Raw genomic sequence first — 101380 nt, forward strand, 5'->3', positions numbered from 1 at the left:
CCCAGATTGCTCCGCGGGCGCACATAAATGGCCCAACGGCACCATGGCGCCCGCGGGCACCGCATTGGGGACCACTGCTATAGACGAACATATTTGGAGAGAACAGAGGACCAGCACACTGCAGTAATAGGTGGCACAAGGAATTCCTTGCCATGGGCAAGCGGGGGACCCTGATGAGAGGGGAACACAGAGGCATGGGGGAGAATGGAGAATGTGCACAGGTATGAGGAAATGGGGGACTTCTGGGGCAATCAGAACCACTGGCAAATGGGGACCACGCTATGCAGGGAAAGCAGGGCATGAAGAAGTGAGGGTCAATGGGGGACACAGCGCCCAGGGCATGACAGAAGGGGCCCACAGGGGATGGGTGCCTGGCAGTTACACAGGGAGCATCGGAAGGGAGGAATGCAAGGAGCTGGGCCCCCAGGCCTGTGCCCCACACAAGCCTCTGGGAGCAATGTCAGCGCCCTACGATCCACACGCATAAGAGCAATCCTGGGGCTGCTGCAGCCTGCAGCCGGCGGTGGCGCGTGAGGAACCACAGGGCAGCCCAGGGACGTTCAGGAGCAGAGCCGAGCTGTCACCACGTAGCGCGTGGACACGGGGCAACGCGCACGCGCTGCAATTCGGGTGCAGCAGGCTGTCTAACCATCAAGCTCCTCCCCTCCTATCGTCGCTCGCGGCTACCTCGCGCCACTCAGGCAGGGCAGGAGAGGCCGCACCTGCGCAGTCGCGGCAGGAGCGGTTAGGGCGGCAGCTCCTGCTCCAGTGGGAGGGCCGCATGCGTCACTCACGCCGGAAGTACCGCCTTCCCGGAAAGGGCGGAGAGAGGGTCTTGCGGGGAGCCGCGTGGCGGCCGTTGGGCTTGTTCCGAGCTGCGGCTGTTGGTGTTTGGCGCGGAAGAGGGTCTCCCGGCTGCGACCCTGCGTTCGCTCGGCGCGCGCGCTGCCCTTCCCCCTGTCTGCCGGGCCGGGGCCTGTCTTTCCGGCCGGCGCGCGGCTGTTGCCCTCCGCGCGGCCCCAGGAAGAACATGGCGGGCGGGGAGAGGAGGTGGCGGGCGCTGAGGGGGCCGCCGCCTTTCTGGTAACGTGGCTCATTGTGTCCTTGCAGGTGCGTGGGGGCCGGAGCCCAGGGAGCCGCCGCCGCCGCCAGTGGGGGCCGATGCAGCAGGTAGGAGCCGTGGCGCGGGAGGAGGGCGGTGCGGCGCTTTGGGGCCTGCGCCATCCACTCCTCTTCCCCGAGAGGTCGGGAGCGGGTCGGGCCCCGCGGCCCACGCGCCGCTAGCGGCAGGCACCTAACGCAGGCCCTTGGCCTGGGGCTGTCTCGGTGTCGCTCCATGCATCCGTGGGACCTGCCTGCTGTGGCAGCCTCCCTTCCTAGACATGGAAGAGCAGCGTCTTGCTTTTTGGCATAGCTTTCACCATCTCATGGGGATCAGTTAGTTGACTGGAGCAAGCAACACGTGGCTGGCCTGCCCCGCCGGCAGTAACGCGCCTGGTCCGCAGAACCCAGCGATCCTCACGCGCTTCTTTCTCTGCCCTCTTCCAGGCACCCGAGAGGCCCGAGACTCAGAGCCACCATCCGTTCCCAAGTAAGTGTCGTTTTAAATCTGGGCCGGGGGTAATTATTTTTTAAAACGAACTACTTGTTCTGCCGTAAAGACTGAAAGTGGTTCGTTCTGTGTTGTGGTTGGTATTAACAAAACATCTAAGTTAGAATTAACTTTCCTACCCTGGGATGTTTTGGAAGACAAGTTCAAGTATAGTCTGCAACAAAAATCCAGATTAGGATAAAATAAATAATTTGGGGCATAAGTCGATAAAAACTGGGGAAACTAAAAGCTATATAGGAATTGATAAAAGCAATTAATGTTAGTTCCTTACTAAAATAAATAATCCTGTTCATATTTTAGTAATTTCTTATCATTTCAGTGGGGGCCTAATAGAACCTACATATGCTGCTTTTTTGGTATGTGTATTTCAACTTGTTGGATGTTTTCTGTGTGTTACAAATAAACGTTTATTTGATTTAAAAACCTATTGCTTTGTTTCAGACTGGTTAATATGGGTAACTTCAAACTTGGGACACTTTTTAGAATATGTACCCACATTTTTGTTGCTTCACAACTACTTTTAGTACTTGAAAGTGGTTGACATCACAAAATGCCCAACTAAATCCAGTAGTGCAAAAACTACATACAGTTACAAAAGTTGTATGGTGAACAAACTTTCTAGTCTCACCAGCAAGGTAATTATATTTATCTAATTTGATTTTAAGCTTTGAAACTGCCACAGGATGTAATGCTTCTTACTCTTGTTTTAGTATTTGTTGTTGAAATTGTGTGCACTCTGTTACTACAAACTCTATTCTTTTCATGACAAACATTCCTAAGTTGTATTGACTTTGAAGAAGGCAGAGCAAACACCGCAGCCAGACTTCTAGAAACTTGAAATAAAATAGATAGTTGCTGGATTAGTCATGCCAGTTGTTTCTATGCAGCCGTGTGGCTGACAAAGGCAGCGTGTACCGCAGCTTCTAAGAGGGTGAGCACAGAACAATGAAAATACATTCTTAAAGCTATTTCATAGTCTTCATGAACCAGGTGGCATCTCGAGTTTTTTTTTTTTTTTTTTTTTTAAGGGCCCATCCAAATTTTCTCTACTCACATTCAATCCAGATTTTAGTATTGGACAGGCTTTTTAACACTTGCTCATGATGCCGGCTGGTGGTAGCTTTTCTTGGGTTATGATGTTGCACCGCTTTCCAAAGCAAGTACTACAGATTTTCACTACTGCCTCTTTCCAACCATCCATTAAAACAAAAAGCCATTAAAAACCCTTTTAGCATCCAAAATTACTAGCACAAAAGCAAAGTTGTTTCTAAAAGCACCTGCTTCTGCTGCTATCCTTTTCCTTGTTTTACTTCCTCCTGTTTAAATACGTATATTCAGAACATGAAATTAACCGTTTCTGTGGTTTTTTCACTTACAAAAAATTGTATTTCTAAAAAGTATGATTTACACAACATTCAAATTCTTGTTGCAATGATTCCTCTGACTTTTAATCCAAATATTAAACAGATAACTTGAGTTCTTGTGCTATACTTACATTAATGTGGAAAAACTAGAAATGAAACTGCCATTCTTCAGAACAGCCACAATTCTTACCTCAGAAATGAATGGTCCTTGCTAACTCGAGAGGGAGAACTTCAGCTATTTAAAATACTACATTCACAAAAATACTAGACTGTTTGAATAAAATACACTTATTACACAACTTTTAGGACATTCTTATTGTAAGCATCATACTTCACTTTTTAGAGCTACTTCCACTAAGATCATGTCTGTGGAAGTTGTCAGCCGACGGTCGTGTGTGTGAGAGAGAGAGATACAGCCAACTCTGATGGGTGCCCCAAGGGTGTGCAGGGTCAGCTTATTTCATCAGTGTCTCTAGCTGCTAGGACCGGAGTCCCTTCGCAGAGGGCAGCCTGCTGGACCTATAAGAGGCAGCAAAGAGGGAGGGGGAGCCAGAGCATGTCAGAAGCTAGCGTAAAAGCCGGCTCCCCACGAGTACCATGTCCACCTGAGCAGCTCCCACCCCCGTGCTGCTGTATCTGAGAGAGCAATGGTGGGCAAAAGCATCTCAGCGGGCTGGATCTGGCCTGTGAGGCAAGTCCTGCCCCTGCCCCCTAACTGGCATGTGCCCTGAGGGGGAAGAACTCAGCCCCGTCCCTCCTCCTCTCAGCCTCTGGACAGGAGGCAGCGCTGGAGCTGAGGCTCCTCATCAGGGCCAGCCCTGGAGGTGCTGCTACTGTGGCCAGTCGGCTAGGGCCAGCCCAGGAGGCTGAAAGCGCTACTGCTATGGCACTTCTGGGGCCAGCTTCTGGGATGACCTGTGGCACTTCTGGGACTGATCACGTGACTGCAGCAGCGGTGCCTACAGCCTTCGGGGCAGCGCCTCAGGGCCAGCCCCTGGACTGCATGGCCACGGCAGCCGTATCTCATTTATCTAGGACTGCGTGGCCATAGCAGCAAGGCCTCCCTCCGGGGTGGCTGGGACTGCATGGGATGCAGCTGTTGCTACAAGGGGACACGACGCGAGGTAAGGTTCCCCTTCATGCCCAGACCCACCCCATCCTAATCCCGTCACTTCTCCCCCGTTCCTCCTTCCCACCCACCCCCCATGACCCAGCACCCTCATCTTACTCTGACACCCTCCCTTGTTCTTGCACCCTCTCTCCTGGCCCCACACTGCACCCTCACTTGTTCCTGCTCCTTCCACCTAGTCAGACACCATACTCCCAGCCTGCTTCTGCACCCTAGCTCCCTCCCAGTCCTGTACCCCATCCCTATCCTACTTGCTGGGAGCCCTGTCTCATGCACTTTACCCCTCATTTTTGTCCTTGTCCCAAAGTCTAAGGAGGTCCATAAAATCCACTAACTCTAGAACCCCCTAAAAATAAATCTGGTCTATGGGAAGCCCTGAACCTCAGTTTTCCCCTTCCTTTTCCCTCACCCCATGAGTCTGGGGCACCAGAGGAGTGAGGTGTCTCAGTTGGGGCCACATCAATGAACGTTGGAGGTTTTGGAGTTTTTTTGCTTCTCACTTGCGTGGCCCCCAACTAATTCTTTTGTGGGTCTTTTGTGCTGACCCAAAAAGGATTCCCCACCACTGACATAAAGAAAACATTGAAACCTTTTGTGTTGGACATAATATTTTACTTTATTTAAAATGAAGTTCAATAAACTTACTAACATGAGAAAGATTAAGCGTTTTAACTGTTTCATAATTTAAATTAAACTGTTCTTTTAACTAGCAGCTGCTGGTTCAGAAAATGTCACCATACCCAGCAGGGTAGTTCTCAACCCTGCCCTTTCTGCCGAAGCCCTGCCCCTTCCAGGTCGGCCCACTCCCATTTCCGAAATTTGTGAAGTGGCCCCCCCATCCAAAATTATTGCCCACCCCTGTGATAGAGGCAGGAGGGTGAAAGGGGTAGGCTGGAGCTGATACGCAAAGCTGGCTTAAAAGCCAGTTCCCTCCAGTACCAGCTCTGCGGTGCTGCACTTCTCCCTGGAGCAGTGGTCTCCAACACAGTGACATTTATGTGCATCTGCAGAGTGACCATTGTCGGCTTAAGCCATTCTTGCACCCGGGGTGCGCGGCCAGGACTGGCTTGAGCCATTCATGCGCCCCAGGCAGGGGGTGCGTGACGCATGCACGACTGTGCCCCCGGGCACACGGACCTGCCCCCCTGGTGCGCTGCGCACTTTACAGCTGCCATCAGGCGCCCCCCATAGGTTGGTGCCCCGGGCAGCTGCCTGGCTACTCCCATCCCCCCCCTTAATCTGGCCCTGCATGTGAGTCCCTGCCCCCAGAAGCCCGGCAGCCCCAGAAAGTTGGGGACCACTGCCCTAGAGGCAGCAGCGCGGGGAGAGGGTGGAAGCGGCTGTCACAACCTCTTCGTGGCAGGTCCAAGCTCTCTACAGAGCAGCTTTTGTGGGGAGCTTGGATCCTTCACTGGCAGGGGTTGCTGCCACTCCACACTGCTTCCTCTGTAGCAGAGGCAGCAGTGGGGGGCAGCAGGCAACCGGTCTGCAAGGGGAACTGGTTTTTAAACAGGCTCCCCCTGCGGACCGGCTGCGCCTGTCACCCAAGCTACTGCCTCTGCAATGGAGGAAGCAGCACTGGCTAGCGGGGGGGCTGGCTTGGAGCAGGCTGACCGCTGGCCGTGCCCTGGGGACTATTAAATAGTTGGGTAATCACTAAGTTTTCATGCGGTTGCATGACTATTCAGTTACATGATATCTAATATCTCTAATGGAAAGCTTGGTTCAACAGCTAGAACGGTACTGAAATGTTTTTCTGTAGTTGCTTTAGGTCATCTGACTTCTGTTTTTTTTTTTTAAAGCTTTGCCAAAGACATTTCAAATATGATCTATAAAGTAGCACATCTGCCATGAGTGCTAAGGCCTTCTTCAGTTATTCCTCCTCACTTCTTGTTTGACCAATGCATTAACTCATGAAGAAAATGGGGTTTAAACATTAGGGTTGATTACTGTTAATTTGCTACTTCTGGTTTTGCATGTAGCAGAAGGGCATTTATGTTTGGATTCCTAGTCATCAGTCTTTCACAGTGACACTTTAAAAAATAGCTTGATGAGGTAGAATGCAAGTTACTTTGCTATCCAACATTAGTGTTCTAAGCAAATCCTTTCAAGTATTCTTCCAAATGGGAATAAATGTTCTTAAGCAGAGCAAGTGATAATAGTGTTAAAATATATGCAGTTTTTTGTCTAATAGCACAATCTCAGTTTCAGTTTGTCATGTCCTTCCGTCCCGTTTCCCCCCCCCCCCATCCAAATACAAGGAGAAAACATTACCCATAATATTGGCTCAAACGTTACACAAAATATTGGCTCCTTCAATGCTGACCACCTGAAGAGAAAAGTAGCAATTCATGGTGTGTTGAGTGTTCATTTTTTGCTTCTCCAAGTGAAAAAAAACTGAACAAGTTGGTGTAAACAAGAAATTAGGAAGTATTTCTGCATTGGGGGGGTGCTACTATCAAGGAGAGAATGCAAGATGCCTTCTGATGTCAATTACCAACTGCAGCTGCTCTGGGAGAAATTTAGGAAGTGCTATAGGGACAAATCCTTGAGCAGTACTACAAAAAGCAGGACAGATGACGGCTGGCCAACTAGGTATCACATCCTGTATAAGGATGTGAATGATTTACTGGTAAGCATCACCCTTATAGAATGATGCTTACCAGTTATGGTTAACCAATGGGGACTGAAGCAGGGCCCCTCACCCATCTAAGCATTTAAACATAACTGTTAATTGGTTAACTCAATGGGATTTTGCATCCCTAATCCTGTGAAGGGAAGCAGGCAGCCTCATGAGAAGAGTGCAAAGGAAGTGAAATAGGGCTAAGACAGCATCTGCAGAGAACCTGCAGCAAAACTTTGGGAGAAAATAGACCTACAATGGAGGGATGCTATTTCTAGGCAATTCTCCAGGCTAGAGCAGCCTCCTGCGTGTGTCAGGCGGGGGGCTGTGCCAGCTCCTGCTCATTAACTATAACATCCTTGATTCTCAACTGTGACATTTTACAAAACATTGGAACTCTTGTATCTGTCAGAACGTTGGCCAGTAAACATTTAGTAGTAGTACTTGAGCTAGGAAGTCTTTATAAAATGGTTGAATGACTTAAATTCCCAATAGGTCCATGAGGTTGAATGATTACATGTTGTAGTGCAACCAGCTGCAGGCTTCAGTATCAGGTATTAGTATTCCAAAATGCAAATACTGAGTTAGAAAGCAGGTATTTACTCCCTCCAAAGTACATCAATGTTCTTCACAAAGAGCAAGAAACTTTAATTTTATTTCCTGCTCCAATCTCTACATATTTTTCTTTCCCTGAGTTCAGTTATTTGGAACAGCCCCCTATTTATAAACATTACACACCTCAGCATATCTTTCAGACCAGACCTACAGCAATGCCAATGTATCCTATGGATTTGCCATCACCCTCTAGTTTATATTACTTTGTAATTTGATGGAAACTAGGATACACGTCCCTCTGGAATTTGCCGCTGTAATCTCATCCTCTATCATAAAAATGCCCCAAGTATTCTCTGTGGCTTCCACCAGTGATGCATTATGGCTATGAAATGGAGTAATAGAGACAATATTTTAACTCAGATTCAAAAACTTTTAGAACAAAAGTATGCAAAACAGTGGAGATTGTATTATAATTCATAATCTGCATTGGCAGAGGTGTTTTTCAGGTTTGTATTTCTAAAGTTATCAGTATGGCAAAAATTGTTTAACTGGTTCATTTTAGATACCAGAAAGTTTCCATTCAGTGATGATTTTTACAGGAAAACTTGTCTGGATGTGAAAAGTTTTGAGGAAGCTTTGAAAATATTTATGATGGAACAGAATTTATTGTTAGCTTTTTTCCTTTCCCTTTCAGTAGATTCATTTTCATTATTTTAAAGATGTAAATATAAGCAATGAATAAGTTTAAATTTAATCAGCTGATTCACATAATAGTAGACTTCCCAAATGTTGAACTCAATATATTTATTAACATTTCTAACAGTGTTTTATGTTATCCCAATAGTGCAAAATTACAGAAAGCTGTACAAATACTGTATAAAAGCACGCGATTATACTAATATAGCACCAATTCAACAAGATGTTTAAGTTGTGAATGACCCTTTGAATTAATTCATTCACATCTTGATATAAATTGAGGGCCAATTCTGAAAGAATTAAATCAGTGTGGATCTAGAATATTGCGACAAAACTTCTGCATGCTAACAAAGTTGTGTACCTGAATAACAGTAACATAATTGAACATGTACATGGACACGTAACATTCAGTCATACATCTAGCATGCATTAGTCCAAGCATTCCATTTTGTGCACAGAAGGCCACAACACATTATCACAACTGGAATTTCCAGAGACGGAAAACACTTACAATTAAATAGTTACTGGTTACAATTGTGTACAATCACACTTGGTAAATATGATGACACAGAATTGCCATATCTCTCTCACTTGAATGTTGCTTGGCCCAGATAAGTTTCATTGCATCTTTTCAAAAGTGATAGTATGTGAAAGAGGTCATGAGCAAAAAAATACTTGTTTATAACTACTTAGAACTGACTTTTAATAAGCACTCTGTGCATCCTAGAAATAGCACAATTGTTGTACTTCAGTTTATCGTATAATAATGAGACACTAGTGTAACAGTAATTAGTGACTACCTCTTGTGGACTAAATTAATTTTTCATCCTTAATAGTTGTGTTGCCACACCAATAAGGGTTGCTTTTTTCAATGTGAAAGATTCTTTGTAGTGTTTAATCACTGGTTTTTATGATCGTGAGAATAGTATTTACTAGAGAATTAGCAGAAGAAACAGATGTGAATGAATAATTTTTTTGGGTTGACATCTGAAAACTGGCCATTTTGTTAGTTCTTTCAAATAAGATTTTTTGTGTAAAATAAGTCCTGTGGCATTGGGCTCCAATTTTTTCTCTTATCATACATTTAATTTGAACAAGCTAATTAGGAATTGGATAAAATATCTGCAAGGAAATATGTTGAGTATATTGGTACTATCTAGCTCTGTGTGTCCAACCAGCTCTGAAGCAGTCGTCACTATAGTGGCTACTGCTATAGCGAACTAGCCACACTCAACTGGCCAAATAGCCACAAGTGGCTAGCCCAGGGGTGGGCAAAAGGGCCTCCGCGGGCCAGATTCAGCCCTCCATGTGAATTGATCCTGCCCACAGAGGCCCTGCCACTCGCCCTGCCCCCAGACCACATGAAGTCTTCTCCCACCCTGCAAGAGGCTTAGCACTTAGTCACCTGCCAGCTGCTGCTCAGCTGGCGGTTGACTCTAAGCACGGAGCTCCCTTGCAGGGCGAAGGCAGAATGCGAGAGACTTCACGTGCTCCCCTCCCCAGGCCCTGATTGACCTGCAGGTAGCAAGGGGGAGCACGCAAAAAGTCTTCTCCCACCACCAGGATCATGGATACCTAGAGGGAAGTGCCAGCTATTCAGAACTCACACTGGTCCAACTGCTGCTTCTGTCCCTTTGAAATATACAAGACCCACCTGTGGCACTTGTAGATTTCAAAGGAATAGGCCCAGAGGGGAACCCAGGCAGTGGGTACTTCTTCCTCCCCACTGCTGCATCTCTCCCTTTGAAATATACAAGAGCTGCAGGTGGCCCTTGTGAATTTCAAAGGGAGAGAGGAGATGGGATAGCGAGCACCCACTCGCCCATCAACAAATTGATGGGGATTCCATTGACTACTCGGTTAGCTGATTAATGGAAATTTAACATCCCTAGTTCCCATACCTGAATCCAGATTCTGTTATGTCCCAAACATAGCTTTTGATGTGGAAATGCTGATGTTAATGGCAGGAGAAATTGGTTTTGTCATGTGCTAGCCATTTAACATTTTTGTTTAGGCTCTGGGTAATGGTGTCAAGTCTGTAAATAAATTCCAGTTCTGCACTCGCTCTGTAATTGGTTAGTCAAATTCCTTTGTAGAAGAATAGCTACTTTTAAAATCCATAATTGAGTGACCAGGCAGGTTAAAATGTTCCCCTAAAGGTTTGTAATTCTCTCCAAAAATAGTATGTGCGTGTGCCTTGTTTTTTGAAGCATTTATGAAGAACTTTTGTATATCTGAAAATCAAACATGCCTCTGCCCTCGTTCATTTTTTTTAATATGGCATATGTGAGTATATGGGGCATTTTATTGGCAAGAATTTTAATACCCCGCTGCACTGTCTAGTTGTACAGTAGTCTTCCGATAATCTGGCACCTTTGGGACCCAGGGGGTGCCGGATTATCGGATATGCCAAAGTATCAGGAGGTACTCCGGCAGGGGGGCTGTGACGGATCTGGGGGGAGAGGAGGGCGAGTCGGCGGGGAACCGCGTGGCGTGGGGCGAACCCTCCGTCGTTTTGCAGAGAGGCGGAGGAAGCCTTACGCAGCTGTCAGCGACAGGCCAGCTGGGGCTGCAAGTGGCAGCGGCAACTTGGGGAAGCGGCGGGGCAGAGCGGCTGGGATGCTGCCTGGTTGATCTTGCAGCGCCGCCCCTCATCCCCCTCCTCAGCACCCTGCAGCACCCCAGCTGCTCTGCTCCGCAGCTTCCCTAAGTCCGCCGCTCGTCAGTTTCAGCAGCCGTGGACTTGGGGAAGCAGCACGGAGCAGAGCAGCTGGGGTGCTGCCGGGCACTGAGCAGGGAAGTGAGGGGCGGCAGCGCGGGACCAACGCGGCAGCACCCCAACTGCTCTGCTCCAAGCTGCTTCCCCAAGTCTGCCGCTGGTCAGTTTCAGCAGCGGCGGACTTGGGGAAGTGGCACGGAGCAGCTCCAATTGTCCAGCTGGCCGGAGCACTTCCAGGTTCCAGTTGGTGCCGGACTATCGGGAGTGCCGGACCACTGGATGCTAGACAATTGGAGTTTTACTGTACTTGGACATTGTGCAAGGTGGGAAAGGCGGGAATGCTAGCTTGTGAGGACATATGTTTCGCAGTATTAGGTTTTTATTAGCATGTGTAACAGTCAGTCTGCTCTACTGAAGTGTGCAGAATTGTTACCAAGAATGTTCCAGAGACAAATGTGCTTTGCTTATACCTGAAATGTACTTGAGAGAATAGGACTATGCCTTTTTTAAGATTAAAGGAGTTAAGTGGAACACTTTTGCTCAACATGAAAGAAATTACACATTAATCTATAACTACAAAAGTAGTGTGAATATAAATCTTTGACTCAACAAAAATTTTTAAAAAAATGTAAAACAGAAGAACATGTGCATTTTCTACCCATTGTGGGTCCCAGCTGTGCATAGGCTGTGGTGTTCAAGCTGCCATATCTGACTCAAACAGACTTCCTTTTATTAATGCTTACTGTTTCTGAGTCAGGATGATCACAGTTTGGTCACGCTTTTTATCCACGGTACAAAGGATGAGACTTTGGTGTAGACTCCTGGCGAGTCTTTGATGCCACAACCATAACCCCAGGAAGTCACCCCATACACAACCCAGTTTTCGCCTGGACGTTCACACATAAGTGGTCCACCACTGTCTCCCTGACAACTGTCCACATGTTTCTGTTCCTGGAGGTTCCCAGCACAGAGCATTCTCCCTGTGAATCTTCTCCTATAACGCTCTTCACACAGTTTCTTAGGAAGTAGGGGGATGGCAGCTTGTTGTAATGTTCTTGAATAGGCCCTTCCTGTAAAGAAAGACCAAAATAACTTGATACATGATTAGATAGGTATGATTTATCTGTATTTATTAAACATTACTATAGTGTTCCAGCAATGAGTAAAAAAGATGAAAATACATCTTTTCCTTTGAAAAGACAGTAAATTGTAAGCAAGACAATAGATTTAGCAGCATTAGATAATTGATTCTACAGAAATATAGCCTGTAACACTTAAATGTAATGGAAAAAACTGTTTTTAGATGGTTTGAGTGAGCTATTGGCAGAAGAGATCTTCACATTTAGAACACTATTCAAAACCAGCCTACTTGGTAATTATCAGAAGTCTTTAGCATTTAGCAAGCTGCTTGTGTTTATATCAAATGAGTTTCAGCTTTCCATGCTGGTTCTTAGTAAACTATCTATAAAGCTGCTCTTACAAAAAATTACTATCCCTATGTAATACTCTCCCTGGGGACATGCAATTGATGTAACTGTACTCTATTTTCCCAAAAAATGATCCTCGCGATTAGAATTGAAAAAACTTAAACAACAAATAGTTTGGTAGCACTATAAAGACTAACAAAACACTGTAACAAGAAAAAAAGTGCTACCAGACAATTTGTTTAATTTTTTCCTGTTAAGTTAACTCGGCTACCCCTGTGAAGGATTAGAATTGACAGTGTAAAGAAGTTAGCACTGCCTCCTCAGTGTTCCCTCAGATTTTCCATCCATGAGTGGAGCGAGTTTTGTCTTGTACACCAATATTGAGGTCATATGTGCTTGTTTGGATGTGCGCCACCATAGCCCCCAAGTTATTAATAAATATCTTTTAAAATGTTATAGAAGAATAACAGAACAAGGGATAATTAACAAAGTGCATGACTTTAAATGTTTTTTATATGGAGTCAAAGAAAAAAATTAATATTGCAAAATTTTCAGTAGCTAACTTGATGTGTTTATAGCCGTCTCCCAGCCCCTCCCCCAGCTGGACTAGATGATCTCTTATGTAAAATTTGCATGGTCCCTGTGCGGAGGTGACGAAGTTATTTAAAAGATACTGGGTATCTAAACTTTCCTCCATTAACATACACATTTAAATTCTGTCTCTTCGGGATTGCCTTGTAAACTATATGTTTGCAGACTCCATTCACATAAGCTAATCTTAGTTTATATGAACATTAGGAATCTTTGTTCATAATAATTCCTAAAATGTATCTAATTTCCTTTTAACAGCTATTCCATAGCGTTAGATTGTGCTTTATATGTATTTTGATATGATAGGAGGAACAAGTTGAGCATACTTTCCTAGCTGAAAATCTAAGGGGCAGAAAGGGGGAGAATTACAAATGAAGACTATCATAAGGTGTCTGAAAGCTACTTTAGTCTGGGCAGGTACTCGGTGATACCAAGGCTGACTTCTATTATTGTTATATTGTGCCACACTAAAACAACTATACTACACCAAACAAAAGAACAGACAAATTAAATACAAAAACAGTTGTCTTTACAGAAAATCTGCTTACAGACAAAAACAATAACGAGGTAGTTAAGGAAGAATTAAAGTCATACCTTTGTGCAAATCAATTTACTAGAAAGTTTTTGAACATAGAACAGAACAAAATCAGTAAAATGTTATTAGAGACAAGTATCCTAGTTTTTGTTGCCCTGACTTTTTTTCCAGAAGATTCTACTTATGGAATGGTTGCTGGAGTGACGCTAGGGGTCCAAGGATGAGAGAAGTTTGATTTTTCTATTAAAAATAGAAAAAAACCAACATAAAAAAGGCTAAAACAAAGCCAATATAAAAGAGAAGTCTGAACTAAAGGCAATGTGGCATAAGTTTTGATTTTCCTCAAATTGTAATTGTTGCTGTAGGTTTCCTTATGAGTTTGGTGTGAGCAGCCATAGTTGACTGTTTACTTCTTTTCTACTCCCACTCCAGATCAGCATGAATCTGAGCAAGCTCTGGGCCACTGCAACCCTCCACCCTATACCTGATCATTCTTCCTGTCCATTCAAAACCACTCTATACATCTCCCAAATCATCATTATCGCCTTGATTTCCCTGTGCCTTTGCAGCTCAATCCTATGTTCCCCAATTGTTCTCTGACCCAGTCACAATATGTACCCTACTCTTCACTGTGGCCCTGGCTCTAGCCAAAACACACACAGCTGGCTAGAGATGAAAGAAGTATCCAGAAACAAAAACCGTCTCAAATTAACACTGATTTCCATCTTCTTTTTACTAAGCTTATTGTACCAAAACCCCTCAGCACTAGTGTCAGTGTTCCGAAATTAAAACCTGACCAGGTGCTCCATTTACATTTTTTTTTCCTGAGTGAGACTCCTTTCTACACTGGATATGTATTTTAGTCAGTGCGGAAATAGGTTATAGCCTTTATACCTGCCACTTTCACAGGCAACTTGAAGTCACTCTCAGTGTATGTGGTCCTTCTTGAAGCCCAGCCTGACTTCTGCTAGGCCAAACTAGACGTTTTCAGTCCTCGCTCAGCCTGATCCTCAGATGACAAGCCCCAGCCACCTTTGGGCTGGTTCATTCCAATTACAAGTGAGGTGGAAGCACACAGGCTGCTGGGGCTTGTAGGCAACTGCTTTCCTACAGGGGTGTGAAGAGGAGAACACAGCTGAGCTCCACCCTGACTGGGGAAGGGACAGACAAAAGTTGTGGGGGGCACGAGAGGCAGGTATCTGCTTGTGGCTGTCCAAAGACCGCTGGGCCAAGCAGGGGTGTGGTGGGACTGGAGTGTGCTCCCAAGCTGCCCGTGGGGCCAAGACTTGAGGGAACTTGTATCTGCATAAGCTCCAGGTGGGCAGCATCCGGGGGGCTCCTCAAGTGCAACCCAGCCCCTGGTTTTGCCGTACAAGTGGGCAGGGCCCAGATCCTGCTCCTGGCTTCCTGAACTCCACAGAGCCAGGCAGGCAAGCCGGAAGCCTGCCTGCCCTTGTGGTATGAAGAGCGAGCTCTGCTCTGGACTATAAGATCCATCCCTGTAGGCAGCTGAGCAGCAAGTGAAGGGGGGTGTATGGTTGCTGTTGCATTGAGTTTGCATTGTGTGCTGTTCCCTGCTGCCCTGCCTGAGGGCCCTTGCTGAACCTGGAGTGGGTTCGGTTGCCCTTGCTGGCTTTACACCAGTAAAATACGACTCACTTTGATGCCTTGCATCAGAGTTGGCAGCAGCCATTTTGCTGTGAGACCCTAAAGCAGCAGCAGCTGGAGGAACCTGACCTTGCCTTTGCAATAGCAGAGGAATATATGCGTTCTTGGCTCCCGTGGCCCTGGCTCCAGCCACAGCACATGGGGCAGCCAGGCCACGTGATGACTGCTGGAATGGGGAATGCAGTGAGGTTCCCCAGTAGGGACAGCCTCACTGCAGCCCTGACTTCAGCTGCAGCACATGGGGCAGCAGCCCGCCACATGGCCCAGCCAGCTGGGCCCACGTGGCTGCTGCTGGAGCAGAAATCCACTATGCCACTCACCTTCCAGCAGGAGAATTTTTGTGCATGGCTGCGCAGGTGCACACCTTACAGGGAACTATGCTGCTACTGTATAAATAAGACTCAAGTTTCCAGAGCTCAGTCTAGTAATAAATATTACTGTTAAACAAAGCAGTTAATGACAGTTTTAAATTGCTATTTCACTCATTCAAGTTAACTGCAATGAATTGGCAGCACTAGTTACTGTATTTCACTCTAGGGGTGTGTCTAGACTACATGCCTCCTTCGACGGAGGCATGTAGATTAGCCAGATCGGAAGAGGGAAATGAAGCCGCGATTAAAATAATCGCAGCTTCATTTAAATTTAAATGGCTGCCCCGATCTGCCGATCAGCTGTTTGTCGGCAGATCGGGAGAGTCTGGACGCGATGCCCCGACAAAGAAGCCTTTCTTCATCGACACAGGTAAACCTGGTTTCACGAGGCTTACCTGTGTCGATGAAGAAAGGCTTCTTTGTCGGGGCATCGCGTCCAGACTCTCCCGATCTGCCGACAAACAGCTGATCGGCAGATCGGGGCAGCCATTTAAATTTAAATGAAGCCGCGATTATTTTAATCGCGGCTTCATTTCCCTCTTCCGATCTGGCTAATCTACATGCCTCCGTCGAAGGAGGCATGTAGTCTAGACACACCCTAGTAGAGGTCCAAGCAAGATTCCATATTTGAAGTCATTTAAATATTTTTCTATAACACATCATAAAAAGTCATAAGCCTTATCATTTTCTGAAAAGTGGAAACATCATTTTTTGTTTTTTAAAAAAATTCTTAATTATCCTTGTATGACAAACTTGACTGCACAGAACATTGAAAATCTCAGTAAATGGTGCAATTATGTAATTTATTGCATTTAAAGTAGGATTTGAAGTAGCTAGTTTTTCATTTAAATAGATGTACTAAACTAAGTAGTATCTCTTCAGAACTCTTGTATAGTGAATTACATAAAATGCTAAAAGGTGGGTTTTATTTGGCAAAATATGCACAGTATTGCAGACCTCATATCCTGGTTTTTTATTCTCTATTTTCAACCAGAAGATTTACCCAGCATTGCCTGAGTCCTCCAGGGTAGGTAACTGGCAGTGTAGGAGTCTGGGCAGGATCTTAGGGATGTGGGGGTGGTAGGGCAGAAGGCTGTGAGGGAGAGTGAAAGTGAGGGCTAGGAGGTGAGGAGAGGCTCAGGGCCACTCTGCATATTGCTCTCCCCTACTGGCTCACTGCCCAAGTGCCCACTCTCAGTATCCTGTTCCTCCTCTCTCTTCCTCCTCCCTTTCCCTCTCTCCTTTCCTTTCTGTGTTATGGAAAACAGTCACATTCCCGGCACATCCTGTTTTCTTACAACCAAACCCTGACCTTGATTTAAGTTAGGATAAGAGGAAGGTGCATACTAAATTAGGTGAGCCTAACTCTTACCATTTAGGACAGTGGTTCTCAAACTTTCTGGCTTGTGGACATTGGCTCCAGTTGCTAATGGAAACTCACAGTTAATTACATAATTATGCCCAAGCCATTTTGCTAGTGCTGCAGCTAGGGAGAACAGTTTAATTTAAATTATTAAACAGGTTAAGCATTTTAATTTTCTCATGTTTATCAATTCATTTTAAATAAAGTAAAACATTTATTTATGTCCAATACAAAAGGTTTCAGTGTTTTCTTTACGGCAGCCATGGGCAACATCTTCTGGGTTGTGGGCCACTGACTCACAGAAAAATCACTTGGGGATCACATAAAGCCCCAACCCTCACTGATATGGCCCCCAACTGAGACACCTCACTCCTCTGGCACTCCAGCCCCACGGGGCAAGGGAAAGGTACAGGAAGGACTGAGGTTCAGGGTTTCCCATACGCCAGAATTATCTTTCTGGGGTTCCGGAGTTAGTGGATTTTGTGGATGACTTAGGCTCGGGTAGGCAGAAAAATTAGGGGTTCATGTGTATGACAGCTGCTAGCAAGTGGGATAGAGATGGGGTGCAGGATCTGCGCAGGAGGTGGGGTACTGGAGGGGTGAGGGTGTGAAGTCTGGGTGGTAGTGTGCAGAATCAGGCTAGGAATAGGGAGTCTGGCTGGGGCGGAGTGAGCAAGAGCAAAGGAGGGGGCTTAAGGTAGGGAGTCTGGCTGGGGCAGGGAGGGTGCAGGAGTAAGTTGGGGGTGTGGGGTTTTGGTGAGGGAAGGGAATTAGAGAGGGGGATTGGTGTGCAGGGGGCTGGGCATGAGGACCAACACTTACCTGCTTCACGTTGCTACCATTGGTAGGTGGTTTGTAGAGAGATGCTCCCTTGTAAGACTGCTACTAGTATAATATTGCTATGGTACTATAATTCCTATCAGAAATTGCTACTAGAAGTAGCACGTTCCTACAGGCTATTGTTTCTAAACAAAACCAAATATTTAGAATTGCTACCCACTTCAGTGCTGGGTGGCTCTTCTGTTGTCCTCTGCACTGGCTTTGTGTTTATGGCAACCCAAATGGTACCTTGTCACCACAGGAAATCCTGAGATTCCAGATAGCTTGTTCTTTACCTCTGCAAAAAGCTAGGGAGTGGGGGGGCACTGGGCACAGAAGTTTTTCTCTGTTTACACCAGCTCTTCAGTGAGGGATGAAAGTAGGGGACAGAGTCCCTTAGTGGTTCTGCTCCTTCTGCTGCACATACACCTCTTGACTTCCTGGGGAAACAGGCAGTCCCCTCCCCTGGCTTCTGGAGGAGCCCTGCTGAGCACAGTTGCCCTACAGAGCAGCTCTCCCCACCTTGAAAATGCAGCTGCCCGCACTGTTGAGCGGAAGGCTGGATGGGTGGGTCCTATGCGGGAAAGGCCTCCGGGCTCCCCTGGATGCTTCCCCAGCCCCACAGCATGACAGTGCCAGTCCTGCCACATCCAGGGCTTCCCCAGCTACTGATGTGGTGCCTCCCCTATGTAGTACCTGGAAGCAGTGGGGCCTGTGGGAAGATGCCAGGGCATCTAGCAGAGCTGGCTCCCTATGGGTGGGGCTGGATGCCAGGCTGTGGCAGCACTAGAGGGCTCCTGGTGGCAGTGTGGCCTGCTGCTTCCCCGCTGGGCACCACCGAAACCACTGCCAGGTAGCACCGGCCAATGGCAACAGCAGGGAAAGCCTCTGTCATTAACCCAATAAAAACATAAAAGTAAATCGTGGCTCTTTATGAAGGAACAGAGCCCTCTGGAAAAGAAACTCCTGTACATACCCAGTAGAGTAACAGGTCCTGCTCCTTATCTAAAAGTCTGATTGTAGTTTTTTTGCCTCCCCTGTATCTTTAGCTCAGATCTTTGCTGCTGCAATTTCAGATTTGGGAAATGGCAGTAGCAGCAAGAGAGGAAAAAGAACATGCACTTGATTCTCCATTACATATTCTCACCATTTGTCATTTGACATCCAGGTGTCATTTAAACAAATCATTAAAAGTATTTTTGGTCCTCATAAGATTAAATATGGCATAGCTAATGTGATTTTTAAAGGAAAGTGAAAGTGTGGACCCCAATTTGATGGGAAGCTATAAGAGTGGATAGATGACATCATAATGATGTAGTGTAATTAACACTAGTCTGAGAGAATGAAGAGATAAGGGTAGAGACAATTCCACTTTTTTTTTAAGCACAAACTACATTAAAAGAAATTAGTGCTTTTAGTCCTGTATAGGGACAAACTTTTTTCCTATCTAAAAATGAGGAAACCTGGTAACAATTATTCCACCTTTTAATGTTAGAAATAGCAAATTGAACAATTTGTTAAGAAATAGTTCAAATTGTTGTGGGTGAAGCAGAGGAAAATTTGGATGAATTCGTATATATGTCACTCTTACCTGTGTCACCCCATCCAGTGATGTAACAGTTGGGAGCAGTTTTCTGTGGCCTCTCTCGCCTCAGTGGCAAACAGGCTGGTAAAACATGGGTGCTGAATCTGGCACACTGTTCTTCCGGTCCCTGCAACCTCACTAGTGCAATATCATAGTCATTACTGTCAGGCCTGTACTCTTTGTGCATCACAATTTGTTGGACTCCAATTTCCTCCTCATACTCCTCAGGAACCAGTGTGTGATAATCCCCAATTCGCACGGCATAGTTACGAGTGTTGTTACCATACCTGAGAATGAGAGCAGGGCTCATATCACAAACTCACAACATAAATAGACAATCAGCTGTGACCAAAGGATCTCTTTACTAATCAAATGACAATACTAAAGTAGTTTTATTGGTGGTAAACCCAGTTATCTCAACAATAGTTATGTGAAATTCAGTAGTTTCTTGAAATTCCAAATTTAGGCTATGTTCTCTGGCTATGTCTAGACTGCAGAGCTTTCCCTCTGCCGCGTCCAGGGAACGCATCCACTTTTTCGGAAGTTTCCGAAAAAGTGGGCTTGTTCTTTCAGCATACCTGTATTCCTCTCAGTGAGAGGAATAAGGGATCTTACGATAAAGGAAGCTTTTCCAAAATTTTGCCCCATGTAGATTTCAGAAAAGCCTCTTCCGAAAAAAAAGGTGGAAAAAGATAGCAATTTACGTATCTTTTTCTGAAAAAAAAAACCCATGCAGTCTAGATGTAGCCTCAGTCCTTTAAGCTATGCAGATAGTGAGAGTTTCTTGTATTCATTTATTAGACAATTACTTTAAAAGAAAAAGCAGACTCATATTGTTTAAAAATAGTATAACACAAACATCCAATGCAAAACCACTAATAAAACTAAACAGTACTGCAGTACTCTCAAATAAATTCATGAAAGGTGAAAAAACCGAAACTTTTAACAGAAGATAGCTTTAAAATGTAACCTTGAATAAAGAAAATTATTAATACTAAAAAAATTTTGGGGACATTGGAGCTTGAAGGCCTCTATACATCTCAGCCAAAGATAAACTAACAAAAAAGTAAGGAAAAAAATACAGAAGGTGGGAAGGACCAATGTCCCCAGATACCTGAAGGCTGTTCAGTCACAGGCAGCTACTTGTGTGGGATATATTCATCTAATCATGACTTTTAATATGTTCAGTACTGAAGAGGAAACTTGAAGGATACTTTGGAGGCACAGGTACTCTGGCCAGAAATTGCTCATATCATTATTTCTGTTACTGCCTACTGAGGATTAGGATTTACAGGCCTCGTCTCTATTCCCAGAAAAGAACCAGTTAGGATTGAAAAGTGTTGGTTTTATTGTCTTAACCCTAATATAAAATCTTAGGACCCTTTTCCTCAAGACCTCTTGTAGGACATGTATTGGTTCACCATGAATGTACAAATATCAGGCAAAGGTTTATCAAAACCCTCTCCCCAGACCCTCTATTCCACCTGCAAATTTTCACACTGTCTAGTGTCTCCTTTATTCCCCTGGGCTACGTCTACACTTAGTTTTCTTGGCAAAAAATATGCTAATGAGGGACTCATTTGCATGAGTTGCGATCTCATTTGTATATTTTCTGCCAAACCGTTTTTGTGCTGGGGTTTTTGCACAAAAACAAGCAGTATGGATGTTTTCTGTTTGCTCAAAAACCTGTTTTCCCGCAAGATCCTTATGCCCCAAAAAAGGAGGTTTACCAATCTTGCAGGAAAGGGGTTTTTTCTTCCCATGGTGGGCCCAATCCTTTTAAACTTGCCACAAACCCCTGCAGTACCGTCACAGACCACCAGGGGTCTGCAGACCACAGGTTGGGAGCCACTGGGGTAGAACACAAAACAGTCTGTTGAAAACTTATCAGTGGATCCATTTTGATGGGAAGGGAGTGTCCTTAGAGAATTCTGAGTATTATTGCTAAATATCATCAGCAACAAAGGAGCATGTCCCTTCAAATAAAGGGAGGAAAAATAAAGTACTTCCTTTTGTTGTCTTATTACAATACACTCAGAGGCTTTTGGTCCTGTCCAGCATGTTTTGGTGTTTGCTGGTCTGATTTCTAAGGCACTTCTCACAGAGAATTAAATTTTTTATAAGTTTCTATATCTTCACTGTTTAAACCTCATTTTTTCTCCAGTAATAAAATCACCGATTTGATCTTATGGGTTCAGTTCTATTCAAGTAAATGGCAAAATTTCCACAGATTGGGCAGGAATGTGCCTTAAGATATCCTATTTAGTCTGGTAATGCTTCTAGGCAGATATTACACAATAATACACTCCATCAAGCTGTAAATGGGTGTGTGGAGCATGATAGGTCATCTGAACTATGACATCAGCAAAGTTCAAAATTCTGCATCAAAGCAAAGCTGTCAAAATCCCAGACACCTGCTGCCTCTTAGTAATGCTAACCATTTCCTGCTCTGAAAATCAAGCATCCCACTCTTCCATGCCTGGATCAGCACATGCCTTATTTTAAACAGGGCAGGTTTATTGACAGCATTGAGTCACTACATTCAGAATATAAGTTAATGGTCGGCCTCAGGTGTGCTGACTTAGCCCATGTTCTTGGATGTCTGTGTTGTTATGGTGATTGTTTCAATGCATTGCATACTAAATAAAAGGTAAGAAAAGTGATAATTGTGTTTTACAGCATTAGGCCTAATGTGGTCTTATCACTGATGTCATTTTATACTGGTCTCATATAGTAGTGGTGTCTCTTACGGTGGTTCCTCTTTATTACAGCTATTAACTATTATGTGTGTCGTGTGCCAGTACAAAGTAGTAGGCTTAGAATGTAGAGACCTGAGTTCTCACTGTTGCCTCTCATGTGAGAGCCTGGGCAAGTCTATGTCTGTGCCTTATTTTTCCCATCCATTATACTCTTTCAGAAAGCACTTTGAGATCAGAATACAGTTGGAATGTTTATACATATGCTGCTACAATAGGCAATTTATGTTAAATACCAGAGTCCCTGTTTCTCATAGCATCATGTTCTTCTGTAATTTCTGATATTATTTCATAATTCTTCTTGACTTATACTGAAACAATGTTTAAATTTCTCATATTTTGGCTGTTGGTGTGGCTATAGAACCGGACAGTGGTTATGTACTTTTTCCTGTTAATGCTGCCTGGGAACTTGTATGTAAACTATGGGTTCTAACAAGTATGTTAATTAAGCTGCAAAGACAGACAAAGCTGTTAAATTTTCATGGGTTATATGCAAAAATTCTCAACATTATATCTTGAAAATTTTAGTGCTTGAAGTGCTTCTACATATTCATATACAGATATGTTTTATTAGTGAAAAATACCAGTATGACTGTAGATTAGGGATGTAAGTGACTAGTTAACTACCCGATAAGCAAATGCTTATCGGGTAGTCAAGTGGTGACTCGACTAGTCGCTTCCCGCCCCCTTCCTCTCCCCCAGCTGCCTCTATCAGAGAGAGACAGCAATGGAGGGAGCCGGTGCTGGGGGAGCCAGCTTAAAAGCTGCAGTCCCTGCTTGCGCCAAGTTCCAACTTCTGTGCCTCTGCCTACTATAAATATGGAAAATTTTAGCAATGTAATGAATTTGTTTCCTTGTGAAATCATGAGTGCCCTTCCCTGCATGAAGGTGCAGAAACAATTCAGTAAGCATATGAGCAATCTTCGCTGCCTGTCACTATAAAGAGCATTGGATAGGAGGCTGCAAAAGTAATGTTTGCACCTTCTGGAAGGTGACTTAAGGAGTTCTATATCAATTGCATTGCAAACTTGGTGAAAGGCTATGAGATGTGACATGACCAAATCAAGAGCTCTAACTCAAACTGAACAGTGTTCATTTTTGATGAAAATGTCAGTGTAGGTGCTAGTATATGTCGACCCTAGAAACAAGATTTCTTGGGAGGCTTTTCACATTCTATTTATAAGGCATTGATGGAAAACACTCCACAGTGATGCACGTGGCAACTGGAACACTGTTAAAGTCAAACTACTTTTCATCTTAATTCTCATCTGTGAAATTATCATAACAGAGGCATAAATATACCTGTTCAGAAATATTTTTTACATGCTGCCAGAGAAATAACTCCACAGTTATCACTGTGTAGCTCGCCAAGCTAGACAAGGTCAAGGTAGCTGAATGGTTAAAGCTAGTTTGACCACAGTCTCCCTTCACACTTAGCGATTATTTACAGAACAGATGTAATGCTTGGAATGCAAAGTGTGTCCTGACACTGGAATGGATTAGGTTGCCAGCCAAATACTTTTCCTCCAGTGTCACCTCTCCCACTGGGTGAGCTTACATACTCAGAGGATAAGTTTAGCTGATGTTACCAAAATATTAGCCAGCTTTTTACATTTTCACTAAAAAAACCAGGAACCTACAAAGGAAACTGATGCAGAATTTCCTTTTCTGTAACATTTCCTCTTTTAAATGCAGTCTAATATAATCATCTCTTAATAGTTCACTTAAATGAATCCACCACCAAAATATGAAATATAATTCTTTTGTATTGACACCTCAATTCTCCGCTTGAATTTCATAGCTCCGTGGCTATATACATATTTGGTTGAATCTCACTCAGGAAACCAAATACGCAGTATTGGTGACTAATCAGTTAAGCAAAAGATGCTCTTTCCTTTACCACTTAAGCAATGCTAGATAGTCCAATAATTTTTGCCTCAGGTCCTGTATTTTTAACTGTTGATCTCATTGCCATTAATAACTCTCTATTCTCAATGGAAGCCTACTGCCTCAGATAATCCCTGATAAAAGTTAGAAAACATATTAGTGATTTTTATTTTAGTAGCGTATGTCTGCATGTTCCTATGTATGAGGATGGCAAGATGCAGAGTCACTAGCATTAAAAGTAAATATCTTTCTTTTGTCTAGCGCAGCGGTTCCCAATCTTTTTTTATACCACGGACCGGCAAACCCATTCTCAAACTTTTGGCAGAACAGTAACATTTTATTTTCATACAGCCATCCCTCGACTTACGGACACACTGACTACGACCATCTGTACTTACAACCAACCTGCCATTAACCCCATTATAATATTTTCAATTTGAGAACCATGTACATCAAGTTTTTCAAACAGCGCGGGCAGCGCATTTAAGGGTATTTCCGAGTTATGATCAGGTGTTCGGAATGTAACCCGTTACTAAGTTGGGGACTGCCTGTATTTGCATATTCATTATGCAAATAATGAATATGGAAATAAAATGTTACCATCTGCCAAAAGCCCCAGAGTCGTCATGGACAGCCAGCTTCAGCTCCAGCAGTCGCCACATGGCGGGTGGCTACCGCAGCTGAAGCCAGCTGTTCGCTGTGGCTCTGGGGTATTCCTGAGCCCCCTAGTGCCAGCCCTAATCCCTAGAGCACCCCAACTCTACCCCCCAGCACCAGCCACTTATTCCAGAGTCCCCTGCATCCGAGTCCCCTCTGCCAGCCTCCCGCTCTGAGCCCCCCATGGCAGTCCCCATCCCAAACACCTCAGTGCCAGCCCTCTGTCCCTTACAGCCCACCACCAGACACCCCCGTACCAGCCTCCTGTTTCTGGAGCCCCACTGCACCCCTCCAGTTTCCTCCCAGTGCCACTCCCCAATATTAGCCCTGTCCTCAGAGTCCCCCCTGCTATCCCTGCCCCTAAAGCCTCCCCACTACTAGTCCCACCCCCAGTGCCTGCTCCCCACCGCGCATACCTCAGTGCCCCCCAATGTCAGACTGCTTCTTAGAACCCCCGATCTCTTAGAGCTCCCCAGTACTAGCCCCACCTCTGAGTATTAGCTTCGCCCAGGCTGCACATAACCGTACGTGTTAATCGATGTGCCCAGGTTCATGGGTTAACCATGTAAATGGTTATACTTTCACATCCCTACTTAGAATGTAATTATGCATTCTGTCACATTTAAACATTGCACAAGAGCCAGTTCAAAAAAGAAGCAGAATTGTCCAGTGGGTAAATGATAGGGTAATGATCAGCTCCTCCAGCTTGTGTGAACGTGTGTACTGAGGAGGACTGGGAATGATACATGGTCCTGTCTCCTCTCTTCTGTCCTGCTTCTGCTATAGCGGCTAGTGCCACAGGGAGCACATGAGAGAATACCTGTGATACAAAGAAGCCAGAGGATGTAATTGTGCCCACCAGCTGGATGGTCCATCCCATATGTGCACAAAAAGCATCTGACCATAATCTGGTCCTTGTTTACCACAGTATATCTCATAAGGAAGTAGAGACTTCTTTCCTTGTATTGTAGTGTATTGCAGAGAGCTGGGGGCTTTCTGCAATATATGTGACATGACATTTACACAGATAACACTTGACAATTTGCATTATGCAAGTTTTGAATAGTGCAGCACAAAGAAATGGAGGGATAGATTTTTCCAAACTGTATTGCCCCCAAAAGCCCAGATGCCTAGGCTTGGCTGAATTGCACTTGGCATAGGACACCAAGGGGGACAAATTTGGCTTAAAATCACCTAGCACTCTCACAAGCTGGCACAAAATGAAAGCAGTCTCAGGACTATTCCAACTGAGGCCCACTTTTAACAGTCATGATAACCAGAGATTACCGCAACACAAGGTACTCTGACCCGATGCTCTCCTGTTCCCTAGCATTCCCTGACAGGTCCACTATGCTGGAGTAGGGAAATAAGTGAGTGACAGGTATGGCTATATCAGGCAGGAATTTACCTTATGCCCATTTCCTTTATACTTGAAAATTGGAGGCTTTATGCATCCGGCATTGAGGGTTTGGCCAAAATATGCAAGGAGCACAGAAGTAGCCATAGTATATTCAGTAGTGACTTTGAGACACAATTAAGTCAGTGCACAGCTACAGTTATGTGCGTCTGGTGATGGATACTCTGGAGAGTGTGTCCTAAGAATGGCCATGCTGGGTTGGACCAATAGTCCATCTAGTCCACTATCCTGTCTTCTGACAGTAGCCAATGCCAGGTGCTTCAGAGGAGTGAACAGAATAAGCAATCATTGGCTAGGGACACCCAGAGCATAGAATTGTTTTCCTCACCATCTTGACTAATAGCTATTGAGGGGCCTAGCATTAGCAAACTTACATAGTTCGTTTTTTAACCCTGTTACAGTTTTGACCTGCACAGTGTCCCCTGGCAACATGTTCCATGGGTAAGCTGTGCTCTGCATGAAGAAGTCCTTCCTTCGTTTTTTGTTTTAAACGTGCTGGCTGTTGATTTAAGTGGGAGATCGCTGATTCTTGTGTTATGTGAAGGAGTAAATAACACTTATTCACTTTGACCACACCATTCATAATTTTATTGAACTTTCATTTTCCTCTTCATGTCAATGTCTAAACTATGATCAGTGCAGTATGGTAGTATAGAGTTGATTTATTTGGTGACATTAAAAATCCAATCCTGAAAGTCCTGTGTGTGAAGAGGACTTGCAGAACTGGGTTCTAGACTTGCTCTTAACCAAGATGCAAATGTAGTCCCACCTCTATAGGACATAATTAGGGGTATAGTTCCTCAAAAGTGTATGTGCAGAAAACCATTACCTTCCATTGTACTAGGTACATCAGTGGCATTTGGGGGGAAAAAGTGCCACAGCTGCACGCTTCACTCCCTAACTGTACACTTAATATGGGCTCCTTCTTGTGTTGATCTCAATGCTTAAGATAAAATTGCTGCCTTGGAGATCTGTTTAGTAATACTTCTGGATAAGATGTGTAAAATGCAGTTGGAGCTATTTATAAAACACTTTAATTAATGGCTAGAGTTGTTAAAAACTTAGAGTGGTTAGCTATTTCATACTGATTTAAGAAAAGGGGACCCTGCAAATTCTTCACTTAGCTAGTCTACCTACCATATGTTACTATGACACTTAACTTTCTTCCCCCAACCACGTATGTCTTGTCTTTAGATTTAAATTCCTCAGAGCAGGGATTGTTTTTAAGCATTTTGTACAGCACTCAATATAAGATATGGTTCTTGACCATGACCTCTGCATCCTACCGTAAAACAGATATTTAATCGTTCTAATTAAAATGTTAAATTTTGAGTGAGATTAGTTTCTGCCCTTTCTACATGAAGGGTGTGTCTAGACTACCTGGCTCCATCGACGGAGCCATGTAAAGTAATTTACTCGACATAGTCAATGAAGCAGGGATTTAAATAATCCCCGCTTTGTTAAAATAAAAATGGCTGCCACACTGTGCCGACAATCAGCTGATCCAGCACAGCACGGTGATCTAGACGCGGCGCGGTCAACAAGGGAAGCCTTTGTCAACCACTCCTGTAAGCCTCGTGAAATGTGCTAGGAATGTGGGATATCCCAATCTAAATCATATCAATGCAATCTTAATTACACTGATGCAACCTTCTCCACAGATGTAAGCTAGAGCTGCTTCCTGGCCAGTGGCTGAGGATCAGGGAGCTGCAACTGGCTTCCTATGGTCATCCCCTTTCTCTGCTGTGTCTGAATGGAGCTCTAGCAGTTGTCCGTGTCAGTGTTCTGGCTGCAAAAACTGTTGAAGATGGTGTGTTTGTCACTATCAGACTTAAAAAAGTTCTTTGTAATACAGCACTAGTAATTTAAAAATTCTTCCTTACTTAGCCACTCAATATATAAGGCAAGTACATTCTCCATACTAAATCCACTGATTCCTGTGGTGGGAAGAACACCTCAGCAGTCCAGCACCCTGGCATTTAATTTCAAAAAGGGGAATTACACAAAAATGAGGAGGTTAGTTAAATAGAAATTAAAAGGCACAGTGACTAGAGCCAAATCCCTGAAAGCTGCATGGAAACTTTTTAAAGACACCATAATAGAGGCCCAACTTAAATGTATACCCCAAATTAAAAAACATAGCAAGAGACCTAAAAAAGAGTCACCGTGGCTTAGCCACCATGTAAAAGAAGCAGTGAGGGACAAAAAGGTATCTTTTATGAAGTGGAAGTCCAATCCTAGTGAGATAAATAGAAAAGAACATAAACACTGTCAAATCAAGTGTAAAAATGTAATAAGAAAAGCAAAAAAAGATTTTGAGGAACAGCTAGCCAAAAACTAGCCAAAGAAATAACAAAGTGTTTTTTAAGTACATTAGAAGCAGGAAGCCTGCTAAAAATCCTGTAGATCCCCTAGATAATCGAGCTATAAAAGGAGCAATCAAGGACAATAAAGCCATTCCAGAGAAACTAAATGATTTCTTTGCTTCAGTCTTCACGTCTGAGGACGTTGGGGAGATTCCTATATCTGCACCGTCCTTTGTGGGTGATGAATCTGAGGAACTGTCCCAGATTGAAGTGTCATTAGAGGAGGTTTTGGAACAAACAGAAAAACTTAATGTTAACAAATCTCCGGGACCGGATGGCATTCATCCAAGGGTTCTAAAAGAACTCAGATGGGAAATTGCTGAGCTATTATCTGTGGTTTGTAACCTATCCTTTAAATCGGCTTCCGTAACTAATGACTGGAAGGTAGCTAACGTGACACCAATATTTAAAAAGGGCTGTAGAGGCGATACTGGCAATTACAGACCGGTAAGTCTAACATCAATACCGGGCAAATTAGTCGAAACAATAGTAAAGAATAAAATTGTAAGGCACGTAGAAGAACATAATTTGTTGGACAAAAGTCAACATGGTTTCTGTAAAGGGAAATCCTGTCTTACTAATCTGTTAGAGTTCTTTGAAGGGGTTAACAAGCATGCGGATAAGGGGGATCCAGTAGATATAGTATACTTGGATTTTCAGAAAGCCTTTGACAAGGTCCCTCACCAAAGGCTCTTGTGTAAATTACATGGCCATGGGATAAGAGGGAAGGTCCTTTCTTGGATTGAGAACTGGTTAAAAGACAGGAAACAGGGTAGGAATAAATGGTAAATTTTCAGATTGGAGAGGAGTAACTAGTGGTGTCCCCCAACGGTCAGTCCTGGGACCAATCCTTTTCAACTTATTCATAAATGATCTGGAGAAAGTGGTAAGCAGTGAGGTAGTAAAGTTTGCAGATGATACAAACCTGTTTAGGATAGTCAAGACAGAAGCAGACTGTGAGGAACTCCAAGAAGATCTCACCAAACTGAGTGAGTGGGCAACAAAATGGCAAATGAAATTTAATGTGGATAAGTGTAAAATAATGCAAATCGGGAAAAAAATAACCCCAACTATACGTACAGTATGATGGGGGCTAATTTGGCTACGACAAATCAGGAAAGAGATCTTGGAGTTATCGTGGACAGTTCTCTGAAAACTACCACACAGTGTGCAGTGGCGGTCAAAAAGGCAAATAGGATGCTAAGAATTATTAGGAAAGGGATAGAAAATAAGACCCAGAATATCTTACTGCCCCTGTATAAAACTATGGTACGCCCACATCTAGAATACTGTGTACAGATGTGGTCTCCTCACCTCAAAAAAGATATTTTGGCCTTGGAAAGGGTTCAGAAAAGGGCAACTAAAATGATTAGGGGTTTGGAACGGGTCCCATATGAGGAAAGGTTAAAGCGACTGGGACTTTTCAGTTTAGAAAAGAGGAGACTGAGGGGGGATATGATAGAGGTATATAAAATCATGAGTGGCGTGGAGAGGGCCGATAAAGAAAAGTTATTTATTAGTTCCCTAAATAGAAGAACTAGAGGACACCAAATGAAATTAATGGGGAGCAGTTTTAAAACTAATAAAAGAAAGTTCTTCACACAGCGTGTAGTCAACCTGTGGAACTCCTTGCCAGAGGAGGCTGTGAAGGCTAGGACTATAATAGAGTTTAAAGAGAGGCTAGATAATTTCATGGAGGTTAGGTCCATAAAAGGCTATTAGCCAGGGGATAAAATGGTGTCCTTGGCCTCTGTTTGTCAGAGGCTGGAGAGGGATGGCAGGAGACGAGTTGCTTGATCATTGTCTTCGGTCCATCCTCTCTGGGGCACCTGGTGCTGGCCACTGTCGGTAGACAGGATACTGGGCTGGATGGACCTTTGGTCTGACCCAGTACGGCCATTCTTATGTTTTTATGTTCTTATAACTACTACAAATGCCTTCATTCCACCATTCTCACTATAAGGCTCTGCATTCTTGCTTTCCCATATAAGCATTAGCGAGAATAAGCACTTTATCAATGGGAATTTGGGATGCAAAAAGCCAAATCAGTCCCCAGTGCAGCCATTCAAACCAGTGGAATTATACCATAGAGGAGTTTTGGTCCTCACTGAAGGTTTCTGCTTAGGCACGTGTACATACTTGCTCAGATGCATATCAATGAGCAGTTGAGAATGGAGGTGTCTGCTCAGATTCAACCCAAGAAGAGATGCTCCAATTGAGTTGCTACATGTAGGGATATAAGCGACTAATCAACTATCCGATAAACATATGCTTATCTGATAGTTGACTAGTCACTTCTCCCCCCCTTGCTGCCTCTATCAGAGAGAGGCAGCAAGTGGGGAAGCAGGAGCTGGCTTAAAAGCTGGTTTCCCCCCAGCACCATCTCTGCGGGTGGGGAGCAGGGATGCAGGGATGGTGGCATTTCCACCTTTGAAATGTAGCAAGAGCGAGCCTCTTACTACATTTAAAAAGCAGATGCACTGCGAGAGCACGGGACAAGCAGGGGACTCAAGCAGTCCCCCACTGGCCCTGTGCTCCCTGCTTTTGAAATTTAGCCCTCTCCAGCCAGTTCCCCGCTGTACCCCTGCTCCCCACCCCTGGAGACAGTACAGCTTGAGTCCCTCGCTGGCCCTGTACTCCCCGCACGCACTTAGCTTTTGAAATGTAGCAAGAGCCCTGCTGGCTCTTGCTACATTTCAAAGGCAGAGGTGCCCTTATCGACTAATTGAATAGCTGATTAATTTAAAGTTAACATCCTTAACTACATGTGGGCAAAAGGCTATAAAAGGAAAATATCTATTTTTCTATTTACAACAAATAAGAAAAGCTGAAAAATGCATGCAGTGGATGCCTATTTTTGTGCTACAAGGCACATTAAAGAGTACATGGGAGACAGCCTGAATTTTTTTGGTCTTATGCCAGTGTTATTGAAGAACTAGTCCTGGGTACAAGAACTTTGCTGGCAGAAAGATCACAGTGGCAGCTCTGCCATATTTTGTGCCCTCTGTCCCTACTCCTGGCAAAAAAAGGATGCAAGTAGTATGCCTTGGGCATTCCCTAAGATCAGGGCATGTGCAAACCGGAAAGTTACAGTAGGGCGCAGAACATCACCTTCTCCACAGATTTAAGCTAGAGCTGCCTCCTGGTCAGTTGAAGATCAGCAAACCACAACTGGTTTCCTATTAGAGATGTTAAAACGCGGGTAAGTATGTAAATGTGTAACTGCTGAAAAACTCAGTGGACAATACTCATATCCAGCTCCCTCGGAGCCGGTGCATGCTGTTCCCAGGGAGCCAGCTGCCACCCCACACTGCTGCCTTTACATCACAGGCAGCAGCGTGGGGGTGACAGGTGGCTCTCCAGGAGCAGGGTGAGCCCCGGCGTTTAACTGTGAACGTTAGCTAATAAGCCCAGGCTTATCCATTAACTGTTTATACACTCAAATCCCTGCATTCTATGGTTTTCCTCTTTCTCTGCTGTGCCTGAATGGAGCTCTTTTGGGGTGAAGAATCTTCCCCCATATGTCCAAAATGTGAAATGCAAGTTATTATTTGTCAAAATTTCAGTAACAGGAGAGAAGGGTAGAGTGGGCTTTGTTTTCAAGTCTTGAAAAAAATGCTTTATCAAAAGTCTAAAATATTCTGCTAACCTTCATCCTTTGTTATCATCATGGGACTCATGAACAGGTATTAAGAGTTCAGTTTATAGTAGCTTTAATGACAGAAACCCAAGACTTTGCACTTTCATATTCTGCAACAAAACCACGTTGAATCTCAGTGGAAACAGTGTGCAATTTAATGAACAGAGTCTAGCTATTAAGGTTTGAACAGTTACCAAGAAGAGTCCCACATGGCAGTTGGAAACAGGAAAATGAAAATATGCCTCTAAATAAAAGGTACCAATTTCCATTCATTTTAATGAGCGCAATCTCCTGCCTCTCTTCTACTAAGAAGTGAGGAAAAAAGAAAGGGACAAAGGTTAAAGTTAAATTGCTCACAGCATCTTTGAGATCAATTTTATCCAGCTTCCTTCTTATTATTATTATGAAGTTTTTCTATATTTCTTTCCTAGTCATTGCTGCAAAATGAAGATTTCTCCATGTCTGCGTATTATATCCACTGCCTTGCTATTTACATCAGTGCTTGTGATGTTGCAGTAACTTCAGCAGCAGTGATTGTGATGTTACTAATACTGGATTGGGCTATCAGAAAAGAAATTAAGCAGAAAGATAGTAAAAAATAAAAAAATATATAAAAAGCAGAAATGAGGGAATAAATATAGAAAAGTTAGATGATAGTTTAATGTACACGGTGAAATAAAACAGGTCAATTCAGAGATGATTTGTATGAGAGCTATAGTTACAAATGGCTGGAAGGAACCTGAAGCTGGTGTAACTTACTCTATGGTAGGCTGAGTGGCTGGAAGAAGGTGTAAGCCGCAGTAGCTTAAAACCTCTTAGACTTATCCATATATTTGGCTGAATGTGTTTTAAAGCTTTCCTGAGTGTGCTGGGGGAATTCTTAAGATGGCTGCAAAATACTTAATTTTTATACCCTAAGAAACCAAAGAGTAAAGCAGTTGCTAATAGTCTGGCTGAAGGAGTAAGAAAAACTAATTAGTTCCAGACAAGAGCATAGTGCAAATTTACTTTTCCCTTAGAATGCACAAAACAAAAATATTTGATCAGAGAGAGGATCTTACAGATAAACTCAATTAGTCTGTAAACATTACAGGAAGAATGTTAAGTTTCATATCTGACTATGCTTTCTGAGACAGAATATCAAAATACAACACAGGATTCATGTACTCATTTTGCAAGGTTAACACTGAGGTGTCTCAGGGTGTTACAGAGCTGTCAACAGAGATGTAGATTAGGCATATCAAAATTGCTAATGAAGTGGGGATTTAAATATCCCACGCTTCATTAGCATAAACATGGCCGCCACTTTTTCGGGAAAAAAAACAGCAGTATAGACGTGAATCTTTTGAAAAATAGTCTTTTTCAAAAGATCCTGGAAACCTCAGGACCTGAAAAATTAGGTTTATAGGATCTTTCGAAAAAGGCTTTATTTTTCAAAAGAGCCACGTGTAGACTGCTGGGTTTTTTTTTCAAAAAAGCTCCATTTCGAACAAAAGCGGCGGCCATGCTTATGCTAATGAAACGTGGGATAGTTAAATCCCCACTTCATTAGCAATTTCGACATGCCTAATCTACATCTCTCTGTCGACAGAGAGGTGTAGTCTAGACACAGCCCATGAGGACAGACCCCTAGGTGATTATGCTAAGGAAGTCTGAAGTTTTCTTTATAAAGGTTTTCCCTGGTAATGCTAACGTTCTGAACACAGATTTGTTGAGTGATGAATGCCATCTGTGTAATGCTAGAATGTAAGAATAGTTTAAACATACAAGTTAAATTCAGCACTATTTTAAAAAACAGAAATCTGTCTTTTGGGGAAAAATTTTCAATATGCTGGTAGTGAGGATAGGGTTTTTGCCTCTGTATCGTTCCCATTGGCCTAGCTAAGGTAACAATGCAGTGGTAGTGGAAAACAATCCCATTGTTAATCATGCAGCACTACCTCTTGAAACAGTGTGCTGCAGTGAGTACCCAGCAGCTGCTGATGAGAGTGGCACCACATAAGAGTCTTCCATCACCATGAGATGATTTTAGTCGGAGGGCAACCTGCCAGGGCCAGCCGCCCCTAAAGAGAGAAAAAAATCAGTCATGTCTTTTAGTGTGCTAAGCAAAATGGAAGAGTAAAGGTAACTGGCAAGAGTGTAAAGTCAATATTACTACATTGGTTTAAACAACTTAAAATGTTATTTACTGAGTAACAATTGGGACTCCATATAATCATGTTAGCATAGCATTAAGAATTCCATTTAACAATCCTCAAGGATAGTTTATAGACTGCTTGGACATCCAACTTCTAAGCCCTTCATCCCACTGAATCAGTGTAACCATCCCTTCTCAGAATAAGTCCTTCATGCCAAAAACATATAATCTCTGTCCCCCACCAAATATTGTCCATATGAGAGAAAAGGTATCAATTCTAATAGTTACTATATAAAAACTATGAAACTGTAAAGGAGATGGCTGCCAAGCCAAAAATCTGGGAGTAGAGGTGGGGATAATTCCATGAAAAATCTACTTTTCTGTTCCCATTAAAGCTAATACGGTAAAACTCCAATAGTCCGGCATCCAATAGTCTGGCATCAAAATGGCAAGAGCCTAGTGAGTGAGCTTTGGCAAAAGCCGAAGTAGTTCCATCTACCCTTCAAAATCAACGGGATTTAGGGGAAGGCAAAAAACAACAACAAATGCACAGATTAGCTCCTTCTCAACTCCACATGTGGTCATCTGTTCAAAATAAATCCAAACAATTTATCAGATCAAGAATACATATGCCCACTGTCTAAAGATAGAACTCATTGTGGAATCACAAGATTTAGTTCTTTTATCTTCTCATATACAAAACTAGCAAGAAGGGAAGAGAGAAAACATAAGTAGTAGCTAGTTTAATTTTGTTCTGTCCCTGTAAACGATCCATTTGAATAGAAATACTGGAACACAGGAATTGCTAAATAGGATCAAGCAATGTTCCATCTAGTCCAGTGTCCTGTGGGTAACACTGAGAAGTACCAGATGCTCAAGGGGAACGTAGGGTAATCTGACCTTCACATAGGTCTCATGCAGGTCTCTAATAGTTAAAAATTAACTTAAGACCTGAAGTGTGAGGTTTGATATCCCTTTCAAAAAAGTATGTTTGAATTATGATAACTCATAATCATGACCGCTATACAAATATCTAATCCTTTTTTAGAATCTGGTGTAATACTTTGCTTCAATGACTTTATGTAGCACTAACTACAGCAGTCTAATAATGCACAGTGTGAAAAATATTTCCCTTTTATTGGTTTTAAATTTCTCTCCTTTTAATTTAATAACCGGTCCCCTTGTTCTTGTGTTATGATACTGGGAGAAGAGAAGTTTCTGATCTCTGTTCTTGATACTGTCATTTCGTATGTTTATCTCCTTTTATTTCTCTCCTTTCTAAGGTAAACAATCCCAATCTTTTCAATCTCTGCATATGTCATTTTTTTTTCTATATTATTTTTGTCATTTTAGGAGTTGTTCTCTGAACTCCACCCCTGTTCTGCAATATCCTTTTTGAGTTGAGGTAACCGATACTGTACATGGTATTCTAGATGATCCACCGCTTTTATTTATATAAAAACTTTAATATTCGTTGTATCATTCGCCATCAAATTCCTTGTATCTTGTTCTTTACTGCTGTATTCATATAGTCTTTGTGGTTGTCATAGTTCATAAATATTAAGAAAACTAGTCTACCTGTAACTGCAATTACACAAGTCTGGGTGCATGTCATATACCAATATGGCTAAGAACCAACTACTAGTTACAGTAGACTTCCGATAATCCGGAACCTATGGGACCTAGGTGGTGCCGGATTATCAGATATGCCGGAATATCAGGAGGTACTATAAAATAGTTATGTATACTGTATACAGTATATAAAGTGTTCTTAAACCCTTTTTATTGTACATACTGTATACAATATACTGTAATGCTTTAGTTTTTTTAACCCTTTTTTACCCTTTTCGCTCAGTTCAGTTGCTGCCACTGTTACCTTGTGACTCATTTTTTGCAGAAGCTCACTTACTAGGCCCTTGCCATTTTGATGCTGGACTATCAGGAGTGCCGGACTATTGGATGCCGGACTATTGGAGTTTTACTGTAATTAAAAGTCCTATTTCACAGATATATCATCATCAAAGAAGTATATTTTATGTAAGCAAAATGTATTTAAAGAATTAATAATACACAACCTTCTTTCATTATTTAGCCTTTTAGGTTTTTTTTAAATTCATGACAGTCCCAAAGATCCATCTATATGGTCCATAGCTATTGGTCTGGATTTGCTTCTCAGGAGAAACTGCAATGGCTGTTTTCTAAGAAGGGTAATCTAATATGTTTAAAGATTAAATTTACAATGTACCTAAAAGTGAAATGCAATATCAGCCACCGAGTTTGGTAAATACTGCCAACATTTATCAGTGATTTTTTTATCTGGTTTTCGGATTTGCTTTGAAGGCATGCTTGCTCCTTTTGTGTGAGCTTTTTATGAATACTCCAGTGAACAAATTCATCAGTAGGAATATTAATTCAAAACAACATTTAAGTATATATTAGAGTATTCACATAAAGCAAATTTTGAATTCAAAATCTCAAGCATTCTCATTAGACATCTGTAAGATTTCCACAGTCATTCAAGATATTGAAACATGAAATAAAATTTGTGTGTTCAGTGGCTCAAATTCTGAATATTGTATATTGCCATCAAATGGCTCTCAAAGATACGAGAAATAAAAACAACCATTCTCTACGTCCCATATGAGGGCTGTACAAGAAGTACTATAGGCAGAGTGGCTCCTATGGAAGTGTATGTATAATTACTGTGTATTACAGGGTGCCTCCTTTAAAAGCATGTAATGTGCATAGTATGCTATCACATGTATAAATAACACTGCAGATGGTAAGGTGAGGCATGACTTAAGCAAGTAGAGGAAAGGATGTGGGTATGTACTTGAATACATAACCTCCATGGCTTTTTGCTTGTTCAAGTTGTGTCTTTCCATTTACAAAGGCTTTTCCACTGCTGGAGCCTTTCAACACTGAAGGAAAAGACTGCAGCTATAAGGAAGGGCTCTGGTAGTTCCCCTTGCTGGAGCTCTTTCCTGCTACAGTGAAACACTCCAGCAGCTTTCCACTGCTGGAGTGCTTTAAGCATTGCAAGAAAGATGCTGGCAGCCAGGAAAGGCTCTGGCAGAGAGCAGGCAGCGGGGAAAAGTTAATCTGCCAAAGTTACATTGTGAATGTATAGTATTACCACAGTGTGAGTGTATAGTATGTGTGACTACTATACACAGAAAGGTCACGATGAACCACAGAGCCTGGCACAGAGACGGAAGATGAAGAGATGTAAGCTGGAAAACCAGCCTTTGGATGGGGCTGCACAAAGCCATGCTTCACTCTGAATTAACGGGTGAAAAATTCAACCAGTTCTAACTGACTTGAAAAAAAACTATACCTGAACAAAATTATGTTCCTTGTGCCCAACTAAGCCCAACATAGCAAAATTCACATTGTTAATCTGCATTTATTTCATGAGAAGCAAAAAATTTAATCAGTAGCTAAACAAGACTGATGGTTTATGGCAACTGTACATCCCACACTTTTATACTAAAAGTGACTTTTACAGTATTGAATGTCATTTACCTTAAAGAATTTTTACCACCAATTATCCGCTTCTGTCTACGATGCAGCAACCTCAATCCACAAACGGAAGCAAGGGAATCTAAATAGAAAATGTGGTTTAGGCTTTGAACTCCCAAACAGCAGATAAAGAAAAGTGTATTTTATTATGTTTCTTGTGTCAGTAATTGACTCACACAATGTTATTTCTCCATAAAAAGACTCACATACATAGGTTTTTGATCCACAGCTTTTAAAGGTTCTGTCTGGCTCAGAATATTTTCAGGACTGTAGACAATGAGCACTACCCCCATTCCCAAAATGAAATCTGAACAATTATTCAAACCATAATCTTTGGACTTTTCAGTTCTCAGTGTAAGAACAAGGTACCCTTTTGCATGCGATCCACTAAAAAGAATCTCTTAATAAATGTGAAGGTTGTAATATGAATTATACACACAGAGCTGGAAATCTTTCATTATTTTTCATATCTAAAGTGATTTAAACATAAAACCAATATTTTGATCTTAGTTACATCAGTGTAAATCTGGAGTCACACCTATGACTTCTACCAATTTGAAAAACAGAGTGAATGAGGTAATACCTTTTATTGGACCAGAAGTTTTTGTGCTTACACAGAGCTCTTCAGGTCTCATTGGATAGTGAGGGCACTCAGCACCTTGCAGAATCATGTCCTAACTGCCTATATAAACTCTTAAGATCAAAAGCATGTCTCTCTCTCCAACAGAAGTTGGTCTAATACACAGTATTACTCACCCATTTTGTGTCGCTAATGCCCTGAGGCTAGCATGGATATAATCACACTGCATATGATTAAATAATCCCAAATTTACACTGGTGTGAGAGCAGAATTTCACCCTATATGGGTTTCATTCCTTAGTTGTCTCCAATCTGTACTTGGCACAGCTGGTGGGAGAGGACAAAGGTGGTTGTTCACTCACCTTTATGTCTCCCTTGATCTCATTTTACTTAAGCATAACTTAAAGCCCTGGCTGTACCTAACTAATGGTCTCCACGGGGTTACACTTCTAGAGGATTCCCCTGTGCCATTTAAATTGTCTTTGTGTTTCCTTTGTACTGTCAGACTTACAGAGAGAGCAAGCACCTGACTCATAGATTTTAATATACTGAGCATTTCTCAGCTTTTTTTCTATAGATGCGTTTTTCTCCTTGAGGTCCGCTTCTTTCCATTTCTTTTGCCAGCTATCATCATAATTAATATACCTAGTTTTTCATAAATCCCACAAAAGTATTTCACCTTTATTACTGTTCCCAGAGACCTTCTTGCCAAAGTAGTCACAGATAACGCCAGCATCTTCGCTGTGACGGCAGTTGTGTGTTCCAATATCCTGTTTTATGCAGTCTGCCAAGCATCTCTCATTTCCTGTACATTTCACATTATCCACATGGATTGGTCCTTTGCCCTCCCCAAAATATGCCATAGTCCTTGCTCTAGCTGGGCCTCTGAAAGCAGAACACCATTGTTTAATTAAAATGTTTTTAAGTATTGTCCTACATTTGCCTACACTGAAATATATAGAAAAGGATGTGAGTGCAGTACCAAGGATTAAGACTGAGATTTTATTCCAAATTCTGTTACCAGTTCACTGCAGAACTTTGGACAAGTCACTTATCTTCTCATTGCCTTAAACGTAATCTATATACTAGAACAGGGGTCTGCAACCTATGGCACTATAGCCAAATATGGTCAGTATGGAACCAAATATGGCTTTTTTGTCGTTCCCAAAATATACCCAACTTTCTAAATTAAAATTTAAAAACGTGCAATTACTCATGTCAATATGATCTTGTTGTCTAGTTCACCTGTAACTGTTCATTTTAACAACCATCCTCTCTACTTATTGAGGGTTATGCATATTCTCTTTTTATTTGATAGGTCAAGAAATCTTTCCATCAATCATACATGATGGTGAACTCTGTGACCCCCTAACTCTAAAAATGGTGAAGAGAAAGAGAGATGACGAGTACCAAAATTTTCAGGAGTAAACAGACTTGTATGTATTTGTGGATAGGTCTGGATCTCCACGCTATCTCATTTGTAGTGAGAGATTGCTCTTAAACAAAACAAAACAAAATAAAATAATTTCATGATGAAACATGCAGCATTTGCTACAAAATACCCAAGGGTGACACATGAAAAAAAGCCTGCTAGGAGTTGCAGCGAAAAATGAACACTGGACAAAATAGCCTACTGGCATGGTCGGAAAAAAAAAAAGTGGGCACTTAACTCCACAAGTTTTTGCAGGCTCATTCAGCATTATTCAAGAGGGGAAGCCTTTCACTGACAGGGATTATGTGAAGAGATGCATGCTAAAAATTGGTCATGAACTATTTAACTAGTTTCACAACGACAAAATCTTACAGAAAATTCAAGACATACCATTATTGGCAAAAAATAAAGTTTATAACAGAGCTGTGAAAACGGCCCATCAAATTGACAAGGAACAAATCAAAATTTGAGAACAGCTACTTTTTTTTCATTTGCTTTGGACAAGACAACTGACATATGTGACGTTGATCAGTTTTGTATTCTGGGACAATATATTTGTGAAAATGCTGTGCACAAAGAAAGGATTGAAATATTACCACTAAAAAAATCAAACAAGAGGTGAAGACATCCTTAAAACTGTGATCAACTTTGTAAACGAAAAAGAAATACAGTTGGATAATCTTGTGTCTGTGCACCAAGCATGGTTGGCAAATACAGGGCATTCCTTACTGTTGTCAGAACAGCTGAACTTCCCACTTTTGAACTTTCTTTGCATTGTGCATCAGGATGCACTTTGTGTGCAATCTTGTGGAACCAAACTTGGAAATGTAATGTTTGGATTTGAGTAAAAATTGACTGTCTTCAACAAATATAATGAGATGGGCAGACTGGCACATTTTGAAAGATTATGAATGTTTAGTGATTAGTATCAGAGAGAATCCAAATATCAGCCTTGATTTACAGCAGCTTGCTGTGTTTATTTCTGAGCTCCTAATGACATTCAAGTCTTGTTTAGTTGACTTTTGCAAACACAGTGCTTTGTTTAAGTTTGATTTGCCCATAAAGCACCTGTTGAAGAATTAGATTTGACACTCCTTCCAGGCATCTCAGGCAATGATTTGGAAATGAAAATAGCAGATTTCAAGGAGTCAGATATCTGGGTGAAAAAATTCGTCAAGCTGACTTCTGATTTAGGATGCCTTGCTCGACAACATGCAGAAATGGCAAATCTACACAAGTGGGTTGACAAAGATATTGGAGCATGATGATAATCTGATTCTGCAACCTTGGAAAGAACTTTGTCACATACAACAACATGCAGAATGTCAGCTTGACCTAACTTTCAGTGATTGGCTCCATCTATATGTGAGAGCAGATTCTCATATGAATCACTTCAAAGTCAATTTGCTCTCAAGATTGACAGAAGACAGCCTGAATACATTCAGGAAGCTGAAATTGACCAGTTATGATATAAACTACAAAGAAATGTCCAAAAAAATGCAGCAACAGAAGCCCCATTAGATAAAGTTCTTGAATACAATGTTTCATTTATGCTAATAAAAAAAGTGAATGGGGGCACCTATCTCCTAGAACTGGAAGAAACCTTGGAAGGTCATTGAATCTAGTCCTCTGCCTTCACAGCAGGACTTAAGTACTATCCCTGACAGATTTTGCCCCAGATCCCTAATGGCCTCCTCAAGGACTGAGCTCACAACCCTGGGTTCTGTAGGCCAATGCTCAACCACTGAGCTATCTTTCCTCCCGATAATCAGTATGTCAATTATTAGTAATATTAAGTTGTATATTTTCAGTCATGCAAATAGATATTTTTATACTGGCTCTTTCTTGACCACTTGTTCTGAATTTTGATGTGGTTTGCCTCTTTGGTTTGAAAAGGTTGCCAACCCCTGCACTAGCATAGTAACTATCTTTGGAGGATTCATTAGTTAATGTTTATAAAATGTTTTCCTAGCTTTTGCTAAAAAGCTCTATGGAAAGGATTTTCATAATCTGTTTAATCCTTGCCTAAACTCAGCATCTGTGTATGATAAAAAATTTATTTATGCTGCAATTCTTTCAGAAAACTAAATTGGCTAAGAAAGGAGCTCTACAGTTAACTAAGAACTATACCTTCAAGAATACCATACATTAATGGCAACTATTAACATAAATCATGGCACAAAAAATCACTAATAGTTAATACAGAATATAACCCTCAAATTGCAGCATGTGTACTTTTGTTTGAAGTAAAATAATAATACACGTAAAGAGAAATTTCATTGTTGCAATAATTCTTTTGCAATAATTAAAATTTAGAGTTGGATCTTTTCTAGCCATACAAACCATCATGTAGATCATGTAGTTACCATATAACATTGGTTTTATATCTAAGTGTTGAGTTGATAAAATGGAAAATTAATCTCTGTAGCATAATCTAATAGAGAAGTTATTTTAATGTATCAGACTTTGCTTCCCCCAGGCACATCTAAATAGGATGCATAACATGTTCATCTATCTCTGCATAGCATGTTTAATTAACTGTGTGTTTGTGGTAGCCAGGGTTATTACACATCTTTTTCTCCCAGCCATCCCACAAGAGAAGGAAGTAATGAATACCCCAGGATACGTATGATTGTCCTGATCTTCAGTTGCATCTGCTGGGCAGATAGCACAGCTCAGTACTAGATATATGCTTCGAGGAGGGAGAGTTAAATACCTTTACGTTCTGCCAGTCTTATAGTGGTGCTTACTGGTCAAGTTTCTCAGTGCATGTTTCATCGGAGCTCTTCCACACCACATTAGGAAACTTACTGCTGCCATGCACTGGTGCTGGCTGCCGCATTGCTGATAGTTGCTAGGCATGGGAGTTTATTCAGTGCACTCCACTTAATTGGCACTTGCTTAATTAAAAATTAGTTTTAAAAGGACTTCTCCCAGAGAACAGGCTTTAAGACTTAATTCTAATGATGCTCAGCAACAAATAGTACTGCTTTAAGGGGAAAAGTAATTAATTGGGAGATTTTGATATCGAATAGTATTTAGGTCTTGGGCATTTCAATTTTGTGCTAGAGCATGCTAAAAGAACAGCTTTCAGTCCATCTTTATCAGAAAGTGTATATATTTCTTAATTACCACCTTTCACTCCAGCTACATATGTTAGATTGCCAGAGCAGGTATCTCACAGCTGCCCCAGGCAGTAGGATAGGCCCCAGAGCCTCAGTTGTATTAAGGTATTTAACTCCCACTGAAATTAGTGCTTAGGGACCTAAATACCTTTGAGGATCTGGGCCTCAGGTACCATCTCAGCGATTCTTTCCAGGTTCATGCGGCGAGGAGTCCTGTGGCACCTTATAGACTAACTGAAGTGTAGGAGCATGCTCCTACACTTCAGTTAGTCTATAAGGTGCCACAGGACTCCTCGCCGCTTTTGCAGATTCAGACTAACACAGCTACCCCTCTGATACTTTCCAGGTTCATGGCATTTACAGTAACACAATGAGCTCTGTGGGGACACTGTAATTAAAATGGAGTCTTGTGTTCATTTGGAAATCCTATTAATTTAAAAAAGCTCTTTGAAGTAGGACACTAAGGGTGCGTCAATAGTGCAACCATAGCTCGAAATAAACTATGCAATTTGAGCTACACAAATTACGTAGCTTATTTCAAGTCAATTTTGAAATACCTTATTTCAAAATTTGGCGCTATCTACACGGCACTTACTTTGAAATAAATCACTATTCTGAAACATCTCTTACTCCTCGTGGAATGAGGTTTACAGGGACATTGGAATAGCAAGCCCGTTATATTTCAAAATAATGGGTGTGCTCAAAAGTCACGGAAAACTATTTTGGGATGCAAATGGCGCTGCAGTGTAGACGTAGCTTTATTGTAATAGAAAAAAAACAATGCCTTTATATTTAAAGCAAAAAGCAACAAAACACCAGTCCCAGATTGCTGTTGCACTTGAGGTATGTCTTCAGTAGATGAGAAGGTGAATTGCAGAATGACACACACTAGTATGCTAAAAATAGTGGGGTATGGCAAGCAGTACAAATGCATCCAACCCCCTGTAAACCTAAAACAGTCCAGTACAGAAAAATAAAAGGAAAAAATCTGACCTCTTTCACATCAGTTTAAATCCAGAGAAACTGAGACCAAAATTTCTTCCATAGTGTAGATTAGAAGGATAACCACAAATTGAAAGTGAATTTTACAGAGTTTTTGCTAAAATACATGTTGATACTAAGATCCCAATATATTAACCAAATATATGGTAGTTGTAAACCATTAGAAATAAACATTTATTTTAAAAGTTCCTATTTGTTATTAAGTCAGGCACCCAGCCAAGGGTTCTAATGGGATTTTCAAAAGTGCGCACTATTGGCCTACCTCTATTCATACTGAAGACAGTGGTAAAATGCTCAGCAATATCAATGGTGGCAGAGTTCAGTTCATGCAGAACACTTTGGAAAATTCTATTGTCTGTGCCACCAGTGATACTATTACTGTAGAACAAGAAGGAATGCTGAATTCAGCATTATGTAGGTATATAAAAGAATAACAGATAAAAAGCAGGGATCTTTACTTCAGAATGGTAGATTAGACCCACCAACTCCATAGATGCACAATGATATGCATGGATATTCCAGTTAATATCTTGAAAAGATCTGTCCTCTCGTACAGAAAATCTGCATAAAATATGTGGAATGGAAGTTTCTGCTACATTACGAAAACTGTACTGAAAAAATACTCTAATCTTCATTTCATATATATGTACTAGCGGCCTGCCTCTTCCCCCCTCCACCCCCCACTTGCTATGCTCGCCAACCCCCCTCTCTCTGGAGGTAAGCAGCCCCAGCTCTCTGCACGGCTGCCGAAGAGGGCCAAGCCATGTTGTGGCAGCCGTGGCCTCCCCCCAGCTGCCGGGCAGGGCCAAGACTGGACCAACCCCAACTCCATCCCCTCCCCATCTCAGCCTCACCAGCCCCCGCTCTCTTCCACACACACACACACAAAACGCAGCTGCTGGGGAGGGCCGAGGTTTTGCCAGCCACAGCTCTACTCCCTACACTCCAGCCTCGCCAGCCCCAGCTCTATCCCCCTTGGACACTGGGGGGTGCCAGCTGAGACCTCCCCAGCCCTCTGGCCACTGGGGGGGGGGGGAGGATTGGGCCAGGCCAAGGCTGCAGCGTGGCAGACTGAGCACTGGAGGGGGAGAAGGAAGGCCACATAGCGCCTGAGCACCACAGAGACAGGTCACTCTGTCATCCCACAGGAAAAGTTTTTTTATATATATAGAGAGAGATGTTCCATATCCCTAATAGCCACCATTAATTTTTTATTTTACAACTGCTTTTCCCATTAGAGGATGGCTTTTTAAAGTTCTTCAGACTGTTTTTCTGCTACTAACTTTAGTCTAAAAGTATGCAAGATGGCTTAATGACAGATCTTTAAAAGTACTATTAACTGGACCCTAGACACTTTGGGTATTCCAGATTCAGCTCCAGAAACAAATCTTAATAAAAAGTTAATAAGATTATTTTGTAAAAATAGAAACATAGTTCCTTGTTAACCTTGGGAGTAATATGTATAGTACAACTATTAATTTATTTGTTTTACTCTGTGCTGCATAAATCTGAATTTTAAGGAAATCTCCCCATACCTTTTGGCCTGAGTAAAAAATGTGCATGTATGATTTACAGGCTTTTTTTTTTTTCCTGGAAAATGTGAAATCAGACCTACAGTCCCCAGTAGCAGTGCTGTAAGTGTAAATCACATTCATGTAAGTAGAATATAATACTTCAGTTTTTGAACTTTTAGTTCCTTGGTCATTCTAAATGACAACTGATGTCAGCTCCAGTAGTTAGCTCTTTGCTAACACTTTCCAGAAAAGCGCTTGTTTTTGTCTCTGAAAAGCAGCACACACAGATCCCCATTTTTAAACTTAGGTGTGTAAATAGAACATCCTAACTTTGAAATGGAACATTCAAATGAGCGCTCAGACTGAAGTCTGAACCAAAGCAAACAGATAAATATGTAGTGAAGTCCTGAGATATGATCATTCTCATATATATGGCTGCAAATAAGAACAAAGTCATGCTTCTGGAATGTAACTGTATCATCTACTGAATGAGCAAGGAAGCCAGCCCTCAGGGCAGTGTGTTGGCTAACTCTTCCAATTATCAGAATCCCCAAATATCTAAGATTTGTATTTTGCCCCAAATCCTTCAGCTGATATGTACCCTACTATGTTATCTTCCATAATTTTGACCCCCTTTAATGACAAAATATAAACTAAGAATCAAATTATATCTTTGAGCTGGCTTAAAAATGGGATGTGGGGATGAATGAGTGGATTTAGTATGTCTGTGACAAATATGAAAAGTCTAATTAAGCTGAGGAAGAAGCAGATTAAATGATTCAGTAGCAAATAATACAAATCTATAAGGTTCTTTAGCTCATGATTGCTGCAGACAAAGGCTGCTCCATGGGATGCTGTTACAGAGGCAGCAGGGAGGAGGGGAGTACTTGTAGTCGGTAGGCTTATCGTTTACTCGACTATATGCTAACATCCCTAATTAAAACTACTTAAGATTTCACAACTATTTGACGTCATTCAAGATCACAGCACATAGATATTAATACAATAATAGTTTATAAAAAACAATAAACAGTTTCATTGAGGTCTTTGCATGAGTAAGATCAATGTCCCTACTCTATCCAAATTCAAAGCTGGTTTTACTGTCTGACCTTATATAACTCTTTTGTAGTTATATTAGGATAGATATTCTGTACTAAGTTTCCTTTTCTAATGTGTAATGTTACACTGAACTGTTAAATATTACCTTTGTTTCACCTCAAACATGGCCACAATTCAGGTCATAAATAAATTGCAGCCACATGCATCAGTTTAAAATCTTTCGGGATCAAAAGTATTATATAAATTCAGATTATTGTCATTTAGAACCCAAGCCCCAAAACAACTGTTACAATAAAAATAAAACTTAAAAAAGCCAAAGGATCTCTAAGATTCAGAGATACACATAATCATTTCTGTTAACATTAATGGGCATTATCTGTATCACTCAGCTCAAGACTACACCATAGTGTATTCTTTTGAATGTTAATTTTCTTCTTGTTTGCATAATCTTTCCCTTCCTGAATGATATGACAGTTAATTTCCTTGAACTTCATTAGTGCTTTAGGAAGACTAGAAATCAAACTCAAAGCAAGTCTACACTAGGAAATTATTTTGAAATGAAATAACTCCCAAAATAACTATTTTGACATAGCGTGTCCACAGGTGCAATTAGTCCAGGGCAGGCTCCCTGAGGGTACATCTATACTGCAAGCTTCTTTTGAAAGAAGCTTTTTTGAAAAAGCTCTTTCGAAAAAGCTTCTTTCGATAGAGAGCATTCACACTTCAAAACTGGATCAAAAAGGTGATCTGCTTTTTCGAAAGAGAGCGTCCAGACTGCATGGACGCTCTCTTGAAAGAAAACCCTGATTGCTTTTTCACAGAATGGCCACCAGGGCACCTGTACTTTTTTTCGATTGCCTCTTCTTTCAAAAAATGTTCCTGTGCTGCATCTACACACCTTTTTTCGAAAGAGCTCTTTTGAAAAAGGCATTCTTCCTTGTAATTTGAGGTTTACCAATGTCGGAAAAAACCCTGAGTTCTTTAGATTTAATTTTGAAAGAGCACGATTGCAGTGTGGACGCAGGTAACGTTTTTTTGAAAAAGGCAGTTTTTTCCAAAAAAAACCCCAATGTAGTCTAGATATATCCTGAATGTGGACCCTCTACCTTGACTTAGAGCCCCAGGAAGCACTGGGGAGTAAATACTTTGAATGACCCTGGAGAGTAGTTATTTCAAAGAGCACCAGTGGAGCATCTACACTACCACTGTTTTGAAATAACCAGTCCTTTATTTAAAAAATAATGGGCTTGATAGTGTGGATGCTCCGCTTGTTATTTCGAAATAAGGGCTCAGTTATAACCAAAGAGGTAATTTAAAAATAGTTCAAAGCAGGGAAGAACATTCAGCAGATATGCTGAGCCTAATTCTCTTATTTACTTTGGTGCAACTCACTAAAGTTGAGTGTAAATGAGAATTTGACCTATTGTGCATATATAGTAGGAACAGCTACATAAATAACAAGTAAAATATAGTATTTATACTGTAGCTTAGTTATCTTGAAAGATTTGGCTTTATTAAATAGATTTTTCTAGAACTGCTTTTAACCTACACTTCGATTGTTATCTGAACATAGTAAAGACAGTTATGCTTTGGCACTACTACCCCTTTTCTGAGGAATATTAGCTTCCTTATGAAGACATAGTAAAACTGTGGTATGCATGACTTTTGTATATTTCAAGTACAGCAGAGTAAAAGTATGCTAAGCAGACAAGTATTACCTAGTGAAACTTGATGAAGTGATACTCAGTTGCACAGACTTTATGCAATCATATATGGTAATCAGAAGAACAGTTCAAGGATTTTTCTTACTTGTAGCCAAGCTGTCGACAGACCACAGATGCATCCTTATCAGACCATCCATCATCACAAATTGTCCCCCACTGGCCATTGATAAAAATCTCTACGCGTCCTTCTTTCTTATTCTCACCATCCATCAGCCTGATGGGAGGACCTGGGAATAAGTTGCACAACAGTAGAAACAAAAAGTAGCATGTTAGGTCATTTTCATCCTATTCCAGAGAGGGGGTCAACTGACGCTTATGTTCAAAAAGATTTCCACTTTAATATAATCTGTTGAAGTATTTACGTATTTTACCATGCCAGGCAGCATGAAGCATTTTATACACATTGCACCATATTATGAAGCACCACGCTATTCCATATGTTTTAAGCTGTAGAATTCATCTGTTTCTTCCATTATATATAAATACAGAGCACAGCTTGTAACTTGACTGTAACTTGCAAAGCCCAATTCTTTCCTCAGCAGTAGAAAACAATTTGGTTGATTCTCATGTTATAGTCTATACCCACATGGCACCCATCTGCTTTTCGAGATGGATTTAGCAAAACCGCACTGATAAATACAATCACTCACACAAAGTGCCTACCTAAGAGTATACTCACTCAGCAGCAAATGTACTATCCCCAGTACTGGAGAGGATTCATGTTACTAAGCACTCATTACATATACACAGTATTCTCCAGCATGTTGACTACTATAGTCTGAAATATTAACGTTATTAAAACTAAACAGAGTAGGTCCAACTGAAAAATCCTATAGATTTTTGTTGGCTTTTTAAATTGTTTGTTCATATACTCTCATTCAGAAAATCTGATAATGCAAAATCAGCCTTCCAGTCATTAATGTTAATGATATTTTTATTAATTATGGTCTCTTACCTAAAGGCCAATTGCATATATTATTATTCTAGCTAATTATTTGGACTGCATGTTTTGAAAATACTGTCATAAAAAGGTCCTAAGGGTATAATTCTCATTTACACTAATACCTTTTTTCAGCTCTTGGGCAGTGCAAGGGCTTTAAAGTAGGCATAAATTCAATTTGAGACCCATCTACTCTGTGTAAATGAGAACCAGCTCCTAAAACTTTTTGTATGTAGTACTTGGTATACTCCTAATACTTTAGAGTTTTTTTCAATAATTGGACAAGTTATTCTTCCTCCTCATTATCCCACCAGTTGAAGACAACTTAGCTAATAAACCAGTAAAAATGACTGCCTGTTCATGAGAGAGAACAAATAATGGGGGAGATTTTGCTCTAAGTAAAACTAGTGATAATTTGGAATTAACCTTTGGGCTAAATTCACCCAAGGTCATCTTATTAAAAGTGAAAAAAGCTTTAGAACAGAATTGTTCTTTAAAAAAGCTTTATATTTCAGGTTTTGGTTTCTCACCATTCTATGGGAAACATTTAAATACATAAGCAAAACTTGTTAAATGAAATAAAATGAATTACAAATGAATATCTGCAGAGGAATTTTAACAAAAATCTGGTTTGTCTTCAACAAGTTGTGTCTCTCCCTTTAACGTTTGTATTTAAAAAGCTTATTTCTCATACTCTTTCTCCACTGAATTCCTCTGTAAAGGAAATATTTAATGTTTTCTCCAATGTTAGGAAACATATGGTAACAATATAGCCTTTGTCTTCTGTCCAACAAGAAACATTATAGTAAATGTCAATTTCATATTTATTCTTCTGTTGTAATGAAGTGCTATACTGGAAGAACATAATTTTAGTGTAAATTATACTCTCATTACCCAGATAGGGACAGAGGATCTTCGTTATAAAATTTACTAGAACATTTGCCTGGCATTGTGCAGGTCTGCCAGGGCAGGAGGCTGGAGATGTGGGGGTACAGGAGTCAAGGTTGGATTGAGAAGGGGCTCAGGGCAGGGGGCTGGGAATGTGTGGGATACAAGAGTGAGGGTTGGGGGTTGAGAAGGGGCTCAGGGTGAGGAGTCCCATCCAGCAGGGCTTTTCTCCCCTCCCCACCCTATCCCTGATTGGCAGGCCTTCTGTCTCTCCCCTCCTCTTCCTCTCCAACCCCCTTCCCCTCCCACCCCCCAAGTGGCAGGGACCTTCTCTCTCTCCTCAGCCTTCCTGGTTGGCAGGGGCTTTCCTCCCATTTCCCCCTCCACCGCCCAGTGCTGCAGCCAGTAAATGTCATTGGGTGATCTTCTTGTGTTATGTTATAATGAAGGAATAAATAACATTTATTTCTTCTATTTTTCCACACCATAATTTGCTATACCTCTAACCTATCCCCCACCTCTTAATCATTTATTTTCCAAGCTGAAAAGTCCCAGTCTTGTTTCTCTCTCATCAATGGAAGCTGTTCTTTACCTGTAATCATTTGTTGACCTTTCTGTATCTTTTCCAAATTCAGTACATCTATTTTAGAGGGGATGTCTAGACTCTTCTGTAATACAGTACAGATCACTAATAATGACAATGATTTAGAAGTAAATCTTATGTCTCCAGCCATTTTCATAGTCCATTTCTATGTCTCTGAATGTCCTTTGTTTCACCAATATCTCTGTTCAGATGGAGTGCAAGAACCTAAGTCCATACTACTGATTTTCCATTTATTACAACTTGAAAAGTACAACAGATTGAAACTCTCTTAATGGGGACTCTCTGGTCCAGCAACATTTCAGGACCAGAGAGTCCTGGTAGAGAGCTAGCGTCTGGGAGCCAGGCAGGCTGGAAGGGCAGTGGGAGCCCAAAGCACAGCAGTGGGACTTCCCAGCAGGGCAGTAGAAGCCCCTCATGAGATAGTGGGGCTACCCAGTAGTGCAGCGGGAGCCCAGTGCACACAGAGGCAGCAAGGCTGCTGGATGCTGCAGCTGGAGCCGGATGTGCACAGAGGTGGCAGGGCTGTTGTGTGCTGCAGCAGGAGCCCAGTGCACACAGGTGGCTGGCCTACTCAGCAGAGCAGCGAAGGCTAGTGAGAGAGGGAGCTGGCTGGGAGGCCAGCAGTGGGGCCAGGGCTGGAGGGGGCTGGTGGCATATGGGCTAGAAATGACCTCCCATCATCTGGCAAAATCCATCATCTGGGACCAGTCATGTCCGAGGGTGCCAGACCAGGGAGGTCCAACTTGTATCAATGTTATCAGGAGGGGTTCACTGAGACTAAAATCCCATTCAGACAAAGAGTTTCATTGGCTCTGGATTCACTGCAATTCTCTGCATTACTGATTCACATTGTTCCCATGTGCAACACTGCCTACCAGCTCCATGTGCTCTTCAAGGGAAGAGCTTTCTCTCTTCACATACATACATGCCTACCTCTGTCTGATTGACAGCCTAACTACATACAGGCAAAAGAATAAGTGGAGATTCAAATTTGTAGTATCTTTTAAAGAGGCTTCATTTTTCCTCAATTTGTACACAGAGGAATACTGATATTCATTAGTTACAAAAGTGCCTTACCCAGAGAGAGTCTATGGCTATCATCATCTGGGTGACAGGTTAGTCTGACATCCTCCTGATGGCTGCAGTCATGCTTTCCCCACTCTCTCTTTGAGCACTGAAGGATGGTTGATTCTTTTCCTGAGCAGCTGACATCATCCAACCAGATAGGCCTTGAGCTCTCTTCTAAGTATCTTTCTGATGCACTTTTCCCATACCTAGATAACATGTATGCACAATTTATAAGCAATACTGCACAGGGGATATATGAAATGTCAGCACCAAAGAGGAAATGATTCTTTGTGAGTAGATAAAACCAACTGCTCTCAAGCACAGGAGAATAGGCAAATGTATCTCTGGCAAAAGAAAGTTCAGCTGACATTAAAGCTATGTATGCCTTTTTCAGAGAAAATCATGGTTCATTGTGTTCTTAAAGAATGACTGGCATATTGAAACAATCTTGAAAATGGGGATGTAAATGACCAATTAAATAGTTAACCAATTAAATGACTAAAATTATAATGTTTAACTGGTTAACCATTGGCAAGCAGCTGGGCTGGGATCCCATGAGCCTGCCTGGGCTGACTTTGAGCAACCGGGGCTGAGCTTTGCCTGGGCCACTCCAGCACAGTCAAGGCCAGAGTTTCACCAGCCTATCTGGGCTAAGTCGCAGAGGGCTGACTGCCCCAGCAGGGCCAGGCTACTTCAGCGTGACTGAGGTCCTGCCAGCTTGCCCTGACTGCTCCAGTGGGACCAGGGTCCCACTGTCCTGCCTGGGCCAAGTCTGAGTGGCCAGGATCAGGGCACTGCCTGCCAGCCCAGAGCAGCGGGGACCAGAGCACCACCTGCTTGCCAGCACAGCCAAGGATGGGGCACTGCTTGGGGGCCAGGGCCCTGCCAGGCCGCCCAAACCAATTTGGAGCAGCTGAGGCCCCACCTACTGCCCTCATGTGGCTGACGTCCCACTGGCCCAACAACGCAGGCACAACCCTGCCTGCCGCCCTCACACGGTTGACTGGACTCAGCCAGGGTTGCTCCAGCCTGCTGCAGTTTTCCATCCAACTGGTTACCTGGTAAGCATTCCAGTAAGCCTAATGGTTACTGGGTAACCAGTTAACCTTTTCTATCCCTACTTGAAAACGTTACCTGTATGGTTCTCATTTCTCAATGCACTTAAGCACTGAGTTTGGAACTTAGGCATGTTTTTAAAGGTAAGTGTGAGCTCAAGTGCCTTGCTGAATTGTGGCCCTATTAACATTACATTCTGTACTCCCTTCTCTGTCATTATTTATTATCAATCTTTGTCTTTCGTAATTAGCTCTTTACCTCTGCTTGACTTATCTGGAGATGCCACATTCCTGGAAATACTGTGGAATTCCTTTCTGTTGTATTATGAATAATGAATTATATCCTCAGAGGGTGAATAAATGAAGCAAGATAAAGACAATATATATTAGTAAAGAGATTCCATTTGCTCATAGTTATCTCTGTACTCAGATACAATTGCAAAGATGATGCAAAGTAAAAATACGGCATCGTAATGGAAATTTTGTAAAAGATGGATTTAAAAAATAGTGTTCCAGAACATGGCTGTTAATTTTTTTTAGCTAGATCCTGAATTACCTATGCCATGGGGAAGCCTCAGTGACTTTAATGGGAGTTCCATAGGCAAAAGATTGGCATAATCAGACTTTTAAAAGTAAAATATAACATGGTAAAGTAGCTTTTCTTTCCAGAATATGTCTAGTTAGCCTCAGGCAGCAAGAAGGATATTAGAAAGGAACTTGGTGCATGTCTAAAAGAGACTGGAGGAAATGGGGATAGAGTTTGATGGATTTCAGCTCATTTCTTTGCACATAGCATGCATTATTTCACAATTTCAGAGACGCAATTCTTCTCTTTCAGAATAAAAGTAATTCTCACTGAGATTGAGAATAGGCGTTATTTATATCCTGCAGAGAAGAATCAGGGTCCATGAGTGCAATGTGTGTCCATGAAACACATCAGTTGTAGGTGACTATTTATGATCTTAATAGTATGAAGTTATGGCTGAGCTATGAACTTCTTCTTTTCATCTCAAGGAGGAATTTTCTTCACATTCTGAAAATGACCTTTCTGACCAAAGCCCAGTAAAGACAATGAGAGTCTTCCCCTGGATTTCTAAATATATCAAATTGACTCAGAGCAGCAATGTGTTAATGTTCTTCCAAATCTGAGAACAGCCAGCTTCATAAATTAAGTAGGAAATTTTTTGATTTTTTGTTCAGTGTTCTGAACAGTGTTTCTTACTGAAGTGCAGTTTACAAAGCTTTTTCACAGTGCAAAACTGATGCTAGTGTAAATACCAGGTAAAAAAGGCAACACAGCACATTTAATAGTTTGCAGAATGCAGACAGTATTTTGCAAAGGGATATCAGTACTGCTAAGCCAAGTGTTGAGTTGTCTCATATAAAAGGATCTTACTTAAATCCCAGGTGCCGACAAACCACCTGTGTATTCAGCTCAGTCCACCCATCATCACAGACTGTGCCCCACTGCCCGCTGTAATGTACCTCCAGGCGTCCTTCATGACTGCCTTTCCCACCTGTTAGTCTTATTGCACCATCTGTGGCATTAACAAGTAAGAAGAAACAAGAATCAGTTCTGCTTAAGATGCGCTTATCTTCCCATTTCCCAGGAAAAGAAATTGCAACATTTAGTGTACTGGGTCAGATCACTGGGCTATCATATCTGCCAATAATGTTTGAAGAGAAGATGAAAAAAAAGCCCCACATAATATATCTGGTCAAGTGGGCAATGCTTTATATATAGCAGTTGTTCAAGTGCAATGGGATATTGTTTTGAATCACTGACTGCTAATCTTTATTCACATGACTAGTTGGCAGGACTGGGTTTTAATTTGCAATGTCAAAGTATACATAGTATCTGTGGCTCTGCAGATTCCTTTTGTATATTCTGTTTATTTCCAAGTTAAGAGCCATATACTATGGGTGCCATTAAAATGTCAACATTCACTCCCACCGCACAATGAGATCTGGATACTACTTACAGAAAAGTACTATAGTATATTGCACAGGAGAGTGACTGTTGATAAATGCTGACCTTTTTGACAGTGACCAAAAAACAGCCTTCACTCCTCACTGAAATGTTTATAGTATTGTTATTGATGAGAGAAGTACTACAAAATGGAGGCAGTATATGGCTGTAAATATATGAGTCAGATTATGCTTCTAATGTCGATGACCCATTGTACATAAATTTTATCTTTTCTGCATAGAAGAAAGATTGATTACAGAGGATACGTCTAGACTACAGGCTTTTGTTGACAGAAGTTTTGTCGACAGATACTGTCGACAAAGCTTCTGTCGACAAAGAGCGTCTAGACTACATCCAGTTCTGTCGACAAAGCAAGCTGCTTTGTCGACATGGCAGTGTAGATGCAAAGGACAGTTTAGATGCAATAACGCTTTCTGTCGACAGAACTCTGTCGACAGAAGGCGTTATTCCTCGTAAAATGAGGTTTACCAGCATCGACAAAACTGCTGAGTTCTGTCGACGTTATGTCGACAGAACTCAGCGGTAGTGTAGATGCAGGTTTAGTTTTGTCGACAAAAGTCCACTTTTGTCGACAAAACCCTGTAGTCTAGACACACTCTGAGATGTAAAGGCATCATGCTGAACAGCAAGACCTTCTGTAGTTCCAAGTTTCACACATGCTTACAGCTGGACTGCAGGACAGGGCTGGCATATTTTATTACTGACTGTTACTTGGCTTCAGTGTAATTTACAATTCTAAAACACATCACTTTTCCAATTCTCATTCCTGGGTTTGTAATTAATATTAATATGCTCATTGTTCAGGAGACTACCTGTAAGAGGTGTGCAGGAAACTCCAGCATCTTCTTTATGGCCACAGTTGTGTTCTCTCCAGGAACTCTTCAGACACTGTTCTATAGACAGTTCGTTTCCTGTACAGCGTACTTCATCCAGCAGCACTGGGCCTGAGCCTTCTCCAAAGCGAGCCTGGCTCCATGCCTTGGCTACTCCCCTATCCAAACATAATAAGGAAAGACTCATACCATCAGGAAGAACCTTTAACTCATTGGTAGAGGTGGAAATGTTGGGTATCCTTTAATCACCATCATTACCAGCAGCAAATTTTCAAGTAGCAAGTTGGGATTCACAAATCTAGTTATCTGGCTGGTTTAACTCCACATTGTCAGATTGGCTTACTAAACTCTGATTTCTACAGAGACAAATGAGAGCACATTGTCTCCCCCATGCCTCCCCAATTACTTTGAGCCCTCATAATGTTTAGAAAAGTTATGATATTTGGTATCATTACCATATTCTGTTATGTTTTATGCATGACATTTTCCTTCTCTGTCCTTTTAATTGATATTTCTAGAAAATACCATGGAGATATATCAGCCATCCTGTCCAAACAATCATTTATTACATGCATATAATGTCAATAATTTGTGTATTTCTATAATGACTTTCACCTGATCTCAAAGCATATTAATTAAACCTAATCCATACACACCTCAACAAAGCAAACCTGACATGAAGTAGGTAAGCATAATTAACAACATATTACAGATGGAGTAACTGACACAGAGCAATTAAGTGACTTGACAAGCTTATATAGCAAATCAGTGACAGATTTTAGAATGGAGTTTTCCTATCTGTATTCCTCTATTTCTTTCACTACCAGAATTTATCTCCTTTCTTTACATAATGAGTCTTCAATACAAAATACCAGAATTCAGTTGTGCCCTTATAGAAAGCATTACAAAAGACATTCAGTACTTTTAATACTCAGGCTAATCTACACTGCGGGTATTTGTCAGCAGAGAGTATGCTAATGAAGCACTCATTAGCATTTGTCACTGTCATTAACATATCTCTGCTGATGCTTTTTGTGCAAGAGGTTTTTGCACGAAAACAAGCAGTGTAGACGGGTCTGTTTTGCACAAAAAAAACCCTTTTGCACAAAAAAAACCCTTTTCTGAGGCATAAGGGATCTTGCACAAAAGGGGTTTTTTTGTGCAAAACGGACACTTGCAAAACTACACTGCTTGTTTTTGCACAAAAACTTCTTGCTCAAAAAGCATAGGCAGAGATATGCAAATGACTGCGCAACAAATGCTAATGAGCACTTCATTAGCAGACATTCTGCCGACAAATACCTTCAGTATAGACGTAGCCACAGAGATATATCCAGACTTTTTCATCTCTAATTTCTAGGATCCTATACATCCATATATTGATATATCTTAAGTTTGGTTTCTTTCTATACAGTGCTACCTGTCCACATTCCCTATTTTAATTGAGCAGTGTTTTCACTATATTCTATTTTTGGGAGACTGGGTATATCTATGGACAGTTCAAGAAACTGTTGGCTTTTGGAGTTGTAAGAATTTAAAGGATTAGTTTTAAATTAAAATAGATTTTTAACAATTTTATTATTACTATTATTTGTACATGTGGAAGTGAGATGCCAAATGCTAAGTATCTAGTGAACATGTGTAAATTGATATATTCCAGAGCCTCATAACTTGGCAAAATTTGGGCAGATTTTCAGAAACAGCAAAAGGCAATGCAGCACCATTGCCAAATTTCAAGTTTCTGCTCTGAAGTAAAGAGTTGCTAGTCCTTTAATTCATAGAATCATAGAATACTAGAACTGGAAGGGACCTCGAGAGGTCATCAAGTCCAAGCCCCTGCCCTCACGGCAGGACCAAGCACTATCTAGATCATCCCTGATAGATGTCTATCTAAATTGCTCTTAAATATCTCCAGTGATGGAGATTCCACAACCTCCTTAGGCTATTTATACCAGTGTTTAACCACCCTGACAGTTAGGAAGTTTTTCCTAATGTCCAACCTAAACCTCCCTTGCTGCAATGTAAGCCCATTGTCCTATCGTCAAAGGCGAAGGAGAATTTTCTCCCTCCTCCTTGTGACACCCTTTTAGATACCTGAAAACCACTATCATATCCCCTTTCAGTCTTTCTCTTTTCCAAATTAAACAACCCTAGTTCTTTCAGTCTTCCCTCGTAGGTCATGTTCTGTAGACCTTTAATCATTTTTGTTGCTCTTCTCTGGACCTTCTCCAGTTTCTCCTCAACTTTCTTGAAATGTGGTGCCTAGAACTGGACACAATACTCCAACTGAGGCCTAATCGGTTCAGAATAGAGCAGAAGAATTATTTCACGTCTTACAGCACTCCCGTTAATGCATCCTAGAATCATTTTTGAAATAGTGTCACACTGTTGACTCATATTTGGCTTGTGGTTTACTATGACCCCTAGATCCCTTTCTGCAGTACTCCTTCCTAGTGGGTCACTTCCCATTCTGTATGTGTGAAATTGACGGTTTCTTCCTCATAGACTCATAGACTTTAAGGTCAGAAGGGACCATTATGATCATCTAGTCTGACCCCCTGCACAGTGCAGGCCACAGAATCTCAACCACCCCTCTTAGAATAATCCTCTCACCTATATCAAAGATATTGAAGCATTCAAATACTTTGAAGGACCCAACATGCAGAGAGTCCTTCAGCTGTAATCTGTGCCCAATGCTACAGAGTAAGGCGAAAAACCTCCAGGGCCTCTGCCAATCTACCTTGGAGGAAAATTCCTTCCCGACCCCAAATATGGCGATCAGCTAAACCCTGAGCATGTGGGCAAGACTCACCAGCCAGACACCCAGAAAGTTCCCTATAGCAACTCCTATCATCCCTCCATTGACCTATTTCCAACTGATAATGAATGGTCAATTAGTTACCAAGATCATGTTATTTCATCCAACCATCCCCTTATAAAATCATAGAACTGGAAGAGACCCCAGAAGGTCGTCAAGTCCAGCCCCCCGCTCTAGGCAGGACCAATCCCATCTAAATCAACCCGGCCAGGGCTTTGTCAAGCCGAGACTTAAATACCTCTAGGGATGGAGACTCCACTACTTCCCTAGGTAACCCATTCCAATGCTTCACTACCCTTCTAGTAAAATAGTTTTTCCTAATATCCAATCTGGACCTCTCCCACCACAACTTGAGACCATTGCTCCTTGTTCTGCCATCTGTCACTACTGAGAACAGCCTCTCTCCATCCTCTTTGGAACCTCCCTTCAGGAAGTTGAAGGTTGCTATCAAATCCCCCCTCACTCTTCGCTTCTGCAGACTAAACAGACCCAAGTCCCTCAGCCTCTCCTCGTAGGTCATATGCTCCAGCCCCCTAATCATTTTGGTTGCCCTCCGCTGGACCCTCTCCAATGCTTCCGCATCCTTTTTGTAGTGGGGGGCCCAGAACTGGACACAATACTCCAGATGTGGCCTCACCAAAGCCGAATAAAGGGGAATAATGACATCTCTGGATCTGCTGGCAATGCTCCTCTTAATGCATCCTAATATGCCATTAGCCTTCTTGGCTACAAGGGCACACTGTTGACTCATATCTAGCTTCTCATCCACTGTAACCCCCAGGTCCTTTTCTGCAGAACTACAACTTAACTGGTTGGTCCCCAGCCTGTAACTATGCTTGGGAGTCTTCCGTCCCAAGTGCAGGACTCTACACTTGTCTTTGTTGAATCTCATGAGATTTCTTGTGGCCCAATCCTCCAATTTGTCTAAGTCACTCTGGATCCTATCTCTGCCCTTAAGCGTATCTACCTCTCCCCCCAGCTTAGTGTCATCTGCAAACTTGCTGAGGGTGCAATCTATCCCCTCATCCAGGTCATTAATAAAGATATTGAACAAAACCGGTCCTAGAACCGAACCTTGGGGCACTCCACTAGAAACCGACCGCCATCCTGACATCGAACCGTTGATCACTACCCGCTGGGCCCGGCCTTCTAGCCTTCTAGCCATCTTTCTATCCATCTTACCGTCCATTTATCCAATCCTAAGTGGAGCACTTTGCATTTGTCCTTATTAAACTTCATCCTGTCTTCCTCAGACCATTTCTCTAGTTTGTCCAGATAATTTTGAATTTTGACCCTATCCTCCAAAGCACTTGCACCCAGCTTGATATCATCTGCAAACTTAATAAGCGTAGTCTCTATGCCAATATCTAAATCGTTGATGAAGATATTGAACAGAACCAGTCCCAAAACTGACCCTGCGAAACCCCACTTGTTATGCCTTTCCAGCATGTTTGTGAACCATCAATAACTACACTCTGAGAATGGTTATTCAGCCAGTTATGCACCCACTTTATAGTAGCCCCATTTAGGTTGTATTTTCCTAGTTTATTGATAAAAAGGTCATGTGTGACCGTATCAAATGCTTCACTAAAATCTAGGTATACCACCGCTTCTCCCTTATCCCTACAGGACTTGTTATCCTATCAAGGACAGCTATCAGATTGTTTGACATGCTTTGTTCTTTACGAATCTATGCTGGCTGTTACCTATCACCTTACTATCTTCCAGATGTTTGCAGATGAATTCCTTAATTACTTGCTCCATTATCTTCCCTGGCACAGAAGTTAAACTGTCTGGTCTATAGTTTCCTGGGTTGTTCTTATTTCCTGGGCTTTTTTTTTTTATAGGTGGGCACTATATTTGCTCTTTTGCAGTCTTCTGGAATGTCTCCTGACTTCCATGACTTTTCAAAGATAATAGCTCGGATACCTCCTCTATCAGCTCCTTGAGTATTCTAGGATGCATTGCATCAGGCACTGGTGACTTGAAGACATCTAATTTTTCTAAGTAATTTTTAACTTGATCTTTTTTTATTTTAATTTCTAAACATAGCCCATTTCCACTAGCATTCACTGTGTTAGGCATCTCGTCACCATCAATCCTCTTGGTGAAAACAGAAACAAAAAAGTCATTCAGCACCTCTGCCATTTGCAAGTTTTCTGTTATTTTGCTTCTCCCTCTTCACTGAGCAATGGGCCCACCCCTGGTCAATTACATTACATTGTTGTACATTTTTTTTAAACATTAACAAAACTTTTTTCTTAATCCAATAACTGGAAATGACTGCACTGTTTTTTATGACATTTTCTGAAGAAAATCTTCATCCCAAAACAGCTTCTTATAATGAAAAATTTCAGCTTGGCCTGCTTAAGTTTGGTTAAATTATAAGCAAGTGAAAACAGGGTAGTATGTTGGAAAATGTCAGGCCCATTTTACTACAAGCATTAATAAATGTGTCAGCTATAATTCTATAATTCTGGTGACTTTAGCTTTCCTACTTGGTTATGAGCAAAGTGTATTTAAAAAAAAAACTAACCCAAGGCCAAGCTGCCTACACACAACTTCAGCATCTGCATCATCCCACTGGTCATCACAGACAGTCCCCCATTGGCCAGTGTGGTAGACTTCCACTCTTCCTTCATGAGCATTGCTCCCACCAGCCAGGCGGATTGGAATAAAGGCTGCATTTAAACACAAAACAGGAGATGGTGATTTATTTCCCCCAATTTTCCTCAAAACTATACACAAATGGAGAGAGCTCAGGTTTGCCTGGCTTTTGTCAAGTATTATGCAACATCTTAACTAAATGACAATCCTGAAATTGAACTGGTTAGAAAGTTTGTCAGGCCACCTTCTGGAAATGCGTAGGCATGTGAATATTACACTGATGAGTAGCCCCATAAAAATCACCCCAGTGAAGTTATGCAAGTGCCTAAGTGTTTCAGAATTTTAAGGTGACATGGACAAATGCTGCCCTCAGTGAAGATGGTGGGGAGGGGGGGTTGCACCAAAGTATGTGAAGGCAGCTTTTGCTCCACAGAGTTTTGATCACATAGGCTGAAAGAAACCCTGGCTTCTCTGACGTCAATGGGAAAGCTCCCACTGATACACAGTGGGGCCAGGATTTCACCCAGAATGTCTTCTGGCACGGATCCCAGTCTGTACCACAGAGTGACTTTTCATTAACTGTCTGGATTATTTTAACTGAGGATAGTTTTTCCCCTGACATAACTTCTCTCTGCAAAGAGCTTTCCTTGTTGCTCAAATTGGGGGCACAAGGTCCCCTCATGCTGTGACTCCTGCACAGTTTTCCTTTCAACAGCTTCATACAGTATGAAACTATTATGATGGAAATGATACAAAGTTATACAATGCACTTGAACTGTTTTGGTTTAATTTTTTAAAGATTACATCAGTATCCAATGTCTGGATGACTAAAGTGTGACTTAGTTCAATGTGCACCCTTCAGCAAATTTACTTAGTGTTATCTTTCCAGTTATTTGCTGCTAAATGTAAACATTTTGGAATTTCTAAAGGCTCCTCTGACCATTTCACCAGCCATGAAATCTGACGATTTTTCTGATGAAGTTTACATTGAAAGGCTAGATGGGGAACAAGTTGAAAAGGAAGAAGGATGTATATAGAGTGAAATGAGGCTACAGGATCCATACAGTCTTTTATGGATAGCAGCTCCCATTACAAAAAACAATACACACAGACTTGATCAGTTAGGCTAAGGCTACACTGTAGCCTTCTTCTGGAAAAGCTTATGCAAATGAAGCGTGGCGTGGAATATTGCCACACTTCATTTGTATAATTAATTAGCAGCTGCTTTTGCACAGAAAGGAGCTGTGTAGACGGCTCCTTTTTGCACAAAAAACCCTCTTGCGCAAGAGCCGTTCTTCCTCCTTTTTTCAGGAAGAACGGCTCTTGCACAAGAGAGGGCTTTTGTGCAAAAAGAAGCCATCTACACAGCTCTTTTTTGTGCAAAAGCCTCTTGTGCAAAAGTAGCTGCTAATTAATTATGCAAATGAAGCGTGGCAATATTCCACACCGCGTTTCATTTGCATAAGCTTTTCCGGAAGGCTAAAGTGTTGCCGTAGCCCTGACGTGCTCTGCTTAGAAAAATCCTAGCAAAAAGATGCAAGTGTGGTGGCTGAATGTCATCTCTTTCCATTGGAAAGTAATTCCTTCTCATTAGGGTGGTAGGAGGTGTCAGACATATTGCAGAAGGCTCATTCTGGGGTTGCTGACATTGTTCCTTACTTGCCCTGGAAATAACATGCTAGAAACTCCACTCTGAATTGCACTAGATGTAAACTTCACAACAAAGGATTCAATCCAACACTGACATCACTGGAGTTATATCTACATCTACATTGTGAATATTTGACAAAAACAGTGGGATTGTAAATACTCTTTAATGACATTTCTACATCTGTACTTCATGCATACATAAAACATCACTATTTTAATGCACTTCCTGGGGGGAGGGGAAGAACAGAGGAAGGGAAGAATCTCAAAAACTTAAACTGTACCTACTTGTATAGTGTTTTCTGGTTTGCGCAAATAATAAGACTCAAATGTTTGGCTTCTGGCTGACCTATTTCTGCTAGCCACTATTTGCTAAGGCATTAACTTTCACTTGGACACTTGTGTACCTGATTTGCAGGCACAGTCAAGTAGTTAAATATTCAAGAGTCCTAAATTATATCATAGTTATTTGAGGCCACCTTCCGTAGGTAAAAAAAAGAAAGGCCCAATGAAAGCAAGGCTCAAAACTTGGCCCTAATTGTGCTTAATCCAATTGCTTAAATGCTAGATATAACCTTCCTCTTATGGAAATTATTTCTCCTCAGATATATAACAGTTAACTTTAATTTAGTGGAATTAGGATTAAGGGGAAAATATTTAAATTGTACAAAAAATAAATATTTTTAAATGAGGCACATAATACTTACAGATCCCAAACACATTCACTCTGATAGCAAAAGTAAAGAATTCTGTATATTATGTACTCTAGGAGTTAAATCTGGATCCTATGCAAGTCAATGGCAGAACTCCCATTTGGCCTTCAGTATTGCTGTTTTCTTTTTTTCTGTGGTCCACATCTGAAGAAGTGGGTTATGCCAACAAAAGCTCATGATACTAATATATATATATTAGATGGGGGGGAGGGTTGTTTGTTTGTTCGTTTTTGCGTAGTCTCTAAGGTGCTACAGGATCACTTATTTTTTAAGTTTTTTTTCCTGTAGTCCAGTTTGTTTTCTAAATTAACTGGACTACCGCCCCTGTTTCCTGTCAAACTGTGAAGCTAAGTATGATCAAAACAACTTGATCACTTACTCTTTGGACGTTTTAAATACAGGCAGTCCCCGACTTACGCGGATCCGACTTATGTCGGATCCGCACTTACGAACGGGGCTTTCTCGCCCCGGAGCTCACAGGCAGCGGTCAGCCACCTCGAGCTCCGGGGCAAGAAAAGGTGCTCCCGGTACCCCTGGTCTGCTGGGGACCGTCTCCAGCAGACCAGGGGCATCGAGAGCAAATCCGCAGCAGCGGCGGGTTCCCGCGCTTCTGAGGCTTTGCTCTGGCAAAGCCTCAGAAGCGCGGGAACCCGCCGCTGCTGCGGGTTCGCTCGCGGTGTCCCTGGTCTGCTGGGGACCATCTCCAGCAAACCAGGGGCACCGGGGGCAAAGTGGTCCGGCGCCAGAGCAAAGCCTCAGAGGCGAGGCACCCCCCCCCCCGCCGCTTTGCTCCCTATATCCCTGGTCTGCTGGGGGGGGGGCGCAGCTAGTGTGCCCCCCCCCCAGCAGACCAGGCTTTTGTTGTGGACCCTGGGGCAGAGCAGCTGGGGTGCTGCCAGTTGGTCCCGCAGCGCCGCTCTGGGCACTACTGGACCAACCCGGCAGCACCCCAACTGCTCTGCCCCAGGCGTCCTGATTCAGCCGCTGCTGGTCAGTTTCAGCTGAATCAGGACTCCTGGGGCAGAGCAGCTGGGGTGCTGCTGGGTTGGTCCAGTAGCGCCGAGGAGCAGTGCTACTAGAGCAACCCAGCAGCACCCCAGCTGCTCTGCCCCAGACGTCCCCAAGTCAGCCGTTGCTGAAACTGACCAGCGCTGACTACAGGAAGCCCGAGGCACAGTTGCTCTGCCCCAGGCTTCCTGGAATCAGCTGCTGATCAGTTTCAGCAGCAGCTGACTTGGGGTTCTTAAGTTGAATCTGTATGTAAATCAGAACTGGCGGTCAGTTTCAGCAGCGGCTGAATCGGGACGCCAGTTCCGACTTACATACAGATTCAACATAAGAACAAACCTACAGTCCCTATCTTGTACGTAACCCGGGGACTGCCTGTATCAGAATATCCCTCATAGAAACTTGAAAAAAATGTGTCCATTCTGGCATGGGCCATAAGGTCAGAGGGAGAGGAAAAGAAGGTACAGAGCCTAAAAATTCCTTATAATCCTTTGCAGGGACCTTCAACAATCACAGCTTTAATCTAGTGCCACTGGGCTAGGCTCCTGAATGGGGGTAAAGTGAAAATGAAATCATGGCCTCAATACCCTTCATGGTTCCCAGGGGAGCTGCTGTACACTGCACTGTTTCCAAGAGTGACAAGCTCACTCCAGCAGCTGCAATTGCCTTTAGACTCTTTTCCCCTCTACTTTGGAGGAATTCTGGCTAGTTTCAAACAGAATTCCCTCTGGAATGTCCACTGCTACATAACTGATCCTTACTCATAACCTATGTTTTAAAGGAACAATGTGACTTTTAAAAAGTGAATGATCCTATGCAATATATTTTATTTCAGATCTTTTCTTGGAAGATAAAATTACAGTAAGATGTTTAATGTAATCTCATACATTATGACTGTTCAAATCAGACAAAAAGTTAATAAAAAATTATATACTTTTACCATGGGAAAGGCTACATGTGACAGCCGCTGCCATTTTTTGAGGACATGTTCCACCTTTCCAGATGTTTTTTTCACACAGCAGTATATTTTCTTCATCACCATGGCAATGTACATCACTCCAATAAACAGGGATAAGACCCAGTCCAGAAAATGGTGCATGCTTTGCTGTACCACTTTTGCTGAGGAGGAAAAACATTAGCATTGGATATTAGGAAAAATAGTTGCAAAATATTTGTTTGAGATGCCTACTCACAAATACATGCAGTGAAGTGCAAGTCCTGGAGCATAGAGAAAAAGTCTTGCTTGGCAAGAAAAAGTTGCAAGGCAGAATCCTTGTCTGCAGATAGTCGGGATGTTCATGTATTTGGGCCCTCACTACTAATACAGGATAGGAAGAGGAATACCAAATGTAGCCTTTTTTCTCACTGCAGTAAGATGGTTTGGTACAGTGGAGCCATAGTGCACATAGACCAATTGGGTCTGCATGGCCTCTAACCCAATCACATTCCCCTCTTCCATATTCTGAGTGGCAGAGACCAACCACAGAGATCTCTCCCATAGGCCACAAAAGGCAGTTTCCCTACATGAGACCTCTAGTGCTCTTATTCCACCACTTAGATAACACAGGTTTAAGTGTATGTCTACACTGCAGCTGGGAGCAACCCTGCAAGGCTAAGTAGACAGACTTGCACTAGCTCAGCTTGAACTAATATTCTAAAATAAGCAGGGGGACACTGAGGGTAGCCGCTTGAGCTCAGGCTCGCTTCCAGCTGCAGTGTAAACATATCCAAAGCTGCTTCTGTCCCTTATGTACCTCTACAGGATGCCCAGGATTTGTTCCATGGAGTGCCATAACTAGGTATTTTTGTACCTGGGACAAAATATTATGTGCCCCTTCTCCTTAGGTTAGCACACATCACATGCTTTACTTTTGCAGCTTATTATTTTTACTTATTGCATTTTTGCGCCCTGGTTATGATGCACCCAGGGCAAGCGCCCCACTTGCCCTGCCCTTGTTACAGCACTGGTCCCATAAGTAAATGAACTTTGCAAATGAGGAAAAAGCAGACAGTGTAAGGTCAGAGGATCAAATTTATGGAGGTGCTGGGCACCTGAAGAACACCCAGACCACTTACATACGGCCCAAAGTTTGTGCCATGACAACATAAGCATGCATACTTTTCCACTCTTAGTTGCATGAATTCCTATTTTTAGTCAGTTTTGTTTAAGTGCTTCTGTCACCAACACTAAACTTTTCTTGCTGATAAAGAGCCTATGCAAACAAAGTACAGTACCCAGAGTGCTGAAGGTAAGAACAAGTTAAAATGAAAACAGGATAAAGAAATACTGCACGTAGGCAGCTGAAACCATAAGCAAAATCACAGTCTCCAGATGGGCTGAACTTTTATCTCCTCTAAGCTGCATATTTTTATAAGTTGGCTTGGTGTATGCAGCTTAACAGTAGACATTCCAAAACAGCTTAGATTCAGATCTGACTGGCACTCTTAAAAGTAGAATAATCACCAGAAATGTCAGAGTGAAAATATTGCATGCTAACACCTAGAGCCAGTAGCAAACAAGGACTTTTGATGTACAGCTGAAACAATGCCATAAAGGCAATAAAGCCTCCATATTTTGGAGTTACTATGTATGGTAAACTGAAAGGGATGTTGAGATGATTCTAGTAATTTGATTGACTAATGCACACAGCATTGATTCTCTAGAAGCCTAAATTACATTATCCTCGGGGGGGAAATCCATACATTTATGACCATTTCTCTCTAACCCTTCATCTTACAGCAATTGCCATATCTGTATAGGTACTTCCTAGAGATAAATGACTGGCTAGGTTTAATGGAGCATAGTTCACATCTTCCTAGTGATAATTTATCCCCAGAAAATATTCTGAACACTATTACTTAATTAATCAAACCACTCGGAACTACTCAAGGCATCCTACTGAGTATGATATGATAGTTACCCTGCCTGTTAGATCCCATAATTTAGACAGTCATTCTCCTGTCTCTGTCAGATAACTTTACAGATAATGGCAGATTAAACATACATGTTCCCCTCCCTCAAATAAATTTAGAGTCTTGACAAAGCATTTTGTTTTCTATTTCCTGGAGACATCTGGTAGAATAGATCGTTTCTGATTAGGCAAATACAGAAATAATTGCTGCTTGCTAGGCCCAGATAGTCCTAAGGACAATGGGGTACTGAAATGTTAGCCTAATCGAGGACTTCTCAACCTGTGCAACATGACTAGAATTCTGTAAACATTCTCCATGAAAACCTGAAACCATGCAAAACTTGCTTAACATTTAAAGTCAGGATGGTGGAGCAGGCATACAGAGAACCTCGTCATGTGAAGCCCGGTGTAAAAATAATACACCAAAAATTAGTTACAACTCCCTTCCCAAAGCTTTTTTGGAACAGGTGTAAGGAATTACTATTGAAGTGACAGGCCATATGTCCCTGGAATCCAGCAATTTCCCAAATGTTAGGTCCTGTTTAAGAAACAGGTTTTTATTGGTTTTACAAAAAATTGCTCTGTGGCCTCATTTATACCGCTAAAGCTCCACTGACTTCAGTGGAACTTCTGATTTATCTCATGTACAGTGAAGTCAGAATTAAACCCCATATTTCTTTCCTCCAGTGTATATTTATTCCTCTGATGAGTCTAGAGACCTGAAGGACTTACTGACCAGATGAGCCTGTTAAATCTGCAAGGTTGTTGTGAATATCATATCTATGTATCAAGGATCTCCCCACATCTTAACAACCTCCCTCAGACTTCCCAATGAGCTGCCTCCTTCAGACAAGTCCTCAAGCCATCCCTTCTTTGCATGGAAGATCTGTAAGGTAGCAGAAAAGACGACAAGGGGACTGCTTGACACTTTTCTCTCACTGTCCCATGCACGGCTCTCCAGTGCCATTGGAAACAGTACTTGCATGTTCTAACCTTTCATTTTCAATGTCCCAGTTTTCAGTCTGAAAACCTGATTACCATCTTTGCCTCTAATTCTCTTCAGATGCCAAAGCAATTTACAAACCATGTGTTGATTCTCACAGCAAATCCTTTGAAGTTAGGGATGTTAAAATGTGTTTAATTAAGTAATCATGTAACCACTAAAAACGTCAGTAGTTACACAGTTACATGCCAGGGACAGGTGGTTCCTGCCTGCCACCTCATGTTGCTGCCTCTGTATCAGAGGTAGTAACATTGGGGTGGGAGGGCTGCGTGTAACCATGCACATTAACTGATGAGCCTAGGCTTATCGGTTAACTGTGTGCATGGTTACACTTTCACAACTCTATCTGAAGCATTAAAAGAATTTGGGGTAAGAATACTGAGGAGAACCAGTTTTAATATACAAGACAAAACTGGCATTTTTTACCTTGCCTCAGGCAGCAAAACTTTGGTGCATCTGAGGAGTAAGGGTTGTGAATAGGCCCACCGAGGAGGGGGAAGAGGAAGAAGGGGCAATTGCTGTTACTGAAACAGCAGCTGGAGCTTCAGGCCCTTTAAATCACTGCTGGAGTGCCATACAGGGTGTGTCTGAGGGATGGGAATAGTGGCACGGTCCTAGTGACGCTGAGGGCTGGCTACCATTAGCCTTGCCCCTTCCAGTGCAGGTCCCGCCTGTTCTGGGGCATGCCCCCCAATACACCCACACTAATTGCCTGCAGAAGCTGTCATCTCCTCTAGTTGTAAATGTCTGAATATTGGGTCATGGTAGAAAAGAGATTCAAACTTTGGCTTAATGTTATATTGTGGCATTGCTGCACACATCTTTATAGCACTGGACACATAGGTATAGATTCAACAGCAAAGTCTGCAACACAATATCCATTTCTTTCTGTGAAGATGTTACATGCAGATTATATGTACATATTCACAACTCTCTCACTAATAACTTTGCTAAGTAGGTACCACTTTTTCTGTCATTTACGGACTATATCAATTGAGAATGAAACTATCACTTAAGAGCAATACTTTTTTCTAGAATATCCTATTTATAATGAATTTTTAAAATACCTATCAAACCCAGAACTCTTAAAGATGACATTGAAATAAACTGGTAAATTTGATCTCCGACTAAAACTTACCCAAGCTCAAGCTGCCGACATATGACTGAGGCATCATTATTGTCCCAGTGACTACTGCAGATTGTTCCCCAAATTCCATTTAAATAAACTTCAACTGTACCTTCAAACTCATTTTTGCCACCTCGAAGTCGCACTGACCCTAGATAAAAGAGAATTGTAAATTCTTTAAATAAGATATTTGCTGTCACTGACTGAGTTAATTTGTGTTATTTGTAGGACATGTAGTCTCCATTCACTCTATGATGAACCCTATTTCATGTATCATGCACTTGCTTCAAGTTTATTGAAGAGGTTGCTTCTAATTAGCACTCTCCAGTATCTTATAATTCGTTTCTGATGACTCACAAAAGGAGGTAACTGATTCCACACAATAATTTATTGAGGAAACATCTTGGTTCTATTACTGAAGCCAAAATATCAAAAATATGGGGAGAGAAAATATATGCACATATCAATATAAATGTGATGTCTTTACATGAATGTTTTTAACATAATCAACAATGTTACAAAAAGGAGACAAAATATTATACACAAGTGCTATATTTTTACCTTCCATCTGATTTAAAGTAATTATAAAACAATCTCATGGATTGCATAGCTTCTGCACTGACCCATATAATAGTATGCATGTCATGGATGCCAACAGTTTATTTCAGGCTAAAGAATGCTTTTGTATTTACTTGCCCTCAAACATATGATGTAGTTCTTACAAATTCATTATAGGCCTCTATCAAATCCCAAATAAAACAACCTAAAAATGTAACTATAACACACACAGTCCTTGCGTGTGGATCACCAAAATACATGTTAAGAACATAGAAAACAAAGTCAAGAAATGGAATAGGATTATAGTAGATACCACATTATTCTCTGTCCAGAAGTGTAAAAACTTCTTATAGCTACATGCAATTCAAGCACCAAATGTAAAACAATCATAATGATATTTGTTATTGTACAAAGGGAGAGCAAACAATGAATGGGCCATAAAAATGCTACTAATTTGACAAGATAATATATTGCACTTATTAAATACCATGGATAGGTACAGCATGAAATAGCAGGTGATCCACCTGCTTGTACTCTGTTCTATTTAATAGCATAAGATAGTCCCTCTTCCAATTGAAAATCTTTCTCTTTATTATAATGGCTAGGCTAAATTTTTGTTCCTTCCCTACAAATGTCACTGTAAGTCTATTTTGTTTTTAATTCTGTTCTCAAGAGTTAGAAAACCTTGACAGTAAAAGTAGTTCAAGTCCTTTACCCCAAATCTGGTGTATGCTCTCGTTTTGTTCATGATGTATGTTCACAGCATGTTATACAATAATATACTCAATTTTATAAGGTGATCTTTTTTACAGAATACATTATGTTATAAAAGGTTTAATTATAAAAATAGTATATAAAAGCACTGAAATAACAGTATTTTTAAGACTCTACATCTGGATAAATCAATAGTTTACTCTATAGCCTTCCCTTTCAGACACACAGATATAGCCAGCTACACACATTGGAATTTTATCATCTATTTCTGTTTTAGCTCCTATTTCCAAAACCCTTTTGGATAAACCATTATTTTAATCACAAGACAACTGCAGACACAGCAATATTTAGAACAAAGTGATTCCAGACATGCAAAAAAAAAAAAAAAAGCTTTAAATGTTGTTCTTAAAAAAATAAAATTATCTTTTTCCTTTCACAATTCTGTGAGACAGCCTCAGAGAGCAGTAAGAGTATTTCCTGTGTAAATATTGCAAGACCTTTCTATTATCTGGATAAGTAAATACTCGAAGAGCAAAATCCTCCTTTTATGAACTACAAGGCAGATCTTGACTTAAGTAGTCAAGATTAACTCTGCAAACTGGAGAATTTTGCCCTAAAGCTTGACATCCTTTGCTTGTCTAACATTGCATAAAATAACAGTCAGGATAAAATTATCCAAATTGTACAAGTTCTCTACAAAAGTTTTATTTACAGGATGTCTGTTTGCACAATAAAGTGATACCGTACTTGCATGTACTTCATATGTATGTAATGCACCCTAAAGACGTGTGACTCATGTCATAATTATGTAGTGGATAAAATAAGTTAACCAATGAACTAAAACAACTTCCCCCAAAGTTTACTTAACATGTTGCAGTATTCTGGCAGCTGCTACTCTAAATTTGACTCCCTGGATTTATATGGTTTTAAAATATCCATATGACAAAATGTGATACGTAATTTATATAGGACGCAATAGAGCTAACTTTAAAAAAACACATTAATCTTTTAAACCTTTTTGAGAGTCTGGCTGTTTTTTCTATAGATAAAACACTCTTGATTTTGTAATAGGCGTGGTCTCCTCATATAAGATATATGATGTATCACAATAGAACAAGAAATTACATTTATCAATACTTGTATATGTTCATAACATATTGGTAATTAGCTATTCATTAATATACCCTTATAGAGAATAAATGGTCCATGCTAATGTATTTTCCAGAGCGTAACTGATTCTGTGCATGCATGTAGGCCGCCATCCAGCTTCTGCTAAGTCAATGGGAAAATATCTGACATTATTCCAAAATAACATAGTCTGCATCTACACTACAGTAGTTATTTCAACATAATGTTGAAATAATATTGAGATGGAGGACTTCTTACTCTGACTACTGTAACCCTCATTTTATGAGGAGTAAGGAAAGTCAGAGGAAGAGTGCTCTAACTTGGACTTCCTGCTGTGTAGACAGCACCAACAGCTGAAATAAGCTATTTCGACTTAAGCTACGCAATTGATGTGTGGTGTAGATGTGCCCTTAATTACAAGAAAATAATTTAAAAGGACATCACCTTAAGAATCATGTATTGTAAACCTAAACCTCAACAAAATGTTACTGGGAGTACCTTAAAAGAAAATGAAAATGTAAAAGTTCAACTTACTTTTCTCTCTCCTGGATTTTTTGGGGTTTTTTTTTTTTTTTTTTGGTCAATTTTCATCTTGAAAATTTAACAAGTCAATTTCACTTTTACAGTTTCAATTTCAGACAAGCTGTTATGCTTAGAACAGAAAACACAGAAAATCCTGCACAAGCCTCCATGTCTGCTTTGGGTCCTGCCATGAGGACAGGGGACTGGACTCGATGACCTCTCAAGGTCCCTTCCAGTTCTAGTATTCTATGATTTTAATCTGTTACCTCCTGAGCTTGTATGGAAAGAACTGAAAATGTCATAATGTGCTGGTCAAGATATGTATGAAGGGATTATAACATTCTCTCTTCTTTAGCATGCACAGAAGTGAAGAACCAGCAGGCGTTAAAATCTATTCCTTCCTCCCCTCCCCCAAACTACTCATTCTTTCACCAAGGGAGAGGGCTTGTGGCCTTACAGAAAAGAAAGAGAGAGATACAGCTTGCTAACTAAGGGTTCATATGCCCAGATCTAACCTTCGTCTTCCCTCGGCATTATAAAGCAAGATGCTCCCTAGAGCAAGGCTGCCATAGAAGCCAGGCTCATTTACTGTTTCCCTAGCAGTTGTGCCTTATCCCATCTCTGGAGGGGATACAGGGTCTGGAGTAGAGTTACCTCTGGTAAAGCAACATTACCTCATGTGTGAATTTCTGCCTAAAATGCTGGTTTAGTGGAAGAGAAGAATTAATTTTAAAATGGTGATTAAAAAAAGTCATGGAATTTTCAACAAATCAAAAAAATAATAAAAAAACAACCAGCACTGAAGGAAGCAACCAACTACAGCTTGTCTCTGCTACCACCATATCCCATTGTACACACCCTCTCAGAATCCACTGAGTCCTGACCATCACCTTGAGCTTTCCAGAAGGGAGGAACACACTGGAGCTTCTGCTTCTCCCTTCTATTCTCCCTGCTTCATCTGAAACTAGTAGTTTCAAAGAATACAAATATTTCTTTTATCCTTTCTATGAAAATGGTACGTGAAAGACCACCACATCTCTAACAAGCTTGTTTCATACAAAACTATTTGGATTAATAGCTGTAGATGCAGATATAACTAAAAAGTAAAAGTGGAAACAGAATTAGATGAAGATGTAAATGCCCTGTGGTTATAGAGTCAAGTGTTCTCATCAGAATCTGTTTCACTTACTTAAAAGTAAGTTTCTGTCTTTGTTGATTGCAAAGAAAATATTGAAAAAGTGACCTGAACCTAACTAATACAATGAGGTCTCCCAGGTCTATAGGTTCCTGGAGACAATGCTGTAAAAGGTGCATCCCAACTGACTGTTGTTAAGACTCACTGTTCTAAGGAGCACAATCAACACTACCCCGGTACAGGACTCTGTGGTACGAGAAGAATACTGCAAGTTTGCTCTTTCCCTAAGGTAGTTTGATGCCCTGCTTCTCTCTACAGTACAGTGGTCCACTACTGTCATCCAATATGCTCTCAATGGAAGAAAGACCTTGTTGCTAATCTTGGGAGGAAGAAGTAGGGGGCTCTGCCTGTCTGGGAAACAGGAAAGCTCCATGACATGGGGATGAGGCACAAGGGCAGGGCTACTGAATAAGGTAGAAGGTGGTGACCTAGTCTGCCTTAATCGAGTCCAGAATGGAAGAAAGAGGACTAGAAAATCACATATACAGAACTATAAACTCTTAACAGAAACTCCCTTTTTCTTCTATATGATTTATTTTACTGAGGAAAAACATTTGCATTGTGTTTCTCAATCAGTTTCACCCAAGGTTATTGACAGTTAATGTGTTTATAAACAGTTTGGCAATTTTAGTTGCTCTAGGATCTGCCCTGAGTCAGATGGGTTTCATAACTGGTGCTATCTTTTAAACCAAGTTGGGTTTGCTTCTAACAGCAAGTAAGTTTATCTGCTTGGCTGTTGCTGAGACTTGCTCTGCAACACCTGCCACACAGGCTCAGGATAAGACACAGAGAAAAAACTTTCAGCCAACTTTTAATTAGCACTAAAGAACAGATGGTCTTCATGTTCTTGCAGCTTGTAAACAGTACGGCTGTACCACTTACCTCTCTTGTTAATTTGCTCCTAAATCAAGATTCTAGGTGTCTATATTCTACATCTCACCAAAAACAAGTATCAGTATAGATTAATGTGAATAAAATGAGATGAGGATCACTTCCAGTTGCTTATGTGCAAATTTTACAACACGTGTTCATGGTGTTAGCTAAAGGTGTGTCAGCATTTCCTTTATAGACTACTATGTTCAAAGGTTTGTAACTTGGATGTAAATCTATTTTTGAGAAGCAGGAGAGAGGCTAGTTAGTGCAGTTCAGTCCTTAATTAGGAAAGGCCCAATTTTGCAAATCCGAGATTATTCTGTCTTTGCTGAATTACTGTAGGGGCTGACAATTACGAACAAGGATAAGACCATCAAACTCATTTTCAATTTGGTTCTGACAATTGTTCCAAGACAGGGTGGCCAACAAACTTTGCTGAGCCATGGGCAAGGTGGTGGTGGGGGCAGTCCCTGAGCCCCCAGAGGTGGTGGTAATGCCTTGGGCAGGAGGGGCGGATCTAGGGGCTAGCCTCCCCAAACCAAACCTTCAACACCATCCAGGACTCTGGCAGTGATTTAAAGAGCCTCAGTTCCAGTTCTTGCTGCTGTACAGGGGGCGGCTGAGAGCCCTGGGCCCTTTTAAATCACTGGGCCACAGCTTAAATCACTGGGCTGCAGAGCAGCTGCCTCCTTTACACACACACACCCACCCCCGGCAGCAGCGATGAAAGGCTACTGCAATGACTTTCCATGGCACTACCCACTCCAAAATTTGACTTTAAAACAGTGGTCACCAAACAGTAGACCGGGATCAACTGGTAGATCCTGGAGCCTCTGACAGGTGATCCTGACTGGTTTGGCCAAAAGGCTCTCAAGTGCCTGCATTTCAGCTGCCCCTCCCTGCACTGCCACACTTCCTGCCCTTTGCCTTGGAGCTGTCCCTCCCTGGGAGCCTCCTGCTTGCGGTACAGAGCAGGAAAGGGAGAGTCTTTTTGTTGTGCTGGATGTGCTGGATCACGCAGTGTGCCTGATATAATATCTGCTGAGTTGGAAAGACTCCTATTGACTATAGTGGGTACTGGATCAGGTTTTGCTTCCATTTAGCCAATGCTATTGATACCTCATTTTCATAAGCATTAAACTCCGTCTAACATGATGATCTAATCCAAGAAGTTTACTCTTGGGGGAAAAATGGATATTGTGCACACATGAGAACTACTTTTTCAAGAACAAGCAAGAGATTTTAGTAGGCAGTTTTACTGCACATTCAGGGATCTTTGAGACAGAAGGATTCCTAAATACTGCATGTATTGGTTGCAAAAGTTCCTTGGAATATTACAGTTCATCATGTCAATGATCAATGGCTTTAGACTCCTTTAAAAATAAATTGAAATGATAGGCATATAATGGAGCTGCAATTATCTAACTAATTAGGTAGTCAGGGGATAATGTAGAACTGTAACAAGAATGACTCCAGAGAAGTTGTTTCTGTCTCAGAGAGAAATATGACTTCCGGATATAATTTTTAACCCATGCTACTTTTTTAGTTTCACAGTTTTTTAGGCTTTCACATTACAAGGAGGTAGAATAGGATAATCAGAAAGGGCTTTATCCTGCTCTCACACATATATACAATAGGGCTACGTCTACACTGGCCCCTTTTCCGGAAGGGGCATGTAAATTTCACCAGTCGTCGTAGGGAAATCCGCGGGGGATTTAAATATCCCCCGCGGCATTTAAATAAAAATGTCCGCCGCTTTTTTCCGGCTTTTAAAAAAGCCGGAAAAGAGCGTCTACACTGGCCCCGATCCTCTGGAAAAAGTGCCCTTTTCCGGAGGGTCTTATTCCTACTTCAAAGTGTAGACGCTCTTTTCCGGCTTTTTTAAAAGCCGGAAAAAAGCGGCGGACATTTTTATTTAAATGCCGCGGGGGATATTTAAATCCCCCGCGGATTTCCCTACGACGACTGGTGAAATTTACATGCCCCTTCCGGAAAAGGGGCCAGTGTAGACGTAGCCTAGTAGTAACTCAACTGGCTGTAATGAAGTTACCCTATACAAGTTTCATAGATTAGAAGAAAATCAAGCCCTGAAAGTCAATTTATTTCCAACTCTACCACTAACTTATTCACTCTTAAGTAAGTCACTCAACCTTTGTGACTTGTTTTTCCCATTGGTAAAACGGAAAAGAACACTTTCCTCTGAGATTCTCAAATGAAAGACATTTACAACAGTTTTATGTTAGAATCATAGAACACTAGAATTGGAAAGGACCTCGAGAAGTCATTGAATCCAGTCCCCCTGCCCTCACGGCAGCACCCAATACTGTCTAGACCATCCCAAGAGATGGTCAATATCTCAAGAGATAGTGATTCCACAATCTCCCTAGGCAACTTATTCCAGTGTTTAACTACCCGAAGGCTACGTCTACACTGGCATGATTTTCCGTTAAAAGCATTTTCAGAAAAGCACGTCTAAATTGGCAGGATGCTTTTCCGCAAAAGCACTTTTTCCGGAAAAGCGTCCGTGGCCAATCTAGACGCGGTTTTCCGCAAAAAAGCCCCGATCGCCATTTTCGTGATCGGGGCTTTTTTGCGGAAAACAGTACTGTGCTGTCTACACTGGCCCTTTTGCGCAAAAGTCTTTCAGAAAAAGACTTTTGCCCGAACGGGAGCAGCATAGTATTTCCAGAAAAGCACTGACAATCTTACATGATATCGTCAGTGCTTTTCCGGAAATTCAAGCGGCCAGTGTAGACAGCGGGCAAGTTTTTCCGCAAAAGCAGATGATTTTGCGGAAAAACTTGCCATCTAGACACAGCCTTACAGTTAGGAAGTTTTTCCTAATGTCCAACATAAACCTCTCTTGCTGCAGTTTAAGCCCATTGCTTCTTGTCCTATCATCGGAGGCCAAGGAAAAAAAAAAATTTCTCTCCTCCTTGTGACACCCTTTTAGATACCTAAAACATTACAACATTAACATTGTTTATACTAGCATTTTCATACTAAGTATTCTGACAGAATAGGATTGTAGACATTTGTTTTAATCCATGGTTTCCTTGGCTAATCATGAACAATTTTTGGCCAGGTTGCTTTCAAAAAGTAAGTAACATGCAAATGTCTATGAATTCAAAAAATAGGAAATGAAAAAAAAATTAAAATATAAAAACTGGAATAACAGGGATCAGACAAAGCACAATTTTAATGAGATTTTTCTGTTTGTTTTACTGATGTTAAAATATAAAGCAATTAAGTGCACACACACATGAAACAAAAGGTCTGTCTTATTAATGTTAAAGACAAGACAAATTTAGAGCCAGGAAAATCAATAAAGGCTTTACGCTTGCCATCATGTCTATTAATGCAGATGCCTAACAACTATGTAATGAACTTCTATAACACATGTAATATGAGTGATTGAGATTTATTTTGAACATCCTGCCTTTTCTTGGTGTAAATCTCATCTTTAACATAGCTGTATTATTTTTCATTTTACAAGAAGCTATTTATTTTGAGTCAGCATTATATTGGTCTTTGCAGAAAGTGTGGCTAACTTGTTGCCATGTTCCATCAGACATATTCTGAACATACATTTTGATATTTCTTTGACAAAGGCTTTATACCCATGGTCCCCAACACGGTGCCCCGGGCGCCATGGCGCCCGCGGGGGCATTTCCATGCCCCCGCCAGGTGCTCGGGGCTGGCCTGGCACCAGGCGCATGGCAGGGGGAGCGCCGGCCCCGGGCGCGCGGCGCTTGGCAGGGGTAGCGCCGGCCCCAGGCATGCGGCTATGGGGGGGGGGGCCGCCCCCCGGGCGCAAGTGTCCCCGCCCTCTGGCGCCCAGCGGGCGAACGGCCACGCCCTCTGGCGCCCGGCGGGAGAACGGCCACGCCCCCTGGCGCCCGACAACTTTGAAAGGTTGGGGACCACTGCTTTATACACTTGTCCCAGTGGAATCAATGGGTGTTTGCTATTAATTTTAAAAGGACCAGAGAACTATCTTTAGCTGGAAAGAGTTGGCTGCTATCTAGAGGCTATGTCCTCTGTCTTGACTGGTACACATTGAACCTCTCTAATCCAGCACACTCTGGTCCGGCAACATTCGTGTTCCAGCATGAATTTAGTTAGCCAGATGTGCACTTATCATATCTGTAGCTAAGTTTCCCCTAGTCCCATAGCTTGTTTACAGCCACCAGTCCCGGCTTTCAGTCTTCTGTGCTGTTATTTAGCTTTAATTTGCCCCTAAGGGTGTGTCTAGACTACAGGGTTTTTTTGAAAAAAGTGACCTTTTTTCGAAAAGGCTTCCCCTGCATTTACACTGCCGCCGCGTTCTTTCGATTTACTTTTTTCGACCACAGAAAACCTTGTTTTACAAGGAAGAACACCTTTTTTCGAAAGTGCTCTTTAGAAAAAAAGTGCTATGTAATGCAAACTGCTTTTTTGAACGAGAGCATCCAGACTGCCTGAGTGCTCTCTTTCAAAAACGCGGCTTGCTTTTTTGAAAGTACTAGTTGCAGTCTAGATGCTCTTTTTTGAGAGAGATTTGCAGTCTAGACATAGCCTAAATGTCTTCCAAAAGTACAGTAAGCAGTGGAAATGTTGCTAGACAACACTGACTTCCCGTGGTTAGGCAAATTCTCTGATTTGGCACCAATGAGGTACTGGACTAGAAATAGTCAACCTGAACTAGGACTTGCATTTCCTTTTTGCAAAGTGATAGCTTAAATCAACAAAGAAGCCAAGTTTAAACCAAATCCTGCAATCCTTTTAAGAGCATTCTCCTCTAATAAAACACCCATTGAACTTAAAAGGAGTTTTGCCATTGATCTAAATGGAAGCAGATTGGGTTTTTGTAGAATCTGACACATTAAAAGTTACTGAATCCACTTGACTCCATGCTCTATTATCTAGAGATTCATGACGACCATTGGGAATCAAATTGAAACATTTGGAAAAGAGCTATTTTTTTTAAATAGGCCGATATGCAAACCCTTCATCAAAATTAGGGCTGTATTATAACATATATTTTTTCTCCTAGTGTATAGTTATGTCTTCTCCACCAAATTCTCTTCTGACATTAGCTGCCTGATACTCTCCCCAAGGAAATATCTGTAACACAGAACCACTATCTTATTGTAGGAGTACAGAAAATTATGCTTGATATTGAACATAAATTTCAGATAGGCGGATGAAAAAAGTCCATTACTTTTATTAATGTATAAATAAGCAATGCAGCTGTTATTGTTCCACATACATTTTGCATAATGGATCATAGAAATAAATACAATTATCTCATAATTCATATCACCTTCTCTTTCTCATTCCCAGCTGCTCTCACACACACTGGAATTATTGTTGGAGAAAACCAATCTCAGTTACTTTGGTTTTGGGATCTGAAAGGGAAATCAATCCTTAAAGAAAAGCATAACAAAATCCTAATAAAATAAAATAAAAAAATATACTTCTGTGCCTACACTATAATTATGCAAATGATATATAAGGGAACTTGTACAACAGGCTAGCTACTTTTTTCTTTTATTTCTTCACAATAGTTTGAACTTATTTTGGAGGAAATGGATATAAACAGGAAAAAGATTAGTATGATCCCAGTGAGTCTCAAATTGTGGTACTTTTGCAGGTGGGCTTGGGGCTTGACCACCTGCAGTGGGGAACCTGCACTGGCAGTCCAGGTCCATGTCTCTCTCCCCCTCCCCACCATGAAGTTGGAGTGCCAGCACTGGCTTCCCACTGCAGGGAGGATGAACCTCGTGGTCGATATCCAATTTGTGGAGAAGCAGCTCTGTATGCTACTGCTCCCCTCCACTGGCTGGAGGAACAGCAGCACAGAAAACACTTACCAGGAGGCTTTTCCTGCTTCTCCAATTGGTCGGAATCACAGCCAAGTGGGAGCACGGAGCCAGGTAAGCATCTCCCATCCTCCTCATGCCCAGACCCCCACCTACAGCCCTCTCCTGCACCCTGCCTCTTGGCCAGACCCTGCACCCCATACCATCCTGCACCCATAAGTGACTGGCTGGTGGTTTGCAGAAAGGACTGCATTGTGTGGAGTGGACCATTGGCCAAAAAGTTTGAGAACCACTGATTCAGAATGAAATGTTTACGGCTATGGAAATAATTAAAGATCTGATTATCCATGTACAAATGTGACCACCCCTGGAATGCTACTGGATGTGGGGAAATTTATAACTGATCTGCTAAAATCCCTCCTCAATCAATGGGAGTTTTGTGAATAAATAAGAACATGCAATAAGGCCCTTTGAGTTACATGCATACAAGTTGTCTAGCAGCAGCATTAATCTGTGCACCCAATTTTTCCAAGATTTAAAAAATAAATTGAAAGAGAAGCGCTGCAAACTGCCTGATTAAAGCAATTCCTTTCTATTTTTCTTAGATTTCCAGAGAAGTGCATGAACATTACAAAAAAGAGATTATTGTAAATTGAATTAGTAGTATACTTGATATAACTTTTCAGTTCAAAGAGTATACGAAATATATTACCAGAAGCAGGAACACAGAAGGACCTTTTTATGCTTCCAAACGAGTGTACAGATGTCTTAAAGGTAAAAACCGATCAGAGTATCGCTTATGTACGCTGTCACTTTTGTAAGAGATTTTTTTTTTTAATTTCCTCTGCCCTGAGCAATCTGTTAGCAGGAAAATTGGTGTTAACCTCACCCACAGTAGGGTGAAAATGAAATACGGTTCAGCTTAGCTAAGACACACAAAAGGAAAGTCATGATCTACCTGTACAAAATTCCCTTCTAGTGAAATATGGCTCTGCCAAAACCGCCTTTACAGAAATGATCACTTGCACCCGTAGAAGCTTAGCAGTGTTACATTCGGTTACAGTATAGCCAGTGTGTTCCCAGGGAAAGGAGTTCAATACACGCCAAAGGCACCCAGTGCGGGCACACACCGACCCAGACAAAACACACACCAGCCCTCCAATGCACGCTCCTTTCGGCCGTCCACCCACTCGCGCATACCAACTAAACGGCCACGGCGGAGCCCACAAGCAGCTGTTACACGCATCGCTCCTTTCCCCCCTCCACTCGCACGGCACAGCAATCTCGACAAGCAAGCAATACACCCGGCTTGCACCCACACCCCCGCCGTGCGATCGATCCAGCCCTCTCCACCGGTATCCGGCTGAGCACAGGCTGGAGCCGCGGGTGCCTGCTGCTCCTGCTTTTGCAGCGCTCACACACACGCGCGCGCGCTCACCTTGTTTGCAGTCGCAGTAGCCCCAGTCCACCCTGCCCCGGCTGTTCCTGTAGAAGCACCAGGGTCTGCTCCTGCCGTCGGGGTTCCTGCAGAAGTTGTGCTGGCCCAGCAGCCCCCTGCCCTGGGGGGTCTTCTCCAGGAAAGCGGGCACCTCCGCCCAGGGCAGGCACTCGGCCCCGAACTCGGTCACGTTGACAAAGCGCCCCCCTGGCCCTTGGCCTCCAGGGCAGCCGGGGGGCGAGCGGGGCGGAGGGTGGGGATGCTGGCCAGGCGGGCGGCGCTGTCCGTGCGCGGGGGCAAAGGGAGGGTTCAGCGAGGCCGTGTCAGAGCTGCCCGCTGCGGGGCTCGTCCCTAGAATCAGCGCCACGAGCAGGCTGGGGAATGCCATGGTGCCAGTGCCGCCTCTCCCGGGCCATCTCCCCCTCGGAGCCGGTCCCAGTGTGAAGCGGGAGGGCGGGGCCGCTGCCTCGCTCTAATCCTGCCCCCACCTCCCGCGGCGCGCACACACCCTCCCCCCGGCCGGCTCGCGCCGGAGCAGCGGAGCGGAGAGAGGTGCCTGCCCCCAGAGCCGAGCCGCGGGGGGCAGCGGGGAGGGGCAGTGAATCGCTGCAACCTGCTTTGGCACCTCCTCGGCAGCCCGGGGTGCGGACCCTTAGGGCCCCCCCCACACACACAAGCTCCCTCGCAGGACGGGGTAGCCTCACCCGCCTCAGGAGCCCCCGCCAGGCAACCGTGGGGGGCCAGTGCCGCTTCCTCCCGCCCGCTCCCCTGGGCGCCCCCCTTTGGGGGAGTCGGAGCATGGAAGGCAATAAGCAGCCTGGAGATGGGACTATCTCCCCCCTTCCCCATCCCCTCAGATGTAAGCGGTTTCCCTTATAAAGGCTTTACATTGCAGTTCGGTTAAATGATTTCCAGCATCCCTACGCTAAACATTGATCCCGCGGCCCTGCCCTCCTCACCACTGCCTCCTCAAGCCACTGATGGGGTCCCCGGCCCCATCTGAACTCCCCATTGGGACTCCAAATCCCTCCATGGTCTCCCTCAACACTCCCTCTTACAAACCTTCTGCTGCCTCTCCCCTTACAGCAAAATGCAGGACAATGTAGCACTTTAAAGACAAACAAGATGGTTTATTAGATGATGAGCTTTCGTGGGCCAGACCCACTTCCTCAGATCAAATAGTGGAAGAAAATAGTCACAACCATATATACCAAAGGATACAATTAAAAAAATTAACACATATGTATATAATTAATTCACAGACACTTACCTTCCTTCCTCCCCCCCCCCCCCCATCCCCCTCCTGTTCTGCAATGTGATTTGTCCTTTTCATATTTGTTCATTTTTTTAAATTGTATCCTTTGGTATATATGGTTGTGACTACTTTCTTCCACTATTTGATCTGAGGAAGTGGGTCTGGCCCACGAAAGCTCATCATCTAATAAACCATCTTGTTAGTCTTTAAAGTGCTACATTGTCCTGCATTTTGCTTCAACTACCCCAGACTAACACGGCTACATTTCTATCACTATTCTCCCCTTACAGTTACTATTATCCCCACTTCTCTTTTTCCTAAGAGGCTCAACTGCTCTCCCCCCATCCCCAGCCTCTGCACCTAGCATCTTCACTCATTGGGTCCTCCTGTGAAACTTTCCTTCTCTTGCTCCTGTCATATCTTTTCTCCCACAGGGGACACACACACACCCCAAACTCCCCAGGGCCCTTGCAATCTCTGACACCATCACAAAGAGATGCAGGAAGAGCCTGGACACCAATTGACAGTGCAACCTTTGGGATGGGATGGGGGTGGGGGGAAGGGAGTGTATCTAGATTGAAAGAGCAATACACCCAGCTCCAGGATCGGGAAAGGAGAGAGGCTGAGAGATTCCCCAAAGGGCCAGGAAAACACAAAGGAGGGTTGAAAACAAATGCAGTGGGGGAAAATGTCTTGGAGGGTTTCCTGCCTCCCCCACGGAACCATGTGCTTTGCATAGTAGTATTCCTCCCACCTGCAGGCATTGTGGGTTTCCACATGATCCGGTAATCCTTGATTTGCTCCTCTTATCAGATTGGCCATCAGTTTGCCTTTTTGTCACAGACTGTTCATTTAAAACAGGCACCTACAAACTGCACTGCCATTGGGGGGTTGGTTTTTTTTGGGTTTTTTTTACATCTATACTACTAGTGTCTTACAAAGTCTGAAAGTTCTTTGGTTAAAGAAGTAAGCTTTACTTGGCAGCTCTGTGTAACATGAATATTTGCATTCTCCTCGCTGTGGTTTTACTTTCCCCATTTTTGATGCTGGTAGGCAGTGTCATTCTGTGTTCACCCTGTCAGTCTTTGCACTTCAGGTTGCTCTTCTATTCTGATGATATTGCCACAGACTGTGAGAGAGATTAGTTTTCTTCTTTAATTGCACTTTCAAGTTATCCACAAAAACCCTAGCACACACCATCACATTCCTCAGTGGCATGTCTGTGACAGTTGTCCCTCTCTGAGTGAAGGGCAAAACAGTTACAGTTTTAAGCTTTATATTTATAAATAGAGAGGGCTCAAGGCACAAAATTTCAGTCTGTATCATGATCCTAGTGTCAGACATGAATGACAATGCTTATGGTAACTGGAGCCAGGGCTTTAGTCTGCTCCTTTCTGATTCAATCATTTTTGCAACTTTGTGTTTGGTATATTAAAGATCAAGACATTTTGATTTAAGGTTTCCACAGCAACCTTATTTTTAACCCCTTGCACATAATCATTGCACTATGCTATGAATATGAATGCATGTATTGTTCTCTCAGAGCTTCTTTTTGAGCATATGTATTTGAACTGGTGTGGTTTCGAAGCACTCAGAACTAATAATATGACTTTAAAATGCTATACTGAAATGTGATATAAAAGACTAGCTTAGGTGCAAAATTACTTTGCCTACTTATAAACTGTATGTAAGTATACAACTATAATGATGGCTAGTTGGCCTTGTGCATGTATATGCTTTTTTTACCCGATGCTTCAAATCATGGTCAGCCAACTTGGCACTCTCATCATATTCTCTAGAGAACATTTTTGATACAATAATAAAACCAATACACAGTTTTCCCTAATCTGAAGGCTTTTGTTTTTTGCCCATGACCAGAAAGCTGGTTAAGATTGATGGGAATTGGTAAAATGGCATAGTAAAGCTTGCCAGCAGGATCTATCTCAGACTGAGTCCATACTTTTAGTCCCCTGGCTACGTTAGCATTGTAGTTCAGTTTGTCTCCCCAAGATGTGTGAGCCTGCATTATCTTCCATTAAGTGATCTTCCTGTGTACAATAAGGAGTGTTCCATCTGAAGTACCCAGCCAAGCCTCTTCCCTGGTAGTATCCTGTGGCTTCTAGTGGAGATAGGTGGGTTTGGAGATATAATTTGGGCTGCAACACAGGTGCATCCCACATAATACTCCTCTTCTCCCCCAAAGAAACAAGAAGGCAAGCCTCAGAAAAGTAAATTCATCTCCTTTCCCTGCCTCCTCAATGAACCCCTTCTCAAAATATAAAGTGGCTCAGTTTAGGATTACTCACATGAGAGGATTTGGTTCTAAACTATTTTTATTATGTTTACCATGGTTGGCTGCAATCTTTCTAATCCTACTAGTATGAATGGCTTCGGTTTTAAAACAATGGCTATAAATTAGCTCGCAGCATGATGTGAGATCTCTTGATGTTCCCTATATTGAAATTTGCTAAGTAGGAGTCCAGTCTTGCTCCCATTTAAGCCTGTGGCATTGATTTTAGAATAAGTAGGAGGAGGCCCTGTTAAATATATTTTATAATCTGAATCTGTGCTATCAAATGTCACATAGGGCATGAAAAAGGTTTTGCTATGCCTTCTACCAGACTGTTTGTGGAATAGCTACCTTGTTACATTTACAGAACTTTTGGCCTACTGTTGATCTCCCAACTTAAAACTATTGTTTTTTCTCTAGCAACTTTGATGGCCCTAACAGGAGTGTTCTAAAAATGAAAATGAAAAATAATTTGACAATTATAGCGTGTCTAAAATGAAATTACATGATATACTTCAAAACTTTAAATGTAAAGAAGAAATAAATTATTCTTTCTGGCTTTTCATATTAGACTTATATGTCAACCATTCTTTTAAGAAAGGACCAAATATTACAAGTTCTCAATGAGTCTGCTTTCCCTTAAAATGATTTTGCTGTTTTGTGTGAAAATAGGTGCAATCTTGGACACGCAAATGAAATAAAAAGTTTTCATTTGTTTAATAACATCACCAGATTATGAAAATAAGAAAAGCAAACGAGACAACTTTGCAAACAGCCAATGGTATCATATATCTCTGTGTTACAATACATTTATAAATCCTGAATGATAACCTGTTCTGAAAAGTTGTATGCTGTCACACAATCCCTGTCCCTAACGCCCAGTGGGTCCCTCTCCCTTTCCCTTCCAAACACTCCCCTTTCCAGTGCCTCACTCCCTCTGCCCCATCTGCACCCTTTCGTCCTTCTCCCTCCAAACACTCTCCTTGGCCCATACAGCACCTCCAACCCATACTCCCCTTCTGTGCCCCACTCCCTGCCCCTGTCTGACTCCCCCTGCATCCCACTGCATTCAGACCCAATCCCAAGTAGCTGCTCCCTTCCTTAAGCCAGCGTTAGTCTGCAGTGCCCACCTCTACGACAGGGTGATCCCACCCCACATACTGCAGCTTCTAACTCAGTTAATATAAGCCAAATAATTTTTGGTCCATATTGACCAGGTTTAGATTCAAACAAGCAGCCGAAATGTAAAAGATTAGACTAGAGCAAGGCATGGCTTCAGGCAGCATGGTAAAACATTTGATAGTAATATGTCTAGCCTTACAATTTCTATGATTCTATACAATTCCCAGGGAAAGTAAATACGGATATAATGGGGCTAGGGCTCTATTGCAACAAAACGGCCACATACATCACATTGCAATGAGTTTATAGCTGCCTAATACTTCCCTACATTATTGCTCTTTAATGTAACCAAGCCTGGTGTGCGCTCAACTGAACACCTAAATCAATGCAAAAACTGCTGTCATAAGGGGCTTTGACATTTGCACAGGCTTGTAATAGCCACAGGAAAGGATTGGAGTCAGGATTGGGAAGATGGGTGGAGGTATAGTGCAAATGTCGACAGTATAAAACAGTTTGAGAACCTCTCCCATATATGATTCAAAATATTTAAGCTGTAAGTCAGTGCTTCTGCAAAATAAATTATCCTCTTTAATTCCATTATCTCTTAGCCAGCAGAAACTTGGAGTCCTGCCAAGCCTGAATTATAGATGTATTTAGTTTTATACTTGTATAGAAGAGAATAGACCTTTTGTCTGTGATAATAAATAAACTCACCAGGTTGACCCTGCATTACATAGGCTGTAGTTAAGCAGGCAGTAATTGATGGGATTTCCATTACTGCATGACACAGTCTATGTCATAATGAGATCATAGGAGAAACTTTTTTAAACTATTAAAAACTATCTTGTGCAAGGCAACAAGATTAATATTTAACATAAAAGACTTGCTTTAATGTAACTCTTTAGTGACATAGGTATAATAAAATCATGCTTATGTAGGCATACATTAACTAATTTTTTGGAAATTAAATAGAATATTAACCTATGTAAATTCAATGGATGTTTGTGTGAACTGGTGAGTGACAATTTTTGCTATTTTGAGTCAGATCATTTTGACCCCTCAAAAGTATATGTATGTGAATTTCAAAGGAACTATCATTTTTGCATAGCAAAAAGCACACATTTGAATTGATAAATAGAATTTGGAGCAATTTCTACATCATAAATGGCCCTACAGAACAAAACATTGAGGGTGCTTATGCACTGCACCCGGAGCTCGAAATAAGCCACACAATTTGAGCTATGCAAATTGTATAGTTTATTTCGAGTTAATTTTGCTATACAGCATTTATTTTTAAATAAATCGTTATTCCAAAACACCCCTTACTCCTTGTGGAATGAGGTTTACAGAGACGTCAGAATAGCAAGCCCATTATATTTCGAAATTACAGGCACGCTCAAAAGATGCAGAATACTGGAGGTATCCTGAAATAGCGCTGCAGCATAGACATAGCCTCAGTTAGCAAATTTTCACAAAAGTAAGACCATATTGTTTCTATTAGGAGCATTCTAAGACCTCAGTTTCAAATATAAGTTTTCTTTCCCTGAACGTGTTTTGTAGGTTACTGGAAAATACAGGCAGTCCCCGGGTTACGTACAAGATAGGGACTATAGGTTTGTTCTTAAGTTGAATTTGTATGTAAGTCGGAACTGGCTCCAGATTCAGCTGCTGCCACTGAAACTGACCAGGGACTGACTACAGGAAGCCAGAGGCAGAGTTGCTCTGCGCCCGGCTTCCTGGAATCAGCCTGATCAGTTTCAACAGCTGCTGAATCTGGAGCCTGGGACAGAACAGCTGGGGCGCTGCCCGGTAGGTTCCCACAGGACCAACCCGGCAGCACCCCAGCTGCTCTACCCAAGGCGTCCCGCAACAAAAGCCTGGTCTGCTGGGGGAGGGGGCGCACTAGCTGCACCCCCTCCCTCCCAGCAGACCAGGGAAACCCGAGCAAAGCTGCACAGGCGGAGGGACCCCGCTGCCCGTGCGGCTTTGCTCCTGTCTCCCTGGGGTGCTGGGGGGAGTACCCCCCAGCACACCAGGAAGACCCGAGCAAAGCCGCACAGGCGGAGGGATGCCGCCTGTGTGGCTTTGCTCCTGTCTCCCTGGTCTGCTGGGGGGGTCCAGCAAAGCCGCTGGACCCCCCCAGCAGACCAGGGACACCCGAGCAAAGCCGCCGCCTGGGCGGCTTTGCTCGTTTGCCCGGGAGCAAAGCCGCCCAGGCGGCGGCTTTGCTCGGGTGTCCCTGGTCTACTGGGGGGGGTCCAGCGGCTTTGCTGGACCCCCCCCCCCAGCAGACCAGGGGGACAGGAGCAAAGCCGCCCAGGCGGCGGCTTTGCTCGGGTGTCCCTGGTCTGCTGGGGGGGTCCAGCGGCTTTGCTGGACCCCCCCCAGCAGACCAGGGAGACCGGGAGAAGCTTTTCTCGCCCCGGAGGATACGGGTGGCGACCCGCCGCCCTTGAGCTCCGGGGCGAGAAAAGCCCCGTTCGTAAGTGTGGATCCGACATAAGTCGGATCCGCGTAAGTCGGGGACTGCCTGTAAAGCCAAATTTTAAGAAGTGTATGCAAGCATTTACACAATCAAAATACTTCAAGTCCCTTATTCTGCAAGTACATATGCACATGATTATCTTTATGTACTATGAATAATCCATTGACTTCAGTGGGATAGTTTTCAGTACATGAAGTGTGTACATAATGTACATGAATATGTCCTGGAGTATTGGAGTCACAATTTGCACATGCAATTGCCACAGTTGTAAATGCACTCATGGTAATTGCACATACAATTGAGTATACTGGTGGCAGATATTATCATATGATGGTTTATAAGTTACTGTATTATTTCCCTATGCTACAAAATAGATCTGATATGTCTGGTCTATTAGCTGTTGGTAAAAGAAAAAACTTACAAGTGTATAGAAAGGACATTTAAAGACACAACTATCTTTTAATTCAATTGAAATACACACGGCAAGGAGGATATTTTGGAGAGGCAGAGTGGAAAATAGTATTCACATCATACTGATTTCTTACTATCTGAATCTGTACAAGGTGGAGTTATTCATTTGACTATTAACATTTTCCTTTGAACCTCAACAGTGTCTATCTTAGAATATAGCACCCCATTCTTGTGAGATGTAAATGAATGTGCAGTGGGGACACCATGGCATTCTTTGTTTCCTCTTCCATCCAGTCCAAGTATCAGCTTCTAATTAGCAGTAGTGATACTACAGCATTTCTAATATTTCCGGCAGGGACTTTCTCAGATGTCCTATAGGAAACCTGAACTCAAGTTATATATAAAATGTAAACGAGAGGAAATTTTCCAAGGAACTACAAAACCTCTGAGGGATACAGGAATTACTTTACCATTAATCTGCAGCTGGATAAATGCAATAACTCCTCAAGTATTCTATTCATCTTCATTTAATCATGTTTCTATATTACTAGAACAAGAACTAGTATACGCTGACTCACATATGTCACTTTGAATCTGTCTCTATGAGAAATCAGGAATATATATTTTAATAAGGTATCATCTAGGGTTGCCAAGTGTCTGATTTTTTTACTGGAACGCCCAGTCGAAAAAGGAGCACCAGCACCACCAACTGAACCGTTAGAAGTACGGTCAGTGGTCCAGCAGGACTAAGGAAGGCTCCCTGCCTGCTGTCTGCATGGCTCCTGCATAGGGCCCTCCAGGAGCTCTGTGCATTGTCACCACCATAAGTGCCAGCTCTGCAGCTCCCATTGGCTGGGAATTGTAGCCAATGGGAGTTACAGGAGTGGTGCCTACGGAGGAGAAGTGCACAGAGATTCCTGGCCATACCTCTGCTTAGGAGCTGGAGGGGAGACATGGCACTGCTTCTGGGAGCAGCTTGAAATAAGCACTGTCTGGAGCCTGCACCCACGAGCCCTCCCCTCCCCGCACTCCAACCTACTGCCCCAGGCCTGAATCCTCTTCTGCCTTCCAAACTCTTCAGCCGCAAACTGGAACGCCCTCCTGTACCCTAAATTCCTCATCCCCAACCCCAGAGTACCCCTAGATGGATTCTCCCCCTCCCCTATGCCTCAATCCCCTGTCCTAGCCTTTATTCCCTTTCCTGCCCTTCAAACTCCTCATCCCCAGCCCCACCTGAGTCTGCACCCCCAACTAGAGCCCTTGCTCCCCCACATTCTAACCCTTTTCCGCAGCCCAGAGCCCCTTCCAACACCCTGCACTCTCCTTTTCTGTCCCCACCCTGGAACTCTTATCCCCAGCTCAGAGCCTATACTACCCCTCACATCCCAACCCCTTGCTTCAGTCCAAAGCCCCTCCCATACTCCAACCCCTCGACTGCACTCAACCTAACACGGAGCCCCATCCTACACTCCAAATTCCTCATCTCTGGCCTCATTCCAGAACCTGCATCCCCAGCTGGAACCCTCACTCGTTCTTGATCCCAGCCCACCAGAGTGGGGGAAAAGGGAAGGGTATTGCATTCTATGTAGAAAATGGCATTACTAAGCCACTGATATCTCTGAAGAACACAGTCTTGAATGATTGTGAGCAGTGGGTAGAATAGGCTGAGGGAGGCTGTGTCTCCCCAAACAGCCAGGTGTGTTCCTGGCAATGCTCCACCCCAATAGCCCCCCTGCTTCTGTTTGACACAGCTGCTTCAGTCTCCGTGTGGGAAGGCCCTGCCTTGGGGCCCACAACCTGCTCTCCCAGTGCTCCAGAGTGGGGGCTTTGTCACACGCTCTCCTATTGCTCTGAGGTTGGCAAGGCTGCAGCTCTGGTGCCTCCTGGTGCTTGGGGGCTTGTGGGGCTTAAGCCACGCCACCCCGTCGTCCCAGAGCTCTCGGATTGGGGGGGGGGCGGGGCCTGCAGTCATGCCTCATTCAGTCCCTGTGCTCTGGGGCTGCAGCTATGGTGGGAGCTTCACATGCCAACCAAGGCCTTATCCTATAAAGAATAACATGGGGGCGCAAAAGCACTTTTTGCAGAAAAGCATCCGTGCCAATCTAGACACGCTTTTCCGCAAAAAAGCCCTGATCGCCATTTTCACAATCGGGGCTTTTTTGCGCAAAACAAATCTGAGCTGTCTACACTGGCCCTTTTGCACAAAAGCTTTGCACAAAAGGACTTTTGCCCGAATGGCAGCAGCATAGTATTTCTTCAAGAAGCACTGATTTCAGACAGTAGGAAGTTAGTGTTCTTGCGGAAATTCAAGAGGCCAGTGTAGACAGCTGACAAGTTTTCCGCAAAAGCATTTGCTTTTGTGGAAAAACTTGTCAGTCTAGACACAGCCGGGCTGTTTGTTGGTGACTGCTGCCAGCCACACAATCTCATCAGGGAACAGAACAACCCATTTCTTTTTCACCTATCTATAATGTGTAGGGAAAAAAGCTCCATCGTCATAGGTGACTTCAATTTGCTGCAGGTCTCATCCTGCCAGTACTAAATAATCCTTGGAATGTATACATATTATCAATGATGGTTTCCTAGCTCAAAAAGTCTTGCATTCAACACAGGGGACTTCTATAGTAGACCTCATCTTGACAGATACAGTGGCACTAATCACAGAAATAAAAATTAATGGCAACTCTGGTACAAGTCATCATGAGTTGATTTAATGTACATTTATAATGTGTGAACAGAACAAAGTTCAGACCAGTAATTTATAGACCCACTTGGTCCTGTAAAAGATGATTTCCCAAATCTGAAACAATGATAAGCCACATTAATTGGAAGAATTTAATGAGGAGAATGCACATGATAATTGGGAATAATTTAAGAACATTTTCTAGATGCCTAAAAGCTACAATCTCATAATCAAGGAAGAAGGCCATGTTGGCTAAAAAATTACCTGTTTTAGTGGGAAAGTGAAGGCATCTATATAAAAATATATTCATTTAACAAATGGAAGAAAGGGTAAGTTGATAGTAATGAATATAAATCAGAAGCTAAGAATTGTAGAAAATTGATAATGGAAACAAAGGGACACAAGTAGAACTCTCTGACCTGCAGAATGATGGACAATAAGAAGGAGTTTTCAAATACGTTATGAACAAAAAGAACTTAACAATACAGGCAGTCCCCGAGTTACGCGGATCCGACTTACGTCGGATCCGCAATTACGAACGGGGCTTTTCTCGCTCCGGAGGACGGGAGCGGCGGGACGCCCAGATGCGCCGCCCGCGTCCTCCGGGGCGAGAAAAACTGCTCCCCGTCTCCCTGGTCTGCAGGGAGACAGGGAGCAAAGCCTTGGAGCACGCCCGCAGCGGGACAGCCCAGGCGCGCTTGGGCTGTCCCCCTGCGGGCGTGCTCCGCGGCTTTGCTCCCCGTCTCCCTGGTCTGACCAGCAGACCAGGGAGATGGGGAGCAAAGCCTTGGAGCATGCCAGCAGTGGGACAGCTGCGGCGCGCCTGGACTGTCCCGCTGCCCGCGTGCTCTGCGGCTTTGCTCCGCGTCTCCCAGGTCAGCAGACCAGGGAGACGAAGCAAAGCCGTGGAGGACTTGGGCAGTCCCGCCACCCCCGTCTCCCTGGTCTGCTGGGGGGGGGAGCAGCTAGTGCCCCTCCCCAGCAGACCAGGCTTTTCTTGCCTACCCCTGGGGTAGAGCAGCTGGGGCACTGCCGGATTGGTCCCGCAGCGCCGCTCCAGACCAACCCGGCAGCACCCCAGCTGCTCTGCCCCAGGCATCCTGATTCAGCCGCTGCTGGTCAGTTTCAGCAGCGGCTGAATCAGGACGCCTGGGGCAGAGCAGCTGGGGTGCTGCTGGGTTGGTCCAATAGCGCCGAGGAGCTGCGCTACTGGAGCAACCCAGCAGCACCCCAGCTGCTCTGCCCCAGGCGTCCCCAAGTCAGCCGCTGCTGAAACTGACCAGCGGCTGACTACAGGAAGCCCAAGGCAGAGTTGCTCTGCCCCAGGCTTCCTGGAATCAGCCGCTGATCAGTTTCAGCAGCAGCTGACTTGGGGACGCCTGGGTTTCTTAAGTTGAATCTGTATGTAAGTCAGAACTGGCGTCCAGATTCAGCCGCTGTTGAAACTGATCAGTTTCAGCAGCGGCTGACGCCAGTTCCGACTTACATACAGATTCAACTTAAGAACAAACCTACAGTCCCTATCTTGTACGTAACCCGGGGACTGCCTGTAGTATTGGTTAATTACTACCTGGAAATGGTAAAATTATCAATGATGGCGCAGAAAGGGTAGAAGTGTTCACTAAACGTTTCTGTTCTATGTTTGGAAAAAACAGGTGATGAGGTGATCTCATATAATAATATTCTTTCCACTTCACTAGAGTCTCAAGAAGATGTTAAACAACAGCTGCCAATGTTAGACAGTTTTAAAACAGCAGGTCTAAATAACTTACATCCAGAGACTTAAAAGAGGTGTCTAAGGATTTGTTTTACCATTTATGTTGGTTTTTCATAATCTTGAAAGATTGGTGAAGTTCCAGAAAACTGGAAGAAAGGTAGCATAGTAGTGGATGTAATAAAATTCTGTAAAGTGTTTGACTTGTTACCACCACAATATTTTGATTACTAAAACTAGAACAATAAAAAATTAGCATGGCTCACATTAAATGGATTTAAAGCTAGCTAGCTAACTGATTGGTCTCAAAATGTAATTGTAAATGGGGAATCATTATAAAATGGATATATTTCTAGTGGGATCCTGCAGGCATCAGTTCTTGGCCCTATGCTGTTTAACATTTTTATCAATAACACATAAAATCATTACTGATAAAGTCTGCAGATGACACAAATTTGGGGCAATGGTAAATAATGAAAAGCACAGATCATTGATACAGAGTGATCTAAATCATCCGGTTAATATGGGAGCAAGCACACAATATGTGTTTTAATACAGATAAATATAAACAAAGGAAACATTTAGGAACAAAGAATGTAGGCAATACTGACAGGATGGGGAATTCAAGCCTGGAAAGTAATAACTCTTGACATTTTTTTAGGATAATCTGCTGAACAAGAGCTATCAGAGTGATGCTGTGTAGCCAAAAAAGCTCACAAGGGGAAAGACTGGGGAGGAAGGCGGGCCTATCATGAAGACCCCTGAATAAGGATGCCAAAGAAGCCTCGCTGTGAGGAAGATTATCTGCTGATTTCAGCTGAAACTGAAGGTTTGGTTGTCTTCCTTTTTCTTTTGCTATCTTAGCCATGGAGACTTGCGGGGAGACAGATGGTAAGAACTCATCCACAGAGCCATCTCTGAAACACTCTAGGCTAGAGTGCCTAACGTTACTGACCCTTGCAGTGCCTTCATAGTCACAGCAAGGCTGAATAGGATGGCACAGGCTTTCCTAGTAGGGTTGCCAGATAGTTTCACAAAAAATATTTAACATGGTGGCGGGGAAAATTGGTCGAGCAAAAAAAAGAAAAAAAAAAAACCTTGCACACAAAAAACGAGTCACTACGCCTTTAAATCCCCATGCTCCTCCCACCCTGCATCAGACGCAGCAGGGAAATATACCAGACACCTGGCAACCCTATTCCCTATCCCCTATTCCCTTGTTGCAAGAGGGGCATAAACCTCATTTCCACTGAAAATGCTGAGGTGAGGTTAAGCCACATACAAATGTTAGGAATTGGACTGAAGGTCCTTCCTCTGGGAGGCAAGAAACTGGAAATCAGGTATGCCAAGCACTAGGCCAACAAGCCCGCCAACTGCTCTTCTGCAGATACATAAACAAGGGGAATCTTAAGTAAGAATAGCAAGGTCATTTAACACAATATTTTGCACTGGTGCAACTGCTGCAGTTCTGGTGTCCTCAGGTCAAGAAGAATGTTGATACATAAGAGAAGGTTCAGAGAAAACCCATGGGAATGATTTAAAGATTAGAAAGTATGTCTTGCAATGATAGAGTACATGAGATCCATCTATTTAGCTTAACAAAGACTATGTCTAGAGTACAATGATCTATCGGAAAAAAGTATGCAAAATGTGCTGCGCAATTTGCATCCTTTTTTCCAATAGTTTTTTCAGAACCCTTCTTCCTCGTGGAAGGAGGAACACAAGGTTTCTGAAAAAGCAGAAGAGCAGACGTGTTCCCTGGACACGGCGGAGTTTTTCCGGGATACCTCTAGTAACCCGGAAAAACCCAGTAGTCTAGACATAGCCAAAGAGACACTTAAGGGTGACTTGATTACAGTCTATAAAAAACTATACAGAGAACAAATACTAACAATGGGGCTCTTATACCTAGCAAGACTGGGTATAACCTTAATATATGGCTGGAAGCTAAAGCTAACAAAGACAAACCAGAATAAGGAATACATTTTTAACAGTAAGTGCAATCAACCATTGGAACAATTTGCCAAAGGCCGTGGTGCATTCTCTATTACTGGCAATTTTTAAATCAAGATTGCATGTTTTCTGTAAAAAATATGTTCTCAGAATTGTTTCAGGGACTTATATATATATCTTATGTTATAAGTGAGGTCTGAGTTATACTTGAGATTATCCCTTCTGGTCTTGTAATATAGGAATCTGTGAAAATAAAAAGTCTCTCCATGCTTGAAGTGAAAATAAATCAGTCTCTTGCCAGTTCTTCTTTTCCACCATCATTCATGTTCTAGCCAAGGCTAACAGAGGAAAATTGAACCACTGGGGCTTGTTCTTAGTGCATAACAGTCCATTTCTGCAAGGTGCTCTCCCACTGAAATTGATGAGGGCTTAGCACTTCTTGAGATTAAATCCTAAATAGCTTCACCAAAAATCCCTCATAAATAATTATTTTTAAAATATGTGGCAATTTGAATTTGAAAGGGGATTCAAGCAAAATCTATAAGTGAAAAGCACATTTAAAAATTAGAGAAAAAAGACACAGTAGTTGCATTTGATAATCATTAGTAACAGTACCCCCTTTCAGAATCTGATTACTTTTAATGAACACATTTTCATTGATTTAAAGTATGGAGGGAGACAAAAACAGTTTGATTCTGCTTGCCATCAGGGGCTGACTTTATCTTCATCACTAGTTGAAGGATTTAAACACGGTGTTACCAAAAAGTAATATTAGCAATGGTAATTCTCATCCCAGGAGGCACTGGAAGATTATTCAGTGCAGTTCAATCTTCTTTAAAAAAAATAGGATGTTTTTAGTCCTTTCTTCCAAGACTGCTGCATTTTCTAATACTCCCTTCCCCCAAGAACTGAGGACAGTCACAAGATAAATAATGCTACATGCAAGTCTCTACTATTGGAAAGAAGCATAAAGTTTCAGGTTAAAAATATGTTCTTCGTTGTTATTTTTTGTGGTTTTAGTTAGCTAGGAAGTGTTACTGTTAAAATATGTAGTGCATTGTTGGCTGCATTACTGAGCAAAATCATCTTTGTCTTATTCATAAGTACTCTCATCAAAATCAGAGAAACTTCTCATGCATATTTTGGCCATCATAAAAAGGAGCATTACCCATTTGTCTATATGTATTACTTTTGATTGTCTTGTTACCTGAATCTTTTGTGTGAAAAATTAAAACAAACTGCACACAATAATGTGTTTTTATAAATCGACACTAACTATAAATTAGTTAGTACTTTCCTTAATTTAATTCTACAAATGCACAGAGCTGAACAAGCTGTTAAAACATTTCATGTTGACTAATGTATTAGAACCACACAAGCACAAAGATGCACTTTGTTACAATCTCCTATGTTGGTGCCTCCTTTTTATATTTTGGTTGCAATTCTCAAATGCAATTGTATAAGCATTAAAATAAATGAGGTTAGGTTATTGTCTGGGGTAGAGGAAAGAAGGTATACAGGATGAGATCTAACGTGACCTTGCCCTGCTGAACCAGCCCCTGGTAACTGGAACAATACTGGCATTGTTGTAGCTTTATAATGGCACTTAGAACCATCTCACTGCCATAGAATGTTGAATATGTTTATCAGAAACTATTACAAACGCAGGGAAATGGAGGGTGCATAAGGGGGGAAGATTCATTACGATGATATATTGCTTACTTGTAATCTTCATTCTTGACTTAATTATTCCTAAATCTCTCCTGACTCCTGACTGACCTCCCATCCTTATATATTCCTTAATTCTCTTTTACTCCTCTTTAAGCCATATATTTTTATGACAGTTTCAATAACTTAATGGCAATGTGGAAAGGTAAATCCTTTGCTCTTCCCTTTTAATTCATCTTTACATTTCTAAAGTCATGTTGGTTGAGATGATAGTCGATCATCAGGAGCGTACTGGCAATCAAAATAGGCCTGGGAAATGGGTTGAGAATGGCCCTCACTATGACGTCACCCCTGCGTGCCCCTCAAGCCCCGCCCCGTGTGTCATGTCTGGCACGTGGCGCAGGCAGCGGGTCGGGCTCTGCATGCCGCATACAGCACGGACACAGAGTTGCTCGGAGTGAGGGGCAACAGCATGCGGACACGACGGACCACCGGACGACAGCGCACCGGGAAATTCCCGGTATCCCGCCGGGCCAGTCCGCCCCTGTCGATCATTCAGAGATAAAGAAAGGAACATGAACCTAAAAGTAAAAATCTCAATAGGTACTTAGGAGTCTGAGTTTAATTGAAAGTCAAATGGGATTTAGGCTTATAAGTCACTTGGACACTATTGAAAAATTTACCCCTTGTCTAGACGAGGATAAAACACATGCTGTTAGACCTCATTAGCTAAAGTGTTTCAAAAGGTTAATGTAGACAAGTCACACTGCCTACAAGAAAATCAAGCTGAGGTAATACCTGGTAGGAGCCTTGGCCTTAACTTAATCAACTTACCAGGTTATTTTGATGTAAATAAAATAAATATCAGTGGTAGGGCATACATTATCTTGTCTACATTCAACTTTTTAACCATGTGAGAAAGAACATGTTAGTTGACATGTTCTAGCATAAATGTGTAGATTAAGAATGTGAAGGTTTAACAATAAGTTTCAGCCTTAATGGGCGAGGCTTTCCAATTAAGGTTACATTTTGGGGGCTGGAGCAGCGCCTCGCCTGCCATGCAGGGTGTTGATCCAGCCCCACAGGAGTCCTGCCGCAGACAGAGCTACTCTAGTTGGGCTGGAGCCCCTGCTTGCAGCAGGCCTACACATCCTGAAGGCAGGGGCTGCTCCACCCTTGCCAGTGCAGCCCCTGCCTACAGCAGGGAGGCCACAGGAAGAGGGCGGAGGAGTGCTCCAATTCAGTAGTGAGTGGGGGCGCCGCTCCAGACAGGCTGGAGTTGTCCACCTGCTCGCCCTTCCTTTAATCAGAGCAAATTATAGACCAAATACTATGTCAGCTAAAATATACTGTTAAATGTAATGGCCCTAAACACCACAAAACCTATCTTTATATATATATATATATATATATATATATATATATATATATATATATATATATATATATATATATATAAAAAACTTAGGGGAAAGTTTTGTACGTGTTACTATTGGCTTCAATTGGACTAGGACTTGTATTTAAATGAAGATTATAAAGTACAACAGTTAATTTTTTTTCTTATATCTCTCTCCTGAAGCTATATGAGACATATTCCTCTTTGCAGCTGTTTCATGCTTGCACTTTTTTTCTGTTTAAATTTACAAGGTTGTTTAAGGAGAAAATGATAATGGAGTTAGGTATTTCTTTGATGCAGTTTTCTGTATTTACAAAGTGTATATACAAAATTCTGTTTCCCTGAATACAGTAGGAGTTAAACAGCATAGGATGGTTTCTTTGCTCACAGTTCTAAGCCTCCTACCGGCCCACACTATACCCAAAAGCTCACTCATTCTTAGCTTTTACTTAGGCTACATATGGACTACAGCCTTGTTTCGGAAAAAGTTTTTTTCAGAAGAGATCTTCTGAAAAAACTTCTTCTGAAAGAGAGCATTCACACTGCAAAAGTGCATCGAAAAAGCGATCTGTTTTTTCGAAAGGGAGTGTCCAAACTGAATTAACACTCTCTCGCATGTAAGCTGTGATTACTATGGATGGCATGGCCACCAAGGCACCTATGCTTTTTCCTCTTTCCTCTTCTTCTGAAATAACTCCCTCTTCCCCGTCCACAGATGCCTTTTTCCGAAAGAGCTCTTTTGGAAAAAGGCTTCTTCCTCATAGAATGAGAATTACCAATGCCAGAAAAAACCCTCTGTTCTTTTGATTTTCTTGCGTAAAAATGCAATTGCAATGTGGACGTTCCTCAAGTTTTGTCAGAAAAACGGCTGTTTTTCCAACAAAACTCTGTAGTGTAGACATACCCTTAAGATCATGCACAATATTCTCTCTAAGGCCCACCACAAGAGGACAAAAGGGACAGTTGCCTCTGGGCCTGGAGATTCAAAGGGGCCAGGAGCTCCTGGCCATTACTGCTGCTGTGGCAGTGGTGGCAGCCAGAGCCCCAGGCCCCTTTGAATTGCCACAGGAACGCTTCTGCACGGCTCTGAGGACTGGGTTGGGGTGCTGTGGTCTGCACAGTGCTAAGGGCTGACTGTGCTCGGCCCTGCCCCTTCTGCCTTCAGTTCCATGCCTTCCAGGAGCGTGGAGCCACCTCTGCTAGCTAGCTTACTCCAGAATTCACAGTGGCTGTCGGCCTGCTGTTGTCGCTAATTTTTTTCCCATCTGTGTATGGAAAAAAATGTTGTTATGGGCACTGAGGCATACATGGATGTGCACCACCTGAGGAAACTCATACTGCTGGCTGCTGCCAGTATTCAAATCAGCTGGTCAGCATTTGAATCTCACCTGAGTGGCTGCCCAAGCACACAGTTTACAGTAAACAGTTGCATGCTACAATTGCCAGTCTGGTCATTTCTGGGGCAACAGTTGCTTCTCTGGTCATTTCTGGGGCTTCTCTGCCTTTTCTGTGTGTTTCTGTGTGTTCATGAACCTTCTTCTCATACAGATCTCCCTCAAATAACACACAGCCACATGAAACTGCATTCAGACTAAGGATGTAAGCAACTAGTTGACTTTCCAATAAGCATATATGGTTATCGGATAGTCAACTAGTGGCTTCCCCCCGCCCTTACTGCCTCTATCAAATTTAGTTTAAATTGCAGCAAGAGAGGTTTAGGTTGAACATTAGGAAAAGCTTCAGAACTGTTAGAGGGGTTCGACACTGGAATAGATTGCCTAGGGAGGTTATGGAATCTCCATTGCTGGAGATATTTAAGAGCAGGATGGATACGTACGGCTAGACTACAAGTTTTTGTCAGAAAAAGGTACAAAATGTGCTCCACATTTTGCGTATCTTTGTCCAATTCTTTTGTCAGAAGAGGCTTTTTCCAACATTTGGCCCATCTAGACTGGGCCAAATGTTGGGGAAAAAAACCCTCTTTCGGAAGTCCCCTTCTTCCTTGTACAATGAGGAATACAGGGGCTTCCAAAAGAGCACGTTTGCTCTTCTGCCAAAAAAAAGCAGAAGAGCAAACGCGTTCCCTGGACGCAGTGGAGTTTTTTTGGTATACCTTTGGTATCCCGAAACCCCCCCACAGTCTAGCCATACCCTCAAGGATGATCTAAATGGTAGTTAGTCCTGCTGTGAGGGCAGGGGACTGGACTCGATGATCTCTCAAGGTCCCTTCCAGTTCTATGATTCTATGATATATTACCTTCATCTTGTTATAAGCATATTTTAATTATATCCTTATATGTAATTGAAATCTACATACTATGAAGCCCAGTAATACACTAATTACAGTTCTTGTTGGCTTCAATAGGAATTTTTCCTGATGAGTGCAGAGTCAAAATTTTAATCCATATCCCCCATTAATGTGAAAGTTAAAGAGCTGTGTGAATATCTAAAAAGTACTGTATGGTGTAATAAAGTTAGCAAGAAATCTTTAGAACTTAGTACAAAACAATAGTCTCTTAAAAAGCCACATTTCATAGATAAACATGGTTAGTTACTAGCAATGTTAGTTACCCATAAAATTGCTAGTTATTCGTTAACAGTGGTAGGAGTATTGTAATTTGGGCACTAAGTAACAAATTGAAAGGAAAAGTGCATGTTGCCTATGTTTTGTCTTTGTCTCCTTTATGAATTGGAAATGATGACTCTTTTGGAGATAGAAGAAAAAGAGATGTGTTTTGTATTTGTAGCACTCCTGGCACAGTGGGGTCCTGGTCCATGAGTAGGCACCTAGATGCTATAGTCATAAAAATCAAGTAGTAACCAGATAATCAGAGTAATAAGATAGTAATCAGATAATAATAATTAATAGCCATTTAATTATTTAATCATTCTGGGTTATGGAAGTGTGCTGGGAAATATTGGAATAATATTGAATACAATTTTTTTTAAGTAAATGCATAGCGTATATGAGGGTACTGTATAAGGCTGAGTTTTCTGGTACGTAAAGGCTTTTGAATAGTAATAGTTTTGTATATCTACTTTATTATGTTTTAATAAAGGCAATAAGGATGAGAAGCAAAGTAGT

At 42.2% G+C, this 101380-nt stretch overlaps 1 protein-coding gene, 1 long non-coding RNA gene and 1 other non-coding gene across 6 annotated transcripts; 2 read left to right on the top strand and 1 right to left on the bottom strand.

Annotated features, from left to right (window-relative positions):
* The first annotated feature begins 336 nt into the window (after positions 1 to 336).
* On the top strand, positions 337 to 69172 carry LOC142829569 (uncharacterized). 3 transcript variants are annotated; one of them, XR_012904092.1, is made up of 4 exons: positions 780 to 1170; positions 1549 to 1968; positions 4012 to 4100; positions 67645 to 69172. It is a non-coding gene; the product is annotated as an uncharacterized LOC142829569 (long non-coding RNA). The 3 variants fall into 3 exon arrangements; XR_012904091.1 differs by lacking the exon at positions 67645 to 69172 and adding an exon at positions 39337 to 42812; XR_012904090.1 differs by lacking the exons at positions 4012 to 4100; positions 67645 to 69172 and having other exon boundaries at positions 337 to 1170; positions 1549 to 2039.
* Positions 1333 to 1464, top strand: LOC142829734 (small nucleolar RNA SNORA24). Its single transcript, XR_012904478.1, has one exon. It is a non-coding gene; the product is annotated as a small nucleolar RNA SNORA24 (small nucleolar RNA).
* On the bottom strand, positions 8069 to 81877 carry PRSS12 (serine protease 12). Of its 2 annotated transcripts, none has more exons than XM_014579665.3 (13): positions 81319 to 81877; positions 69099 to 69237; positions 64980 to 65164; positions 60607 to 60751; positions 55232 to 55410; positions 53826 to 53967; positions 51384 to 51580; positions 47960 to 48101; positions 38698 to 38903; positions 37443 to 37521; positions 33721 to 33843; positions 19064 to 19344; positions 8069 to 11768 (listed from the first exon to the last, which is right to left on the bottom strand). In XM_014579665.3, the coding sequence occupies exons 1-13, from the start codon at positions 81704 to 81706 to the stop codon at positions 11461 to 11463; spliced, it is 2514 nt and encodes an 837-aa protein (XP_014435151.2). In that variant the 5' UTR covers positions 81707 to 81877; the 3' UTR covers positions 8069 to 11460. The 2 variants fall into 2 exon arrangements, with proteins under 2 accessions (XP_014435151.2, XP_006112673.2); XM_006112611.4 differs by having other exon boundaries at positions 64986 to 65164; positions 81319 to 81876.
* Between the last annotated feature and the right edge of the window lie 19503 nt (positions 81878 to 101380).

Source organism: Pelodiscus sinensis, chromosome 5 (assembly GCF_049634645.1).
Source record: "Pelodiscus sinensis isolate JC-2024 chromosome 5, ASM4963464v1, whole genome shotgun sequence".
In the NCBI taxonomy this organism is placed as follows: Eukaryota; Metazoa; Chordata; order Testudines; family Trionychidae; genus Pelodiscus; species Pelodiscus sinensis.

Bases quoted from the DNA above. Each gene is read 5' to 3' on its own strand.
- PRSS12 (XM_014579665.3), bottom strand. From the start codon at position 81,706: ATGGCATTCCCCAGCCTGCTCGTGGCGCTGATTCTAGGGACGAGCCCC. The intron at 53,968-55,231 runs GTAGTCTCCTGA...TTAATGCCACAG, and splicing joins TTCCTGCACACCTCTTACAG to ATGGTGCAATAAGACTAACA. The intron at 51,581-53,825 runs GTAAGATCCTTT...CATGTTATCTAG, and splicing joins TGTCGGCACCTGGGATTTAA to GTATGGGAAAAGTGCATCAG.